The sequence below is a fragment of the Phasianus colchicus genome, chromosome 4 (assembly GCF_987193195.1).
Source record: "Phasianus colchicus chromosome 4, bPhaCol1.hap1.1, whole genome shotgun sequence".
In the NCBI taxonomy this organism is placed as follows: Eukaryota; Metazoa; Chordata; class Aves; order Galliformes; family Phasianidae; genus Phasianus; species Phasianus colchicus.
In genome coordinates this window covers 58,845,746-58,989,924 of record NC_143439.1, presented here as the reverse complement: position 1 = coordinate 58,989,924, position 144,179 = coordinate 58,845,746, and the positions used below count along the sequence as shown (strand labels likewise).

General features: G+C 37.8%; 1 protein-coding gene across 2 annotated transcripts; it reads right to left on the bottom strand.

Annotated features, from left to right (window-relative positions):
- Window positions 1-76,608: 76,608 nt before the first annotated feature.
- On the bottom strand, window positions 76,609-136,836 carry RAB28 (RAB28, member RAS oncogene family). 2 transcript variants are annotated; one of them, XM_031588386.2, is made up of 8 exons: window positions 136,437-136,836; window positions 129,738-129,834; window positions 124,785-124,873; window positions 117,257-117,386; window positions 87,613-87,716; window positions 84,840-84,917; window positions 78,189-78,289; window positions 76,609-77,272 (listed from the first exon to the last, which is right to left on the bottom strand). In XM_031588386.2, the coding sequence occupies exons 1-7, from the start codon at window positions 136,512-136,514 to the stop codon at window positions 78,194-78,196; spliced, it is 672 nt and encodes a 223-aa protein (XP_031444246.2). In that variant the 5' UTR covers window positions 136,515-136,836; the 3' UTR covers window positions 76,609-77,272; window positions 78,189-78,193. The 2 variants fall into 2 exon arrangements, with proteins under 2 accessions (XP_031444246.2, XP_031444247.2); XM_031588387.2 differs by lacking the exon at window positions 78,189-78,289 and having other exon boundaries at window positions 136,437-136,834.
- Window positions 136,837-144,179: the final 7,343 nt, after the last annotated feature.

Below are 144,179 nucleotides of genomic sequence, written 5' to 3'. Positions count from 1 at the left end.
TATAGGGATATTCACTGAGGACCCCTGTGCTCTCTTGATGCTCCAGAAGGGTTCAAATAATGAAGACACTGCAAACAGATCTGAATAGGAAAGGTTTTCAGAAACTGGGGAGGAACTGTCTTATCTCACAGGAGAAATCTAGGTAGATTTAAAAGCAATATGAAACAGAGACCAGGAATTGCACCACATGTGTGTAAGGAGAAATATGATATAATTGGTTAACTGAGACCTACCTAAATCAGGAAACAGGCTTGAACATTAAAATTCTAAGGTGTAGTTAATAGAAAAGACTGAATTGGACACAGGGGAAACAGCTATATGGGTGCGGAAGTGTGCTAACTCCAGGAAAATAAATGCTGCAGCTGATTGGACTGCTACAGAAAAAGCAGCTGACACTGTGAAACAATCATAAGAAACTTACAGCCCCTCAGGAACTGGTGACAGGTCACAAAATGATTCTGCAGAGGACAGGTTACAGCAAGTTGCAATAAGGGATTGAAAGGCCACTTAATTATCGGTTATCTTTTAAGTGAGGTAATACTGGTGGATATTGGCATGCTTGAGATCCTAGAGATAGCCTTCACTTTGCTTAAAAAGTGAAAATGTCATGAGCCAAAAATTAAATAAAGATCATTACTAGCACCTTGTATAAAAGCAAGTGGAAGAAAGTCATCCATTCCTGGAACAAACATAAGTTCTATTAAATAGATTTTTCTACTAAGTATGTAATACTCCCAGTAGGTCCTTACCTATGTTTAGACACTTATACTACAGCCTGAAGACTCCTGCTGTGTGAGAGAATGCATATAGAGTCACGGAATGGCTTGGGTTGGAAGGGACCTCAAAGATCACTAGTTCCAAACCCCTCTCATGGGCTGGCTGCCCCCCATCAGATCAGGCTGCCCAGGGCTCCATCCAACCTGGATGACATCTCCAGGGATGGGGCATCACATCTTTCACAGTTCAAATCCTACAGCAAATACTATGAGAAATATGAAGAAGGATATGCTACATTTATTCATACAATGTCCTTCAGATCAAAATACTTGAAAGTGCTTAACAATCAGCACAGGTGCCTTCAAGTGCATTCGCTAAGCAAAAAGATATTGTCACATGTGGAGTAACTGCAGCTAATTCCTTATTCACATCATACACTCACCCCACATACCTTGCAGTAGCACTTGCAATAGGAAGGTCAAGTCCTTTACTTTGTTATTGCAGAAGGCATTTCAATTTTAAAAAATAATCAAAGCTACCTTTACTCTTTGCTGTTTCAGTTCCTGTCTTCAACAGGAATCAAGTTCTTCCTATCAAGTTCTTCCCATATTCTGCTGCGCAGTGCTCCATGTATGTTTTTCTGTTTGAGTCAATCTTATAAAAGTTTTGCCTTGCCCTCAAAAAGAAAGCAAAGAAACCATCACAAAACAGATATACTCAAACAAGAGTGTTAGTGTCATCTCAGTGCTTACTTTTCCAACTCCTGCTAAAGCTTCTTGTGAGAAGCTACTACAGCTTCTTTTAACCTTTCGCATTTTTTATTGGATCAATTTTGCTGTTGATTGTCATTTTCTGTCATGTATATGTTTTATCCCCTTTATTTATCACTACTCTCTATTAACAGTGGGCAGAGTGACTCAGCTGTCTACAGGTATGAATGCATTAATAATTAGCGGAGACCCTTTCCCTCTCTGCAGACTGCAGGTAGCATCCTGTTTCAACCTTCAGCAATGCAAATAAGCCAATGTTGGCAGTATATCATGAACTGCTCACCAGTCATTTCCTTAATGACTTGCTAATTTTCCTCCCCATATCCTCCACATGACATGCTGGAACCCCACATGCCAGCACAACGGAGACTGCAGCCCATGCCGATGGCCCTAGGATTCTGATTTCATGCCAGCTCTGGTTTCTCTCTTTTTCCCTTAAGGAATCTGTTCTGAGTTTTTAATTTTATCTTTGATGGTGGCAGAAATAAAATTCTTTAGATATTTAATGTCCCTACCTATTGCTAATCTAGTGCTTACTGCTAATTTGCAGCTGCCTGAACTTTGTGTTTTATGGCAAAAAACACAGATGAGCGTTTTTATTTTCTGTTCACATTTCATCCTTCTTCACTTGATTTACTCAAGTAAATATTATACAGTTCCTAAACTAATATTTTTTTACTTTTGTTGTTTTTAATTAAGAATGAAAGAACATGTATCCCTGAATTTACCCCCAGAACATAGTTTAATACACACAGAATACAATGTAATCTTTCTTGGATTTGAATACTACTTTCAATGAGTTTTAGAAGCATTAATAGCTGAAAAGTACCATTGTATCCCAGGGTAGGGTAATCTCCTTAAACCTCCAGAAATAACAAGAACATTGTTTTTCTTTTGTATCATAACACTGGGATTTACCAGACTAATACAGTAGGACTCTCATTCTGAAAATCATATTTTCCTATTTATTGACTGAAATAACTATGCTATGCAACCACAAAACTAGAAACACGGGGATGTTTTGCCTCAGTAATATGATATGCTCTAGATAGAAGGCACTTAAGGCTGTCCTCATGCGGTGTATATGCACAAAGCAATTGCCTGGGAGCCACTTCTGTGATGACAGTGTACTTGCTGATGGCATGGCCTCAGGTTTCAGAAAATGGAGGACGTCTGCAGTCTGACCAGCTCCAGCCTACACAGATGTTGCTGTCAGCTGCATGGGGGCTCTTGTGTGTAATTCTCATGGTTGAGGACTAAGTCCCTACAGGGGGCTTTTTCTTGGCCTGGGTGACCAAATTGAAAAATACCAGAAAAAAAAAAAAAAAATTATTAAAAGTCTGCCCAAAAGATGCTTTTTGCAATATTCTGTAAAGCAAAGTAGTTTGTCTGCATTTGTTTCATTTTAAAAAACAAAACAAAACAAAAAAAATTTAAAATAAAACACGTGCTTTGATCTCCCTTCTTGTAACCTGTGGTTAATATGGTCATCTGGAAAAGAAGCAATGCAGATTCAAGCCTCGTCTTTTAAGGTCTCAGGAGAGCTGAACATTGTGTTATCCCACATTTGCATCTGCCTAATGGAGACAAGTAATGCTTTTTTATTTTGATGGGTACTTACAAGCTGTGTGTCAGCAATGTGTTAGAAACATCCTATGGTGTACCTGTCCTGGCATTCTCTTTGCTAGCTCAATTCCAGGGCTAGCAAGACTCAGGTTAGATGGACACTGGCAATTTCTTCACATTACCTGATGCACAGTAGTACAATGAGAGGAGATACATTTACAGCAAAATCTGTACAATTACTAAGATTGGAAATACCACCAAGATGATCTGGTCCAACCAGAAACCCATCACCACTGTACCACTAAACCATGTCACTCATTGTGACATGCACCTTTTTCATGAACACCCCCACCACCTCCCTTGGCAGCCTGTTCCAACACCTCACCACTCTTTCTGAGAATAAATTTTTCCTAATATCCATCTGAACCTCTCCCGGCACAACTAAACCATTACCTCTTATCATACTCTGTGTATGGTAACACTGCTTCCACAAACTTGCCAGCAGGATATGGGACCATGGAAATGCAGCAAGCACAGAGAAGTATCCAAATGGATCTCCGTCAGTAACAGGAATTCAGGACTGAGGCAGCGAGCTTCTTTGCTGCAATGGGAATTAGAAGTTAAAAGCACAACCTGTGTCAAAACAGAAGAGACAAGTAATTAAAGCAGTATTGCTAACAGTGGATAAGGGCTAAGAGCAAGAAAATGTGTCCAACATACAAATTTCAAATAGTGAATGGAATTTCTCCCTTTACATTGACTCTTAAATCAGATTTTTTTTTAATGTAACCATTTATTATATGAAATATATTACTGAATTCACTTGTGCTCCTCATATCACCCAAGTCTCTTACAAGCCTATATTTACTACTTAGTGTGCTTTTAAAGAAAACCTATCTGTGAAGTACCTATCCCAAACTAAGGCACATGCTTGAGTGCTTTTGTAGCTCAGGACATGAGGTCCACTTTTCTTTTTTTTCTTTTTTTTCTTTTTTTTTTTTTAAGGAGATGGAGCAAAGCCAGGGAAACAGCTAAGAGAATGGACAAGAAACACAAGAGAAACCGAGAAACCGAAAGAGCTGGCAAAGAAAAAACACAAAGGAGAGGAGTTGGCGAACAATAAATGAGAGCCACATATATATAACAAAGATTTGGAAAAAATGTTTATTTTATTTCAAATTAATAGCATGAAAGAATCTATAAATGTGGTACAAATTGTTCAATGCCTCATGCAGTGCCAGTATTATGCCATTCATTATACTTGCAGGTGTATTATTTCTAGTTCCCTTGATAAAAAAAAATGCTTTTCATGTATTCTGTTGTATTTTAAAGTGTATTTTTTCACTACTATAGTGCCAAAGATTCTTATTCTTCCATACTCAATAATAATGAATCATTCTCCTGGCTGCAGACTGGGAGTGTGGTTACTATTCTGTACAGGTAATTCTTCCATCTTTATTAAAGGGACCACTCCAAAATTGATCCATCTGCAATCCAAGATTTTCCTAAATGTTTATTTATCCCTGTAAGAATTGTTTTCCTAATAAAAATTATTCTTGTTTCTAATTCCAAATCTGGTCTCCTGCTATTGCAATGTTTCTTACGATCCATATTACATGCTTTTGTCTCAAAGAAAATTAAAAAAATATAACAGCACATCAAAATGTAATCTAACTTGTCAACATCTTGCTCCCAAATACACTCTCCTAACCATTGCAAGCATGCTATTGCCTGATTTCTCCAATGGCTGCTCAACAACAGATATGGAGAAGGTTTTGACAGAGATCTCAAAGCCAATAGTAGAGAAAATGATGCTGGAGGGAATTGCTCTAAGTGCTTTGGTACTTTTCATTGACACCTCTTTCCTCCTCACATCCACTCACAGAGAATCCAAATGGGCATGGGTAGATTCTGGTTCAAGATTCATGCAGAGCACATACCCCTTAAAAAAGTATTTATTTCTGTGTTAATTACTGTACAATCCTTCAATAACTGTTTCCATCAGACACAGCCCAAGGGGACTTTTCTGGACTAGCAGTCCAGAGTCCCTTTGATAAGCTTGTCAACCCCTGGCTTTGGGTTGTGCTTAACTTCTATCAGTCCAGACATTTCAGGCAATGGTGATTAATGAGGGATTACTTCTCATATCATGCTTTAATCCTACAAACTGAGGAGAAAACTATTTTACTGCCTTGCACTTTCTGTAACATTTTAAAAACACACATAAGAGTGTGGAGAAGGCCAGGCTCATTAAGCCTCTTGTGAGAGTAAATGGTTTAGACAATGCCCCCAAGAAAAAAGGCTTGTAATAAACCTCTGCTTGCTTTATCTTTTCAAGGCATGGATAATTTATCCTATGTCAGACTATACAGGCTAGTCAAGCACAAGAGAAAAAGATTTTCTCCAGATTCTACCCTGCAGAAGCACAACAGTATGCAAAGCATTTTATGAAGCCAACAAGCTACATATTAAAAGCTGAATTTATGCTATGATATAATGTAGCATGAACATCACTAGAGAAATGACAGTTATTTCAATGATAAGTTTTATCATTCAGATACACAGTACATTCAGATGTACTGTGGCTCAATGATAAGTTATTTTTTCAATTTGTTAATGCTGTGCATTCCCAGTTTCTAAGTCTTTTTACAAAGAGTTATTACATTGAGAGATAAATTAGAATTTAAATGCAGTTTCCCTTCAGTATACATGAATGAACATAATCATGAAGGAAGATCAGTCTTACATTTATCGCCATTCATCCAGACATCTGAGGAGACAGATGACTTTGCTACAGCATTTCCTACTGCAGGGACACTTGGGGTAGGCAGGACGTCTCTTGCCCTCCATATCAGCAGTTATTCTGCAGATGATATAGCAGTCACTGAAGTGGTAAAATTATCAGTAATACAAATTTTTAAAACCCTTGTTTTCTGTTACAAAATTCCAGTATTTTTGAAAAATTTCAACTGTAACAAGAAGTCAGACTTTAAAAACTCCTGTCCATCAAATACTGTCAGTTTACCCAGCCAAAAAACTTTGTTTCAAGCTTAACTACTGCATTAAGTACAAAGCCAGAAGCACCATTTTAAATAGAAATGAAATACCTTCTTGATCCAGCACTTCATTTGCACTTTTTCAAAATACACTGTCATTGACAGCTTCATTTCCCCACCAAAATATATTATTCACCAAAATCAATGTTTTCTGATAAAGAACTGAAAATAACATAGAGATTTCAAACGCAATAAGGGTAGGACTTTTTTAACTTTGGAAAAAAAAAAAAAAAAGAGTCATACAATCATTTTCTTATCTCTTATTTTCTCCATCTCTCATGTTTTCTTGCACACCCATGCAGGTACACGTGTTCACTCACCCTCAGAGATCACAGCCATCTTCACCCCTTTCTTTACCCATTCAGCCTCCACACTGTTTTAGCTGAATCTCCTGCAATTACAGTTTCATTCCTTTGCTTTATTCACTTCTCCGAACAAAATTGCTTTTCCACAGCACTTTTAGTTCCTACTGTAGGTCTGGTTATTGTCTTCATAGTCCTTATCTTACATGCCATTGGCCCCTTATTTCCAGATAACTTTATAACTCTGCCAAACTTTTTCATTTCACGGCAAATAGACTGAAAACATACAACAGCAGCTAGAAACCAGAAATAAATCCCACACAGATTGACCAGTCTGCTTTCTGCAGACCACCAACAAATTCTATCTCAATTTGTGAGTGTTCTGGATTTAGACCTTGTGAATTGCTGCCCAGACAACACTGGGTTTGACTCTTCTTTTATTTACATCCAGTAGGAAGCTTGGCAGTGACTCCAAATGAAACTGGACCAGGAATCAATAAAGTAATGTAATATAGCCAAGTTTTCATAAAAACAGAGCTTTTGAATCATGGCTGTGAGTCGTTGCTATCAGAATCAGAAAAGAGGCTACATGGTCGCTGAGCCTGATCCAGTTTTGCCTTTCCTCCCTTCTACATTGTTAAAATAGTCCGTATCTCTGAAAAGAAATTACCCTCTTACACTCCTGCTTCATCTTCCAGAGTCACCTGTTCTGTCCAACGAAACAATGCAGTGCAGAAGAACTATCAATTCCCCTATACAAGGTTGTTGCTTAGAAGGCAATTTTGGCATGTAATTTCAAGTTCCTTCAGAACAGAAATTCATTTTTCCATTTAAATCATGGAAAGAGAGAGGAAAATGTTTAAGCTTTGCAAAGCAATGCGACAATTCAAAATCTGGCAGTGCTAGTCTCCCTGTTTCCCAGGGGAGGATTAATTTGCTTCATTTCATCCTTTGCTTTTTATTATTTCAATTGGAGGATATAAAAATGCTATTGAAAGTTTTGAAGGATAAACTCTATATATGGCAACTGCTTAAAATAAGAATAAAATTTATGGAGACTGTAGACATTTTTATCACATTTATGTGATCTATTAATGATAAAAGAAATTTCCTTCATCTAACGAGCTCTATCTTTATTAATGTAACAAGGGAGGATATTTTAATTCTTACAATAAATCTAAGAAAGCTAAAATCTTAACTCTGAGGTACTTACTATGCTTGATTCTGAATTTAAAGAGAAGGTTGTTAACCTTTACATTGTTTTTATTACCTACAACATGGAGATCAGATATTTCAATATTCATTTTATCAGATCTTAACAGAGATTTCAAAGAAGCCATTAGATAATCAAACTGAGAAAAAAATCATAAATGCTATTTTAAAAAATGGTTGCAAAATTCTCTATTAACACAACATAAGTAATATAGGGAATTACTAAAGACCAGAAAATAGCACCTAAAATATTTTGCTATTTTATTGTCTTGTTTTCTATCAAAGCCAAAATAATACTCATCAGCACTGACAGAATGCCCATGTGGAAAAGCAGAGTGTAATTGTTGGCAGGGCTGAAAAGTGCAAGATGAGTTGATGAAGAAATTTCCTAGGTAAAGCAATGGGAACATCACTAAAACAAGAAACATTGTGGCAGGAAAGAGTGCTGAGATAGGACCAGGTACACGTATCCACATTTCTAAGATTACTTTCTATCACATTAAGCTTTTAAATCATATCTTCTTACATCTGCATATGTCTGAAAAGTGTATCTTAGGCAGGTCTTGAGACAGATGCTTCAAGACTGACTTCAAGAGTTACCTCAACCAGACAGTTAAAATCAATTCCTGCGTTGTCACATGAGTTAAAGTCATATCAAAGCCTATAAATGCTATCTTGCCTTCCAGGAAACACTCAAGAACTGGAGCAGAAATTTCTTCTGCCAAAAAGGAGCCACTTCATAGCCAGGAATCATGCCAGGTCACTGATGTTTGCTGCCAATTATAAAGTGTACTAGGGAATAAAAAATAGAAAGAGGATAGAATTTTTTAAAAACATAATTTCATATCCCCTTATCCAAAATCTCTTTCTGACTAGAAAATAGAGGACACATTTTTAATATATTTCAGGATTCTCTCTCCACTTAAAAGTGATAAGATTCCATACTTTTCTCAGTGTTACTTCCCATACAGTGACACATTTTTCCCCAGAAGCTTGTCCAAGTAAATAAATGATACATTTAACCATCCACAGCAATTAAAGCGCATGGCCTGAAACCAAAATTTTCTGGTTTAGATGCAAATATTTGTATAATTAAAAAAAAATACTTAGGAGTTAAAGTTTTATAAACAACTTGAAAAAATGATCAAAGCGAGTGTTTTATTTTTAATTTAAAGTCCAAATAAAGAATAAGTATACTTTACCTTTCTCTATATGCATATCACAGCCATCTGTTTAAAAAAAAAAAAAAGTTCAATGGTAATTGGCAGTATAAGAATCACATTCCTTCTGCCCTTTGCTCAGGCACGATGCCACGTAAGTTTGATGCCATAAAATTTAATTTTTTCATTTTGAATGATTTACAGTGGAGCAGAACTTATAAATCAGAGCAGTAACAGGGGTTATGAATAGGGATGTATGTTTTTCCAAAATGTCTAAATGAAATATTTTGAAACATGGTAAAAGAACTGCACAGTTCTCCACCTGGCAGCCATAATTGAAGTTAATAACACTTGTTTAGACATAAGGAAACTCTTTGACACCTAGACCTTTTTTTTTTTTTTAATAAAATGATCAAACAATCATCATCTAGTCTTAAGAAATCAAAGCAGTTAGGTCTGGCAGCATGTTATTTGAAGGCAGTCTTGCTTTCAGCTTTGTTTCCAACTGTGCCTAATAATTTTGAAAATACGTACTCATTTCTTAGCACAATCCCCTATTTTAATAATATACAATATTGTAAATCCTATTGCAGCACTTAGGAGCCATTACCATCATTCCAGTGACATGAAACACATCGTATGAAGAGGCTTTGATAATTTCAATGCGCACTATTGATTGTACAGTTTTTCAGACGCATAGTTAGACTTTCCAGTCTCTTTCTTTGACTATGTCATAGCTGTCATCTGATGGGATGCAATGGTTTATTTCCCCAAAGCTTAGTACAAGCATGTTTTTGGAATATTTCTGTTATTGTCTGTGAGGGCATTCAGAAAATGCAACCCTGTAACTAGATATTGTTCCTCTAACTTTACATCAGCCTTTCTTGAAGAGAATAAAACCAAACTAGTCAAAGTTTTGAGGCCCTCTGAAAATGGCTGAACAGCTGAGTCCTGCAAAAGCACTGAATCACACCATCCAACCACTAGTTCATTCCCAGCCTGAGTTTCCAGAGTTCTTGGTAAACTTAAGTACAGTAATGCAGAAAGACATTTCACTTCACATCACTCATCTCTTCCAATCTTGAATTTTCAATCTACTAGACTTGCAAACTCCTGAAAGCTGTAAAATTCTTTTTCTTTACTACCAGCAACCTTCTACATCCTCTCATTGGGCTCTGGGTCATCTAGATCATCTAGCTCTTTTGTTAGCTGCCCTTTTATCTCTTGTTTCCATAATACCATAGCACTACTGAACAAAACCCCGAGGAACATACATCTGAGAAATCAGATTGGTGCAGCAAAAGAAGGAATTGTCCTCATGATTGGACTTTAGTACCTTGTTTGACATAATATGGTGCAATTCTACAGCCATCACAGTTATGCTGGGACCACATCAATCTCTTTTTGAATGTTCTGTCTTTATTTCATGCAGCCTTAAAATTCTCACTGGGAAGAATATTTTCCAGATCTGTGAAATATTCATCACTTCAACGTTTTACAGACTGCATGACTTCAAATGAAGGCAACATTTTAAGTAGGATAATTTAAAATAAATGGTCTCACGTCTAGGCAACCTTGAGCAAGCTGGGAACACAGTGTTTAGCTTTGGCTAACCACTAGTGAGTCACTCAATCAGAAATGTGAATGCCAACTTAAGAATCTGCATTAAATGGAGGTAGTTAAATTGTTGTAAGTCCTTGTACCTGCAAAATCAGAAAAGGCACATTCATACAGTAGGTGTCCACATCAGTATAACTCATGACTGCCAGCATGGATGACTTAGGAGCATCAGAAGATTTTTAAAAGTGTAATAATGGGTCTGACCCTACATAGATTGTACAGATAAAATTTCTGTGGCTTTCAAAATGAGAGCAGGATCTACAGCATCCTGGCAGCCCAAGTAGGCACTCAGTAACACAAAAAGCCAGGGGTTGATGATGTCATCCATAAGGGCCTAACCTTATAAACCCAGGAAATACCAATCAATTTATATCTCATCATCTTAACCCTGTACTTCTAGGTAATGGTTTTAACCCGTATTCCCTCCTTTTCCAAAATGTTGTTCTGTTCCTCTTAACTTGATTTACTCTACTTATTTCAGCTGCTGACTTTGGCACTTTATTCCCAGCTCTAACCAACCACAGTTTGAAGACATATCCCTGAGCTGCTCCAGTGTGGAGTGGTGGGGAAACTCATTCACATCTGCTCCAGCTCAGGTTGACAGCCCTATCCTGGTGAAAAGGGTTAGGCCCATTTAACAGTCTCAGACCCCATGGGCACAGGTGCCCACACCTGCTAAGCCCCAAGAAGAAAACAAGGCTAAAGTACTATTGGTATTTTATTCAGTATTTGGCTTAGCTCTGTTACGTGGAAGCAAAACCAGTCAAAGGGAAAAGCAGATTTTGCAACCTCACAAGCCAAACTGTGCACTGGCATGTGGCTGAAGGAAGCCCTGCATTTTGTTTCTCAAGGCTCTATACTCTTTGTACCCCAAAATAAAATACCTAGTGCATGTCATAAAGGTCAACACCTGATTCCTCAGCTGAGTAGGTGAAGCCTTGTTTTGTTTGCTTTTCCAATTTCAACTACAGAAAACTCTTCCTGGTATAATTCACTTCAAGGTCTAAAATTTGTGCCAGTGATAATTGCTGAATTTATGTGTATTTAGAACCCAGTACTTAAATAAAACAGCTACATAGGGTGATTATATATAAATGCTGTGCCAATTTAGCTGAATAGGAATGTAGTAAATTACTACTGATTACACAAATACTGATTAAAATTTGAAGGCAAATAAATAACATCGATAGATGTTATTTATTTGTCCAAATGCTCTTAAGAGTCATGCCAAGCATAACTTCCAGTGAAAGCAGAGGATGGAAACACAAAATTATGCTGTTGGATGGCCTGGACTGAATCATGAAGACAGCAGTGACCATTGGTTTAAGGTTTGCGCTCTCTCTGTGTCTCTGTTTTTCCTTGTTACCTCCACCAGGAGCTGAGCTCATACCAGGAAAATTAAATCACACTTGGAGTTCTTGTTGAATTTGCTCAGGTATTCCTTTTGCGTAAGTTGATAAAAAAGCAAAGAAGTAAAGTACTGAAGTCAGGAGCAATGTTCTCAAATGTTATGCATTGCTCATCCATGCAGCACTTGCAAGTACCTTCTAAATCCTTTGAACCCACAGGTGCAGATCTGCCTTTGGAAATGATTACTGTGTTTTCAAAACATTCTCTTCAAGCTGATTCACTAGAGAGGATGCTGAAATTTGCACAAGTTCTGCCTTGGATAAGGCAAAAAAAATATGATTTTTATGCACAAGAATTAATACTTTATTTAAAATTATCTAATGCACAAGAGTGCGCTAGTAATAGTTAACATACACAGAGGATGAAATTACCCCAGTGTAATCATTAATTGCAAATTTCTATACTATTCATCTTCTAGGTTCTTAAGTGACAAAGGTCAGTACAACTGCATTAGAAATGGTGACACTGTGCTGATTTGCTGATGTTATCTCAGGTGGAGCTGCTGAGTAGTCATGCAAACAAAAGGATCCTGGACTGAGTACAGATGTTTTCTGCAGTACCACTTCATCAGCTATTAACTTTACACTTGTGAATGTCATAGTCAGTAATGTCCCACACAGGTTTGTAGGGTTCCAGGCAGCACTTCTATATAACTCTATATACCAGCATAGTCTCAGAGAACCTCACAGGAAGGTTTCATGGTGCTCCATTCCATTGCTGCCTCTCTTCTTAAGTGTATTTAGTACCATTATATCCATCCCTCGTCCTTTTAAAAACAACTATAAAAGGCAGTCCATGCTCCCTGCCAGAAGAAATAGCTCCCAGCACTTTTGTATTAATGTGTCTAACAGTTTTCATTTTCTAATTAAATTTTGCAGTTGAATAATCCAGTGCGTCCTTTCGGCAATTGGGAAAGTGAAGGTAAAACAGATGAGAAGCTGTGGTTTACAGACTGATACCAAATTTCATTCACAGATTTTCACACAGATTTTTATTAGAAACAGCACCCATTTTAAATGAGAGGAGCTGTTCCTTCCTGTCAGCCACAGAACAGTCAGAATCTGCTCATTCTAGAGAAACCTTTCCATTTCACAATGCTTAATATGGATATTCCTAATAAATCTGCAGACATTGTAGAAATAAATCCTCAGTGATGATAATTTATACACAGATATACAGACACTAATATCAGATATGAGCTTTAAAACCTAGAACTACATATTTGCCACTAAAGTTACTAGTTTCTTTATTCTTGTATACTATTATTTTATAGTTGTATATTATTCTTATCCTATGTAGCATGCAAGATTAACAAAAACAACCTTAGCATTCCAACAAGAGAAATGAAGGTAAAACTAAAGATTTAACTGAACTAACAAAACTAAACTAAGAGATTAATCTCTATTTGTTACCTTCCCTGAAATGCTCTAGTGAGCTAGCATATAGATGTCTTTTTTATAATCCTCAGGGAAAATAAGGATTAAGTCCAATTTCTGCACTGCTTTACATGTTTTTCAGACATGGGAGTACTTACCACCCCTGCTTTTTAACTACATCATTACTTAATCAAAATATTTAAATTGTAGTAGTAGGAATAAACAGAACCAAACTGAAATGTTATGGTCTCTAAATTTTCTGTAGCTTTCTTTGTCTCTTATTTGAAAAAAAAAAAAAAAAAAGACTATGGTACAATGCAGATGACAAAAATATGATGTCATTGGGGGAACATATGCTTATTTTTACAGATTCTGCTGGGAATCCTCTGTATATGTAGAGCTGCTCAAACTGAAACTCAGGTTTCGTCCAGTTGATTTCTTGCGAACCATAAAACAGATTTCAGTTGTCTCTGGTGTTATTTGTAGAAATACGTATCAGTGAGATCAGAAAGCTATTATACATTCTCTTTTTTAAACATGTCCCAATAAGCAGTCTGTTATATTTCTGGTAGTGCAGCATATTAAGTTACCTTTTAAGTTCCTGCCAGTTGAGAGCTCCTTCATTCAAAGGAGAACCCCAGTTTAGCTTCAGGCTAGAACTTAGAAATAATCGTGTTGTTTTAAGGATCTAATTTAGACTATCTGTAAATTCAAAGTGTTGAGTTAACCATGCTCTGTTTATTTGTAGAATATTTTCTGACACCTTGTTACACAATTAATCTACAACCTCACTTATAACCCTAGTCCTAAGAATAGAGGCCTGAGGTACACAGCCCTTGTCACCTGTAACATAATGTATTTTTTCACCCTTGTCCCACTCGTAGATACGAGTTTCCTGGACAAAAAGAGTCAGGCTGAAAATTGGCTATTCAACACTGCCGGTAGTAGAAACAAAAATGTACAGAAGTGAAAACAAGAGAAAAGAATGGATGAAAGAAGTCATTAACAGCAGCCCACTTCTAAATCTCTGACTCCATTTAAGTGGGGAAATATTTTGTCACGGGCTTCAAGCTGGCCCTTACTCACCAACATCCAGTGGCAGATCAGGCTCTGCACTTTACCCTGCCTGAATGCTTTTACCAGTAGCTCCTGAAAGCAGGGTTGGAGGCTTCTGCCTTGAGTATGACCTTCAGCCCTTCTGAAACAAGAGAAAAAGCAAACAAATGAAAAGCCATTCAATTCATTCATAAACATAATAGTTTTTTACTTCAACACATACAATGGACAAATTTTATATATATATATATATATACACTATGTATACACACACAAAAAAAAAGTGACAAATTGCAGAAATGTTTGCATAATGATTAAAAAAAAACAACATGAAAAGGGATTTCTATCATCATCCAAAATACTTGTAACTCCCTCCTCCCCCTCCAAAAAATAGTATATATCCCAGTCCAAACAGCAGAGGTTAATGGTCCAGTCTTTCCTGTGAGACCCAATCTCAGCTGGTGTTGTTGCAGTAAACAATCTGATACAAAAAGAAGACCCACAATCTGCAATCCTTTGACAGTTTCTTCTTTTCATCGGCTCAGATATGGGCAAAACCAATTACTACCTGACATACTGGTTGCTCCTTGTAATGTTATCAAACAGCTGAAATTAAACTTCAATAACAAAATACTAATTTTGTTTTTGTAAATTGCAACTATCAACAGCAATAGAAGTTAATGCTTAGAATATACTATTAATAATCAAATCATGTATTAATAAACAAATGAGCTACTGTTTTTTGGATGCTTAAAGATCACCAGAAAACTAAAAATAACTCTCTAGATAATAGTGAATCTTAATGTTTTCATTCCCTTTAGCTATTTCAGTAAATTCCCTTTTACTTACTATTAAGCTATCAAAAACCAGCTAGGGCCACTGAATGATCTGTATGAATAAGCAAACTGTTCAAGCTGAGTAGCAGCTCAGAACTTACCTATCAGGAAAATGAAATAATCAAAGCTATCCCCATCTAGGCTATGTTAGTGCAATACAGAATAGGCATAATAATGTATAGCAGCGTTTATATGTATATGACAAATGAAGCAAAAGCTGATGAATTGTCCAGCAGGTTTAAAATGGTTTGCAATTTCCCTCACATGTCACTCCATTAGTTGTTAGCTCCTGAATTTGCCACGTAGAAAAATTACTTGTGATTTGCTGAGCAATAAATATACATTTATATTCAATGGAAAAGTTTCCATCTCCCAAATCTTGAAACACGTGCAAAACCTCAGATCCCATTATTTCTTCTAGATCGGATTCTGTGTATGTTACTTCACAGCCACAAATTTTTGCAGTAATTCAGACATGCAGAGAGGAAGCTCAGACAAATTTCCCTAGAAGACCAGTGAATAAAATTGGATCTCAAAAGGGTTCCCTAGATCAAGTTCTGGGAAGTCCCAGCTTGCAGACACCATCCTGCAGCCTGAGCTGAATATTGAGCAGAAGTTCTCAGACTTTAGAGTGCTTTTGTAACACTACGTTTGAAATATAAACTGCCTGATTTACTCTGACCATGAAAAATCTGCTGAATGGATGGGGCTTTGGCTCTAATGTGCCCCATATTCACAGTGTCTTCATTTGAAACTGAAGCTCTCCTAAGAATAATGAGTAAAATCTACCAAATACAAATGAACAAATAAATACACCACAGATGATTTAACACAAACAGTGGCAAGGACTCCGTGAAGATTGTTATGGCCTTGATAGTTGCTCTGTTTTATAGGAAAGATGCTCAATTGTGAACAGTAACCTATAACTGACGCACCACAACAAACCACCCAAGCAAGACAGATATACTCAAGCTCTACTCCTGAATGTTGTAGCTTAAGCAAAGTTATTTATTCATGAAACAATTGACATGACCTGAGGTATCTGACATGTTAATGATCTAGCAGGTAGATTTGTGCTTGAGTTGTGAAAATGGGATTGTTGGAGCACGGTCGTGGCAGCTGCTCCTCAGAACTAAAGGAAAGCTTTTATTTTGCAGACTGCCCTTCTTTCCGTGAGACCCTCTTTAACCTTGCAGGGATCATGCAGGAAACACAAAAGTTACTGAGGCCTTGCTGACCTTGTCAAGGCCACGTGTGGGAATTTTTAAAGTTTGAGTTGCTTCAAAATTATAGCAATTACTAGAAATATTCCAGGGAAAAAAAAAAAAAAAGAAAGAAAGAAAGAAAGAAAAAGAAAAAAAAAAAGACTTTCTTTTTTCCTTCTGTCAGTTCAGATTTCCCAATTGAAATTGTCATTTTCATCTGCTAGTCTCTTAAAAAAATAGAATTATAGACACTTTTTTGGTCACTGGATAACAGATGGTATAAAACAGTGTGGCACTCAGTCATAATTAAGTCAGGCCTAATATGCATCTGTCAGAAACTGTTGACCTTTGCTGATGATGGTAGGGAAAAAGCTTTGATACTCTAGTACACATTTAAGGATTTTTGAAGGAAAAATGTCAAAGGTTTGGGTGTTCTGGCAGGAAATTACCTCTTGCGTTCCTAATGACAAATGTTTTTAGCTTAATCTAAGTAAACAATGAAATGGTGATCCTTCAGTTGGGATTTCTAATGCAAATTATCACATTTCCTATGCTTCCCTTACAAATAGTCAAGGAATTGTAGAACATACATAATTTTTAAGATGACAACGTGTCAAAGAGAAAGAACAAAATCTCCTAATATAACTGGCAGCTTTCACTTACAGTGTGTGAAGATGAAGGAAAACTTGAAAAGGTAATTAAAAAAAAAAATTGTTTTCCGACATTTAACTATACTACATGACTTATATATCATGGACAGCAAGAAGACTGAGTACACACAGAGCTACTTGGCAAGTATCTGTAGCTTAGCAACAGCCAGCATTGGAACTTGTAACACAGCTTATGCTGTGTATTACACTTAGTCTCTTACCTTAGCTTTTGGCACAAATTGCATGTCAGGTGCCTGCTAACAGTGCTTGTTTACAAAGTCTAGACACTGCACTAGAGCTAAACTGGAGCCAAATGACTTTACGCTGTTCATACAACATGATTGTGTAGGCATTATATGAGCAAACATCCACAAGGACTGGTAGGTGGGTAGCAAAAGAAGAGAGGGGCAGAAGGAAATGTTACTCAATGGCTACAGTGCTAACCCAGCTTCTCTGCGCAATCCCAGATTCAATTTCCTGCCTGACCAAGGCTCCCAGTGATTTCTTGGCTAAAAAGTTTCAGTTCATATCACAAAGGTCCCCAGGCATGCAGGCATCTTAGCCCCACTGATATCAGCATAATTAGAGGATTTACACCATGACATTCCCTTATGAGCCCAGCCCATAATATTTCTCAGTCTTCCCTCCCTAGATATAAAATAGTAGTGATATTCTCCTTCCTCAGGCAAACATAGCAAGGATTAATGAGTTAAAGATGAAATGGTAAGAGAAAACAAAAATCTTTCAGCAGAGAAGGGAAACATTATTTTTCAAGACCTACAACTTTGAGAGAGCCAGACGTATTTCCCCTGTATTGAGAAGTTTCAAAGAACACCTTTAAAGTCGTTTCAGTATTTCACATTAATTTATATTAATTTAACCTTTTATTATATTATTTTTACAATCTCCTAAAAGTATATCCACTCAGTTCCCACACTCCCAAATATCTCTGGATTAACTGGTGCACAAGAAAAGGTGGTGTTGTCATAGCTTGATTCCTTTAAGCAAGTTACTGTATTGTTTATCTTCCACGGAAACAGAAATTTACCTAATCCCACACAGAAATTCAGGCTTGAAAGCTGTACCAAAGCCATGACAAACAAACAAAAAGCTGATTTGGGAGATGAAGGAACATAATCTTTTCCCAGTGCATCTGCAGAGGAGACTGCAAGACAAGTGTCAGTGAGAAAAAGATCAAGTAACATCCCTCACTGCCTAAAACAAATAAATAATCTAATGCCAATGATTAATGATCAGGTTGTTTAATTTATATGCCTTCTTGGCCACTGGAAGAAATGCACGTGGTAGCATATTACATTTAGTTTCATTAAAATTTTTTTTCCAAATGCAAGGTACTCTGCAAAATCAGCCTTCAGCTTTGGAATAGCTCTTGCTTTCCAACTCCAGAAAGGAAGCTAGTGCTTCCCAGCTTTACCCTGGAAATGCCATTACTGCACCTACCTAAACAACAACAAAATCAGAATGGAAAATAAACTCACACGGAGAAGACAGCAACAGAGAACAGCACCACCAAAAGAGGAAAATAAAACTACCACACACATTTAGATGTAGAAGGTCTTGTTTTAAAGATACAGTGCCAGGTGATTCAGCCATCATTTACTTTCTGTGGTTTGACAGCACATAATATTACTTGTTCTTTTGAATTAACAGGGCTTTAATGATATTTAAACTTCTTGCTGCTACACTAGTAACTTAAACTTTTGAAGTACATTCCTAGATTTTTGGAAAGACAGTGAAAATCACTCCAAGACAGGAAATGCTGTTCAGAAGGTAATCCGTGACTGATCTCCTGATTCTGCTTTTATGCAATGAAATATTGATGTTTCCGATTAATCATTTTGGTACTTTTTTTTGGCTGTGAAGAACTACTGTAAAATTTGCAACACTTTTCTTATAAACCTTCAAATCTTTCTTCTTATTTTCCAATTAAAGTAATGGGCCTGGTAATTCTACCTGATGGCAATTTTCTGCAACTCTATTCAAAGGCCTAACAGAGATCATACGTCATCCAATTAAACATTACTCTATTGCATTTCTTGCTAATACTCCAATTTCGAATTTTAAATAATCGTGAAAATGTTTGTTATCAGTGTCTCATGTTTACCTAAATCAGCCCCATCACCTAAGTATAATGTTCTTCACATCAGCCATATTCTTATTTTCCCCAATCAGACAAACTTAGAACATTAGAGTGCTCCTACAGAAGAGACTTTGGCTGCTCCCTTTGTGTCAGTGCAGGACCACCTCTCAGCACTGCCACATTCACCCTCCCTATTTCGGTCTCTAGCAACTACATTCAGAAATTTGCCAAAGAAGAAGTCAGTGTTAATTTTTAACTTCAGAAGAATAATCAGTCAAGGCTTGGTCACCTCCCCTGTACCACTGAAATCTGACTTTAGCTTTGTTTTCACTCTTCCACTGTCCCCTATCTTTTTCTCTGTGTCTTACTAAAGAACCTGAGCTCCCAAGCACATGGGCAGACACCCTTTGCATTCATTCCCAATGCTTCCTGCTCACATTTCATTTCTTTATTAAACTCTCCTTTCTTTCCCTTCTACTTTTATGAGTACCAAACCTCCACAATGATCTCCAAACACAGCAAATGGTGTGGAAATCTGGACCCCAGCCTTGTGAACAGCTTCTATTTCTCTTATGGTCCAAACTAAATGCCCTGATCTGGCAGGAGTTCAGAAATCCAAACAAGAGCACAGATCCCACAAAGCTCCAGCATGTATCACGCTCCACGGAGGTGAACGGGCTGCTTTGCTGCCATAGACCTGCTCACACATTCAAAGCTGAACGTGCATCCAAGCTGCCAAAGGGAAATTACAGTCAGAGCTCTCTTTCACTCATGCTAATCCCTTATTTCTGGAATAACACCTTGCTTTCTGCCTGGTGAGAGGGCCTACATGCAGATGTCACCATCCCTTTCCCATGCTCTGCTCAGGTTGCTGGAGCCATTTGGATCAGGGGCTCCTCACTGTCAGGTCAGATCTGTCTCTGCTGACAAGGAAGCTCTGGATGCAGTCGGGCTTACCTCCAACAGTTGTTCTGCTTTGTTTTGATTCTTGTCTCCATATGGAGGGTAACATTAGGGTTGATATTCATCTGAACATTTGGGTGAACACTCAGCGCTTTGTCAGGACTCTGTATGAATACTGAATTCTGAAGAACTTCAAGTGTACCATGAAACTGGAAAAATTCAGCTGCATGCTGAGAGAGGTGGCTGGAATAGAGGGTAAGGTCATAACCAGGAGTGATCAAAACTATAAATCTTGGAAAATTGTTGTTTGACCAACAAATATTCTTCCCTTGATGTCCATTAAATTTTATAGTGCAGGCAGTGCTTGAAAACTCAGAAGTAAAAGTGTTTCGTACAGCTTAGCATTGATGGTAAGAGCTTGAGGTGGAAAAAAGCCATCAGGAAGGATGATGAAAGGATACATCTGAACATGTTTCTTCTTATTTAAAATCTTGCAGATTTAGAAATAACTGACCAATGTTAAGGGAAGAAAATTTCTTCAGGGGACAAATGCCAAAGCTGCTTTGTCTGAGGCTGGTAAGCCCTGGGAACCCAAAACTGCCTGGAAAGATTCTCTGGCCAAGTTGTGGTTTGTAGCCCACTCTGATGGGTGACATCAGAAGAATAAGGCTGGCCAATCCTTTAAATATCTCATGGCGGGAAGGAAGGCTTTGAGTTTCCCATAAAGGCACTGTGATAAAGAAACCATCATTTTACCCTGACAATCCAAATTTCCACTGTCCACAAAAGAAGCTGTGAAGAGCCATCTCTCACAGAACCTAATTCGCCATGTGTTATTGACCCTCTATAACTGAACAGGGCAGGAGCTGCAACCAGGTCTGCTGGCACATCTCCTCATGGCAGTGGTGAAGAACTGTACTGCTGTTAGCTGGGTTACCAACCACAGCAAAATCACAAAGGTCTTTTCCAAAACCAGACACAGGAAGATGTTGTGCTTAATGCTGAAGTTCCACTTGAGATGTGCTTTGTCCCCTGGAAGTACATCCCCTGATAAAGTCAGAGAGAGCTCTATTTTCCTCTCAGGTTTTCAGAAGCTCAGTTCATCCACACCCTCTGATCTGAGAAAGCTGTTGGTCTGCATTAGACACAGACAGGAACTAAGAAGAAAGGGTCAGTGCTGATAAATCAGATGCAGCTTTGGCTGAAGAGAAAAAGTATCTGGCAAACAACTTGAATCGGTGGTCTGTGACTAACTACATCTCCTATGACAAGTTTGCACCCTGTGGCGGCTTATATCTCCACCTGCTGCTCAAAGTCTATGTAGCACCAGATACATTTTTTCCTTTTGCTGCGGCTGAGCTGTAGACAAATGTAGACACCCAAACAGCTGATAGACTACATCCATTAATTAAGAGAAACTACATGTGAGTATCACACTGCAGAGGTAAAGATGAACCCTAGTGGTACAAAGAAAAATCATTAATTGGCTAAAGAGCAGAAGTTAACACACAGCTTGCCAAAGGCATTCAGGGCCATTTGGCCCCAAATAGTGAAAGGCTTTACACAGTTCCCAGTGCCAATACAACCATGTAATTGGGTTGCTGCAATGTCAGCAGGCATACAGCTCAGCAGATACAGGAAGCCCACTGTATTGGGAGCTCTATACATACATAGAAATAGAGCAGCTGCTTAGAGCTATCCAGAAACTGAGCTTGGCTACTTTTAAGTAGTATATTAGCTGTGAGAAATGATATTTCAGCAGTGCTCTAAAAACCGCTGAGCGCTTATCAGTTGACAGAGACAAGGTGTTGACACTGAAAGGTAAAGGCCTCATGAAAGTCTCATCTCTCTCCTGTTTTCATGTTAGCAGAGCTATTGGTGCTCCATCCAGTAGAGAAGACTTATCTAGAAAGAGCAAGGTCCTTCTTTTGTTTCTCGCCCTTGGGCCAGTGAGCAGATCCATCCCTGCACTGATAAGACAGAATTACGCTGACTTTGCAACTGCAAAGGACAAAGAAACATGCTGAACAACTGGGATTTTATTTCCCAGTGATATTTTGCTAGTTTTCCAAGCAGGGCTCAGATTTCTAGGTTTCTCCTGGTTTACATGGTCCTGAAAATCTCAAAAGCAAGAACAAGTAGAAAACTGACTGAAGGCTGAGAAGTGAAAAAAAAGTAACTTTATAGCCCTCTTCAGTTAAGGTGCAGACAGCAGTTAACCCTAAGTTTCCCTCCCGTTGCACACAAGGGGTCATGGATAATCACTTATGACTAATTGCACACTTGTGTCAGGGAGATGGCTTTTCACATCTGGTTCAGATAATCCTGCAGTCCTGAAATGTTCCACCAAATGTTGCAAAAAAATACAACCTGTGCAGTATAACAGCTGGTGGATGACCTGAGCCTGCAGACTGACACCTAATAACACATTTGCACCCTGCAAGAAGATCTTATTACACCATGGTCATTTTACATGGTGAAGGATTATCATCTTCAGGATGAGAATTCCACCTTTAAAGCAGACCTATAAAGGTTCAAGGAAATACTGACCAAAGAACTGACCAACATGCTGTAGAGCCACGTGTCAGACTTGGGAATAGGGGTCAGGACAAGGAAAAAGATCTTCTTCATAAAGTTTGAGCAGCAGCTCTTCAGTCAGGGGTCATAACTTTCTGACAGATCCACAGCTTCAACCTGCCACATGACTTTTTCTTTATAAAGCGCTTCATATCAACCTCATGTATCTTCTTACTAATCTCTCAATCCAACAATTTTCTCAGAAAGATTAAGGCAGATAGATGTGACAATTCAAATATATGAGAATCATCTTTTTCTCCCAAGAAAGGATTGTTGAAGATTGCCAGATGGCTCTGCCAAGATATCCTAAACTTTGTTTACAGGTGTTGACAAAAGAGCTTCAGACTTCTCTCTAAGTTATTGTAATGGTTTATTAGCTCTGAATTAGTTGGTTCTCACTAAACCTTATAAACTGCATTTAAAAGTTTGCTCCAGATATAACTGGAATATAAGTGGTACTCATTACAGACTTGAAGAGTTTGAGTTCGCAGCACAAATCTCTCCACACGTTACCTTTAGGAAAGTGGTTCTATAGACCAAAAATACTCCTCAAGGACGCTAAATTACTACTGTAAATACACCCTTCAGAAGCAAGAACTATTTCCCTGATCACTAACCATGTGAGCAACTTGTTTTAGAACATCTGTCTCCCAAGGCAAAACTGTATTTTTGTATACAGTATATTCAAATATGTCTAAAGTCTTTCGTATGTTATCACAATGACAAGTGTGGAAACCGACATGAAGTGCGACATCGGTGGGGTTGCTTTCTTCTCCTTCAAAATGTCCAGCTTAATGACATAGATTCTGTACAGTCGGTTAATTATAAAACACAATAGATGTCCACAAAAGAAGAATCTCCAGAAATGTTGATATATGCAGTTATATATTGCACACGATCTAGCGAACCACAGCCCCAAATTCCTGCCACCTTTGTGAGGATATTATAAGAATAGATTCAAATACAAAAGCAGTTCTTGACATTACAACAGGTCTCACTGCTTTAAATACATTAAGATGAGAATATAAGAACAGTTACAGAAAATTCTAAAGTGAACCATAATGGATTTTGTGGAATTGAGATGAAATAATAATGTGCAAATATGTTTTCATAGTAAGAACGAGGTGGTAATATGAATTTGAAATAAGGTACACTATTTCATTATTACAATATAAGGAATGATGAAAACTGACTATTTATATTATCTAATTCGGTTGGGAAAAAAAAAAAAAAAAAGGAATAGCAAAGAGGAAGTATAAATTAAATAACTCAGAACAAGTGATACCAACGTAGAATTATAGCCTTCAGGTCCCTCTAGAGTGCATTTCATGGAACAGTCCTGCTGTTTAAATAGGTTTTGCTTGTGTTGCAGTTTAGAAAGGCATGTCTGTAGTAGTTTTCTGAAGTCTAATTTCAATCTTATCTGGTTTTAAAATTCTGAATTGCCAAGCTGTTGCCAACTCAGCACATAGAATCATAGCATTGTTTGAGTTGGAAGGGACCTTTAAAGGTGATCTAGTCCAACTCCGCTTCTCAGTACTACAAGGTCAGACATTGCTAAAACATCCCATCTACCACCCTGTTATTCTTCTAGGAGGATCCTGCATTCACTTTATCTGCCTGGCACAAACTCTATGACAGTAACGCAGGGGAACTGTGATTGCAATGCACCTAGCAAATTCTGTCGTCAGAGAGGGACAAACTAATATTTATACTAATACGTACTGTAGTCCCAAAATGCCTCATCTGGCATGCACTGTTGCTTAGTTAAGACCACAACAATTTATGGGCTTAGATTCACATGGATTGGACAAAAGGCCAATGTAGAAGTAGTTAGGAGGAGCTAGCATTGTAGAAAGGAAGGATCTACTCAAGGCTGGATAGAGTAAGAATGACTTAAGAAAAAAGAAAACAAAAAAGGAAAAACGTGGCAGCAAGGTTCAGTCTTTTCTGTTAAACAGATATGGAATTCAGACACAACTTTGTTGTACTACTCTCTGTTTTCATTACAGAGCAATTACATTTCAGTGAAAAAGGTTCCTAGCTGTTATGCCCAAAACAGTTTAATGGAACTAAAAGACTAGTCTTTCTAACCAGAGGGGAGAGATCAATATGGGGTGAATGATGCTTCCTTTATAAGAACAATAATATGAATCTTGGGAAAAAAATATGCACTTTTTTTTTTTTTTTTCTGCTAATATAATAAAAGATGAATCACACCATTTCAGGGCTTGCTGCTGGAAGAGAAAAATTTGTTGCAAAAAACATTGTTCAGCACGGGCAAAGGTAGGTCTCAAATGCACAACTGGAAGCCTGCATTAATGAAACCAGCTGGGAGTTCCATACATCCCCCAGTTCATGGCCTGTGTGTTCCACAAATCGCAAACTGCAGATGTAGGATAAGCCTTAAAAACTTTATGTTAGGTGAGAGTCCACTTTATGAGTAGTACTGGCAAGATTCCACAACTCAAATCAGTTTTGCATAGTGAAATGTACTCCTACAAATTAAACCCAGTCAGTTTCTCTGACCTACCCAAGATAAACTTCTAAATGAAACAGCAATCTCTTGTACATTATATTAAGATAAAGATATAATGAAACATAAATTTTAGAAATACTGTAAGGAAAGAAAAGGTAAAAATCATAGTATTTAATGTAGAAAATATTCCAGCAGCTGGGAATATCATAATCTCATCCCTTCTGAAAGGTCCACCAAGGCGGAACATGCCATCAGCCACAAAAATCAAGCATGTTAATTATTCATACCATATTTTTCACTCTACCTTTTACTCACACTGAAGTATTATACATCTACGGAGCAAATATAACTTCAAAGGCCATGAGTGGGGTGACTTTCCAACTTTCTTACAGTGAAAGCTGCATACAAACACAACAGACCCTCTATCAGCTCTCGACTGTTTAGAAGCACCCCTTTTGTTACTTTTCACCTTGAGATATATCAGAGGTTCTTCTTAGGATTAAAAAAATCTAAAAGCTTAACATATCAAAAGAGGTACTGAAATTCAAAGTAACATTTCTGCCTGATTACTGTAAAATTCCTCTGATCCTAAACAGACAATGTAAGAAAAAAATACATTCCTAGAAACAATTTAGTGAAGAATCTAATAATGATTTAATACAAAATTATTACAAATGAGTGTGAATATTGTGATTCTTGTCACTTTCAGAAATTATACACGCAAATACTCCTATCACTCACTATGGCCTCTCTGTGCGGCTCCAGTATAGCAGAGGCAACATAAATTGGTTTCCAGAAATTCCTAGAATTCAGAGTGGCTGGGAGCCAGCATAGGCAGAGTCATGGAGCTCTGCCACACCAACAGGCTGGGGAGATGCTGCAGGGAGTGGCTGCTTTTTCTAGCCTGCTCTTCTAGTCTAGCTGCTTGTTCTAGTGCAGGCTCTTCTAGCCTGCATATTTTTCTGGCATGCTCTGCCTCTCTGGAAGAGTTCTTGAACCCCAAAATGCCATTACATGCATTTTACTTGACATTAGAAAAACCTTATTGCTCTCACCCATGTTTTCCTGACTTGGTTCCACAATCAACTCTTAAGAACATTCTTGAAATCCAGAGACAGGCTGAAGAATTTCTAAAAAATATGCCTAAATCACAGTGCATGTTCTCCTGTGTTGTGTACATACAATTGCAACAGTGGTAAAGTACAGCTTGGAGAACTTCTTAGCTCTTCTCAGAACTTCTTCCCTTTTGAGCTAAACAGATAAGATATAAAACCAGGCTCATGTTCATCTTTTGAGTTTTGTTTAGTGGTATTACTGAATAAGTAATCTTTCCCCCCATCAATTCTGGATACTCTTGGTTGGTAGATTGGGTTGCTGGGGGAATATTTGCAGTGGAAGACAGAATTTTTTCCTATATGTTCCTGTTGAGACCTTCAATAAATTAAATTGGTGGTTTTGAAGTTTTTCTGCCTACTTGCTACCATAAGTCTCTAAATAGAGCCTCTATAGTTTTTTCTATATAACCCATCTTAGTGTTTATAAGGTGGTAGGAGTTGTGGAACTTACCTGCAGGCTTGCCAAGGTCAGTGTATGAGCATAGCTCTGCTTTATTAGACTTTGGATACGTTCCCATTTGGAGGTTCATTTTCAAATGTATAAATCTCAGTTGGTAAAATACCATGACCTTCTAGCAACTTCTAAGCAAAAAGTCTACGCTCACCTCATACATCAGCATAAATCTAAATCATATCACCTTTTATTCCCCCTCCTTCCACAGCTGGTCCAGCACTCAGTGGGAATCTGCTGAGTTTCACATCTCAGGGGAACACTTTGCTTTGCAGTGGTTGCCACTGCACCAGTGCAGTAAGAGCCATTTTTATCTTTGCATGTTTTGCCAGAAAAAAAATATATAATAATTTGAACTCTCAGAAACAATTGCTATAGCAAATAATCCTTACAAAACCTCAAAAAACATTCCTCTTCTTCTTCCCTTTGCAAAAGAAGGCAACAAGAGTTTTGTTTTTCTACATGATTTCTGCAGAGGTGCCACAGGGACTTTAAAAATGCCTTTACAAAAATGCATCTCCAGTCAGTTTGCACTCCTGCAGGTGCAGGAGACATGGTTTGCATGACCAAAAGCTCCTGTTCTCTGTGAGGGATCCTCTGCCCAAGAAATAGCACACAGAACTTCTACCTCTCCTCAAAACTCCCCTAAACTCAGAGTCATCCCCAAAGAAACTCCAGAATCACTCACAGAGCTTCACTGAATGAGCCTCATCAGCTGGTACCATCTTGTTTCGGTCACTTGTAGTGTCAAGTTGATTCAACCACATCTTTGGGTGGTGGCAGCCTCCAGAGGTTGCAGTCACCTAGGTACTTACTCAAAAATGCACTGAATGAAGTTGTCCATGTTGGTGGATGTTCTTATTGAAGTTATGCTCCATTACTTTATATCAAATGCAACCGATTGTATGGAGACTACCAAATAACTCCTTGGCCTTTAGCTTTTTTCCTCCTAATTCCTAGTTTCTTCTTGAATTGTTTCTTGAAAAGTTTTTGCTTGATGATGCTAAAGCATATCTTTAAATGACTGATTCTTTTACACAGTCAGCTAAAAATGTTGTCCAAAACCTTACAAGAGAGCTTGCATCTGTTCCACTTTCAGAAATAAGGGAAGAAGGAAAAGAGGAAGACAGGGAGGGAGGGGAGGAAAAAAGAAAGGAAGAGAGAAAGAGCAAAAGGAAAGAGAATGGAGGACAGGAAAGAAGGTGGTGGAAGGACAGACTGAAGGAAGGAAAAACAGATAGAAGGATGGAAGTGAAAAAGGACAGCTAAGCAATATATTTCAAATTTCACATTTACAACCTTTTTATTGTCAGCTGTACCAAGAAGAGTTTCAGTCTGCTCACAACATCCTAAGGGCCACATTCATTCACAGAATTGCTCTGTGCAAAATACATGCTTTTATGATAAAAACAACTGTGAAAGAGAGAAGTAACATGAGCTGGAGAGAAAGGTCAAATAAGTCTAATAATTCTCCAATGCATAACCACTTTTATTGTATTTTCCCACAGCATTCAACATCCATGCCTGCAACAGTACTGGAAAGAAAAGAGGCTGGGGAATAAAATAAGGCAGGAGAAAGAGAAACTTCAAAGAAAAACTGCAGAAAATAAAGAAAAATTGGAATCTGAGAAAAGGGAGTTAAGTGGGAAAGGGAGAGTACTTCTACCTGCATGGGAACAGTTCCAACTAGAGCTAAAGACTAGTCTGTAAATCTCCGCAGGTGCAGAGAGTGACAACACTAAAAGTAGTGGAGATATGGAAGGAGAAGACATCATCAACAAGTTTTGATGCTGCAAACAGCTGTGAAACTGGGTGAGAGGGCTGCTGCACCCCAAATGAAAAACAGCCAGAGTGGCTCCCTCAGCTTCGCAGCAGTCCCACTCACCGCCTGCCCCATCCCTGTGTTAAGCAGCCCGTGCTGGAGGCAAGAGGAGTGCTGCACTCATGGCACTGTGTGCACATGGAGAGCAAAGCCCGCAGCTCCGGCTGTTCAAAGCATTCTTTTCTAAACAGTCTTTTCATTTTAAAAAATCTCTGAAACTCAAGCCTCCCACACCATTATATTTCTTCTGCCTCCCATGAATGCCAGCATATACTCAGGCAGTGTTGGGCTGAGAAATGCATTCCTACCACCTTGAAGGAAAAGATTAATTTAGAGCCTCCCAGAATTCCCTACAATCAAAATACTCTCTGGCTATTACCATGTCTGAAACATTACAGTCAACTTCTCATGAGCAGTATTACAGAAATAAAATAAGCAATAGCATACGCTATTAATTTGTTTAGAAAATGCCATGCACATTCTAGGTGTTCAAAAAAAGAAGTTCCTACCCAAAGAATGCAGTCCATAGTGTAATGACAGCACACTAGATAGTAATGAAAGCAAATGGAGAAAGCAAACAGTGAGAGAGCCACCATTAAAACACAAATTAAAAGTGAGACGTTTTGAATTGGCCAGTTGTAAAGTGGAAGGCAGAATAATAGCAATAATAGCCCTTCTAGCACTGATTCATAGTACAGCTACGAAAAGAAATACTTTAAGATCAGTTCAATCCACCATAGTAAGATCTATCCGAATTACAGAGCCCTACAAGTCAGATATTTGTGAGCGTGCAGCTCCTTGTGTAATTTACGCTCCAGCCCTAAGTGATTACTGGATCAGCCAGCTGACATATGGGAAATATTTGCACAGAGCTGTGACATGGGGAAGTTTGTGGTTTAAAAAAAAGAGAGAGAGAGAGAGAGAGAACGGGAAAAAAAAAAGGTGCTGTTAGTATGGAGACTGTGCCACTCAAGCTGAGTGAAGCCAAAGTTTCACTTGGAAGATTTCCCACCAGAACTTCCATCCTCTCAACGGTGTTAGCAAGAAAAGTCTTTTGCATTCACAATGTGTTGCTTTCACAGGTAGAAGGGCCTACTGCTGCGAGCAGCTAACGCATCTCTCTAAGAATCTCCCTATTCAAAGACCTCTGACAAATGGAGACATTTACAGAATGAGTATAGAGCTGATATCAGAACTCAGGTGTTGAGCTCTACGTGTGCCTGCACTTGCTGCCTGCTACGCCACCGTTCGCTGCTACGTGTGTTGAATTGATGCCATGATTCGGTTGTTAAGTGGCCAGCTCTCAGTGGTAGCAGAAGAACAAATTAACACACTGTATAAATGAGCTTGGCCATAAAACCCTTTTAAATCCACCTGTATGATAATTGCTTCTATAGCCAAAGAGGGTGAGCCTGTGCTTCATCTGCCCTCCTGGGATTATTGCCCTAAACTGGTATTTTTTTTTACAGAAGATGAAAGATCTCATCCAATGAACTGCCAACTCATTTTTCTGCTCTGGATCTGCTCCTGCCCAGCTCAGTCAGCTCACCTTACCAGCATGGCCATAGAAAAGGAGCTGCCCACCTCCCAGGCCCTATAGGTTTGCACTGTTATTGAGACAGTTATAAGGAACTGCTTCTCCTTGTGTGATTTGCTTTAATATTGAGGAAACCACTCAAAAGTCTTTCAGAGCCCTTCATGATTAAAAAAAAAAAAATTTAAAAAAAATCATGATCTAAAAAAAAAAGATTTGACACTTCATACATGAGATGAACCAAACTAATTCATGGAAATGTACATCCTCTAACTAGGGAAAGTATTTTGTTACCATTGGTGTTACCAGCTTATGAGAACTGACAAGATCACAGCCCATGGTGGTGTGGCTGAATGCCTGCAGAAAGAAAAAGGCTTTTGTAAGTCAGCTGGAAAGAACCTCCTCACAGCACTGACTTCTGCCTGCAATGGAAGAAACAGTCTACTTTCAAATGGGAATCAAAAAATATTGCAAAAAATATTTCTCTCCATCAGCCAAAAGATTTGTCTTATAAATATGCTTTTCTGCTAATTCCTCAGAGGATGACAGCTGGGTGGTAGATTTATACAGCTAAGAAAAAAAAAAAAAACTGAGAGGAATCCAAGCATTTTGAGGCATCTGAACTTTTCCAAACTTCCATACTTTTAGAGCTTCATTCCTCACTACTGAACACACAGTTCCTCTAACAGTGCTCACTATTAAAAAAATTAAAAATAAAAATGCTTTAACCTTTAAACTGCTGTGAATGGAAATAAATAAATGTCTTGCAATGATTATCTGAGATAAGAGTTAAAAAAATTATTGTTAAGCTTCAGTTATAGAAAATTTGTAGTCAAGGATATGTCAGGGCTCAGGGAAAATATGAGCAGGGTGGGGAGAAAAGGGACTGCTCAGATTTTGACACCATTTTCTCCTTATTTCTTAAAAAATAAAAGCATGATAAAGTTCATTAAATGTTTTCCATTCATTTCTCACAAGTAAAGGAGAAGACAAAGAGAATACAGTCATGTGAGGCAGCTCAGTATTAAAAGCTCTGAAGTACTGAAATGCAAATCTCTAATGCAGAATTTGAGAGAACCTGGAACGAATGGATCTTTAATATTAGCAAGAAAGTTTAGGAAAACAACCTGGGACATTTTACTATAAGCTGGATAATTGGAATAGATACGCCTGATCTCAGTGAAAAGAAATACTAAGATAAATGTGGAAGAACCGAAAGATACCAGGATTTCAAAGTAAAACCAAAAACATCTACATTTGATTTTAGCAAATGCAAACAAATACATTATAAGCAAAGACAACATACTAAATAAGTCCTTTTAAATGGTAGCTCCAAGATAACTAGAGAAGGACTGACAGCTTAATATCTGTAAGGGAGTTCAGTACCATGTGACACTTTGAAAATTCCCACAAGAGAGGAGAGCACTGTCACAGTACAGAGGTATATTGGCCAGTCTGACTTAGGTACCTCTGTTCTTCTGCTCTTGGTACCCAACTGGATTGATAAAACTGACCAACATGGCCAACAACACAATGATCACATCCCCTGCTTTGATCAGGTTCAGCTATTGGTATCACTGTGCAGATAAGCACATTGTAAGCAGTTTGGTAGTAGAAAAAAAGGAAGATACTCACAGAATAGAAAGAGAAATCACATGGCAAAGTGACTCAGCATCAATAATATAGCCATTTTCTAAATATCTCTTTTCTGGCTCTGAAGTCAATTAGCAAGAATAGGCATAGATCAGAAAAGACAGACATATTCCTTATTTGATAACTCTTATATTTTGAAAACTTAAAAATACCCCACGGTTTTTACTGTGAGTTTTAATTCTGTCCTAAATGCTTTGTAATTTTGCTATGTGCTGTTAAATGGCAGTCATGTTCTGACACAGGATTGCTGTATTTCAAGGGTGAGAAAAATCAATGCACTACTGTGTGAGTGGTCTGTGGAGCGCTTTGAGAACCAACCAGCCAAAGTGCTCAGCATTTATTTCATTATACACTGTTATTGTGCAGAGGTAGCTATAAAGTCTGCAGGAATTAATGCCCCATGTGGGTTTCATTGCAGGACCCATGCATGGACAGAGGGCGGCTCTGTCCCATCGGAGCCTTCCAGAGCATATGGCAAAGGCATCCACCTTAAGGATTTTACTTTATTTACTTTGCTTCTTAAACGGAAATATCAACCAGTTTTCCAATACTAGGCTGGCCTTCATCACGTGGGAAGGAAAAGAAGTAATTTCTCTTTAGTATAAAATACGCACACACCAAAAAAAAAAAAAAAAAAGAAAGATCCTCTCCATCAATAATAATAATACATGCATTAAGTAACTACTTAAGCAATATGCTTTTCACAATAATAGCTAATTAATTAGTTTCCCCAACAAATACATATTTTTCAGTTACATCTGGGCAGGGATGCATAATACCAAGAATATTTCTAATCTGCATTTCCTCAGTTACTAAACTAGTCCTATATCACAGAATCAAAGAACCATAGAATCATAAGGTTGGAAAGGACCTACAAGATCATCTAGTCCAACCATCCTCCCATTACCTTGCTACCACAAGCACTAAACCATATCTTGTAGCTCCTCATCCAGACACCTCTTGAACACTGCCAGGGATGGGAACTCCATCACCTCCCTGGGTAGCCATTCCAGTGCCTGACCACTCTGAGAGAAAAAGTTTTTCCGTATCTCTAAAATATGATAAAATATGATAGGTTCCAAGTCCTGACTGAAACAGAAATTCTGTGACAGACAGAGTCCTGTGACAGCACATTTCCTGTTACTTGCCCAAGCTCTTTGCAAGGTTTTAAGGAGTTTTACCTCTAGTATAAAAATGAATTGCTGTTAAACTATGATCACTCCGTTTGTACAAATTTTTAAGCTAGAACATGCCTAGACAATGATTCTTAAAAAAAACTGTAAAATAAACATACAATTAATCCTTCCCCAACTATTAGTAAACACTTAATGTAAATGCTTAATGTAAATTTGAATGTATCATGAACCAAACAAGGATAATATTCTGATCCTTCTCAGAAATGAATTTGCACTGATGGGAATGTAAATCAATGCACAGAAAAAAAGCAGTGGCATCCTGACCACACAAAGGATATGTTGCCTTCTACTATGGGAATCAGGTACATGAATGTAAAGAAACTTCAATTCCTGTATTAGAGATGAGTAATGATCATCAAACAGTTACTAGCCCAGATTTCTATCATCTATTCTCCTTTTCTCTCTTTTCTCTCCTACTTCCATATGGCTCCTCCACATCTTTCTGCTATTTCCCTTCATCAGCATGTCCTTGTATGCTAGTTTGCTCCAATGATATTATATGAATACATTAACAGGTTATCAGATTCCATAGGGAATAATTTTCCTTTTACAATTATCATTTCTGTAACCTTAAGTAATCCCTGGAGATGAATTCATTTATTTTCTGGGCTGTACAAGTTAAAAACACTGCCTTAAAATATACATTCAATTCTGTGAATGATTTTTTTATTACTGTATGATTGCATTTTGAGTCATGTGCCCCATGTGCCATCTTATACCCGTTCTAGAGCCAGATAGCAAACCTAGATCTCCCAAAAACTTGGAAATTTATCTAGTGTGCTCAGCTTTCTCTTCCAGTAATAAGCAGAAGGAAAGCCCACCTGAAACCTTCTAAAAGTTCAACTCCTTACATCTTCATTTTTGCCTTTGCAGAATACAGCAGAGAGACATCAGTTCATACACCCACATCTGAACTCCAAAGACAAGTCTAGCAACAAGCTGTTGTCACATGCTGTCATTGCTCTCCTCCAGCATCTAACCACTATCAAACGTCCCGGAAGCTTGCCAAGAGATGGATCACATGCTAGAGGAAAACACACCGGAGTGAAAGATTCACTGATTGTCTACATGTTCTTAGAGCCATCTTTAAAATGCAGGATTTCTGGGAAGAACTTGGACTCTTATTTTTAAGCTGGGAAAAAAAAAAGAAAAAATGCAATGCATAAGGCCTCTGAGGGAAGAAGTAGCAAGAGATAAACAGGGGTAGGGAATTTCAGGGTATTTTAAATCTTTTCCTGCCTTTTTTTTTCCCCCCTCAAGAATTAGCCTTATGTCTGACTACATTCATGGATACAGATTTAAAAATAGCTGGGTGACTTCCTGGCTGAGGGAAACAGAAAGATATAATTCAAGTTTATTGGCTGCCTAGCAGACATTACATTCTGTTTTCCTCTGCGCATTTACACAAAAAATTGCCTGTACATACACAGCCCTAAATGTGAAAGTTACATTCAAATTCACAACATACTTGTTCAGTTATTTGGGTGCCCAGTGGTTTCAGGAAGCCACCGCATATTCCATCAAAATCATACCCAGCTCTTCAGATAAAATACTACTGTAAGTAGTCAGATACTTTACCACTCAAGTAGAGACTGAATTCGCTGGTTTCCATTGCATCAGCATCCATTCATTGCTGCATCACATACAGTATTTGTAAAGAAAACAAGAATGCCTCTTGGCTTTTTTATTTCATAATTCTATCACTAGAGGACTTGGGAAACTTCTGAGTTAGGAATCATGTATTGGAAGTCTATATGAAACAGACTAGAAGGGACAAATTTGTGCACCATCCACTGCAAGATCCTACATGGGCTCATGTCCCCAAAACGTGTCCAAGTGAGCAAACAAACTCAGGGCTAGAAGCAGTAACTTAATCCCCTCTTCCAGGCACGTTTTAGCAACATGTGGAAGCCACTAAGTGGGTCACAAGAGATAAGTGACCACACAAGACAAAATGAGACTCATCAGAACAGTTGTAGCTGAGACCCAAACCAAAGCAAAACACACCAAACCAAACCAAACAAACAAACAAAAAGTTGGAATGAAAAAAAAATGAGCACACTGAGCAACAGGCACCCTAGTACGGGCCTGGTGGATCTATATGTAGCTGAATTTATCTTGTATAAACTGCAATTAGAAAAAGGGTGTGTGAAGGACAGCTTCAGCTTTTACTGAGCATGAAAAGAGTTAATAGGACACACATGGAAGCATTGCACAGAACTGGTGTCAGCACAGCACCAGAGCTTTCAGATGGCAGGGACAGAGGGGGATAAGTCCTTGAATGAGAAACCTACACACTTTATACAAATACCAGTTAGTAATAGAAAGTACAAAATAAGGCCCACATCTTTCTGAAACCAAATGGCTTTCAATAGAAACACAGCACACAAAAATTTATAGAAGCAAAAGGGTGACTCACTGCTTGCCTATTGAGTTTATTTAAGAAATGCTTGTCTTACTTGCAGGGTTACGTTTTAAGTAGGTGGTCTCCCCTTTTTGAATGAATATTTGCTTCCTTTTCTCAGGCAGCTACACAGCTTATAAAATGTTAGGGTTTGTTTCCAAGCGTTGCCATTCCGCACTGTTTAAATAGCACAGCTCTAGAAGCCAATGCATTTTGAACACATTACCCACCCAGGCTACCAGTCATTAACCAGCAGCTGCGTCCCGGCCTCCTGCAGAGCAGAGGGGCTGGGAGGATCCCAATTGCAGTGTGGGATCTACTGACCCACGTTGCTCCTCATCTGGTGCTCTCACACAGGAGATGAGGCCACTGTTTCAAACACACCTCATCACCTTGCTTTGCTTCATTCCTTGTGCTTTTCACCGGGTGACCTTTTCAGTCACCTGCACATTTTAGTTTAGAGGTCTTTGTTTGTTTTCTGAGTAGCTCATATTTGCAGCTCTCAAGCATGTGCCCTTTGACTCCACCTTCCCAAAGGACAGTCATTTTGGTCATACCTACTTGCTTTTGCTAAACCACAAAACAACACTTTGAGTCTCTCAATAAGGTGGTTAGTTCTGCTGCTAAGCTCCAGACACAGACTGCTTTACACCTGTTGCTATTGTGTTAATTCTCTTTGGAGATGTTGTACATCTCAATGCTCATTTTACTTTGGGCATAACTGGGATAGATATCTTCCATATTTGGTCAAATCAAAAGGAAGTTTTTCTCTTTCCTCTCTTCAGGAATGATTTCTGTGAGGCAACTTTTCACTGCAGAATGCCATATAAACAATAAATGCCTATTTGTATGATTTGAGGTAAATGAATAAGGATCCCACACACCACTAGTGATGCCATTGGGTATCCAAGGTGTCCACCTACAGGAAGGGCACCTCTTTTCAAGGGCACACAAGCCTTTCCAAGCTCCTGAATGATACCCATCAGTCTCACACAGCTGTTTCATACACCTTAGATTATTCAAATAGCATGAGTGTTGATCTCTATTATTCACATAAGACTGTGTAAACAGAATAGCCTGAGGATCCTTCATCCCAAAAACTGAATTAGGACAAGACTCAATAGATGCAAGACAAAGGAGTAACATATCTGGGCAAACCTACACCTTCAAGACCACTGAGGATGGAGCATTTTAAGACAACATACATCGGACCAAAGAGCAAGGCTGTTTCTTGACAGTGAGGGTGAATCTAAAGGGAAAGAAAGTCTATACAGTGGCTAGATTGAGAGATTTTTAAAACTTCAGAGAAAAGACAGCAGAAACTGTAACTAAAAGGAGTCAGCAACAACAGCTTCCTGTAAATGGTGGATATTTAAGATTTGAAGAAGTTGCTTAGCAAAAATGCGGAATCTCCATGGTCTTACATTCTGTGTGTTACCTAAACACACAGACACATACAAAGAGTGCTTTTTCTTACTTGTCCTTCAAGTGAAAGCTAAAATCCAAAGAGAAAAGAAAAGCACATGCACAATATAACAGTTATAAGATAGGGTACCAAATTTTGCATTGAACAATGCCATGACAAAACAGGAAATTTACTGGGTCTGTTTAGCCTTGAGAAAAGAAGACTGAGAGGGGACCTGATCCAGGTCTATAAATATCTAAGGTGTGTGGGGCAGAATGGTGAGGCCAGACTGTTTTCAGTAGTGTGTGGAGACAGAACAAGGGGAAATGGCCAGAAACTGCAGCATAGGAAGTTCCTCACAAATGTGCGCAAGAACTTCTTTACAGTGAGGGTGATGGAGCACTGGAATAGGCTGCCCAGGGGGGTTGTGGAGTCTCCTTCTCTGGAGATATTCAAGACACATCTGGACACCTACTTGTGCAACCTGGTGTAGGGAAGCTGCTTTGGCAGGGGGGTTGGACTTCATGATCTCTGGAGGTCCCTTCCAACACCTACAATTCTGTGATTCTGTAAGGGGGGAGAGCTGAAATATCTACATACTCCAGTAACAAAAATTGATCACTCTTTATATTCAAATTGACACTGAGAGGGAAGTCTTGTCATGTGTTTGCAAACAGTTCTATTGGTAGCTGTGGAAAAGTCATCAGAGGTACCTGGCCTTCTGCTGCTAGGTCACTCTCTTGTGGAAGATTTTTAGCCAGTTCAGCCTCCCACTAATAACAAACAGATGTACTTAATGCTACTGAATGTAAATATTATTCTAACACACTTCTGCCTAGTTTTCCGTGAGGCCCTATTTTGAACCATACATGCTTGTGAATCCCCCTGCCCGAGGGTTCTGCAGGTGGCCTATCTCATAGTGCCATTAGAAAGTTAATTACCTGCAAGGGAAGTTTAAACAAGTTGTACCAAAAGCAGTGGAACTAATAAAGCCTGGTTTCCTACAGATTTGTGGCTTGCATCATTCTCCCCTCCATCCCGCAACAACACAAGCCCCTTTTCCATATTCCTTTGATAAATTCCCCTCCCTGCAACCCAGTGCCCCCATCTCTCCTCCATCTATCAGCTGCAGGTCAAGCAGGAGGCAACACACACCCTGCTTGTTTCTGAGTGCTCTATGTGTTGCCCAGGATATGCAAGCTTACTGGTTTCTTGTCTATATTTTATATTGATTTTTTTCCTTCTATCAGTACACTCAAGTCCTTCCTACCCTTAATTTATTTCACAGTACGCAGGAATAGAATTATTCAAAGAAAAGGGAAGGGAAGGGAAGGGAAGGGAAGGGAAGGGAAGGGAAGGGAAGGGAAGGGAAGGGAAGGGAAGGGAAGGGAAGGGAAGGGAAGGGAAGGGAAGGGAAGGGAAGGGAAGGGAAGGGAAGGGAAGGGAAGGGAAGGGAAGGGAAGGGAAGGGAAGGGAAGGGAAGGGAAGGGAAGGGAAGGGAAGGGAAGGGAAGGGAAGGGAAGGGAAGGGAAGGGAAGGGAAGGGAAGGGAAGGGAAGGAGAAAAGAAAAGAAAAGAAAAGAAAAGAAAAGAAAAGAAAAGAAAAGAAAAGAAAAGAAAAGAAAAGAAAAGAAAAGAAAAGAAAAGAAAAGAAAAGAAAAGAAAAGAAAAGAAAAGAAAAGAAAAGAAAAGAAAAGAAAAGAAAAGAAAAGAAAAGAAAAGAAAAGAAAAGAAAAGAAAAGAAAAGAAAAGAAAAGAAAAGAAAAGAAAAGAAGGCATTTTGTCAAAATCGTCCAGAAAATAAAACATTTTGTTTTGTTTTTAATTTTGGAACTTTTTTTTTCCCTAATAAAACTCAAAGTATGATTTTACTAGATTTATTCCCTTACAAATTCAGCCTAAAATATTTCCTGCTCTCAGATCATCTGTGTATATCTTTCCATTAGTTACAAGGATTTTTTTCTCTCTTTCTAGCAGATAATCTTTGAGACCATTCCAGTCATTGTCTCCCCCAGTCCTTCATCTCAGGCATATTTAGGGCTACAGGAAGACAAACCTATCCCTACCAAAATGCACATATTATCATATAGCACTAAAATTAAACTGAGAATTTTAATCTCTCCCTGCCATGGAGAATGAGATCACAATCTGAACTGCTCTCAGATCACTGAACTCTTCAAGGACCAAAGTGTTTTATTTCCTGTTGATAAGCTTGTCCCACAGCTCTCGTGGCATCTTTTCTTCAATAAGCAATGGTCTGAAAGTGTAATTTTCTAGGACTTTCCACCCAGTCCTGCCTGAGGACTGATTATAAGCACTGTAGGTCTGCGAGTTACACAGGGCAGGTTTCCTAGACCCTTACTCACAGAGAGATTAGAGTTTTACAAGTGAGGCCTTTCCTAACAGCAAAAAAAACAACAATAATGTACCTCTTAAAATAGCATCTGTGGACCTGGCCCAGCCCATCCAGGGATATTTTTTTATCACCCAGTAACTATAACACACATGTATATTACTGTCCCTGAACTTTCTGAGCCAGTTCTGATTAATGTTTCCCCAGGACACAACGCCTTGCAAGCCATGAATCATTTTGCTTGATTTTGTCTGCGCTTTTCCATGTCAGCAGTTTTCCTGCCCCGCCGCATGATGACAAGAGCAGCACGCAGAGTTTGTTGACTGCCAGGCGTTGTGCTGGCTGTCACACCAGTAGGAGAGGCAGTGGGAACAGATCTGCTTTGTTCAAGGATGTGCAGTGATTTCATAGGCATCTCCCTGCTCTCTAGCTCCATCTGCAGAAACAGCAAACCTCCCTTCCCAAAATAATCCCCATGTCAGATTGCCCACAGGGTAAGGGAATATTTGAAGCAAAATTGTTTTACCACAGGGCAGTAATGATGCAGCTTACAAAAGCCTGAGTGGTGACTACAGATACAACAGTCCACTGTAATACCCATCTCTGCAGCCTGCTCCCATCTGAAGATCTTGACCCTATAACATCGGAATTTCCCATGACACACTTGGCCTCTCCAGCACACTTACACTGCCTTCATTAATGAGCACACAGCTGCTAATGCTCTTTCCAATGCCCATCAGCTCTGTATCAGCCTTGCCCTTTGAATCTCTCCCCCTTAGTTTCTCCCGTTTTGGTGTGTTGCTGACTCCACAGCGAAGCTACACTCTTTATTTTTTTCTGGTGGAGAACACGTTAACTACTTTTTCATGACAATAGTCATTAAAGATCTATCATGAGTCAAGGCTTCGGTCAGGACTTTGTTTACTCTGTATGAGAGTTTCAATGGAACTTGTTCCAACTGTAAGCATCCATCTTACAGCTGATGAGAGACATAGAGAGAATTTTGTTTTGACCACCCAAAATAAACACTTTTGAGAAAAGAGATACAAAGTAAATAGTAAAATGACTTTAAAATATTAAGAGGAAACTTGAAATGCCTGAGGACTTTACATACTGTCTTCCCACTTAATGAGATTAATTTATTATCAAACTCCTCATTAAATTGTAAATTATCACTTAAACATCTATTTCAGTAATTACTCACAACTTTAAAAACAGAGGGATGAAAATGCTAGAGAGAACTGTTAGAGGAAAAGGAAGTTAAGGTTCAAATTCATCTTGGTGTCTGTCCTAACTGAAATGTCCTGTAGGGTGTTGTGTGAAAATGAACATGAGACACCAGCACATAAAACCCATATAGCAGTTAGGGGGCTTTCATTGTGCTGGGTGTGGAAGGACAGGCCTGGGGCAGGATGTAAGCCCCAGCGAGGGAAACACTGGCTCTAAATTCTACCAATTCCTTAATCTTGCCCATGCTCAAACACACACATATTGTGATCCAGCAAGCAAAAGAAGCAAAAGTGTGCTTCCTTACAGTATTTTCTCTTCCCCTGCCCCTTTCCACTTCTTCAAGGAACGAATTGGGTCCAAGGAGAGAAGGGGGTTGGAAAACAGATGAACGCCTTGTTGTTCTCTGTGAGGGCAGGGATGAAGAAACAAACAACTTGCATTACTCACAGGAGGGGTTGAAGGGAAAGAGAGCCATCTGGACGAGCTCGATTTTCCTGGCTCCAGCAACTCCCTCCTGGAGTAATATATTGAGCCACTTCATGCCCTCCACATCTTTATCTGAAACACGCTGCCCACTCTCCAGCAGTTCTTTGCCTTCCTTCACAGTCCTGCCCTTCATTAGCTGTTTCTTAGAGGAACCAAGAAGTCCCAAGGCTCAGCAAAGGAGGGAAAATGCTCAGGAGTCACAGGGAGCCAGGGACTCCAGTGCCATCTAGGAAAGAGATGAGAATAGCCTAAGTACTTGGAAGAGAGGAGTTCTGGTGTGAAACTGCCAACTTTCCTTTTGACCAGCCACAGACTTTGTTGTGTGGCTAACACACAGCAGGCTATTAAGCTACACAGAGAATAAGGAAAGTAAAAATAACATTTCTAATTACTGTGTCAGACTCAAAACTTGAATGGCAGAGTGGCAAACTGACAACCTATAGAGGGGACTGGAATAGTTTCAGCAGGAACCTAAAATGTTTTCAATGTTTTTAACCCCAAATACATTACCAATATTGAGAGAAAGCCAGTAGGGATCAACTGTGTATTTCATCTCCTTTGGTACTCACTGCAACTTAAATTACTCTCCCATATTATCAGAAAGACTGATATCACATCCATTTACTTATATTCTCTAGTAACTACGCAAGCTAACAAAATGAGAGCACAATCACAATTCTAAGTCTGCAAAATCACAGAACATACAGTGACCACTGGAAAATGGGAAAGATTAATGTCCAACCATCAGACAACTTTACAACAGACTATTAGGAGGGTAACTTGAAATTGGAATATAACCATTGAGATGACCAATGGTTTTTGAGTTATGTTGGAAGACACCTTACTTTGTCACCAAAGATACTCAGGGGAAGGCTTTATGGAACTCAGTTTTAATTCACCTCTGATTTTTCATAGAATCCTAAAACCATGGAATCATTAATGTTGGAAAAGACCTCTAAGATCATCAAGTCCAACTGTCAATCCATCCCCATCATGTCTGCTAATCATGTCCCTCAGTGCCACATCTCCAAGTTTCTTGGCCACTGCCTCCCTGAGCAGCCTGCTCCAATGAATCACCACTCTTTCCGAGAAGAACCTCCCCTGGTGCAGCTCGAAGATACCCTGAGGAAAAGTGACCTGACTATTCAAGACAGAAGTGAAGAAGGCATTGAGTACCTCAGCCATTTCCTCATCCTTGGCAGTGATGTTCCGTACTGCAATTAATAAAGGACAGAGACTCTCCCTGGTTCTCCTTTTCTTGTTAATGTATTTGTTAAAATATTTTTGTTATTTTTATAATGGCAGACAGATTAAGATCGAGCTGGACTTTTGCCTTTCTAATTTTCTCTCTGCAACAGAGACAGAATCCAGAAAGCAATCCACAAAGTCCTGGTCAGTTCTAAAACACAGCAGCCCAAAAGTGAACAGAGGGAAACCAAAGTGAACAGAGACACCACTTTGTCATGAGTACTGCATGGGTAGGACACAGCCTGACCCACCTGCTCAGGTCACCACCTTGGCTTCACAGAGTTTCTGCAGCACCATTTTCCTGTGTACAACAAAACAGATATCCAACATCCATGTCTAAGCAGCCTGCTAGGGAAATAGACTCTTTTATCTTCTGCAAATCTAAGCATTGGTACATGATACTCCTTATTCAATGTCTGGGGTGACACCTGCTTTGAGTATGAAAATTTCTGTCCCAAATGCAGAGGCCTTGAGTCAGTCATAGGCAAAGCACAGAAGCACTGAAGCACCTGTCTCTGCTTATTAGCCAATAAATGACTTTGGAGACCATTTCCATTTTTTCAGACATAAATTATTCATCAAGGATTTCAAGATCCACTGGTTTGCAGTAAAGTTAGTCCTAAACACGTGAACCTTCAAAAAACATGCCTGAAGTTCCTAAGTCTCTGAGCTGGCTTCTGCAAATTGTTTCCTTTAAATTAGTTTAGAGACAGGCACAGATCAGAAGGCAAAGGAAATGAGTTTGCATTAGTTCTGTGTGCGTCTCTTTCTCTGCAGAGGTAGAAAAAGAAAAGCATCCCTCTTCTACCCACAGATTTCAGATCTGCTGTCCTGCACACTCTGTTATCACTGCTAGTTGCGTTACATCATGGACAGAGATCTCACCGTGGACAAATGCTTTCTGTTTAACAATAGGATCCCATGCAGAAGTTTCCCACCATTCCTCCAGTATTTACAAGGCAGCACATGGACCTAGCACTAGCAAACATTTAGACTTTATTATTGGTCTCCTATTCTTTCATGGATTGGGGCATCGTAGCTAATAGTCCATGCTAACAACATTAGCAATGCACTTTCCAGAAAGAAATATTCTTAGTCATCTTTCAGACTGGAGCCAGAATGAAACAACTTGCAGTAGTAAAATTAAAAAAAACTTAAATGTAGCTCTGCTGGAGCTGGCCAGTGACTGAAAACAAGAGCATCCATGGACAAACTCCTGGCCATGCAGGAGTGAGCAAAGTCTTGGTGATTTCAGTGCAGGCCAGATTTCACCCTAGAGGCAAAGCCAAGTATTCACGTTCCTCCTTCTGTAAAGAACTCAAATTCTCTTGACTGAGCGTATCCTCAGTGCACAAAAAACAGCCCTGCATCTAACATAATTGCTTTTATCTTCAAAAGCATAGCAACTGGTCCAGAAAATGGATCGAGAGGCTTGTTAAATGTTAAACAAGTTACACTCTTCTGCCTCTCCCCTATGTTTCCTCCTGTTTATTTTAAAAGGGAGCTTTTTAATCCAAGAACCTAATTTCCCATCCTGCAATGTTTCAAGTGAGTGAGTTATGGGCCTCACTAGGCCGATAAAATACTTACAGGATTTCTGAATTAGCTTTACCTTTTCTAAAATCATCAATTCTTAAAATAAAGTAAGAGGAATATCCGGTGGAAATGTGTTTTATCAAAAGGAAAAAGAGTGCTCCTATATTTAGTCCCATTCAATACAGACAGTTTCAAAGCAAGACTGTAAAGTAAAACTCTTAGACAACACTGTATAAACACATTATTTAAGCTACATTCTGGATCTGATTAATTATAACAGGAGATCAAATGTTAACAACTTAAGAATCTTCACTCCCACCTACACATATGGGGTACTTTAAAAAGTACTATAATTTCAGAGTAATAAATAAGAGCTCTCACTTAAATTATACAAGCATTATCTTTTGGTTGCTTTAAAGGTGAACATACAATAGAGAGTTTTTATTGCAGAGTTTTTAGATAGAAGTTACCCATATATGGCCTATGAGAGAACCAAGGAGGAAAATTATGCCCTTTGTAAGAACATTTAATTCACATTCCTGTTCTGTTTTCTGTACAGCAGTTATGCTTATGACAGGTATGCATTCCTGCACTGCTTACAATGTGCTTTTATATGAAAAAAACATTCATATTCATTCTTAGCTGAGAACACATCTTGCTTTGCCACGAGTATTATGGTAATCTTGTTTCATAACAGAATAAAACAGGCCAATTTTCTCAGTATTTAAAGTCCAAATTCAATTTGTACCCTTACCATTTTTCTTCCAGTTATAATTCTCAAATATTGGAAAACTTCCACTAAGCTCTAAATCTTAGAAAAATATATTGAATGTTTATTGCTGATAACAATTACAGCAATTTTCAGTATAATCAGCATCACCACATCCTGTAGTCATCAGTTAACAGAAGGGGAAAAACCATCTCCAGTCCAAACTATGACACAGATTGTCCAAGCTCATTCCAGATGAGAGAGAGCAGAAAGGCAAGCATGTGATCCTAAGCTACCAGTACAGAGCTTTTATATGCCATATATCACCTTATAAAATTCAATAATGGAAGTGAATCTTCTATTTGAGGTTTTATTTATTTTCATTTTTCCTTCCCTTTCCTAAAAGTAGTCATAGTGGGCCAGAGCTTCATTTTGAATTAATAGTTAAAGTGATAAACATTAAAATGGGAGACTTACAAGGAAAGAAATCCAAGTACTGTGGAGAAATTATAGCTACAGCAGAACTGAATTCTACCCACACAGGTTTTCATGGGGTAGGATCAGATTCCTGTTCGAAACAAGTTTCACAAAAACACACACAAGTCTGGCATCAGCCAGCAACCTACATCTTTGCCAAGGGCCCAGCAGCACTCAGACCCTGAATGTGAGTGAATTCAGACTGCGAAAACCGTGGCAGAATGAAAGCTATTACTCTTGTGTCAGTGCCATGTTTGAATCAGAAGTAGACAGGATTTTTATCAGGTGTGTCACTACATCGTTATATTGAATCAAATATATGTTATCTTTATTATGTTTCTGTATCCACTATCAATTTACAAATGGACTGTGATCTTGGTTATTCTGATGCCTGGTACAAAAAATTAAGGTTATTTTAGAATTCAAAATGACCATTTGCCAGTAATATCTGTTGTACATCTGTCCCATTTCACAGTAGGTAGAACAAAGGAAAAAGTTTTAACTTTCTGAAGCAAATATGTACAAAGCTAGTTCTAAGTACAAACGAAACAAAACACCTCTAAATAAGCCATCGATCTTCTAAAAGCACTCCACTTTGACAACAATATAGCTAGCCAGCCCAAAATAGGATGAAAAGTCAAGGCATCAAAAATGTTAATAAATACTAGTGTTCTGGCAAACTGAATGGTTCATGCTGAAACACTTGCTTTTTGATCTGCTATATATGTCAACTTTTTCTCTCATAGCTCAACTAAAGTTACAAAACAATTGTGGTTTGCATTGGAAACTAGGACCTTACCGTCCCATGTAATTGATCTTGCATCCATCCAAGCAATATCTGTCCCAGAAATACACCTCTTGATAAAATCTTCTCCATATGTTCAGTCCACTAAAAATAATAAAGAAAGGCAAAGGACATAAAATCTTTCACTTGGAAAATGGTTAAACAGAGAGGAAAAGCATTTACAAAAATACAATACTCAAGATAGCCTCATTCTTTAGATAAACTCATCTTCTTTCCATTCTATTCCATTGTTTTTTAAACAATAAATGCATAATCAGAATATATCTAGCCAGCTGCAAATGTCAGTTCCAGAACCTAGGTAGCTGATTTATGTCAGAGCTCAACAGAGCAGTGACTTGGCTTAACAAACTGCTATCTGTCCTTGAACAAGCCTGACATCACCCCTGCCCTATGGTCTCTTCCTCTTGCCTACCCTCCCCAAGCCATCCCATTGCACTTTGATAATGCAAGGTGATTATCTCATCCGAAATGTGATTTTTATTTCAGGACCTTCATTATGTTCTCACTTCGTCACCAGTTTCCCTTGAGTCCATGGGTAGGTTCCATGTTTTCTTTAGAAATTAACCTGATGGTTGTACTTGACCATACAGTTCATAGAATCCTTCAGAATGAAAGGAAGAAGACATACTTAAACCCAGGACTTTAGGGGCTCTAGTGCGTTCCATCTTGCTGCTAGGGAAAACAGTTTGCTGTAGGTCTGATGTGACAATATTATTCTTTAGCTTTGGCCAACTAAGAGCATATAAATAATTCCACATAGTATCATTTCCTCCAAGATTATGCCTGATATTTAAGATACAGATCACATGGTTATGATGATCTGTGTAGGAAACAAGTATGAAAGATTACAATGATGACAGTAGTATTAACTACTTGAAAAAGTATAAATAACTTTTTCTACATTTTTCAACAGCATATCATAATGGCATGGCTCTGAATTACCACTTCAAAAAAGTAAATGGATATTCCTGTGCAGAACTGCTTTTCTCTAAAATTCCAACTGCATGATTTCCTTAACAAAAAGAGCAAGCAACAACCCACCAAAATCTTAGGTAATGTTTCTAAAAAACGTCTTTATTTCTAAGGAGTTTAAACTTGTAACTTCTGAATTTGCAATTAAGCAATAGTGAAAAGTGTTATATATACGAAGAAGTAAAGAGATGGGGTCTAACAAGTGAAAAAAAGAAAAAAATTGAAGGGGAATCACATTCATTATTTGAAGAGACAAAGGTACCAACTACTAGAAGACTTGAACTAACTGGTATTAACCTTGTGCAATATGTTCACTCTTCTAATCTTAGCTCAGGATTAACCAGTATCATCAGTCATAGAAAGGAGACTGAAATTTGGAGACTGCCTTGTTGAGAGATAAATGTATAGTATGAGCTTATGGAAACAGGTCTGGATTTTTTGCTTATGTAAGAGGTCAACCAGAGGAAAGCTGTAACTCTAGGTTAAAGGTACAAACACATGAAACAGGTGCTGCCTTCCTCCTTGTCAGCTAGCACAAAAGCATTTCTCACGCAGTAGTTTTTTGTCTGCTGATGGTTTTCAAGCAACTTGAAGAAGGATCAAGCCCTAATTTCTTACCCTGGTGCAGAAATTCATGGAAGAGACCCTTCAGGTGAGGCCTGGAAGAGGTCTCCAGGTGACTGCATATATGACTCGTGGATAACAAGTCCCCTTCTCTTATTGTCTCTTCCCAGCATTGCCAACAAGAACATATCCCTTCTGCAGCTAAACCCAGAACAAACAGTAATCTCTTTGGCCTCCATGCTTTGAGGACAAGACAAGGTAGAGGGAGTCCTTTGACTCTGAATGTTCAGTGGTCCTGTCAAAAAGATGATGGGTCAGCTTAGAAGGCATAATTAGTGTCACTCCACCACCATCCAGTGTGCCCAGGCTTTATGTGCACTGCACAAATAGCTCAAATAGGATCAGAAATGATGACCCATGCGAGATATCACCCAGTGACAATGAGCACACAGAAGAGTATAATCAAGCAAGATGTGAGGTCTCTTTATATTTGGGGATCTCTTGCAGGCCTTGTGAACAGAAAAGGTGACTGGATTGGGCAGCTGAGTGTAAGCAGGCTCAGCAGGGAGAGTGAATTCAGTCAAAATGAACAAATCCATTACGCCCATCACTACAAGCACCTAGAAACATACACGTGCTTTAGGGCACAAAATACAACTCCTATTTCGCGTTCAGAGGCACTCTCTTTCACTTTGTTAGGCCTTTGGGTTTAAAAAGTCATAATGGCCTAATGACTGTTGCTTGGTCTGAGCTAGGCCAGATCAAAATTCATCCTTTCTTTAAGTGGCTTAACTCAAGGAGCAGGGACTGAGTTGCTTCCCAGTTATAGAAGAGATCTTGTTCACTGCCTTTATCCAGTACAAGATCCTTTCAGGAGAGACATGACTGACACAAACTTTGCAAGACTTATAATTGTTAGAGGCTGCTTGTTAGGAGAACAAACTGCTGAGGAATAGTAAAATCTGCTGGAACATTTGTATCTCAATATAAATATTTTGCTATTATACATGGACTGTCATTAACTTCTATACGAATGGAAGTTTCACAAACTAATGGAGGTTCCCCCTCCTTCAGAAAATAAAAATAAACAACCATGGGTGAGCCAGTGTAAAAATTCACATCATAAGCAACAGAACTCAATGTGTTAAAAACCATTAATCATGCTGAGGTCAACCAGTGCTTTACATATTTCCTCCCCAAACTCTGTCTTGCGGGTGATCTGTGTCCTAACAGGTTTTGTATTGCTGAGTTGTAAAGCGGTCCTGATGAATTGTTTTTGGCACTCAGTCTAAAGCTTTGAAAGCCTGAGTCCTTGAAAATAAAAAGCAGAGCCTTCCTTTAACATTAGTCTTGGACACCACACTGGAACACAGTCTGCATTGTACGCATAACAGGAGAACAGCCTATGGCCTGCACATATTTTTGGCTGTGACATTGTGGGGAGTCAGAAGGCTATCAGCAGTGTCATAAAGTAAAGCCATTAGGGAAACAAGCACGCCTGAAGGGAAGGCTATTAATATTAACTTTATTCCTCCTTCATTCTGTCACAGCAACTGTGTGACTTGTCAGGATCCCTCCAATTCCCACCATCAGACAGTGACCCAGTCCATCCTCCCTGCTGTTCTGTTTTTCCCACTGCCCTTCCTTCAATTCTTACTCTCATTATTTTCCTCACACTTTTGACAGAAACATGTCTTACTCTCCTGCACTGTGGGAAAAAGAAAGACAAAAAACCTCTGGCTTCCATCTTTTTCTCCTGCCTTTTGTACAGTTACCATGAAAACCTATATTGAATTCTTCCCCACTGACCTCATTCTTCATTCAGTTCAGTATGGCTTCTCCCTTGAAGTTATATCCTTTCAGGTACAGTAAAGGACATCTCCTACCCAGTGTTCCTGTCCAAATGGTCCTGCTCCACTTTCATGGTCTTTCTATTTTCACCTGCTTTTACAAACTCTTTGTTTTGCTTCTTCTCTTCATATCTAATCTTCCTTTTCTTTTTGTATTTTAGCTATACATTCAATGTGTTAGACAACAATCTCTGTCCTTTTCTTTCCCAGTTCCAACAAAGGATCCAAATATTTCATGCTCTACCTCTGCTTTTTCTCCATATGCTTCCACATCTATGTAAACTGGCTGTCATTTCTATCTCCACTACCTCTCCAGTCTACAACTCAATTACAGAGCTGCTCACAGGAAAAAAAAAAAAAGTATTGGATGCTCTTCCACTGTGTAAAGAACTGTAAGGATCCCATAATCTATCATCCCCCATCAAGATTTCACATTCTCCAATTATTTTTAGGAGTAGCATTCACTGTAGCCAAGTTATACATCCAGTTTACATCTAAAGTCTTCCTCTTGCTTTCTTCTTACATCATCAAAATACATCAAAATATTATCAAAATGTCTGTGTGGTTTTATTATTATTATTAATCAAGATCTTTCATCAAGTGTTCATCATTCATGTTGTTGCAGTTTCCCCTAATTTTCTGCCATTTCTTAAAGAGCTTTTGTTCAACTTTTACCCCAAACCACTCCTCTCCTGGAGTCATTGCAGGCTTCAGCATGAAAATTTGAATAAGTCATTTATATGGAAACTCTGCTTTTTGGCAAACTGACCTTCAAGTATTATGTAGACCCAATAGGTGGAAGCAGGAAAATATGCTGCCTCTCTCTGAAATGAAGTTTCAGAGGGGTTTGACAGAAAAAGAACAATTCATCGTTACATTACAGCTCCTTCAGGAAACAAACACAACTGCAGTTCAACTGGCAACCCAGAAGAAGTTCTTGAGCAGAATGATGTTAACATTTATGCATGAAAGAGGCAAATTCATCATGTGCCCCACGTCAGAGGAATTTTGATTCCACAGTTGCTACTACAGTCCCACATTCTTGTAGCACTCTTGGATGTACTGAAAGACACAGAACCATTGTTTGGTGGGGGTTTTTTTTGCTCCTGTTCAGTTATCATATAAAGTTGTTGAATGAGAAATGTTACATTATTTTTAAGTGATTTTAAAAAGCAATATGTATTTCATTGTCATATACCACCTGTTATATGGTACGCTACCTCAACTTCGCATGCATGTATACTACCTCTACCATAATTTATTCTGACCTTCATAAGATCCCCCAGATCTTCCAAAGTTACCCATAATCAACAGCACAAAAGGACAACCCACTTACTGTCAGAAAAATAAACTGGATTTCTATTAATAACCCCTTTCATGCCTAAAAATTGTTGTATTATTACTGCCCCAGGGGCAAGGGTCTACATGGTTTAACTCTCCAAATTAACTTTTCATAAAGTCTGCAACTAGTATTGACAGATCTGTTTTCCATTTATTTTCACCAAAGTCAATAGGAATCTGTTCATTAATTTCAGCAGAAGGTGAATTATTTTCTGAGATACTTGACTTCATTCATCATTGTTATCTATTATTTATTCTTCACCACTTCAGTAGGGTTGTGATTACAACACAACTAAACTAAACATGTCAGAGAAAGTTAAAATACTTATTAAAAAACATAGCTGTTTTAATGAAATTATGGATGGCAATAACAATTTATAAGGCAAATATTATCTGCATAAGAATTTTTAAAAAATTTAATGACACAACTCTAATAAAATCCCTCTGCCTTCATTCCAGTAGCAATTTTTTAAATAGTGTTCTAAAAAAAAAAAAATTATGGATTTTTCATAGTAAGTATAATTTCACTTATGATCAAGAAAAGTAGCATTAACATAGGGCTGTGACGATCACATAATTCATTTATATGTTCACTTTTACTTAGTTATTTCACTTTTTGTTTGTTTATTTACTTGTCCATGTCATGCCATGCACATTTTTGCCAGTAACTTCTCAGAAAGAATTTTCTATTCCATGCTTATAAATAGCCAAGCACAACAGGACCCCAATCCTGGCTACGGTATTCAGGTGCTTCCAGAAATAATTTAACTTCTAATTTTAGGGCCATCAGCATTATTTATGGCCAGCCACAAGAACAGCCCCATTTAATTCTGCATTAACTAAAACTGTAAACAACATTGCTGTCAGTCCCTTGTTTTTATGATAGGAACTCTGGATTGAATGAATGATTTAAGCATTATAATTCCCTCTCTCATGTACGAGAGAAAATGTTTTTATATAGCCTCTCATGTCAATAAACTCAATGTACCATTTAATTCCTCATGGAAACCAGTGATCGATGTTCCACCTCAAAATTGCTAAGAAGCACTGTGTTAGCCTCTAACCTCAGCTGCCCCAGTATCTGCTGGGGGTAAGTGGCTGCAGCAAAAAATTTCTTGGTCCTTTGAGCTTGCCAGTGGTCTGATTTAGAGCAGCCCACGTCACATCTGGCTAGCACTGACCCCAGAGGGCTGCCTGCCAGCTGGGATTTGCCAGAACATAGTGTGCTTTGGACATTCCCCTGTTCCCACAGTAACGTTCTTGTCAGGGGCTGTGGGGAATGTGCTAAGCAATGAGAATACCCAGCTGAGGAGACGCGGCACTCTTCCAGGCAGAATAGAGGGGCTCAGACAGACACTCTCTGAAGCTCTTTGCAAGAGCAAACCCTCTCACTGCAGCACGGAAAGATCACACCACATTACACCAGTCATGGCCCAGAAGGAGAGGAGAAAATGCTGCCTAGGAAGGCATATCTATTTTAATTAATAGAATAAGCAGCATTAAGCTGTAACAATAGTTGGTAGGAGCACTGAGGTAAGTCAAGGTAATAAAAATTTTAAAAGTTTGTGCTTACAGGGCATCATTCTACCTTGAAGCAGTGCTATGCATGGTCTGCAGGGTTTTACATGTGTATTTATCACCATCCGTCAGTTGAACATCGTATTTGTAAGATCACTGTATATAAGTGCAGGAAATATTTTGAAGAGATGAAATATTTTTGCACTTCATCTCTCTAAAATATCTCCTCAGGACAGGTCCAGACCAACACCCAGCCGTGTGTTAAATTATGGCTTTCTCAAACACAAACACCATTTGAACGAGATTTAAAAGCGAGTCTCTAATGACTGAGCACTCAAAAATCCCACCCAATATTAAACAACAGCCCTATCTACCCCCTCCATGCATTATCTCCTGCTCCTTCACTTCCTGTCCCAAACCACTCTCCGAGGCCACTCAGCAGCATCGGGTAGTTACCAAATTCCTCCCCCATCGATCATGCTCCTCCAGCTCTGTGCTTCCGAAGCTGAGAATAGCTTTGCAAATCCCTGATGAAATGCGTAAAGCACTTCAGGGGGAAGGTTGATAAATGAAAGCTCAGTAGAACTTTTTTGTTTAGCACAAGAGCTTAATGGAGCATGAGCAAGGTGGGTGGTGCACACCTTCGATGGGTGGCTGGGGGAATGCAGCACAACTTTGCTGAGAAAAAGGAGGAGACAGAGACAGTAAACAAGAAGCCGTGCGCTTCTGGAGAGATATTTCTTAAATAAGTGTGTTCCAATATGCAGCCCGCATATTTTCTACTGCTTTGAAATTGCATCTGCTTCTTATAAGAGTAGGGTGATTATTATATAAGAAAAGCCTATTTGCCTGAGTATGTGGTTACACATTTTCTACTGACTTCACAAATTGTTCAAATTTCAGTATTTGTTGGCTTCATTATAAACCAGTGTTATTACTGGCAGCTACTTTAAGGTATTAATTTTTATTTTTTTTTTTTTATTGTTGCTGTAGTGTGGCATTAAGGATCAGAAACTCATCTGAGAAAAAGTAAAAGCTGAAAGGGCAGGACTCTACACCATAGCAAAGCATTGTATTTCAATTTTAAATCTCATCGAAGTAATTACATTTTGCTCTCCAAGCCAAGGTACCAACAGACCTCCCAGACATGTGACCAAGATCTCATCAGTTGGAGTTCTCTGGTTCAGACCAAATCCTGACTGATCACTGTGTTCATTGAAGGGACTCACTTTGGCCTTTGCACTTTTGTACACCTCCTATCAAAGTCACTTCTTCAGCTCTTTTAGGGTTATTTTTTTCCTTTGTACTTTAATGTTTTCTACTGACTTTTCCTGTGACAAAAAAGGAAGCACAAAGACTTGCGTGTTATTTTCAATAGAAGCAGGCCGGGAAGGACTCCTCAGGTCATCAGCTCTGGCTTTCACAAGTTCAGGTAATTGCTTTTATGTAATTATTCACAAATAATATCTGGTTTGTTTGTTTGTTTTTCATGGGTTTTGTTTCTTTCATTCATTATGTTAGAAGTCTGTTTCAGAAATTTACAGCTCAAGAGGATGGGAATATTCTCATTTCCGCCCAGTTGCATTTATGACCAATTTATATTCATCTGTTTTTTATGTCACTGTGTTCTCTGTTTTGTTTTCTCTTTCAGTGAAAACTCCAAATAAAAGTGAAAGCAGTGGTGAAACCTCTGCTAAATCATTACTTCTCTTCTCCCACTGTAGCTAATTCTGTCAATCACCGTTACAAGCAGAGAAGAGAGGCTGATTTCCAGGAGAGCAATTTTCCAGCCAGACCTCTGCCTGGAATGCCCATTGAAGCCAAAAGTCTTCAATGCCTTTTTTGTCACATGTAGGTGACAAAACTTGAAATAAAGTGGAATTAATAGTAACAGCATCCTTGCAAAGGTCAGGTCATCCTTATACAGACTCACAACTTATTGAGAAATTTAGGAAATCCAATAGAAATCCATCCCAAAAAGAAACAGATTAAGCCTGTGTTCACTGCTTGTGTATTTCACTCTGTTCAGTAAACAGAAACACAAAAACTGGTTTAGGAGATCTACAGTTATAGATGCAGCTAAGCATTTCCCTTCCCAATACTAAGGCAGAATTGCACAAGCTTGTGAAGTTTAAGGACAGCAGGCTTGTGCCTACCTTCATACTGTTAAACTGAGACTGCAAAATATATCCCTATGCATTACTAATCAGGAACACTTCACACTGAAATGAATAAACAAATACCTGAATGTTAGGTCAGCTGCTGATTTTGAAGACAGTATGAAAACCATCAATTATTTTCCTTTTGTCTAAACCAAAGGGCACAGTTCCTAATCCAAATGCACCAAGAATGTAAATGAGCTCTGTAAATCTTTTCAATGAGGGACAAAGTCCATCTAAAATCTTTCATTTCTCAGGGTCACCAGGAGACACCTTGCCCCCTGAAGGGAAAGTCCATCTCCTGTTGTGTCCTCTCAGGCACAAGAAGCTCAGGAAAATCAGGTTAAGGTCAACATGACTGAACAAAAAGGCTGGAAGCAAAATCAACAACACCAGTAAAGAGGAGTGCTCATCTAAATTTACGGGAGCACAACACATAGATTAGAAAGTTTGCATCAACCTTGCTAAGTGGATGAGAAAGTAAAGCAGAGAAGCATATGGCTTTCCACAGCATTCCTATCCCGGGCAAATGTTCAATACCTACAGAGCCAAATTTCAAAGAGTCTGCAAAACTACTCATTACAACAGCACCAAACTCTCCATAAGTTGCTTCAACATCACCACTGTTCTTGGGTAAGGATGCAAGGATACTCACTGACCTCAGCTCCTCATAAAACATTGCAAAGACAAAAGACTATCAGCTTCCCATGGTAACACTGCCCTTGTTAAAGTGACAGGTTATTTTGATACCTACTGGCCTACTCAGAGCACAGCAGTGTTAGATTTCCAGGTTGAGATGATGGCAACAGGAAGATGTTTAAACCGAGTCAGAACAAAAAACAAAAAAAAATCAAGATCCTTTCCTCTTTCGTTTTTTGTTTGTTTTTAATCCTCCTACTGGAAGGCAATGTAAGGATCATAGAAAGGCAGGGTAGGCTGCCAAAAGTCCCAAGCAAGCCTGACTCTTGGCATTTCTCTAAAATTATTTAGGGAATAAGGAGAGGGAGGGGAAGGAAGAAGAATATGGAGAAGCAGGATGGTGCTTCAAGAGTGCAGCATTTACATTTGTAATCATTGGTGTGGCTAATGGCTTTAAAATAGCTCTTAGGCACTGATGCACGAAATCCACTGCCATGTCCAGGTGTTGAAAAAGGACTTGGCTGATAAGAAAAGGCTGGTCAGGCCTAAGAGTGCTACCAATGATATAAACAACTGCCATCTGGGGAAAAAAGAAAAGGATTAATCACCATCGGAAGCTAATCACAACACCACTGCCCCTAAATACAGTTAGTGGATTATAGTATCAGGGTCCATACAGAGAGGGGTGCTGGTATATTACAAGTCAATCAAAATACAGCATGAAGTCTAGGGTTATGAGATGAAAAGATTAATTAACCTTGTTAAATTTTGATACTGGATATTGTCAGCTCTCCTGACAGGTTGATACAAGCACAGGATCAGTGACACGGACACAAAATTAAAATCTTGACCAATTAACTTTGTTTACAAAACAGAGAAATTACAAACCTCCAGAAATGGGAACTATTTTGAGAGAACTGAGTCCATGGTCCATGTATTCCTAAATTTAAATATTGTTCCCTTGATCTTGTAATCATCTTTACAAGAGTTTCTTTGCTCTACATTTTTCTGACTGTGCAACCAAAGAAAGCGGGTATCTCAAAAGGTAAGGTAACACAATGTTCAGATTTAAAAAAAAAAAAAGTTGAAAAAGTTGAAAGCAAAACAAATTCTCCCACGTTCAGTTATTCCCAGCCAGCCCTTTGGCTAAGCTGTAGACAACGCGAGCAGCAAGTCCTGACATACTTTTAGCAAGTAATGAATATAAGAACTTCTTACAAGTAAGCAAACATACTTACAAAATGTTTTTTACCAAGGAAATTAAACAACTAGCACCAGAGTTGCCATTATGCAGTAAGAAAGGGATAGGGAAAAAGAAATACAGGGAAAAATAGATACTATATGCACAGGTTGGAGTAGAGTTAAAAGAGCTCATGTAGCCAACTGAATTAAAATGGCATTGGACCCTCAGTGAGTATAGACATTTTTTAATATATAAGCTTACCAGCTAATATAACCTCTTCAGTGTGGTTACAAAATGACAAAATGAGACTGCAGACAAAATACCATAATCATCATTTCTGCAGTTTGACCTGATCAGGCAGAATGTTGCTCTTTAGGCCATGCCTTCCCTCCGAGATAGGGAATATCTTCCTCTGCTCCTCTTGAAAAAAGAAAAAAAAAAGTAATAATAATAAAAACTAAACTAAACTAATGCAGTCTCATTGCACTGATAAAGCTAGTGTGTCAATCTCTCTTATCCAATGAAACGAAGAGAGAAATTCTTGAGTTCATGCCCTCCAGCAAAGGCGGCTGAAGAGCTCAAGGCAGCATCCACTGCACCTAAGACATTAGCAGGGCAGAATCAGCACTCTTGGAAACTTTATACCATCGAATGATGGAGGTAAAAGTCCCTGGTAGCTATTGAGCCTTAGGTCAGATATTCTACAGCTGCACTCCTAACACAAAAACAACTTTTATCTTAAGCCTCCCACAATGCTTGGGCTGCCTTAAGTAACATTCCTCTTGTGCACATGCAACTGGGCTTCACCTACTTGCTCTCCTCCTGGCAGAGCCAGTAGGGTTCATATTCGTGCAGAGCGGGCAGAACAACAGAACGAGGATATTCTCTGCCATTCCAGAGGGGAAGTGGCTGGATTTTAATAGGGCTGCCCAAGAAGACCAGCATGGAAGCTGTCACTGCATCAAAAATGCAAGTACTCCTGTCCCAGACATATATGTGAGAGAACAGGAAAAGCTTGTGAACAGATTTCATATAAATGGTTTGATTGTGTTCTCTCACCAGTATTTTATCAGCTCACACTGTCATCATAAAAATATACGTACATTTTACTGGGTAAAGAAAGATACTGTTCTGTGTCTTCCAAGAGAATATTTGAGGTATGTGTTAAGAACAGCATCTAAAAGCACTTAAAATGACTAAGGCATGCTACCAACACTGCAGCTGCAGTGGGTACGAGCCGGAATGATCTTTAAGGTCTCTTCCAACCTAAGCCATCCCATAATTCTATGATAGGAAGAGGCCACATGTGGAGGGGAGAAGAGGGAGGCAGTGGCTGGCCAAACTGAGGTAATTTTGCAGCTGTATGGGTTACAGAAATATATGGGTGAAACAAAGGAAACCCCAGAGCCCATTCTTCCTCCCACTAATTTTCTGGCCTCTCATCTCCAAACATCTGCTCTCCCTACAGTTATGCTTCTCCTGGCCTATTTGAGGATTTAATTTCAAATTATACATGTGAAAATACAGACTGAAAGCCCATTTTACCACCAGTTTGATCACTAGTGTCTGAACTATAATTTTAAAATGCAGTGGTTGTAATGTAGTTATGTTTCTCGTCTGCTATGTGAAGTATAATAGGACACAGAAGCCAGGCACCCACTGCATCAGGCACTAACACATCCCTGTACAATTCTTCCTCCATGAGTTTACAATTTAAGTACACAAGGGTTGAACTATGTTAACACTACTGCTACTTCCTTTTTTTTCCTAGGCTCTGTGAGACCTAAACATCAAGTGTACTGTATATATTATAAATATTTTCTAAATATTATTTACCCGAGGGGCAGGATAACAGCTTTGAAAGTATAAGTACAATGTAGAAACACTTAAAACACACCCAACTTTCCCATGCCTCTCCCTTCCAACCCTTATTACACAAACACCCACTACTGTTTTCTCCTAACACCCTTATGGGAAGCATTTCCAAGCAAAGCAAAGCTTGTCTTTACCTTCGAGGCACCACTTAGCAGTTGTCTTGTGCCTTCCCCCAGACAGCAGTATCTCCAGGCTGTGCCCTCGCACGTTTATTTCTGTGTCTTTTTCCACATTGCCATAAAGTTAATGGAACATCCATTCAGAAAGGGCAGGATTCCCATAAAAAAGACTTTAATTTCTCCCTGCTACATCTAACTGCTAGCAGGCTTCCATACTACATAAAATTACTTTTTTTGTCCTTTAGTTTACATAAAGACAGCACACCCTGTAGGACCTTTTACTCTGAAATGTTTGGTCCAGTGGACAGCTTGGCACATTTTGTAGCAGAGAAACACAATTGGAGTTTATGACAAATATGATGCCATCCTCACTTCTGAATTAATTCCATCTTCTTCTGTCTAAAAATACAAGTTGAAAACTAATCCTTCCAGTGGGTTTCCCAAAGCAGATTCTCTTTCCGTCTTTGAGCACTAAGCTCAATGAGCAGGGGACTGTTTCCATTTTGTGTCTCACACAGAATCGAGCAGCTCTGTGATTTGTGATAAATGCGAGAAAGCAAACAAGAGAACATACCACCTGAATTTTCCATTACAAGCTACTGAATACATTCTTACCAAGACATTAAATGTGAACTTCTGCAGAAGAGACTGTTATCTTTCTCCTAAGTTCACCAGCAGAACTTCTGTGATTTGATCTTTATTCTCCTGGGAATCATATTTAGACTGAATTAAATCTCTATGAAGATTCTTATTTGTTTTCACAATTTTCATGATTTTTCTTTTGGTAGCCCCACTAGAGAAGTTATTGTAGTCAAAAATTGACTAGAAACTATTATAATAAAAGAATACCCCCAAGTCATCTTTCTTTTATATATGCACTGCTCAGGAAAAACATCCATGTTTTAACCAGTAGTAAAGCTGACAAGTTCTCTTGTAGTGGATATATCTTAATATACTGAATTCTAAAAAATCCATGCTTGTGATCAAAAAGATCCAAAAACATATTTAATGGACATATAATTGCTGAAAAGGCTACAGTCTTAAAGCTATTCATCATGTTTTAAGTAGTTTATTACAAGTAACTATAGCCCATTTAGGACTCAAGGATCTTTGATTTCACTAATATTAATATTTGTCCTAAGTTACTAGTAATGATGAATACCAGCGCGAAATGATCCCTTTTCTTTTCTATAGCTGACCTGCAGCCACCCAAGCTGCAACCCCAGTGCAGATGCACCAGAGAATCCATCTTACAGTTGCAGTCTTGTCTAAGTTTTTTTTTCCCTTTGTTTTACAACTTATCAAAACAGCTGTAGGAGCTTGGAGGGAAATGAGCAATTTAAAATTGTTGTGTATACTAAATAGTTGACTACTCAGCCAAAATAAACTTTGGCCTTCTAGTAGCTTTAAGGCAATACTGGCACATGTAAAACAAAACATCCAACAATACATACCACGATGAGTGCCAGATGTTCGTGGGAGAAAACACACAGCTGTTGGGCTTAGATCACCTGAACTCTTTTTCAAAACCAAAGACACCAGTCACCTTTGTTGAGCTGTCAGATTAGCAGAGGGACTGCAAAGACTGGAAGAAGGGAAGGGCCGTCTCAGTTACACCAAAGAATGCCAATTTATGCCTCATCAGCCATCTGTCATGTAGAATTCCTTATGATAGACAGGACTAAAAATAACTAATTTGTCTTAAATGTACTGTTAGCCACATTGAAATAATCCAGTTGTAGTTGCTCTTCTACTAGAAGCTGAGCTTTTCTCAGGTTTACTGTAAAAATCCAATTGACTGCAATTCCTCTGTTCTTCTATCCAGAAACAGCACTGTGCAATTCATCATGGAGAGGTTATTTAGCAAGACTAAATTTCAGCATGCCATGAATTACAATCAAGTGGAGTGCAGAGTCCTAAATTCTACATAATAATAAAATAATAGTTAGGAATTATGATTATCCCACACACACAAACATAGGATAAATATTGGATGAGATATATCCCTGACATGAAGTTTCAATAAACATGAACTGCACACAAAAGATGGAGATAGATTACAACTAATCATTAGACTATTACAGGTGGAGTTACTATTCACATTAAAATATGAAGAATTTATGAGCACATGATGGTGGCAGATCACCGTTGTATTTTTTATTCTCCCACCTTTTTGTTATTCATGAGTGACCTTTTTTTCTTTTTGATTACATTTATATTTAAACTAAAGATCCTTTTGTAGATATGTTCTTGCCATTAATAAGTAAAAGGGAAAGGTCTGCTCCCAAGTATCACAAAAAAAATTCAATGAGCAATCCCAACCCCTACCCTACATTGCTCAATTAATGATCACTGAGTGCAACAAGATGTGATAATGGGCTTAGGCTATTTTCTCTCACTGAAGCCAAAAGCAAAACTCACACAGCAGTAATGGCTTTCTCACAATGGATTTATCTTCAAGAGCCTATACATCAAGTTCCTTGTTCTCAGTCTCCACATGCCTACTACATTCCTATTTAGTGCATCTGTGCTGTAATTGCACAGCACAACTCTGTAAGTGGCAAAATTATGCACAAAAGTTTTCAGTTTTTGTAATTCCCAGACTACTCCTACCCCACTTGGAACCAAAACTCTTTCGTATTTGTCTGATAAGAAAATTACTTCATTACTTCAGAGTTCATTCTGCAATAAATGTTTGTTGAGATTGGTCTTTACAGATTGGGCTTTGTGCAAAGTATCTTTCAGGCCCACCTGCTTTCCATAGCCTGTGAGATTCTCATTGTTTCCTATTCTGCTATTAGTTAAGGACTAGAGGGAAGATGTAGGTTAGATGATGGGAGCGAACTGTGGAAAGAAGGGATGCCATTCAAAGGGACCTCAACAGACTTTGAAAGGTGGTCCCAGGTAAACTTAATGAGGTTCAGCACAGCAAAATGCAAGGTTTTGAACTTGGGCCAGAGGAATCCCAGGCATTTATACAGACTAGAAGGAACAGACCTTGAGAACAGCCCTGCAGAGAAGGACCTGGGAGTCCTGATGGATGAAAAACTGAACATGAGCCAGCAGTGTGCTCTTGCAGCTCAAAAAGCAAATGGTATCCAGGGCTCAATCAAATGAGGGGTGGCCAGCAGGGACAGGGAGGTGATTGTCTGTCTCTACTCTGCACTTGTGAGGCCCCATCTAGAATACTGTGTCCAGGTCTGGAGCCCCCCAGTACAAGAAAGACAGAGAGCTGTTGGAGAGGGTCCAGAGGAGGGCCACAAAGATGATCAGGAGACTGGAGCACCTCCCCTATGAAGACAGGCTGAGGGAGCTGGGCTTGTTCAGCCTGGAGAAAAGAAGGGTGTGGGGTGACCTCATTGCAGCCTTTCAATACCCAAAGGGAGCTTATAAACAAGAGGGGAATCAACTCTTTGAAAGGGCACATAATAACAGGACAAGGGGAAATGGTTTTGGTTTTAAGTTGAGGGAGGGAAGATTTAGGTTGGTTGTAAGGGGGAAGTTCTTTACTATGAGAGTAGTGGGGTGCTGGAACAGGCTGCCCAGAGAGGTTGTGGATGCCCCATCCCTGGAGGTGTTCAAGGCCAGGTTGGATGGAGCCCTGGGCAGCCTGGTCTAGTATTAAATGGGGAGGTTGGTGGCCCTGCATGTGGCAGGGGGGTTGGAGATTCATGATCCTTGAGGTCCCTTCCAACCCTGGCCATTCTGTGATTCCATGTGATTCTGTGAAGTCTTTACCCAAAGGGGGGGGTGAGGCACTGACACAGCTGCCCAGAGAAGCTGCGGGTGCCCTATGCCTGGAGATGTTCATGCCCAGGATAGATAGGTTTTGGGCAGCCTGAGCCAGTGGTGGCAGCCCTGCCCATGGCAGAGGGTGGAACTAGATCATCTTCAAGGTCCCCTTCAACCCAAGTCATTCTATGATTCTATGACTCCATTGCTACCTCAGTAAACAGAATTCAATCCATAATTGTATAACATATTGAGCGCAGTACTCCATGCAGACCTGTAGTAGGTATGACATTACCCAAATGAACACAATTACTAAAAACAGGTGAACAATTTTTCTTCAAAACACTGTACTTCTTTATGAATTCACAGAAACACAGAAAACACAAAACTATCATAAAGAAACATAACAAATACCTTAAATATTTTCAGTTCCATAAAATCTCGTGGGTGGTTTCATTGAAATGCCCCCTTTTTATAAAGTCTAATAAATTCAGTGCTTCCTGAAGTTGTTACGTTTTAATTGCTGTAACAGCACAAAACATTTATCCATACATCTGGTTAGAATTCCTTTTCTTTGACAAACTTAATCAGCGTAATTATCTATTTGACAGACACAAAGTTAGACAAGGAGAAACCTCAACAAGACGTAATTTACATGCTTCAATTAATCTTTCTAAAAATTTGTACAATCCAACAGATGGATCAAACTCTATGTGAGTATTTGACCAAAGAGTATAAATCAACACTGACATGTTTTCTTTTAGGCAGTAGCTTGAGAAATTAATATTGTTTCACAAAGTTAGACAAAGGAATTGTAAATCTTACACTTCTAATAGCTCCCTTCCTCATAAAACTATCTACTACACAGAATATTAATGATGCAGCATTCTTAACCATGGCAAAGAAAGGATAGGTTAAACATATATATATACATACACTATTCTTGTTCAAACATTTTCCTTTATTAATATAAAGAACTCCATAGCCTACACCACTGCAACTTAATTCACGTAGTGAAATTTCCAGAAAAGCAGATGGCCATTCTCATCATCTGATGTCACAGCATGCTTTTAAAGCAGAGACACTCCTGTGATTTCACACCTACCCTTAAAACTAAGAAGTGCAAATACTGTGATATGGAAGCAAAATCTTACCTGGGGAGGTGGCATTGTTCTGGAGAAATACTGCAGTAGATGATTTCTGACCACAATTAGCATGGTACCGGTACTCAGCACGTCTACAGTCAGCTCTCCAAGAAGTATTTTGGGGACACAGTCTGAACACCCGTCATTCTGGAGTAGCCTGGACCTCCCAGGAAAAACAGGTAAACTTTCTTCTTTCCTCTGATCATCAGAATGATGTCTACAGAATGCAGTCTATAGCAGGTCTGAATGTGACCACCTTCTCGTTCCCAGCAGCACTACATGCCGAGGAATGCCTGTCATCCTCTCCCAGACAGCAGGCACCTGGCAAACCATTGGTCTCATACAGAAGGAGCTCCTGCCCCAGCTGAGTTCTTGCACGATATGTAGGGGTAGCCAGAGCTTCTTCCTGGTACAGAGAGATGCTGCTGCTCACTAATGGCATCTTTCCATAAACAAATTGATGTCACTTCGGCAATAGGAAAGCATAAAACTTGCATCTCTCCATCAATATGAGAATTCTTTGCTTGCTAAATTCATCTCTCCATCCATCTCAGAGGCAGCAGTATCACCCTCAAGGCTGATAAAAAACTCAAGAGGGAACAAAACTGCCCCCAAGCATTTTCCAACTTAATTTATCAAGCCAATATTGAAACTATTCAAAAGTTCACGCTTTTCTAAAACCCTTCCTTACTGAACCATGAACATACTCCAGAGGTATGCTCTTTTGGCTCTTTTCACTTAAATGTGAAAAGCAGAGCTCCAAAGCTGCAAAGTCCTAATGCTCTTGATGTCTTAAAGATTATTTAAAATAAAATAAAATCAAAATTAGTACCAGATGGGAAGGGGCATGGAGGCCAGAGAGACTAAAAAAAAAAAAAAAAAAAGAAACATTCTGTTTTATCTGCAGTTATTTTTGGCATTTCGTATTGGTACTTGTGTTGTTTTTTTTTTTTTTTTTACCCTTCAGCCTGCTATGACTAACTAATTCCAAGCTTAACTGGTAGTGACTATTGGCAATTTTACTCACTCATCAGATAATCACAGAACATTTCCACATCTTTTATTTCATAGTCCTAGACTCACACACCAAACTTTACTTGCAAATACTGTTCCCACGTGGATTATGTCTTCTGGTGATTCACTGCACTGGTATTTGTGCCCTGCTTGCTCCTTAGGCCTTGGATCACACTTAAGCCAGCCAGCGGGACTACAGAAGATTGAGAGCCATCCCTTGCACAGCATGGATACAAGTTTTGTATTTACAGGAAAAATAAAGCCTTATTTCACAATATAGAAATAACTGTTACAATTCCTTAAGCAACTTGGAAGCAGAGAACAAGATAGCACATTTTTCAATCTTAAGCTTTCCATAAGGAAACAAAAAGAATAATGTGCAAAACCAAGGAATGATCATATAACATGGATAATTTGTAGCAACCAGTATAAGAAAAATCCCACAGACTAAAACGAATTTTCACAGATTACTGATTGAACATTAAGAACATGAACAAATCCTCAACAGAATCCATTTGTGGTAACATGGAATAATCTTGAGGGATGCGATTCTATGACATACTTAAGAAGCTGAAAATGTCCCTTTTTATAACGTTGCTAGTTCAATCTATCTGAAAACTTAATTAAGATGCAAGACAATTGGCTTTAAACTTTACTAAATGTTGCCTTGCAGCCTTGGCTCCACCCCAGTATAATTATTTATACATGTATATTATATTCCATATATATTATATTCAAAAAAGCCATATGGAAGTACATTAAGGCTCCAAAGGAAAACACCAAGGAGTCAGCAAAATGCCAGGGCCTCCTGTTCCCCATAGTGCTGTCTGCTTGCACACACATATGATACCCTCCCTCAGATATTGCTCTGAGAAAGGCGCGGCACATTCCTCTATTTACTACACCCAAATGAAAACCTTACTGTGAGGGCAGAACTCATTTCCTGGCGGGCTGTTTGGTGTTGTACATTGCTCTGGTAACCAAGCGCTCACCACACACACCCTCACTGCATCCCATCTCTATCCTCTTCTTGGTCCCCATCCCTTTGGCTGGCGGCTGCCTTCCCGTTTCTCACGCCCTCAGCCACCCAATTCCTCATCTACTCTTGGTTGGAGCCACACCTAGACAGCAAGGTTTCCATCCAAGACGTAACTCCAGCCAGACAAGAACTTCAAATTTTTCTCCCAACTGCCTTGAACCCCTGCTGACAAAATTCCTCTCATGTTCCTGCAAAGCTTTTTTGAACTGAAAGTAGGGAACTGGAAGGGGTAATATAACACGACAAATCACTGGAGAAATTGCAGCAGCTCTGCTGATAGTTTCTACAAGAAAAATACCAATTTGTAGGGAACTCATTAAATATATATACATATATTCTTATATTCTACATGTATGTGTGTGTGTGTGTATATACACACACACACACACTCTTACATGGGGTTAAAATTATCACCTGGAAGATCGAGAAAAACTCACTTGCAAAGTCCACCTACAGAGTAAGGTGCACTCTGGTGCACTCTGCACCACTAAAGGTCCATTTCCAAGCAATATTTGCTGAGGAAAGAAAGATGCAAGAAACAAAAGCAAAATACATTACCCACTCTAAGTTAACTCTTGCTGTCTTCATAAATGTGAGCTTTTGTAAAAATAACAGTAACAAGAAATTACTTACAGATTGAACTTAGATTTAAACAAGCTTAAAATTAAATTTCATAAAATCATGGAATCATTTGAGTTGGAAGACACCAGTAAGGGCCACTTTGTTCAACTCCCCTATATAAGGGCAGCAGCAAGCAGCAGCAGCAAGAGGAAGGGGCAATGCACTCAGGGCAGCAACTGAAAGTTATTGGAATTTTCCATACACTGACATTTGGTAGTCAAATCAGCACAAACCTGTACACTGAGGAACAACTGGTTTTGATGGAGTGGTTGGTGACAAGCAGAATGACAGATGCTCCTTTCAAGATTTGGGCATCTCTGCATCTCCCTCTGCAGATTCTCATCAACCAAACATATCTGCATAGGGCAGTCCAGATACCTTTTCAATCTGGATATGTTTTTCCTACTTGCAACTTTAAGACCAAGTGAAATATCTGAAGTTAAACAAAAATTAGAATCGGCAGCACAATGACAAAAATAATGTGCTGGGGTTTATTTCAGCTTTATCAAATCCCAGTGACTTTTTACAACATTTATTCAGCTGTTCTGGATAAAGAATAAGATCTAAAATATATTTTGAAGTATCATCAGATGTAAGACTCTCTCATAAATTACAAATTGAAAGGTCAATGACCCTATGAGTGTAAATGGTAACCAATTAGTCACCAATGGCGAGAGTCCAACTATATGAAACCCATCTCCTGACTCCATTTGGGTAGCATACTGAGTACTGCATAGCAGTGTGAATAAAACTTCAGTCCTTTATGAATCTACTTTTTATTAAAATTTAGCAAATGGTCTGAAGCCTTAATGTGGAAACACCCTTGAGTCAAGGAGCCTCTCCCTTCTGCCATAATTCATTGTACTGCTCATAGTCTTAACACTTTCTAAAATGGGCACTCTCCTGGTGAATAATGCAAACCCACTTCATTATATTTCCAGTTATCTCCTTGGATCGTGAAGTATTAATCTAGGTTTGAAGGAAAAGAAACCTTATAATCTCAACACACAACAGATACAGTCCCTGACTAGATGCCATTGTTAATCACAGGAAGGGACATTTTCTCATCAGGGGCATAGATAGACCTGTATAACTAAAAAGTTCTCTGCATTCAGCAGGGATGGTCCAGGCAACGCCAACAAAACAGTAAGCCATGCAACCCAGCTCTGGGCCCCTACATGGAAGATGTTTGTAATACCACCACTTAGCTTTTCAGTGTTGGGCTGTCATGATTACCTTCACAATGGACATCTCATGTTGATGGTGAATATCTGATGTTGAGGCCTCAGCTGGAGTACTGTGTCCAGTTCTGGGCCCCCTGGTACAAAAAAGACAGGGATTTCCTGGAAAGAGTCGAGCCACAAAGATGATAAAGAGCCTAAAGTACCTCTTCCGTGAGGAAAGGTGGAGCAACTTGGGTCAGTTCAGCCTTAAGAAGACTCAGAGGGGATCTGATCAATGTCTATAAATATCTAAGGTGCGGGAGGCAAAATGATGAGGCCAGACTCTTCTCAGAGCACATGGCAATAGGACAAGGGGAAACGGCCACAAAGTGAAGCATAGGAAGTCATGCACAAATGTGCGTAAGAACTTCTTCACAGTAAGGATGAAGGAGCACTGGAACAGGCTGCCCAGTGAGACTGTGGAATCTCCTTCTCTTGGAGACATTCAAGACCTGCCTGGATGCCTACCTGTGCAACCTGATCTATGGAGCTACATTGGCAGGGGGGTTGGACTACATGATCTCTAGAGGTCTCTTCTATCCCCTACAATTCTGTGATTCTGTGATATCACCACTTATATACTAACACAGCACCCAGAACAGCAGGAACTTGAGGATAGCCTCTCTATAGTTTCTTGTGGGAATGTAGGAAGCCTCATTTGGTTTCCATCTGGAGAAAGTAGAAGCCATGTTAAACAGAAACACTACCCAATATTTACCAGAGTCCAATGAAAATTTTAATTAGCAAAATCAACATCCCTTCTCATTTCCACCCTAAAGTTGCACCATACCCCACATTACCATCTTCCCATGTCCACATTAGGCCCTTAACTCCTGCCTACAATGGCAGCTCACTGAGGTGAGGTCATCAGAATATACATTTCTAAAACAAAAGTTTTTGATCCAGGAAAGGAACTGCGCAGGAAAGATTGTAACCACACAGAGCCATCACTGCCATTACGTTACACTCCCTTCCTCAAGTCATATTCACCATCAAATGGAAGAAAAGCCAGGTCTGTTAAGAACAGCAATTGCACCTTCATGAAAAGAAAAACATGCCAGCAAAACCAGAGAGTAGTGTGAAGTATTTCTTTGCAGAAGACAGAAGGATATCTCAGTGCATTTCTCTCTACTTTGTTGTTTTTCTAGAAACCATGAGATGAGAAGAAAGCAGTTATTTGAGATAACAACCATTTCTTTTTGAACAAAAAGAAAACGCACAACAAAGAAGTGAGAGATCAGTTTCTAAAACTTAGTGTAACCCAACCCTACTCAGTGCCTTACTTCAGATATTTCCATCTGTGCAGCCACACTCACATAGAAATATCCCTTATGCAGAACACAGCAAGGTTGTCTTTTTGAACACCGTGTGTTGAATATCTGGGAGCCTCTGGGAGTCCAGGAAATGATGTTTGCAAACTGACTTTCTGCAGGTGAATAGATGTGAAGAGAGTGCTCAAAAGGATGAGAAAAAAGGTCACTTCTCCCTCACAACGTTTGTGCAGACTAAGAGCTATACAATTTCCAAGAAGCACAAATCCAGGAGAACATTTCCTCACAGAAATATTGAGGATGTATCTGTGACACAGGTCCCTGCTCCCTCAGCTGTGCTTAAGGGATGTGTGCAATGTCCTCTTATGCTCCTCTTCCACTTTTTTTTTTGGCAGGGTCATTTTTCTAGTCTAGGTTACAGCATGGTCAAATAACTGTGCCAACATAGCATAGAGTCAGCTATATTTAATGAAACACTTTTTTAAATATTATAATAATTATAGGTATTTCCAAGTTTTAGCCTCATTATCTAATACATGCTTTTAGCAGTATATATATATTATATATTATATTATTATTATTATATTATAATATATATATTATTATTATTAGCAGTATATATATATTATATATTGGGGTTAAAACACATCCATCTAAAACTGCTAACATCAAGGCACAGGTATGAGTACAAGTGGATGCACGTTTATATGTATACTTATACACACAGCCACGTGGATGTGTGTAAGCAATGTAATGTCCCACTAGAAGCCACAGCAAGAAAAGTCAATCATGCTAAGAAGGAACTTTGGGATGCATTCATGAACCTGCAAGTGTAAGTCAAAATAGGGATGTGTCAGACCTGAGACCTATCTTTCCACTAAGAGGTGCGTATTGAAGCTTTCACGGCTAAGTGGAAGATAAGGATGCAAAAATACTCAGTTATACATTACCTGCTTAATAGAACTGAGTAGAAAAATCAGACTTAAAGGAAAATGAATCTCACTTGTGTTCATAAAAAAAAAATAACAACAAATAATAGCTGAGATGACCATTGTTCAAAATAAAGCTAAAGACTAAACACTTGCTTTAAGAAAACAAAAACAAACAAGCAAAAATGACTCCATGAACATAAGTTATTGCTAACAACTCTTCTGCAATTACATACCTTCAATAGATCGATGCAGCAGCATGGTTGCTGTTTAGGATGACTGAAGTTGCCAAATACACAGGATACAGTTTTCCTACATCTGATTTGTAAGACCCAAACTTTCATTCAGAAAAGCCATAAAATCTGCCCTAAAAAATATCTACTGAAAAATGAAGGCTCATGTGCATAATAATTTATCACTTTTATGCATCAGAAGATATGTACAAAACCAGTCATAGGACTTTATCCCATAAAAAAATGCAGAGCCAACAGCCCAGTTCTTGTGCAGATACTGTCACATCTTTCTGCCTTTCCTCATGGCCTCTCCCCATATCTATGTAGGATGTGCATGATGCAAAAGGCTCTTCACAGACCCTGAACTTAACCTTCTTTCATATGAATGATTTGTGCTAGTACAGAAATGAGCAAAAGTGCACAAGAACACCTTCATTTTGAACTGTCGCATGTTCCTCGAGTCCATCACTTTGACATTTTTCCCTTCTTCTATTTTAACCAAACTCTCCTAATGGGGCCAAATTGTATGAACTCAAATGCATTCTTTTGCAGTACATGCACAGATAGCAGCAAAAAGCAGACAATGTTATGAATTATATAACATCACAGGTGTCATATAAGTATATATAATTGCTTCATGGAACTGGATTTGCACTGCAAATGAGAACACTCACCTGGAGTTTTCACATCTCCAGAACCAGCCAAAGTCAGTAGTTATCAAATCAGAAACGTTATGGCTTTCTTATCCATTTTTGTACGATAAAACCAGGAAAGAGGTTAAACTTCCATTTCCTTTCTTACATCAGTGCGTGATTACTGGTGGGATATGATTCATTTTCTTGCAGTTTATGCTAGGTTGTGAGCTCACTTGCTGTTATAAATGAGTTGTCTGTATAATTGTTACCAATTACATGCAAATTGCTGCTAAATGGCACAGGCAGCCCATTTGTGCCAAATGTTGGTTTACACTTTGCTGTCTTTCCAAGACAGTGGGGAGATAAAAAAGCAATTGGATTGATGAGTGGGATGTCAAAATTTCTCTCTAGTTTCCATTATGAAGTTAAACATTGCCTCACCATTCTCCGACAAATTCTGGAATATATCCAGAAATCACACTTCATTTTTTTCCAAGATGATCAAATACCTCCCCAAATCTGAGCAAGTAATACCAGTTCTTGTTTATTTCCACATCAGATGCTACAAAGGGGAGCTTGATAAGTTTTGCTGCACTATAGGTCCAGTACTCCAATTTCAGTGGGACATGCCTAAACCAGAGATTCTTTTCTCTTTCTGATTCATTATGGATCTGAAGAATGGTTGTTCCAAAAATGGCAACTCATCCGATAACAAGTAAACACTGATTATACAGCTGAACTACATCTCAACTCATATTTTTTCCTCTTTCCCCCTCTCAACATTCTGTACCACTCATGATAGGAGGAAGCATCAGAAAGGCAAATGAATACCTAAAAATACCTTTTTTTATTTTTGCTTCCTTTTGAACTTGGGAGTGGCTTTAGTTTACACTCCTCATAATGGATAGCAAATTTCAGAAACAGCACTGAAATTCCTGAATGAACTTTAGTTTCAAAGGCAGTCACTTCAATGGAGCCAGAATTTCTGTGTCAGCAAAGTATGCCAGAATGTATTTAACTTCAAGTGTGTACTTAAATCTTGTAGACTTCAAGGGAACTTAAATATGTGCTTAATTTTAAGCATATGCTTAAGTGCTTTTGGTGAATAGTACTGAACCACAACCTTCAGCTCTCTGCGAAGGAGAGAATGCTTTCCAAAGCAACATTTACTTCTCAGGCACAGTGTGTGTCTTTCAAATCCTCCTTTGATGTTTCTTGGTCTACTTTGTTTTTAAAAGCTCACCAGAAATCAAAAAGGATTAGTAGGTCATGATCTTGCAAGCTACCTGGCATGGATCAGCCCAGGAACAGACAGAAATGGAGTTTAGCTGGCAAAGAAAAAATGTTTGCCTAAAGCAGTTTGCATGATCCATTTTTCTGAGGGAGAAACTAGTTAAAATCCATCTGAGATCTTATCTGCTATTTATAATCATTCTTTTTTAAAAAGAAAGCAGAAAGCTGAGTATAGGATATTCAGCAGATTGTAACTAACAAAGTTGACCATTAGTAAGCACCAGACACCTTCACCTATGCTAGTGATACCTCACACAACATAAGCTGTCAAATCATCTTCAAAAGAAGAAAAAAATCCTGAAAAATGTACAATTAACACAATTTGTATTTTAAGCAGGGACTTAAATCCTATCTTTATAGAAATGTTGGCTGTCAACATGATAGTAGAGCACAGATATAGAGAAAAGTCTTGAAAGTGAAATTAAAAAAAGATCTGGCTTCCTAAGCTATTTCCCCTAGAATTCAGTGCTCTAAATGTGGTCTCTGAGCAAACACCAGCTCTTGACCTCAAATCTATATTCTTCTCAGAGGCCTGTCCACCAGAATAAGGAACTCAGTGTAGCGGTTAGATACAAAACAAACCTGAAATTGGTACCTTCTTAGGTTTGGTTCTGACCAACCTTTGAAACAAGATTGCTTTCAGTCAATTGGTTATTTCAGCACTTGACATCACCCCCACATAAAACAAGGCAAAAGGCCAATTAGCTAACTGGAAATTTTCCAGTTCAAAAGCTCCATCAGTGCCAAAATGAACGAAGATGAAGTGGAGTAGAAAAAAGTTTAAATTGGCTGAACAGTCAGCTCTCTATGGGGAGCTGAAAATAGAAATCAGTTCGTGGAACTCAGGAGCTTCACTATCTTCTATTTGGGGAAGATCAAACTTCTGCATTTGCAAGTTAAACAGGGATCCCCAAGGCTTCTGGAGAGTACATTATAAAAAGAGGTTTTATACAGGGCCTGTGTATTTTGCAAATAAAACTGCAGCACATTAAATTCTAATCATATTCTATTCATAGTAACTGAAATCAGAGAATAAATTTGTTTCCTACAGATAATTATCTGGACTGGTGTTTTAATCTCAGATGTATGCCATTACCCCTACACAAACACAGATAAGTTTTGGCTGCTTCTTTTCAACAGCATTCAGCTACTTGGACATTTTAAGTGGTTATGAGTTGTTTTTAACTAAAGACGGCCTGAAGAAATCAAATGGATATGTTAAGCAGCAGTACTTGAACTAAGAGAAAGAATGCAAATATAGCACTGTAGAATAACATCTTTAGGAAATAATGCTAAAATTCCAGATGTCAGCACTGTAAACATCATTTCTATGGAAGTCATTGCTGCTTTAAGTATTTCTCCATCCTGACCATCATACAAATTCTTCATCTACAATCAGGAATAAATACAAGTACTCTAAGAAATTAAATTCCCCTCACAGAAAATTTCCCATTACTATACAACTGTAAATTATGTTAAGGAACAGCAATTTAATCCTCTGTCAATGACAAAAGATAAATAGAACAGCACAGTTCCAGTCAGATGTACCAAGATGCACTCCTAAAGAGTTAAACATACCAAATTATGGGAGATTTTGTTCTTTTTCCAGTCAGCTACAGCTGCTGTGCCAGCTCAGAGCAGTGATCTGCCCAAGACAAAGTACACAGTGACTCAGCCAATGCCACTTGTTATCTTGTTCAGCAACCCTGTCTTGGGTCTCAGGTCAACACATGCAATAGGGGCACCTTCTGACCAGTACTCTGTACTACAACTTCTATGAAAAGGTCACAATCATCTTAAAACAAAGGTTACAAAGCTCATCTGTGAAAAAGCGACCATTTTTCTAATGTAAGGTAGACATTAAAAGGAAAAAGCATGATTTTATATATTTCATAGCACCAACAATTTTCAAATTGCTCAGAAGAACATATTTCGTGTAATTTTGACCTTGTATTTGTTCTTGAAGGCTTTAAAAAAGGAAGTTTAATTACAAAGAAACTCACGTGTTTTTATATCTCATTTGAACTGTCAAAAGGAGGGAGGAGCTCATGGACTCTGGCAATCACAATTCGGTGGTAAGGGAAAACAGCACCGTGCTGCTCTTTATGAAAAAGACTAGAGTTGGCCCCAACAAATTTTAGAACAGCAAAAGAAAGAATTTGCATACGAACATTTCAAATGCGCATTTTGAAAGCGCTGATAATTGAGCGCACAGTCAGACAAAAGATGATGCTGACCACAGCACTGAGTTCAACTCAAACACAGCTTTTAGCTATACAGCTGTTACTGCGCTGATTCCTTACAACAGCTCTGAGCAGGCAGATCACTTCATCAGTGTGCATCTGTGTAAGATCAGGGCCTGAACAAGTTTCTTCCCTTTGTCTGGCCTCAGCTCCAGGAGAGAACATGCTTGCCCCCCACCCCCCTATGTCAGTGGACATTAAGCACATGTCACCTCGCTTGGGGAGAGTGCTACATTATTTAACCTCACTGCTGTTTGTTGAATTACTCTCAACCAATTCTCACCTTCCAAGAAATTTTTAAGCTAATTAATATGGTACACACTTAAGCCAGGTGCGTGGGCACTTTGGGGGCCAGCAGTGCAGTGTTTGTTGCAAGAGACTGGATATAGGGTGCTGGCTGCCTGCTTCCCTGCTGCACACCTTTCCCATTCAGTCTGTTCCTCCCTGTCAGCCTACAGATAGCCCTTGCCTTCTCTGCCGAACAGGCGACTCCCTCTCTCCACATTGCTTAATCCTCCGGGATTATCTCTGACCTTTCTGCTCAGCCCAGTGGAACACAGACCATACAGATGGCAAAGGCACCCCAAATCTCCACCAACAGCTGCTGCAACACTTCAAAGGCAGCTACCACAGCCCCGGGATTTACACTGCAGCTGGAATCCAACGGCTTGGGTGGGGTCCCAAGGGCTGAACAAAAAGAGCAAAGCTCATTTGTAAGGATTAAAATGTGGACAGGTAATGGATCTAAATGGGATGGCTAAGGTAGGGAAAAGGCAGGGAGAGTGGAAGTCAGTATACAAAACAGAAATTTAGAAGAGGTTAAGAGGGGCAGCAAAGGGAGGGGCTGGGGGCAGAGAAGACACAAGAGTCGTGGTTAGCCTAAATAACGTACATGGATGTTAGGGAGGAAGAATGAGAAAGTCTCGTAAATGTAAACAAGCACATTCAGAGGAGGTAGGGCTGAAATATAAAAAATGGTGAAGAGATCAATGGGAAGAAAACACAGACGGATGTGCAAGTCAAAGACACCTAGAAAAATACACTGAGAATAAAAGCTCACAAATGGACAGAAAAATCCACTGGTAAAATAGCTTGAACTAGGACACATCATAGCTTTCACAAAGCAGGTTGCTCCAAATGTACATAAGAGCAGTTATTTTTGATTGTTCAGGTAATAATGAGCTTTCCATAACAAGTCATAAAGCATTCTCTTCTGAAAAGTTGAATTATGAAAAGTTTTTAAGAGAAGCACGTTATTTTTAAAATCAAAATTGCTACGGGTTTGTCATGTTCATTTTCTGCATCTCAAAGTTTGAATGTCTCAGTTTACATTGCAAAAATCTTCAGTAGACCTATATTCTTTCATTATTTCTTGCTACAGGCCAGCCACATTACTTTTAATGTAATTTGATATCTCAGGTAAATGCTACCACTTACACAACAGGCAGCTTTCATCAGAAGGCATGAGTTTAGAGATGCTCCCACCATCTAAACTTGCATGCCAAAAGCATCCTGGGAGCAAACAACTTCCTTCACATTTGCTTCTTTTGCTCTTGCAGACAGAAATTCCTCAACATCAACACCAACAAAGTGAAAAGAATGAAGGATCATTGCCAGCTAAGTACCAAACATCTTTGGATAGGCCTTCAATACAAACTGGTGGGCACCTTAGTTCTGTCATTTTTCACAAAACTTGATTTAAACTTATTATAAAATGTGGGGACATTTTTTTGAAATGCCAACATGTTTGTTGAAAAGCAGGACTATGAAGTCCTGGAGAAATGTTGAGATCTTGATGTTCCAGCAAGATCTCAGAGAGAGGGAGAGTTTACATGTTTGATAATTGAGTATATGGGCAGAAGTACACAGGCACACCAAGAAGAAAAATATCCGAGGATTCAAAAAAGAAACAAAAAAAAAACCAAAAAAACAAAAAAAACACCTTACCAGATGCTTTGGAGCGTATGAGCTTGTAAATTCATCAGCTACTTCAGAAAGACTCCTTGAGGCAGATGTTCTCATCCCGTGATAAGTAAAAGACAGTTCACCTTTCAGTTTGCCTTTTACCTTACAGTTAAACACCGTTCAGTGGGATATGAGCTCCATAGGATAAAAGGAAGAACACAGACAGTAATCCTGGAATAAATAATTCACTGGAAACTCACACCCACACCTACTGTTGAATCTTTCTCAGCAACTCAGCTTGTTTCAGAAAAATTTCCACATTTCAATGCTAAAATATCACAACGCTACGTCATTAAGTTATAAAACTACACATCAAATTGCATATAGAACAGTTTAAAAATGAACTTAACTTTCCAATTAACTTTGAATATGCCAAAATAATCATCAAATAGCACACAGGTGGGGGTGATCCTTTTAGTGGCCTTTCATTACCTGAAGGGGCCCACAGGAAAGCTGGGAAGGGATTTTTTATAAAGGTATATAGCAACAGGATGAAGGGAAATGGCTCTACAATAGAAAAGGGTAGATTTAGACTAGATATTAGAAAGAAATTACTGACAGTGAGGGTGGTAAAACAATGGAACAGGTTGCCACAGAATCATAGAATGGTCTAGGTTGAAAAGGACCACAATGATCACTTGGTTTCAACCCCCTGCTATGTGCAGGGTCACCAATCATTAGACCAGGCTGCCCAGAGCCACATCCAGCCTGGCCTTGAATGCCTCCAGGGATGGGGCATCCACAACCTCCTTTGGCAACCTGTTCCAGTACATCACCACCCTCTGTGTGAAAAACTTCCTCCTAATATTTAACCTGAAGAGGTTGTGCATGCTACCTCCCTGAAGGTATTCAAAGCCAGGCTGGATGGGGCTTTGAGCAACCTGGTCTAGAGGGAGGTGTCCCTGCCTATAGCATGGACCTAGATGATCTTAAAGGTCCCTTCCAACCCAAACCATTCTATGATTCTTGCCACTTGGAATTTCTTGAACATATTTGTTTTAAATTCTAAACTCTTTCTTCAGCAGCTCTATAGGAATACCTAATTGAAAGACCTTGTCACTTCTTCCACTTGAAATATACAAGCTTCCTTTCCTCATCCTCATTAATTTTCTAAATGTTTTGTCATACTTTATAAGAAAATGCATTCTAGAGTTAAGAAAGGAAAAGCTTTCTAACTTGGAATTAGGTTGGCTTAATTTTTTCCTCACCTTACCTTAGATGTGGCAGGAATGAACTGCATGTCTGAAAGAGACTGCTAGAAAAGGAACAGAGGAGAAATATGATGATCACACAGGACACTGCTTTTTATTTGTTTTTGTTTTTGTCTTTGTTTTTTTCAACTCTTAAATAGAAATAAGATAGTATCAGTCCAAAAATAAGTCACTCAGTTAATAAAAATGACTGATCCTAATTGATCTATCAACAGTTTCTAATGCACGTTGAATATATCACTCAACATTTACAGCCCAAACAGCAAGGGAGGTTCATCCATATTCATGTAGAGCTATGAGCATATCTACTACTGCAAGAAGTGTGGGGGAATACTGGTGTGGGAATAAAAATACACAAAACATTAGTTTTTTTTCAGAGTCTGCATGAAGACAACTTGAGACTTCAGAAAAGTAATTACTTTTATATTACAGCTTTATTTCAAGCACTGATTCTTCCTGGATACAATTTATACATTTTGTATTATGTATATACATTTATGGAATACTTTTCAAGTTATCCCTAAGTAAAATATATTAGTTGTCTAAAAGTATTCCAGCAATAGTTTCCCCAAGTTACATTTTACTGAATGCTAGTTTAGATCACAGGAGGAAAAAAAAAAAAAAAAAAAAAAAAAAGGGAAAAGAAATGCTTTGGCAAAACTTCCATAATCATACTTCTTCATTCATTTTCATTCAGTATCAGTCAAATAGATAAGAAAAAACAAACACAGTTCTACTGCTTTACTGAAATATAATTTAGAAGAACGTACATTTTTATTTTTCAAAGTGTGTGGTCTTAACATTTCATTTTCAGCTAGTCAAAAAAAACTGCTTGCTGCTTCTCAATGTAAAACGGTGCAACACGTCTTTTGAAACTTGTAATTGCATTGTAGCAATGGTGACTGTTAAAAGCTCCTGGCAATCCTAGAGCCTGTGTCAAAGTAGGAGGACAGCCAAAAGTATCAAAACAGAGAAGAATAATACAGTCACTGAACTGCACACATTGAGCTTCTAGGAGGATTAGCGCTTCTTGTCACAGGCTCCTGACTGTAGTTGACAATATCTGCTTTCACCACTCTCTGTCATAAAAGAAAAAAACACAGCAATAATCAGAATCAAAATACAATATTGATGCTGGCAAACAACTCAACAGATATTTTACTATGAAACATGGAGGGAAAAATAAAGAAATTGTGCAAAACAGACACAGTTCAGTTTTCTTCAGCATCTTACAGTAAGTCTGATCAGGTGTTATTTTCTCAGTCTAAATAAGTTGATTCATACTAAGCAGAAGGAAGTACTTTGGTAAGTTTTCTTGACAATTTTTCAGAGCTAATAGAAAGCAGCAATGCAAAAAGTCTGTGAATGTATTTTTTTTTCTCCTCAATAATTGTTTTGCATGTAAATTATAAAACAGAATTTTACAAAGCATAACTGCCTATCTTAACCAGAAATTGCAGGTAGCTCATCTGTGCCTCTTCAAGCAATTCAGAGGAAAATACAGACAGAATTCAAAGCAAATTTCAAATACAAACATCCTTCAAAAGAAGCTTCACTAGGCATCCAGACAAAGATTGAATTAACATAAAAAGAACTTCTGTGTACAATAAATATTCATTTTCTGTGTAAACATCTAACAGATATCACCCGTTCTATTTACAAAGCATTTAATGGAACTGTTGGTCTCTCCCACATGGGGAGAGAAACAAGAGATACCAGTTTTCTGTCCATTTTCATTTGAGGCAGCAATGTAACATTTTGAATTTTACAGCACTGAAAGCGCCTCTTAATACTATAATATGAAGTATTACCAAGTTTCTATGAACTAAGGAGTTATTAGAAATGCCTCATAACTGCACACAAAACTTCAAATTAATATACTATATATTATTTCTGCTTACCGATATAAAATACATCATTTCTAAGAGAATCTACTATAGATGTTACTTCATGTAAAAGCAATGAGGCTTGAGAAAAAAACTTCTACATCAATACCTGAACTACTGCATTGAGCAGACTTTGCTCTGGCAGCTGGAAGTGTTGTGATGTTGGTTATCTTCTTCAGGGTAGTTCACTATTTCTGCCCTGACAACATGCTGTTCAATCATGTACCAACACAATGAATAGAGATGAAGGAGAAGAATGAAAAAAAGAAAAGGAAAGGGAAGAAAAAACGGAAAGATTGATCAGTAGTTGAAAAGGAAGAATGAATGATATAAAATGACAGCGCAGAAGCTAAAACAAAGTGCATTTCTTTTCAAGCCCTATGCAGAACAGGAATTTATCTAGCAGAAAGCATCACAATCAGCATCTGTTTTCACTCTCAGGCTTCCTGAAGGACATGCACTTTCAAAGCATCAAAGTGAAATATTCATGCATGCAATCAACAAAAACTTATTAGAGGAGGAGAAGGGACAGAAATAGAAGGGAAAGAAAAGGGAAGATAATTCAGTGGAAGGTGACAACGGCCTCTTCCTTTAAGCCTGAGGTAAATAAATTTTACAGTAGTCAGCTTTCCTATCAGTTACTGTAACAAGTGCATTAGCGATGTGTGTGTATCTTTTCCATTACATAGCTCTTACATTACAGCTAGATACTAACCAAAAACTTGTGACAAATTAAAACCTCACATCAAAGCACTGCCAGCTCTGACTTCACTTCATAGAAAAGAAAGAAAAAACCACTCCTTTTTTCCCTAAAGTCAAAACAAATCTGTTAAAAGCTTTCTATTAACAAAATGCTTATGTAAAGGGGAAAAAAAATCATATAACTTAAGCACAAAAATTGCAGAAAAGGTCTGCTATGAAAGATAAAATAATCTTTTTCTTTATAACTCCAGTATTTACGCAATGCATTTTTGAAGTTAAAACGAATTGCTAAATGAATGTATGCCACTATTTTGAAGGAAACAATATGTAAACTGGATTATGTGAATGTATAAGCAGTACATGTTAAAGATTACCTCTGCAAATAAAACCTTTATGTCAAACAAATACTAGTAATTGAATTGCCTGGTAAAGGATCTGAATTTATTAGCTGCTGATGTACTCCTCTTGAGTTTAATTGATCACATTTGTATTATCTTATCTAGTAGACAACATCTGTGATTTACTAGACTCCTGGCCTGATGTTATCAAGGGAAAGGTTGCTAAATCCATGTGAAGGGGTAGTAGGGGTTTAGCATTAAACAGTGTTATCTGACCTCACAGGACCTAGTTTCATCATACCAATCTTCTGACAAAAGCCAAGGAAAAAAAATCTTGCAATCAGTAGGTCGTCAAAACATTGGTCCAAATCCCATCATGTAAACAAGGCTAGGTTAGTGATCTGTGTTTAGGCACACTGTGCAAAAAGTTGATTAACATAAATGACAAGGATTTTCTAAAGGAATTTCACATGTTTTTAAAAAATACATTGCAGTATTTGTCTTATTAACTTTAAGGCGATTAAAAACTTTGAGCTTCTTTGTATCTATACAAGACGTATCTATAATTGCCAAGGTTCAAACCACTGTTAGTAATGACAAAAAAAACTTACTTGGTGCAGGTGCTCTGAATTCCCAATCTGACTTATCTGCCAAACATTTTATTATACAAAACTGGCACATGCACGCCCTCATTTCTTGAGCTGGCATATAGCTAAAGAAAAAACTACAAATCACTTACAAAAACGCTACCTCTTGCCAATGCCAAGGAACAAAGCTGCACCCCATGCGGTTTTTATACTATGGTTGAAAGTAAAAAATACAGAAAGAAAAACATTTGATTAGTAGAGGAGCTATTTCCTCAAATTTCATCAGACCCTTGTGATTTAAAGGAGAGGAACTTGAGGACTGAAAATAAGTCAGAATCTGCAATTTTCTGACTTTGGAGCAGTTCCATTTCAAAAACACGTTCCAGTCACACACAAACACTAATCTATTCCTTTGTTTCACCACAGTTTTGACTAAATAAAGGTTTGATTAACAGTCATCTCAGCATGTTAACAGACAAGATTTAGTAGCTCTTGCTGAGATAGTTTAAAACTTACCACCCCCAAATGCCTGTTCTATTCCTCTGCTGGAGATCACTGCTGCCAAAGGAGAGCTGGTGGAATGCAACATGTACTTGCACCTCATCCGCTTCAGCACAAAGTCTGGCAGCTTCACTTAAAAACAACTTTCATCAGCAGTTTAAGCTAAGCTGTTGAACTTCACCCTGATGCAGCCAAGGCACACGATCACCTTCTATTTTCTGATCACGCTGGGGGAGCAATAAATTCCAGCAAAAGGGCAGTAACAAATATCTTGGGTTGCATTAATATCTTAAACTGCTGCAGCTGTTTTCTAACACAATGCATGGCAAATAGTTTAATTTCTAAGGCTTGCACTTAATTAGTTCTTGCACTTAATTAACAGTTTAACAGTTAATTTGAAGGGGGACCAAGACTCCATCTACTTTTCACAAGGATTTCTGTAGCTCTGCCAGTCATCAAAGCACAGAAGACACAAGTCAAGCCCCACAGATTCATACAATTTGAAGTAGTGTGCTTAGGATTCTTATTACTAACCACAGGTGAGTGACAGTGACTCCTAATGGCTTTTCTTTAAAAAACAATTAGAATTGTTTTTTAAAGAAAAGAGATATGATCTTCAGCCATAAAATCATAAGTGCTAGAAATAATTTATGAAGAGCATTCTCAGCATTAGACAATCAGTAACCATGAAGAAATATACAATAAATCATAACTGATAAGTCATTTCACTGTTGGTGCCTTACACAAATTCAGTATTTCATGTTATTCTTTGTTACCACCTAAACTAAATGAAGATACTTGATGTTCTCCGACAAACATAAGATCATAGAATATCTCAAGCTGGAAAGGATCATAAGAATCATCTCCTGACTCCACAAAGAACCTCCCAAAAATCAGACCATATGTCTGAGAGCATTGTCCATGTGCTCCTTGAACTCTGGCAGCCCAGAGAGGTGACCACTGCCCTGGGGAGCCTGTTCCATGCCCACCACCCTCTGGTGAAAAACCTTTTCCTAACACCCAGCTTGACCCACCCCTGATGCAGCTTCGTGCCATTACACTAAAATATACTCAAGTATAAACCATCTCATTTTTCAAAACAAAGAAACCTCGTACTACACAGAACACTGAAAATTCAAAGACAAGATCCTGGAAGAAAACAATGCACATTTGTAAAACTAAAATGTGTTTTGCTCTTTGCTCGAAGAAGAAATCAAACACAATGCTTGCAAATTAGCTGAGTTAAGTTGCACTTATCCTTGTGTTTTGTTTTATTCCTTTTATAGCACCTATTTATCTGTTTTTACAGTCGAGTTGGTAGAGTATTAAACACCTAGAAATGTTAAGGAGCATGTTCACATAGCCACTCTATAATTTAAGGAAATTTAACGCTGATTGGAGAGAAATTTGAAAAACAAACATCTTCCCTTTCCCCATATACACACATGGGAATCTATCACACAAACCATTTGTAGTATACCAGGAGTCATCTAAAACCACCTCCATTCAGCCAAAAGACCCACTTCCATGCTTTTAAGCAACAGCATCTACACACTACTTCAGTAGAGCTTTTCCACTGCAGACTAATAAATTTCTCTCAAGAAATGTCCTTCTGTTTGCTTCTCTGAGGCTATGAAGGTTAAAATTTTCTTTCTCCAATTTTATGCATACTTTCCGTTTCCAATCTTAAGAACTAACCAAGGTATGGAACCAAAAACAATGAACCTTAAGCTACAGCTAACAAGACAAACAGTTAAATACAATTCTCTTTGGTTTCCCACTGACTTAATTTTGAACAATTCCTACTGCCTGCTCAAAGTAGCACTCTCAAAGTGCTCAAAGTTTGCTCAAACCTTATACTGTTAGCAAAGCATTATTGCTTATTCAGAACAAATTAAAATTGTGCTTCATTAGAAGAATCTTGAAAGTCAGACTGTTTCTCTGTTTAGCTACACACACCATAGAGAGACTTCTGCTGGACCTGAATAAGGAGACAACGAAATTTCTTTTCTAACCACCTCTACTACAGGTTTTGCTTTTTCTTTTGTTGTTGCTTGTGTTGTTTGTGTCTGGATTTATTTCCTTTTTTTTCTTTTTTTAAAAAATTTGGATTATTTTCTTTAAATCACTACAGCTTAGATTCACATTAACAGTAACACGTGGGCCATAGTGAGTATTTAGACTGTGCATATTAACTTAGTTATTGCTACTGTAATTTGCATAATATCAACTCTGTCCTATCCACATACTGTACATTCCATTGATATGTTCAACAGCATTAAAAACAGTGATTATTTATAATAAGGTAGGAAAAAGCCCACTTGAAGCCAGCACCAGTTCAAACTAGAAAGTAGTGCATTCTTCAGACAAGCCTACACAGAGGTTCTTACTTGAAAAATAGACACTTCCTTTACAGTGCTACAATACTCTACGTGATCTCCTTTCTCATATTCCTATTTTAATTGAAGGTATTTGCATACCTGCCTATAAGTTTATATCTGAGTTTGCAGGATGCAACAACACAGATCTGAGACCACTGCTTCAATGCAAGCTTAACAGTTCAAGAAAAATTAAGGAGCTCCTTATGGGATTAATTATTCACATACAAATCATTATACAGTTCAGAACAATAGGTGAATGGTTCCTCAGTAGTAAACAAATTTTGAAAAAACACTCAATATTTATTTACCTATAAATCATAGCTTTTTGAAACTTTTCTCTTTTGCTTGTTAGGTATTCACTCTTAAGTATATTTTGCCATTTTACTATTTGCAGTACAGTTTTGTAGTTGACCACTTCAGCAGAGATTGTAAACACTGAAGTGGTGAAACACTTTCAGAAATTACATATTTATTAATTATATTTCAAAAAGCAGGAGACCAACCTGTACGCAAGATGCATTTTGTATCATTAGTTAGGTTTCTTTCATTAAACTTTGACTTATTTTGGGGGTACTCATTTAATGTTAACAGCATCTAGCAATTCTAGGATACCGTGTCACCATCTCAGCCACTTTCTGGTTTAATAATTGTAATCCTAAATATCATTACATAGTAAAGGTTGCCTCAGTAGTATAATCTTTGCTTTTGAGGTTTCTGAAACGGTTTTGTGTAAAATCCTTTGGTTTAAACCTATGTGCTCACAGTCTTCCTGGCAGGAAAATTATATTTAGAAGCAGGAACCTGGCAGGAGAAGGCGGAAAAGGAAAAGCTCTTGCTTGCTTGCTTATTTGAACAATTAACACATTTTAGATCACCTAACATCCACTGATTTAAATAAATAACATCCAACTCTAGTAACTACAGTTTAACAAATTACAGTTTAAATTAAAGAAAAAATGAAAACATTTTTTCCCATTAATTAAAAATGTCATAAAACTGTTCTCACTAGAACTATTTTGCATGCAATGATTACAGGAAATATTCTTTTCAGAAACAGTAAAAAGCTGTTACAGTTCAAAGGAAGATATGCAGCAAGGTTTTGACGTGCATCTGCTGTGTTCACACCTCTAACTCACTATTAGCCAATAAGAGGATGGGTGATATGCTTCTTGATGATACCTATTGCTGGGAAACACTGTTCTCTCAGTCCTTTCTTGCCTCAGAGGAGATGACAGAAAATCCTCCAACTCAACACAAAGAAGAAAAACATGAAGTCTGAAAGCAAAAGACTAAGCAGTTCCTTTAAGAGGAGATTATTTGGGACGGGAACAGTAAGAAAAATAATTTCAGATGGCAGGAAGCCATATTAGCTACCCAAACACCTGATACCACAGGTCTGCCAAGAATGGGTATACTCAATCAGAAAAAGATTTGTTTCTCATTTGTACACAATAATGTACAAATGGGAAATAGTGCTCTTACACTGAGGCAAACAGACCTCAGGAAAGCATCATCATCCTGCATTATAAAGGCACATAATGAAAACTAAACTCTGAGATTAACCAACCAAAGGACATCACATAGATAATTCTTGACTCTGTAACTGACAAACAGGGCAGCCTGGTCTAGTGGCTGGCAACCCTGCACACAGCGGGGGGGTTGAAACTAGATGATCATTGTGGTCCTTTTCAATGCAGGCCATTCTATGATTCTATGAAACAGTACTTTTTTCCTATTCAGTTCAGTATATGTCTATACTGAACACTAACTTAGAACAGTTACACTTGCAGAAACTTATGCCTTCTATCTCTTAAGCTTTAGTGTCATAAAATAATTTTGGTTTAGTATGTAAAGAATTTTAAAGTAATTATCATAAACACTGAATGTGATATCAGTGTACAGTAATTTATGTACAGATAAGAGCATCTTTCATGCTACCTGTGAATGCAAAAATATAAAGAGATATTAATTTCTAAGAAAATTTTTATATACTACAAACAGCTCTCAAGCTATTATTTTCTTCATTTTTTTTTTTTTTTTGAACATGCATTTTTATTGCTTCAGCAAGTTTATCAGGATGGATAAAGATTATTATATTTTTAAGATGCTGTTGTGATAGTAACTAACTGTCTCTAATAGAATGGGTGCAGTTCACTTAAAAGGATAGATATTAATTTGCAACATTATCTGTGGGGTTTTTTCTAAATACTAAATAAAATTTTAAGCAAAACATGTATTTGTGGACAATCACCTGTGATTGTTCCATTTCTGCTTTGTTTAATTTGATGCCAAGGATGTCAGCAGCAATTCTCTGAAAACACAGGAAGACCTATGGAAAAAAAAAATTACATCATATTTAAATGATTAAAAACAGACGTTCTAAAAGTTCTTTCAAATATATCAAACCATTCTTGAACTGTAAACAACAAGATATAGAGAACTGTGACCTGTGCAAAACAGATCTGAGAACAATCTCATCTGGTATATTCAATTTTGTTTAAAAATTGGGGAAAATAACTCAACAATGCTATGAGGAATGAACAGTACGGTAGATTGTTAGGCAACACTTCTACTCTGCCTCCAGAGGCTTAAGTTTAAACAAGCTTTTACACAACCCACCTCTCAAATACTGCTCTCAGTGCTATAAAATATGAATAAGGGCATTCACTAATGTTTAGCAGAAAAATATTTTACCAGTGTATTGTGCAATAAAGACATAGATTTCTGAAATTCAGAACAACTGAATTGTGCATCAGCAGCACCAAAATCTCTGCTGTGTATGCTTCAAAAACATTATGAACATCAAATCCAAGCAATTACATATTTGTTCAGGAGTCTTACAAATGATTGTATGTGTTCTGTTATTGAATTGAAATATCTAAGTAAGCAAAAATGTGGCATGGCATGGAGCAGCCTAGCCATTAAACTTCAGATGTGGTTTGACAGATAACACTGAATGGGAAGGCTATCTAAAATAACTCATTTACTTCATCTCAATACAGTCCACAAATCTTACTTTTAGGGAGCTACATTTTAAATCTGATTAAAGGACACAAATGATATTAAACAGGAACAGTTTAAGACTCAACTGCTGCTGAATGCAGCATACTGTCAAGCTGCATCTTATGCTCTGTTTGCATGGCTGTGCAACTGAGTACAAAGCCTAACCTGCCAGCCTACTGTGTTTTTCACCGTACAGCTGCCACTCCAGAAGGTAAGGCCTGTGGAAGTAGTCATTTTCAAGGAAAAATTGAAAATAAATAAATAAAAACATTCACGCATTTTTTTCTTACAGCTCAGATGGAAACTGAAAAAGAGTGAGTGGCAAAACCAACAAGCCACTGTCACTTCCAAAATCACTTTACTTTCTCTGATCTACTTGGTCTACTATCAGCCTACTGTACTAACACCCATACAGCAAGGAAATGGGCAGACATTTTTAAGAGACCTGCCCAACAAAGCTCTGTGTTGTAATGAACCGATCACCTGCTGTGCTGAAGTTCTGTGCACAAAGCAGCAGGTGGGAGCTCAGTGCTCTAGCTATGCAGTTCAGTAGAGAGTACGACAGTTACACTACAGTAAATCTTTCATGAAGTTTAATTCTCCTCTAAGGAGACATTCAGATTTTTCTATGTATATAAAATTATCTTTTGCAAATGAGTCTGTTGGAAAGATCTGAGGTAAACAAAACAAATCACTTCATCTACCTTAATTGAGCATGTAAGACTCCTCTAAACTATACCCACAGCAGCCATGGAAGGCCTCTCCCTAAATCACTGTCTTCCCTGCACAACTACCCAAATACATGAACTGCAGTAACAGTGGAAAGAGTTAATTCAAACCTATACCGAAACTAAAAATGAACTACTGTAAACTATTCTCCATACCTTCTTTTGTCAGTAGATATTTAAACAGAAAGTTCTGGTTAATGCTTTTAGGTACGTTCAGATTTACTTTTGTTTTTAAACAGTAAGTTAAAAAAAGTACAATTAGCATATACAGTGGGATGCTGCTGTAATTCATGAATTACATCATCAATTAAAAAGACATAATAAAGATTCCTTCTTAATTTGTAATGTTAACTATATCCATCTCATAAAAACTACTACCTTACTACAAAATGTTTGTCTCCTTGAGAAAGGAACACATTTCATCACATGCAAACTTCACTGCATGAAGTACTATAAAATTTGTCTTCTCTTTCTAACATAAGAAAAACATTTTCAGACTTTAAACAAAAATTCCTGCCAAAGATTTAACACAAACTCTAAGGAGAATCAGGATTCACTGCATTTGTATCAGCAGTATAACACAATAATTACACAAATTATAAAATCTGGCAGTCCACTGTAGAAGTAATTGAGCTTTCATCAAATATATTTAAACAACCAGTGATGCCATTTGTGTTACAGAATTATGCTTCCATATAATTGGACATGGCCTTACTGTTCAGTAATACTCAAATAAAGTAAGCTATGTTGCCCGTGTAAGACAAAGACAGACTTATGTTTTTAACTGGAATCACACAGTCATTAGGCATGTGATAGAAATCAAGAAAAACAATACAATGTGATTTCATCTGATACAGTCAACTAAAAGAGAACCTTTCCTTCCATACACTTCCAACTAAAACAAATATCTAAATTAGGTCTGAAATAAATGATCATTCTAAAATATGCTCGGCAAAGCATTACAAATACCAGAAAGTTCAAGTTTAAATGGACCTGCAGAGAGAACGTCTTCTGGCTCAGAACCCATATTAAAAATTTTGATTGCAACAGGATCTTGTGAATTTATCAACTGTTAAAAGTTTCTGTGTTGATGCCCTATAGATGAGACTTCACCTGGAACAAAGGGTGACAGCAGAGATCCAACAGGCCTCATTTCTCATCACGTATAAACCAGAGTACTTCCACACTAAGATCTATACCTCAACCCACAAAGCAAATGAGAAGACACTGTAATTAATAAAGAACATATACATTCACAGAAAGATCAATACAGAGTTTATTTTTCTTACTTACAGAATCTCCTGTCTTGGCTGACACAAAATGGCTACTGAAATTGTTTTCCTGACAAAACCGCTGATGCTTGTCAACTTTCACTGTGCGCATATGCTCCAAGTCAACTAGAAACAAGTGGGAAAAAAAGATTACTACAGAGTAACATAGAGAATACAGAGTATCCTTATGTAGTTATCTGTCTTAGAAAACTCATTCCTTGGAAATACATCAGATGTCATTCTTTGCAGAGGTATGAAAATGCCAGTTTCTTTTATAATCATATGTGAAAAATAAAGGAATCACAATGAACATTGTGCATATTTCTACACTCACACAAGCAATTGGTAACAACTTTCCCACTAACTACATGCAGAAAAAAAAGTCTGAGACAATTACATTTTGTGGGAGTTTTTTTGTTCTGTTTTGTTTTTTGTTTTTGTTTTTACAAATATGATGTATAATGATAGTCCAGCATAACCTAGAGACACAGAGTTCACAAAGTATATCTGAAATGAGTTGGAAATAACTTTATTGCAGAACACAGTAGAGCAAAAACATCCACCATAATAAAAAAAATGAACTGAATAAAAACATTGATGGTTAGTTATTTTATACGAAGGCTTCAATTCCACGTGCCAGCGCATTTTCATTTTTAGCACTTTATAACCACTGGAAGCAAAGTAAAGCTTTCAAATGGTATTTTATGTTAAAAAGCACTCGTTGCCTACAACAGAACATGGAGCCCAAGTCTTGCACAGGTTTTATTGTGCACATTCCAGTTTTTCCAAATCTGATCCTAAGGTAACTGGAAACTATATTGAAAAGTTTCTCTTTTTATTGCATTACAGTTCCTATAAGGGTGTTGACTCTCTGCCGTCAAATTATAAGGCAAATATATTCAGAAGGATTTAAGGACAACCAGGCTCTTTGAGTCAATACAGGAAAAAAAAACTTAAACTGATTTCCTGAGGAAGGGACCCAACTGACTTGTAAAAACTTGTAAATTTGCAAATCTAGTAAGCCTGCATAATAGTGTCATTTGATTATCAGCTGAAAAAAAAGCTCTCATACTACATAAAAGGCTTTATTTTAAAATGATATTGGAGGTCTTTAATTTGTAGGCTCTGGAGATTTTCTCTTGGAGATTTTTAGTCTAACAGGGGATTCCTACACCCCATTTATACTGCTTACTTTGGTTAATGTGGAGTTTTTGCCACATATTACTGTTCCTCACACATCAGTAAGGCCTTGTTTATAAGAACAGGCCTAAAATCATCCAGTTACCACAGGCATTAATTTGTGAAGGACTAAAATACTAACCTATTAACACTAACGTTTGCAGTACAGTACTTCATCATATTAAATGTGGAATATATAGTTCTACAAAAAATAGGAAGAACAAATGCATTTATTAGGATAAATCCCAAAGTTGATAAAAAGCCTCGTACAGTCTACATAACAGTTGTTTAACTTCTTTCTCTTAAAAATAACTACCAGGAAAGAGCCTCTGTTGAAATGCTTTTAAGAAGAAAAAAATGCAGCATGCTCTCTAAATGATATCACTATTAGCTATTAATTTTACTCTTCATATATTAGCTTTAAGTGCAGCCTGGAAAACACAACACTGTGATTACTCTTTGGGGGGGTAAAAAAAAACAAAAACAAAAAAACAATATATTACTTTCATTTCTATTTAACAATGTTTTAAAGGAACCTTAACCTCATCTCTGTATTGAAACTTCAAAAGTCAACCACACAATTACAATTAAAAAGTCAACCACTGATCTATTTACACCATATCTCTGTTAAGACCACGGCATACTTGTGTAAGCCTCTAAACACAAGCTCACAAGTAACAATTTCTCTCAATCTCTCCTTCCCAAGAAAAGAACAGAGGTCACAGGAAAACACAAGCATACAAAACTTAAATGAATTTTCAAGAAGAAAACGTTCTGCCTTGTAAGAAATCATATCCCAAAATGGTTCTTATTTTCCATTTGAGGAAATATTAAGAATAAAATATGGTCAGTGGAGCATATATTTTTGCTACAGTAGAGAAATGAAAAGCATGCAAGATCCCAGAATCTAACAGACCGGAAGTAAAAATCAGGGTAAAACTGTGTTTCTGAAATTTGTGCAACTCTTAGTTCCTCTTCCCATTTAGGAGTATTTCATCCCATGGCTTCTGAATTCTGGGCAGTCTGCTGCGAACTGTGCCGTTACTGTTAGAGAAGATAACTGGCAGGTAAACGTCCACATGCGTGCACTCAGCTCACAGTAAACACAAGGCAATTCATGTTAGAAGCATTAGCCCTCAATGAAAGAGGGCACAGTTTTAGTACAAGAAAAAGATTTCAAGTGCTAATAAATATTTAATCACAAAAAGTCGTGGGGCGCAATCATAGGCAGTTACTGAAGATCAGCTAAAATGCAGCAAATAATTACCCTCTAGTTTTTTTTCAATTATTTTATTTCTTTGACCATCTGATGTTGGTCAGTAAAATATGAGAACTCATAGCTAACAGGACATAACTCTTGTCCAGCTTTTATTTAGACATGTTAGAGAAAAGACTTTAGCAGGGATCTCGAGGAGAAAACTTATTTTCTAAATAGGTGCTTATAAAACTGTAAGGAGGAAAAAAAAACAAAAAAACCTCATAGCTGGCCGACGTGGGCTGGTACAATGAATCACTCAGCAGCAGGAATAGGTGTCTTTGGGATGAAGGATGATACAAGGATGTACTTAAGCCATGAAAAGCTTAAAGGCAAAGACAAATAACTTTTGGCTAGAAAGAAGAGAATGATACATAAATACAGTATGATTTTACAAACCAGGAAAATGATTTTGCTGAATAGTCTAAATGACTAGATAACATTGCGCCTGCCAATAAAAAGGAATTTCAGCAATTATGATGCAAAAGATGAACATTTTAACCATGGTAATGATTATGATAGGCCATACCTAATAAAGGTCATGCAAAAAGATTTGGACCTATATCAAACACAAACATTTAGAGAAGGACCAAAAGAGACGGACATTTCCAAGCCAGACTGTTCAGTCACCCTACTCATCTGAAGCAAATTAGGAAGATGACAATAGCAGGAGGAAATTAATAGCTCTGTTTTTACCAAGGATAATTTAAGTTGATGGCTAGAAACCACAAGGAGACGTCAAAAGGAGACACAAGGATTTTGTTTGCAAAGGAAAAACAAGTTGAACTATTCATAAATAGTGAGATCCTAAAATACACAAACATTACAAATTGTTACTTTGGTTCAAGTGCTTGCCTACAAATTGTGCTATCCTTATCGATAAATAATGTTTTTCTGCTCAATAAAAGCTAAAGCATGACCCAAATGGATAAGTTTTACAGTATATAGCAAGAATATTTATTTGGTCTTCAAGCTTGTCTGGTGGGAAGAGTCACTTCAACTGAGGCTAGCAAAATAATTGTGGCTTCTCAAGTAACAGATCTATGTGTGTAGTACATACAGATACCATATAAATATACCAGCACAACAAAAATAGACTGGAAATTTAGGAATTACTTCCACCTAGCCTGGGAGATGCAAATGAAACTCTCCCCTCAAGAAGAAACTAGAACAGATCAGCGTCTGCTGCAACAAGAGATGAGGCTCGCTATAAGACTTGCTTTTCACAAACTCTGGAGAGTTCCATCTTGATCTGTAGGAGACTAAGCATAGGTCGAGATAGGCAAAAAAAAGAAGAGTCTGGATCTCCCTCTCATAGAAGTCCCAAATGCTCCATCCAAAGCATTGCTGAAGGCATGAAAAGAAGGAGGTAAGAAGAAAACTGCAGAATCTAGATAAGGAAGAAAGTCAGAGAATATCAGTCACCACTGTGGAGCAAGTGACAATTCAAAGATGACAAGGACAAAATTGTGGGCTTAAAGCGGGACTAGAGAGGACTGGCTCACATCTTCAGGTGACTGAGGAACTATTTTTCCATCATTCTTCGAACTGCTGATATACATCGCTTAATTGCAGTGAAAAGCTGATAGACAATGCTACATTAAAGAGGAAAGAAAACAGTAGATGAATATTTTAAACAATTGTCTGCAAGGCTAGGAATGATCTGACTGGTAAAAATTCTGAGCAAGTTCTTGAGACAGTATAAGTAATCAACTGTAAGTCACATTCCTGTATAACTTTACATGAGAAATTAGGAGTAAGCCACAGACATTTTAGCTTTTGGGTAGCAGTGAGGGAATGCAAGGACACTGGGAAGTGAGTGATTTACAGTCTCCACTACACATAGCCATTCAACAGCAGTTCAGTCTCAGTTGAAATGTTCTGCTATTTTTGTCTTGAGATTCTCAAACTACTAATGCTAAATATATTAACACCAAATTTATTTATCTTATGCTGTTTAACTGTATATATCATTCCTCTAAGATAACAGAAGCTTGCAAAAAGTCTCTGCCTGTGGATCCATAATAGTTTGCCATACTGTGCTTCCATGATTTCCTTTCAGTACAACACACAGGTGAAAAACCAGTAGCCAGCCAATGTAAGTACTGGTTTATTTCATCCTTTCCACTAAGTGAACTACCACAAATACAATTAACTCACTAGAATCACTTCACGTAATAAAGTGTGATATCAAATCCCAGAGCTGTTTTGCCTTTAAATTATGGTAAGAATAAATATGTATAACAATAGTTATAACTCAACTGGGACAGACAAGAAGCCAGTAAGTACTTTAAAGTATCATTAATCAGTGAAATGATGAATGTTCTGGTTTCATCACCTTTCAAAATGGCAGAAATCTAACAGTAATTCGCTTTGATTTAAATGTTGTTACCTAAACAAGTAACAGCACATGCTCTAAAAGACACCAGAACATCATTTATGCAGAATGTAAAGGCTGCTACTTGTGCAATGTGTGTGCCTTTCCCACAGGACTGCCACTGTCTTCCTTCATAACATCATTAGAGAATAGTTCCATGTAAATACAGTGCTTTTAAAGTCAGAAAGCATTGATTTTTGCAATAATCTTTCTTTCAGGTAAATTCTGGAAGAAACACAAATACATGACTAGAACAGATACTAACAAGCAGCTGAAAAAATAGTGACAGTACTTGTTCAGAATGTTATAAACAGCTGAGTGGCACGCATAATGCATGTTAAGCAAGTCTGAATGTAGTAGTTTGCTGTATTTTCTACTGGATTGTGAGATTACATTTACAAACTGTAATGCACTATAAGATTATTTTATTATTCCAGTGATAACTAATCTAGCCATTTGCTAAAGCATCTGTATGAAAAGAAACTTTAAAGATATAACTCAGAGTGTTTCAATAAAAGGATGCCTCTCCACCCAAAACTGAGTCTTTCAAAGCTTCCAAGTGTAACAACTACAAGGCAATCTGTTCTAAAGGGCCAGTTCCTCTTTTAGGCTGAAGTTATTGATTGATATTTACTGCATTTATACTAAACTCTGTATCAACATAAATGAATTCACAACTGCCTTGCTTCATAATTATCACACATATTATAGCTTTCATATTTTAAGATAATTAAGAGTAGTATGAAAGTTATGAGTAAACATCTATACTAATCTATGGTAGTGCACAAAAATATATTCTTTTACAGTATGCTGTGAAAAACGAAATACAAATTTTTCTGCAAAGTATTTGCAGCTGTTCACACAAGGTATACAATTACATAATGTTTAAATAATGAGCTATCACGATTAGCCCACACAGACATGACAAGTAAAATGCTTTAATAATTTATTAATTTGATTTACATGTGCTTAAAATTATGTACATACTTTCCCTTCTGAAAATACTCCAGGGTCATAAAAAAGGGGACTGTATATGGTGAATTTTTCATCCTATTTTTGTTATAATTTCAGCCTCACTTCTTAAGAACAAACCTAGTTTGAGCACCTGAAAACCTAACACAGCCATGAAGACAACATTTATTGTCTTCATGCAGCATCGCTGCTCAACAAGCAGTCAGTTTAACTGCAATGTGAGGACTGCTTCACCTGAGCAAAAGCAGAAGCGTCTGAATAGGGGAACAGAAATGAGATTTCTGTAAGATTTTATTCCGAAGAATAAAACAGAAATCCTGATTCATACTGCGAGCAGCTCTAGCCATGAAGAGCCCCTCTCAGGCCTCCTCTGCCATAAGCAATACTACCCAGCTTCTCTTCTAGTTCTGCCATCATTCCAAAGAAAATAGGGAAAAAAGCAACAAAAACCCTCCCCAGCTTTTTATTGCACAGCTTACCAGTAACCTACTGCTTTCCCACTGAAGGATGGAGCTAGTTAATTGAGCCTTCATTTTCCATGAATATTTGAATGGATTACTTAGAACTTCAAGCAAGGGCACTTTCATTTTCTAATTAGACACAAAAGCTCTTTCTGTATAAATAATAAAATAATCTGATATAATATTTCTGATCTTATTACTAATAATGACTAATTCATAACTGATACAATACTATAAGAACTAGAATTATGCAGAAATTATAATAAATTCAGTTCATCTGACAAATTGCAATGAGTCTGCAGTACTATCAAATGTAAATAGTTTAAGATCTAGTTTTATTAAAAATCAGTTTTGACTTGCTACTTTCCAATTAATTTTGAACACAGTTTTCAAGAAATTCAAGCATAAATGCCAGAGTCCAAACTGCAACTTTTTGTAGCTAAATTTTTTTTTTAGTACTTTCAATCTTTTTCTCACACTAAAATTGTATAGCTGCCAAAAAAAGAAAACTCTTTCATGGAAGTCCTGAAAACTATACCACGACTCTGATTTAAGGAAGCTCAACGAAATATAAATATAGTTCCAAGTACAGATTTTCTCAGTAATTTTTTTAGGTTATCAAGAAAACATCTAGAGTGTTGATCTGGTTATACTCATGTCAGACAAACTACATGTCACATTAACTACCTCCAGGAAGTTATTCCAAACACAAAATAAACTGTTTATGCCCCTTCTCAGATAGATAGCATGACAGATTGTTATTAGTTGAAGACAGATGAAATACATTAATTTGATTGCAAGCATGTGTTTACTTTCTCACTGTCATGTACACTCTGCTGCTGATGCTTCCCTATGAGGATGTAGTAACAAATCACATGTTATATTAGAAGACTTGCTAAGGGAGAATAATAATAGCTGGTGCTGCACTTTAATACTTAAAACACTATACTTAACATTTCCAGCTATAACAGGAAATCGCCGGTTCCAGAAAGCAGAAAAAAAAAGCTTTAAAACTCTTGTGATTTACACAAAGCATCTCAACACTTCCTCCTCTAAAAAACTAAAACTATCAACAAATATGTTTGTCAATTACTGAAGAAAAATATAACCTTATAAGTGCCAAATGCACATCCAGAGCTCTTGCAAAACCAAAACACAAATTTCCACAGAGACAAGAATGTATGCTCAATATGGAGAAAATAAGGTGGACAATTTCCAAGTCTCCTCAGTTAAAAGCACAACAGCATCTTGCCCTTGAAGTGAGGTTTGCCTGTTTTCACATATACCTCCTATGGGCCTCCATTTATTCCTACAGAATCCATTTGGAATTCTCTTTCCTCTCAAAGAACAACAAAGACTAAAAATCTGAAATGAGCTTCTTAGCATAAAGGCAAATCACACAGTAAAATCAGGTCAACAATTCTGACATCTTTTCTAATTAGTAAGTAATAGGAAAGAATGCATTTAGCATTATAAGTTCTCTTTGATTTATATTTAAAGTGGAAGCTTTTTCTTTATATTAAGATTCCTACATAAAAATATGCTATATTAGTTGAGACTTTAAAACACTGGTAAACAATAAAGGACAACAACGTTTTTTTTAAGGCTCAAAAAGGTTAATTGGATTAACATCTCCAAGATTTAAAACAGATTTCAGCACACTGAAAGAAAGGGACAGGATCCTCACCTAACAACAAGCATGTATAACGTTTGGTAGATGACAGGTCATTTTTAAAGAAGATATGTTAACCTTAGCAAATGCAAACAGCAGGCATCTTTTCATACCAAACTAAAATTTTTTTTGAAGGAGAGGGGGAAGAAAAAAAAAATTACACACCCAAGTTTCTTTTCAAAGCTAAGATGATAGATGAATGATTTACACAGCTTGAAGGGACAGTTAAATAGAATAAAATAATATTTTTTTCTCAGCTAGACATTTCCCATTTTCATTTTTCAATAAATTCTTGGCAGAAATTTTTGCCACCATTTATCATTTGACTGAACACAGCAAGATTGCACTGATAGCCACTCTGTGATCCCCTCTGTTAAGCACTTATCATCCTCATCCTTACCCCTAATGTATATGCTTTTGGAAACAAGGAAAATAGTAAAAAAAAAAAAAAAAAAAAAAAAAAAAGTATACTATGAAACAAACAAACAATATTATAAGGTAACTTAATTTATCTTGCAATTAAAACATACTTATAACAACTCTTTTTTTGCTTTATTTTCCTTTCTTTAAGAAAGGGTATCGCTACAGCATAGGAAGCAAGAGAGGAGGAGGAGAGGTGTGTTATGAAGCTATCTGCTTACCCTGCAACTCAAGTGACTTTGTACCCTGAAGATACATCTGTACTGCAGACAGAGCCATCACAAAGAGAGGAGCCAATTACCTTTAAATGCATTAATCCGGGCACAAGGAGTTAGATGTTGCACCACAGACCTGTGTGCAGATTAACTTACCATGTATCTGTTTACTGTCTGCAGCATACATATCTATACAAACACGCCTTCAGGGTTAGTTTCACGCTTCAAGCAGGAATGTGAATGAAAGGAGATGAAATGCTTTTTCTGCACAGTGTTACGGAGTTTGATCAGCCTGGCGTGTGCAGATGAATGCCTTTCTTTCTCAAAAGCATCGTCTCACAGGGCTTTAACACTGTTCAATTTCACACCTTGGGTTAATCAGATTTTACCTTCTGCAAAGAAACGTGTGCTGAGATTATGAAGTACTCCTGAAGTAAGACTGTTTGCTCACTATTGCTTTTTATCTAGCCAGTCAGATTCTGGCACAGCCCTTATCATTTATAAGTACTTTGCAATTACAGATAGTTTGCTGCCTAATTCTTTTCCAAGCAAATTAGGCAAACACTATTCTTATTTTTTCAAATGAAAAATGAAACATGAATGAAAAAATAAACATAAAGCCTTGCCTAAGATCACATGAAGTTTCACTGAAGCATTTTACTTCACAGAAGCAATTTTACTGCTTTATACACTAAAATGACTTTCATCTTCTTTAACACTTGCGTTCAGGCTTCCTAACCCTGGTGCCAATGAGGACTGTAACAGCAATTAGGTTTTCTTCCTTTTTAAGTTAAAGCTGTTAGTTTTGACTCAAATGTCTTTACAAATTGCTATTTCCTAAAGATAAGAGAGGAGCCATACCAGGAGAACACCTCCAACTGATTTTCCTTACCATATCAACCTGGTTATACAATCACTGGGCAGTCACAACAATCAGCATTGTACTCATATGCAGCTGGGAATAACCTATTTACCAAATAAAGCTGGGAAAGCAAAACAAATCAACTTATAGCCAAACATACCACAACTGAGGATGCCCAGCAACAACACTGGATGTGCAAGTTCCCTCCGGCCCACCCTGACACACCAGCAATAGACAATGAAATAGCAAATAGAATTAGCAGTGATACAGTAATAGCATTATGGAGACCATCTCAGAGACGTGGCTGTTGATTAAGCACTGAAACTCAACTAAAACACGGAAAACTATGTAATAATTATCTTGTATTTGTGAAACTCCAACTGCAGCATTTCTTCTCATCTCTCATTTCCTTCTTAGGAAGTTTCTACAAGTAATAAATACATTTCATTTGTTTTGTACCAGCATCCTTCATAACAACAGTAACTAAGGGTAAACACTCAAAAATCAAGCTGCAAATGATAGTTCATTTTTCTAATTGCTACTGTTTCAGCAATATTACGAAGAAAAGGTTATGCCATTTAGAATCTATATTTTCACTCACAAACATAACACTGCCCTTTACAGAACAACATACAGTAAGTACATTATTTGATCATAATCTTGTAAGAAAATGTTAACATTATGACAACCGCAGTACGCATTTTTAAAATGTTCATATGAACTCTGAGCAAATTAAGTTCATTCTGTCGTGTCAAGAAAGCACATTGCTCTTCAGATAACATTTTGGTAGTAGTTTCCAAACCTTCCTATACTGAACTTTAATAACTGACCCAAGCATTATGAAACAAACGTTACTGGCAGAAAAATGATAACAGACCCTTCTTCCAATTCCAAGAGAAAATTTTTGATTCACAATTATTGAAACAACATAAATAAATGCTTATTTTGACAGAGCTGGATTTACTTGTGAAAAATTAATGGATTTCAATTTTTTTTCCATAAATTATTCTCCTTTCTTGTAATATAAATATAAAAGCATTTTAAAAATCTGATTTTTTCATTAGTTCAGCTAGAGACGTTCTATGTCCTGGTTCAACTTAACAGTTTCATTAACTCAACAGAATGTAGAAAATATATCACTGCACTGTGATTACTGACATTCAAATCTGAGCGATCTCTTTTTACATGTTCTTCAATACCTGAACTAAGACATGAAGTTGTAATGTAGCAAACATTCAGAAGATGGTGCTAGTCCAATATATCTGCAAGCCACAGATGGATCAACCTCTCTTCATCTCTCAAATATTTTAACGAATCCTGATGCACCTACCACCTCATCACAGAATTTATCCACGCCAGGAAAAGGTCACCTTTACTTAAATGCTAAGACCACTACCAAATCACTTCAGCAGTCTAAAATTCAAAAGATTTAGTGGATTGACAAACAAAAAATAAACTTCTTTGTAATTTCATAAATACGGGATTTTAAGAAGGCTCATACGTTGCTTAAATCCCAGCTGCACTCATTTTCATCTATCTTTTACAGGCAGCAAAAAGAGCTTCTTGCCATAGCTTCAAGGCATACCTATGCCAGCACCAAAGCTCAAAACTATTGCTACCCTATCTCATTCCTGGTTATTCATTCCCACCTTCATGCCACAAGGCACTATTTGCTCCTCACCTGCTTAGGAGGCCGTGCAGCTCATATGAGATTACAAAGCTCAGTAAGCTGATCCACGACAAAAATAGCTGCTTCCTTTTTGCTACATTCTTTTTAACCCAGCTCAAGCCACCAATCTGATTTCCCACAGGGCAAGAGTGGTAACTTCAAGCTGTAAACCAGCTTCATCACAAAACCGACCATCATGAAACTACAGCCTCTGGGAGCACCGGGCAGCTGAGCCCCTTTCAACATTTAGAAGGGCAGGCAAATTAGAGTCAGTCTCACTACTGAATATGGAAAAGTAAATCATGTCATTGAAGATGCACGTTCTTCTTATTAAGGAGATTAGATGCAGTTTATAATTATACAGATGGGTTTTCTTGTATTACACTGAAGTGTCTGATACATTTGTAGTTGTGTCTGTGCTTAATCATGCTACAGCATCTTGTAAACTAGGCATAGTTGGACAAGTCATTTCTTCCAAAAATAGGAAATCCTGACATACTACAACACCAAGCAAAGAGCTTTATCCTTTATAAAGGAGTTCCTGAAAGTTATCTTTAAAGAATGCACAGGAACATATCTCAAAGTAATATAATTTACAAAGCCAAGGAAATGAGCCCTAAAAATCTTCTTGTTCCTATAAAAAGCATTTACCTAATAAATCATACCTCCTCACAGGATCCACTCCAACATTCTCAATCAGTCTATACACACCATTTCTACTGGAATACTTCTGTTGATTTCATATCAAACACCCATGTTATAAAGCTGGCTCCCCTCTTAGGTGTGACACTTTCATCTGATGCTCTCGATTACCTTCTCCTAATACAGCCAGCCCAGGTCACTTCCAGGGCCCTTCCACGCCTGACTTCATTGCTGATTCTAGAAGATGTAATAATGGATTGGAGACACTTTGGGTTTCTCCTACAGACAGACCCTTTGGGAGCTCTCCCACAACAAAAATTATAAGTGAACATGAAGTCATTCACCGGGATATAAAAACAAGCCTTAAATGTTCAAAGATCAGGCCAAGTCAGTATTATTGTTATTATAATAAAACTCCAGCATTAAGCAATTTCAGACATCACTTCAGTTCTTCTTCCAAACTTTTTCCAGTGTAGATGCAAGATTGGCACATATTTGAGTGAAATTACTCAGTTACTAGGCAATTTATTACTGCTTAACTGTTCCATGTGTATCAAATCCTCTTTGACAGCAGCCCAGATTTTCTTCCATTTGGAAGCTTTTGTAAGTAATTATTACCAAGCCAAACAGTTTTCAACTGGCAGTTAAAAAATTAATAGTATAACTCAACTTTGTTGTAAATTAGATTTTATAAGAAAAAAAAAAAGACTGCTTAGAAAAGAAATATAGCATACTTTGATTACAACAAAAGGAGAAAATAAGTTTACTATCAGTAATGATTTTATTAGCTATTTCTTAAACTGACCAAGAACTGAATTCAGACTATATCTCAACAATATGCTAATTTCAAACCAAACAGTAGAAGTAAGACTGTACAAATCTTTCCCATTTGCCACCTCACATATTTTAATATCACTAATCAGTCAATCATGTTAAAATAAAGAATTTCTTTCCATATATTACTCAATAAGAGATTCATCAGGGAACATGAAATCTGTTCTCATCTCAAGTGGAACGAGCACATAACTTGTTTCTTCTTGACAAATTTATATCATGGCGTGCACTCTGTGATCCAAAAGTTCATTAACATAACCAAAAACTAGAACTGACTGAAATATTAATGAAAGATATAGAAGCTGTTCTATGATATTTGTATCTGCTTTTTCTCCATAAAACTAAAGACATCAATTAGTTGATAAACTGAAATGGAATACACTAATATTTTACACTATTAACCAGTTTCAGCTGAGCAAGTGGAACCAACTCATTAAAGGTATCTACAAAGGACTGAAAGAACCTCTGTTCAACTCTTAAAAAACTATGTGATACATAAACAATCCAAAGATATAAGAAGAATACTCCTATTGTTACAGATCTAACAAATTAGCTGCTCTGGCCAATTGGCTGTGCAAAGCAATCCAATTCCTTCAGACTCTTCTCCTCAGCAAAAAACTCACTTAAAGAAAGGTTCAGTGGAAGAGGATGGCCTGAAATTAGGATTAGAAGAAGTAATCATTTCTTCAGCGGTTTAATTGCAAGTCAAATGAATGGTCCTGGTTTTCTCTCAGCTGTTGGCTGAGCACTTGCAAACCTTTTCTTGTGACAGCATCACCACAGTATAAGATAAATCCATGAGTTCATTCAAATAAGGACTGTTCCCTTTGCTTCATTCAGTTGAGGTTGGATCAGTGAACTAAACCCTCTGTGAAGTACTACTTTTGGCAAAAGCAAAACTGGGTTAGATAATTGTGAAACCACTTTCTCAGAGTGTGAGTGTTGGGAGACACCGAGAGCACTTGAATTTGGACACATGTATACACTCAACTTTTTTCTTTTTAAACCAATAATTACTTGAATTTGAAAATATTAAGCAAGGAAGTTAAGGTTCAACTGAGACTTCTTTTGCAAGTTTTTTTTTCTTTTTTCTTTTTTTTCCTTCTAAAACCAAAGAGGATTTTAAGAGTTTCTACTTCATTCAATTTTTACTGAAGTTAGGGAAAAGCGATCAGCTACATCTGACTTACAGGGGAATTTAGATGCTGAAAGTGTGTTTTTCCATATCATTTGGTTAATCACAACATCAAATCATTCTTTACTTACACCCAGTCTACTTATTATACTTAGGAGCTCTCAAGGACAAACCACTTCCCTTGCTAGGTGTGAAAAGGAAAAGGAGAATGAGTCAAGAAGTTAACATCTTGGAGTTAAGTAATCCCAAGATATTATCTATTAAAATTTTAGCATAGCCCTGATGATTTCTTAGTTTCTTTGTGACTTAACACACTTCTTCACTTTTAAAAGTATGTTAAGAGAGCATGGGGGTTTGGCACACACAATTCCTACAGCTTTGGCTTTAGCTAGTGGTTAGGCAGCCATGTCAAATCACAGCCACACTGAACTTTCGACCTGAATACTGAAGGCACAGTATAAGTCTGGAAACCCCAATATAAGAGCTAACAACATAACAAAGCAACATACCTAGCCAGTTTAGTGACAGCACCGCTTAGCACAGGTCATAATCTGCTGAGGTTAAAAGGAAACAGACACCTTGATTTAAAAAAAAAAAAACAAAAAAAACACAGCTTTGCAGAGACTTCTGCTGCCCCGAGTAAAAGTCAAGAGATTTGATTAGAAAGTGTGGTTTAGACATCTCACCTCAGTGGATCAGCACAAAGTCTACTCGGCTGGACTCGCATTTTCTACACTCACAGCCCAGGCCAGTTCAGCAGTCAAAAAATCTGCTGGATTTTTCAATCTGGATGAAAACACTCTCACACTCAGGCACATGCTCTGTATGATTACAAAGTACACAAGGACACAAGAAGCTTGAGCTACAGGAACTTATTTTCCCTCTGCACTGTATTCTGGCAGCACTGGGCATGCCTGCTCAGACCGACTGCTGTCCTAAGTCTTGGAAGGTGCTGTATTGATGGCCCTGATGGTTGGACTGAGTGATCTTGGAGGTCTTTTCCGACCTTGGTGATTCTATGATCTCACTCAGGAACAGACCAACTAAGGCCTTACGCAGGCCCTAAGAAAACTGCCCAATCTAATTCCAGAGAGACACATACACCATTATCAGACCACAGAGCATTTCACACTATAGCCTCCCAACGGTAAAGACAAAATGTTTCTGAAGGAACTCTTTTTTCCCTTCTAAAAGCTCTTTGCAGTACACCATAAGGACTGGGCAAGGAACATTCTAAGTCTTCCCCCTTTCTTTAAAATATTCAACACCTGATAAGTTCCCTGCATCCAACAGGAGAATCAAATTTGATAACTCATAAAAGATAATCTATTACTTTAGAATGCTGCAATCGGGCACAGGACTCTAATACCTGTGAAACATAGTGCCAGTGAATGACTATCCTCCCATGCCTAGACTTGGAACTCTGGGAATTTCAGTGAGCAAGACCCCTTGTTAGAATCAGCTGGAGACAGATGTGCTCGCATGGTGGGTGGGCCCTGGTGGACATCAGCCCTTCCAATCTCCCTAATGAGCAATTTCCCCAGATTCAAAGAAAAATTTCATAAAAAGTTAAAGAGAAATGGCAAGTTGCCTCCTTCTACCACCAACCTAACTGCTTGGGCTGCTGCTTCTATAAAACACAGGGTTGTTGTTGGTTTTTTTTTTCCACAAAGAAAATTATTGTTAAAACCATTTGGCCGAAAGTGAAGAACTATTGAAAGCTACAGTCCGACGGGCAGCTTGCTCTTAAAATTCCCCCCACCACTTTTATAAGTATCGTTTTGCTTGTGGCTTTTAACAGCTGTTCACACACTCCTAAGCTAGATGAACTTTTATTTTCACAAAACTAAACGGGAAGCTTTAAACAGCATCTGATTTAATTTTTTTTTAATTAAAGCGGAGGTTAAAAGGACCATGGAAATGGATGATGCAGCTGTGCTGATGCTAGGGAAAAGAATTCCAGAACAAGAAGTGAGGTAGAGTAAACATACAAAGCAAATTTCACAAAACTAAGTGCACACTGCACTTAAGAGACTTTATTAGCTAATGGTAAGTTAACCCTATGTTTCTTCAGAAACATTGTCAAAAATTAAGTTACATTTCTCAAATACAATAGAATTTGGCCACAAGCTCTATTCTTGCCTCAGAACAATTCTAAAATTAATTCCAGAACAAATGAGTTCATAGGTTGCAATTTTATTCCCAAATACATCTTATGTAACACACTAGCAGAACTAGGCTCACTAGCATTGCCATATATATTGGTTTGGTTTGCCAATGATTTTGCCTTCTCCTGCATTTAGGTCTCTTCACAGAATAATTAAACCTTTTAAATCAGATTTGCAAATGTACTTGGATACGGAAAGATGCAAGCATGCCTAAGGGGACAATTTTAAGCATTGGACAACTAGGCAGTGATTAAACCACATTTGAAAATCCCATCAGACAGCTTTCTACATTTTTGAGCATTGGCATAGTCATGAAAATTCTGCCCTTGTAGGCTAATTACTTAATAAATGGCACCACATACATTTTTAAAGGAGAATAAAAATGTCAGGTTTTATTTCTACATGTACATGTTAAATAAAAAAGCACACAATGACAATATAATAATTCTAGATATCATCACAGTATTTAAAGGGTCTTTCCTACTCAAACACTTATGAAAAGTATAAACATACGTTTAAGGCAGAAAATTCATAGGATTATGAAGGAAATGCCACATTAATTCTCGTGGATTTATATACCCTCCTGACTGTAGCAACTCCAGATGAAATCTTTTCCAGTGCAGTAGTACATATACTATATAAACCAGAAGACCTTAATAGTTCATCCATCAAGTTTACTCAGCCAGAGAAGCTGCTAGAATTTTTATAAGATGTCTACTATACTAAAGAAGTATGCATTGTAACTCATACTCCTCAAAACCAGGATAACATCACAAAGAACAAAAACCCAGTGTCCACATCTGGCTGTGTAAGAAGCATGTGCAGATGATCTGTGAATGAAAAACCAACACTATGAAGAGCACTTCCCTTGCACCAAGCACAAGGTGTAGAGAGAATAGAGAGAATGGAGAAGTGCAGAAGAGTGAGATATAATCCAGGCAGGACAGCAGCAGCAAGTGGAAGGAGGCAAGCAGAAAATGTTGGTGATGCAGTGATTTCTATTTCCCTCCCTTGTTCGCCCACATACAAGAAACTCAAGGACAAGAAATAAAACAAATCATTTACAACAAATACGAAAATCTGAGCTAATCAGAACCAGGAATCTAGAAGTTCTAATCAGGTCACAAAAAACCCACCACAAATTGGATCCCTGCTTAATGTTCCCCTGGGACATAACTTGATATTGTCTTTGATGATGCAAATCCCTAATTTCTATTGGGTTAGTTCCTTGCAGAAACCAAGACAATTTGAAAATGAAACCCAGGTCACTTGTGAGATATTTTATGCAGGTGCATATAAATTACATTTGTGCACTTAAACATAGCAAACCTAACAAACAAAAGTTCCACAGGGAAACATAAATATAATATAAAGCAAATAGATCATTTATGTTGCTGAACCTTCTGTGAATGAAGCTATGCTCCAAGAACTGTGATTAATATACTGTACACCACTGACAGATAAAATGATTCATAGTGAACCAATTAACAAAACATGTTTCATATTAGACAGAGCAAAAAGAAAACTGAAGTTCTGTAAGTATGAAGTGGTTACATAAGCAATTTTTTGTTTAGTTGACTAGTAGTGCTGCCCTCAGCCCTATAAATATACATAAATCAAATATTAAACCATCACTTAATAAAGAGGCAAAAGGGACTATCAATGACCAATAAAGATTTGGCAGAAATACAGCTCCTTAATATTTTACAACTTTAAAAAAAAAAAAGAAGCAATTTGGCCAAAATTTCTGAGAAATGGATATGTCCAACACACAGGATCGAGATGTACCTACTCTGTAAGTGTTCAAAAGCAGATGGCACATAAACAGAAAATGCCTCATTCCCATACGGTATTTCTTCGTCCAAAGAATATCAGGACTACTCTTTTTCCTTCTGTAAAGTGGAAGTGCTCTCCTCAGATTAAACAACTATAATAGCACACATGCAGCCTAATATCAAAGGCTAATATAGAGAAACTAATCAGGTTCAAATGGAAAGAAAGTGTAACCACTTTCATCAGTAAAGGAACATAATCTGCTTAGGACAAAAGAAGTGTTTCTTTTGCTCAGTGACTTCTTTGCACCTTGATTTCCTAATATCTGTCTCTCTGCTGATGGCAGCAGTGTTTGGCATGCTAGCGAATTATGCACTGGGTGAGAATAAAACTTTCAACATTTCACAATGATCTATTTGAGTTCAGTCTAACTACCAGACATGAGGCAAGAATTAGAGAGCAAAATATTATCATCACCTGTGCTGCGTAGGTCAAACCTGAATATACAAAAGGGCTTATAGCTAAAATCTCTAAAATTAATCTTACTCACACTCATATCAAAGGCAAAACAGCACAACTGACAGTGGAACCAGGCAGTCAGTTTTGGATGTACTGTTTTATATTTCCTGCTCAAAGCAGAATCCAAAATATCTTAAAGCTCATTGCCAGTAGAACAAAAATGTATATGGAAATATCACAATCAAAATATTATTAAAATATTCTTATATCATTTATTTCAAAATTAAGAGATAATGAACATTAAAGTTATTTCTGGTGACAGCTCGTGTGCAAAGATGTGTGAAATATATTACAGTAAAACAACTGATTTCTAAGTACATTTCCATTATAGAGAACTTTGTGACCACATAAAAGGTGTTTTGCTGTCCATCTTACTCTCTAGTGACTCGCATCCATTATTCACTGCCACACTTTAAGTCTAAATACACAAAGGAAACTTTGGTGTTCATTCCTTGCTTCTGAAGCCAATAAGACTGCTTGGAACAAGCCAGGAGAACTGTGTACCATGGGACTGTGACATCGGTATAGTACTTACTCTTTCATGAATAGTAATTACTCTAGCAAGTGTGTAAAGCAGACAGACCCAGTTACATAAGGCCCAATGCAAGTTTTATGAACTGCAGAAAAGCATGATTAGTATGGGGGGGCAACATGTTTCACACTTTTATTGTAAAGAACATTAGAATCTCACAGAAACTGCCAGAACAGATGTTCATAAATTGGGCCCTTAATCTACAGCACTTTCCAGGTTTTAAGCTATATCCACTGGTCTGTAGAACATATTCCTCTCTTTTTAATATAATTCTTCTGTTTAGTTTTTTTAATAAATAAGTTTATGACTTTAGTAGTGCTGCCAGCTGTTCAATTTTGATTTACTGTCAGAGTCTGCTTTAATATATAGTGGCTTTTGTGGCTTACCCATATAGATTACATTTTAAGCTTCAAGATATCACTATAAAGCAGCTGGAAAAAGTACTGGCTGTGCTCAGAAACCAGCATTATTGCTGTAGTGATCAGCCACTTAAAGATGCAACAACACCAGTAACTATGCTCTAAAAACCTTTTTGATACACCATTCCCAAAATAAAACTGCAGAAGTTACTGTGTAAGCCGAAGACCTCTTGATGCATATTCCTTATAAAGCCAGCCCAAGAAAATTAATAATTAACAATTTGGCAGCATATTAGCTGGCAACGCAAAGATTTCTACAATGATCACTCTATTATTTCATTACATTGTTTACTTTAATTGTTCTGTGTAGCTTAAGACAACTTCTTAAATGCTTTCACATAAACAAACAAACAAAAAAACCCCTAAGTTCAAACATCACAAAATCCAGACATTGTCAGTAATGGCTCCCAGTAGGTATCAGTAATTACTATAGCACTAAAAGAAGAGAGTGAAGGACACAATAAATATGATCTAGGAAACAGAGAACTTTCCTACATCCTATATCCCACTACATTCTTTACAACTCCTGATACCGTGTTTTCTAGAAAATATCTATCTTTACAGCATTGTGAGTGAATACTGCTCCTAAAGAACTGTCAATACTAAGAATCATTTTTAAGCTCACAGAATTGCAATATAACCAGACTAGGCTTTTTTTTTTTTTTTCTTCCATTACCTGCAAACACCAGAGTAGCATTATTCAAATAAAGTACCACAACAGTATTCTTACCATTGACTGATGGATCAAAAGTGAAAACTTCTGCAACACTCGATAACTGAACAAGTGCAGAATCAGACAGACCCACTAGATTTTTCTTTTTTTTTTTTTTTTTTGTGATACATCATTCATAGAAGACATAAAAGAAAAAATAAAACTAAACCAACAGAAAACAAAACCAGCCTTTGTATTGACAATTTTCTATGTGGACAGTAGAACATAAAATTTTAGAAACTATCTACTTAGCAGCCTGACCAACAACTCCCATGCCATGCTCTTTCTGGATGTTGGTGGTATGGCAGTAGAGGCTGAACCTCTCAATAATATTCCATTTCATGTTGTTGCCATGTGACAGATGGCAGCAGAGGGGCAGTCTGACAAAATGGCATCTGACATGGAAGTGCACATGAAGCAAAGGGGTAGAACACAATTCCTTCATTTGTAATAAAATGGCACCCATTGACATTCATCAACTCTTGCTGAATGTTCATGGAAACCAAGCAGTGGATATGAGCACAGCAAGGCAGTGGGTGGTGCTTTTCAGTACTGGCAACAGTGGTCACCTCTGCTGGTACAGATCATTATGAGGGCAGCATGCAGGCTCCTGTTCATCACCAAACAAAGTGCAGAGCTAATGGTAGTAACCACGTTCAGTATTTCGTAGCTGAGAATTTGCTCTACCAAATAGTTGTGCAGTGCTCTTTGTATCTGCTGTAGTTTCCATGGAAAGAAATAGGAGGCGTTACTTTCAGTGCAACCTACATCTATATATGTGAAAAATGTATTTCAAAATATGAATTCTATCAGCACATTTTTATCTAGTACAGTATTATTGCATAATTAAGCCTACTGGACAGTATTTAATGCAAAAGACAGACCATGTGGTATCTGCAAGAAAAAAAGAGTAATCCAAACCAGTATTACTGTCATGAAAACATCAAAGTAAATTTGGAGCAGCTCACAGGAAGTCATTAGAACTGCTCTAAAGTTTACATCTATATAACTGCAATTTTTTACCTTCAGATTTGAGATTCCCCACATTGAGAAATGCAAAAGAAAGCAAAAAATGGCATGTGGCTCATTTTATACTGTTAAAAACTTAAGCATTAGAAACACTAACTGAATACAATGGGATCTGACAGCAAATTATTTTACAAAAGAGCAACATAGCAAGAAGCTCCTGTGCTATTATCTTAACTTTAAAGTCTGCAAGAACATCAACTTACCTAAAATATTTTCAGGACATTGGTTCAGAACTGTGTTTTTTCATATGACAAACTGGTATTAATCTTAATCTGTTGTCTTTTACGAGCATCTTCCATATTAGCATAGCCTATCCTTCATCTTCTGACCTGATCTGACTCAGTTATTGGTTATTTCCAATGAATTTTTTTTAATTTTTGGTTTTTTTTTATAATTCACTGGACCAAATAGAAAAAGCTTATGTTTTCCCTGCTGGTTTGGAAGAAACTTCTCTTCCACATTTTCTGCTTTACAGAGTAGTAAACATATTCAGTTACTGCATACATTTCAGTTCAAGCTGCAGCATACGCATAAACACAGTACAACTGTTACTATGTTTTACTAGTCTGACTCTAAAACTGTGAAGCAGATGAAAAAAAGGTAAGTTTTATCTGTTTTAAACAGAAAATAATGCCACAATAGCACTTGTCTCTTTTCCCTGCTTTGTCCAAAATCCTAGCACTAATGCCCTATTCACACTTGAATATTGGTTATCCTCTATCATCAACTTCCTTTAATAATAATATATGAGAATATATTTCCACGGTAGCTAATGGAGACATTCCTACAAATCAATGTGCTGCAGTGATACAGAAATAAAAGCTTATTTCACTGTAATGATGCTTCCAGACTTCCCTTAAGTCAGGTGGTTACTTGCAGTTAATGATCTGTGACATACCACACAAGTAGTCCTAAAAAGACTTATTATCCACTGCATGTGCAACAATATTTGCTTTATGGATGGCTAAATGAATGAAGACATTCAATGTAACTGTAAAAGTAAAATCAAAAGAAAACTTACAAGTAACATGTTTTCTTTGAGTAAAAGAGCTGTGAACATTTTCCATTAATACTTAACCTTTTGCTGGAGCAGTGCAACCACACATAATGCTGGAATCCATAAAGCCCAAGAGCTGTTCAGGGTTAACACTGATTAACTGCCCCCAATCAGAAGTTACAACTTTTAAAAAATTTCAGAGAACTTCACTCCATAAGTGAAATCAAATTGCATTTATATTATATGGCAAAGGCGGAGATATAACATTTGCAAAGAGAAGAAATTTTGTTTTGGCTTAAAAACAGATTTGTTAGGGTTTTTTTGTGTGGTTTTTGCATTGTTTGTTTGTTTGTTTTCAATTCAGTAAAACAGATATTGAATTGTTCAAAACCACGTATTTTATGCTGCACTGATTTCCATTTACATAATAATAAAAAAGAATAGCAAATTAACTTAAAATGAGCTATAATCTAACAGCACAGTATCTCCCATGACTCTCAGACTGTGCAGACATTCACACATTTTCTGTTTATAACTTTTTTCATTTACTAGACTCAGCTTTTGTCCACCATATGTCCACTGTAGATTAACTATTCCCCTAGGTACAATTAAGGGCTTTCCATTTGTTGTAAGAAGACCTAAGTATGAAGGACGCAGCCAGAAAAAACATTTCTACCTAAACCAAAAACAGAAGCACATTCAGCCTGGACTATGGTTTATGCAGCATCTTTTTTATTAGATGTGTGTCTACATCACTAAATAAACTGCAGACAAGATCCATGGAAACAGCAAGAGATCTCTCAGCATTTCGTTTGTGTATTATTATAAAAATAGGATACATATACTGTTCTAACCTCTGTATTTAAACAGTTTATTTCTATTTCCATTTTCAATGACATCTTTAAAGATTTTTCTGAATTTAAGCATAACTGTTAGCAAATGAGAACGTACTATTTACTGGTACTTCTATCACACTAGCATTTGAGTTCCAACCACACTAACAACAATCTACCAGGTCTTTGAAACTGGCCTCAGTTCTTCATTGGTCTTAGCACACAAAAATTATGTAAGCATATATTTTATATATTTATATATTTATAAGCATATATATATATATATATATATATATATATATATATATAAAAAAACAACAAGGGAAGAGCAGATTCAAGACGAAGTATGGGATAGAGAAGAAACCAAGTCATCCACACTCACTGAAGTAAGAAAGCATAGCATAAGAACAGTGTACTAACTGGACTAATTCATAACTACTCCTGCTTTCTTGTTATGATACACACAATCAGAATGTTAAAATTGTTATTTCCAGCAAGCAGTTTACACAATATCTAATCTGCTCTGGTTTAAGTGAATACAAATTTGCTGACCTTTGTACACCTGTCTCCATCAGCACTCCACCTAACCATATAAAATCTCAGATTTGGACAATTAGTATAACAGCAGAATACGATTAAAACAAGTACATGTTATTTGGCCTCATCCCACACAGCAGCAGAAAACTGAGCAAGTTCCCTACTGGCCAACCCTATCTGCTGAATGTCAGAAAGTCATCTCAAGACAAGCAGGGTAGAAGATAATGGCAATGATCATTAACTACCTTTTGAGCAGCACAACCGAACAGATTTCTCCTTTTTACGCTCCTTTTTTTTTTTTTTTTTTTTTTTTGTCTATGTGTCTCCATCCCTAAAGAGCCACCATCAAAATCACGTACAGATGCTCCAGCAGCAAGTCTTTTGTTTTAAACACCTGGCTTAGCAGCTGCTGTGTTCACTGTGACTTCCCACCTAAGTGATGACTTTGTGAAGGATTCTGGAAGAAGGGTACAATTTAAAGATGGGCTGAATTGTGACCAGATGCAATAGACATACTTATCACAACAGATCTGAGCCAGAACGCAATACATAAATCCAGTTCCTCGTGGCATATCCCATCAGCTGCTTTCCCTTCTCAGGCAATGGAATACAGCTAAGTACTATGGAACACGAATAAACCTTCCATACACACACTCCTTTTCTTCTGTATGATTTTCTGTGAGCTTGGTAACAGAACCAATACCTATGGCACATGTATCATAATTTACTATACTTGCCCACATGGCAGTAGAACAGCAATAGACTACCTTGGACTGATGGTACCCAGTTCCACTACTATTGTGTCAAGCATGGTTTATGATTAGAATCTCCCAAGATAGATTCTTCCTCAGTGACAGAATTTTATCACTCTAAATCTTGTATGCTTCTGGATTGCTCCTATCTTAAAGTAATATTTAACACATTCAGACACTGGGTTGGAAATATATTATTATGGTGAAAAAAAGATCATTCTCATCTGTAATTTCTTCATTCATTAAAGTTTCTAGATAAAAATAATTTTATAAATGCTAACTGACAATTTCATAAAAATTAACTGACCACTGAAAAAAACCAAATATATGACTGTAATTTTCTATTTATCTTACAAGTTTGTCAAGACAAACATTCTATACATATTTTAAAACAGGGTAGCATTCTACATTTATTCAAATGAGTTGGTAAATTGACCGTAGCACAGGACAAGGTTTTCATTTTAAGGGAGTTTCTACATGTAAGTAGTTTACCCTCCAATCCCATGAGTATGTGTGGAACCTGCTGTCAGGCATAGAGGAACTTCAGTTTAATCAGGTACAAGATTCTGAAGAACAGGAGTCTTTGCATTTGCTGTTCAACACTTGTCTTAATTAAAGGTGAAGAACCTAACAAGTGCAAGCCCACAGAAAACAAGAACAGAAAACAGCTGAGGGAGCTTGGGAGGAATGAGAGTGAATGTATAATTCTAAACTTTAATATGCCAGTTTCATAAAGAGTATTAATGAAGAAGTGTCCTGAGTGTAAATGGGGAGACCAAGTGGCTGAGGCAGTAAGCAAGTCCAAACCCAGAATGGGTATGCCCTGTTACAACTCACATTCTCATTAGTACAGAGTACTAAACACTCACAGGTAACAGGGCTGAAGAATGTTTCTTTCTGAATTCAGATAAGATAGGTAAAAAGATTTTACACTGTATGTAAATGCAAGTTAAAGGGCACACTAAAACATAACCTTTAAATTTCACAATGTAATAGCACATCACTTCCTGTTCAGAGATATCACTCCAAGATCAATTAATCATGGCTAAGACGAACAAACGGTCAACATTCTTAATTAGTGTTGATGCATTCTCCTCTGTGCCCTCATCTGTCATGTAGACTGTTTAAAAATCTGAGTTATTAGTCTTTATTGAGGAGTGGATCTGGTTAATATCTCTAGGGATAGAAATCATTCATCCATCCACTATACACTGGTACCTGATAATTCCTAGCCTCTACATAAGCTACAGATAACCTAAGACCATCTAGGTAACTATAAATCAAAGTGAGTGTAGCTCCCATGCAACCTGGGTTAATTTCTGTTTACAATATATCCACTGAAAATGTTGGTAGGACACTTGAGGAGTCTGCTTATAGATTAGTGCAAAGGAAAATATATGAAGTAGTAGTCAAGGTAGACAGGGAAAAAAAACACATCAGTCATGTGTAACACCATGAAACCTCTCTACTTCCCACTAATGACCAGAAGATCCATTGTGAATTACTAAACTTCAAATTAATACTAATTGTAAACAAAGTTTTTAAGTGCAAAAAATACACTTTATTCACTTAATAACCATAGATTAATATGCAGTATACAATATAAAATCAAAGTATTTTACAGAAGCGTATCTTAAAAGTTACTGCATTGAAGCTCAAAAGCATTTGTTAATCAATACAGTGAGGCTCAGACGTTCATTTCTGTTGCAAATTAAGTGGGATAGAACGACACAGAAATAAGAACAGATTAAATATACTTCATATCAAATAAAAATAAGATACAGTAAAGTTACAAAGAAAATAACACTTAAGATTCTACAGCAACTGTAAATTTCAGGATTATGATCTCATGATTTATGATTAATATAAAAAAGAAATTTGACATTAAATTTTATAAATCTATTTGTCGTTTACCAAATACACAAAATAGAGGATTAGAGGACAGAGGATTAACTGCCAACCAGACATAGCTGCATGAAGCAGATCTGGCAAGATTCAATTTTCATAAGATCTGACTGAAATTAGCTTTCTACTCCCTGATAGAAACTGTTGATGAAAAAAATGGGAAGGAGGGAAATACATATTAAAAAAAAAACACCCAGGAAGAAGACAGTCACCTTAATAAAGCACTGCTTTCACAAAGGAGAACTGTATCTCTGAAGCTCATTTTCAGAATTGGGCAATGACAGTCCTTCATTTTAGCTAGCATGGAAGAAAAAAAAAAAAAAAAACAAGGACTAGTAAGGAGGTTTGGAGATCTGGAATTCAGATCTCAATTCACATTATTCTATGATTTTCAAATCAGGTTCTGATGGATGAGAGACTGCAGACCAAATAGAGCTTTGTATGTAGAAGTTATCTTCCTGGTGTTCCGTAAGTAATTCTTAATTGCTTACTCTCACAGCAGGATTTTCCAATCACTGAGATTAATTATCATGCTTTCAATGCACATTCAGTAGCTTACTGTATTCATTCTTTTAATCTAATGCAGTAGACAATAAAAATGGAAAAGTCAAAACTAGCACTGATTCATTTAAATCACAATTGAACATTTTCTGTGGTGTAATACTGAAAAAATTCCAAACAAACTTAACAGAGTGACTACAAATTACTGTAACAAAATAAACAAATCATTAAGATTTATAGCCAGTTTAACAGCTAGTACACAATTACACAGCATAAACTGCCGTACTTCAAGTAACCTCCTTTCAGTAACAAGATTATCCAAGAAAACTATTTCATCTGATAGAATTAGTGAACAGTTTGCTATATATCACTGGGAAGGAAAAAAAAAGTTTCATTTTCCTTTTCCTCCAAGCTGTTGTTTTGTTTTTTTTTTTAAACTCTAGTTATATTCCTTTTTTTTTTTCCCCCCCCTGAAGCACTACAACAGAATTCTCAGGTGTGTTCATCTCAAAATGGAAAAGCACTGTCTGAAATAAATAGGCAAGTTGCAAATGAGAGCTTAAGCTCAAGCTACGTATGCTCAGAAGAGCAGCACTAATTTAGGTCACTTTCCAAAAGGATGTTTTCAGACAGGCTTCCAGATTTTATTTATTTAGGTATCTAAATGCTGGCCCAACATTTCAAGTACCATGCAGTTATTTTCAGTCATTCAATTTAGTAAAACCTTTTATCAGAAAGAAACTTAAGCGTCAGAAATAACTCCCGTTCATAAAAAGAGGGAAAAAGGAAAAAAAAAAAAAGGAAGACCCAGGGAACTGCAGGGAAGTCAGATTCAACTCCATGCCCAGGAAGATCACAGAGCAGATCCTCCTGGAAACTGTGCTAAGGCACGTGGAAAACAAGGATGTAACTGGCGACTGCTCCTTGGGCACTTCACTGACAATGGCCTTGGCTCTGTACAACACTGCTCATAGCAGCAACTATAAGCATCAGTGTGTTATCAACATTGTTGTTGTTCTAGAACCAAAACATAGCATCATACCACTCTAAAGAAAACAATTCTGACCCAGCTGAAACTAATAAGAGGTCAAATAATGTCTGACAAATTTGGTGGCCTTCTACAATTGGGTTACAACAGGGCAGATAAGGGAAGAGAAAGTGACATCAGCTATCTGGACTTGTTCAAAGCATTTGACACTGTTCTGCAGGACAACCGAGTCCCGAAATAAGAGGAGGAATGGACCATTCAGTAGATACGGAATTGGATGGATGGGTATACTCAAAGAGTTGCAGTCAACAGTTTGATATCCAGATAGAGACTGGTGATAAGTAGTGCTTCTTAGGGGCACTATTTATTATCTTTATTGGCAAAATGGATTGTGGGATTGAGCTCACTCTCAGCAGGTGTGCAGATGACACCAAGTCGTGTGGTGTGGTCAGTACACTGGAGGGAAAGGATGCCATCCATAGGGACCGTAACGTCTCAAGAGGTGAGCCTGGATGAACCCTCATGAATTTCAACAAGGTCAAGTAACAGGTTCTGCACCAGGTTCAAGGCAACTCCAAGCACAAACACCGGTTAGACAGAGAATGGACTGAGAGTGTTGATGGATTACAAGTTCAACGTGAATCAGCAGTGAGATCTTGCATCCCAGAAGGCCAACTGTATACTGGATTGCATCCAAGACTAGAAGGGCATGGACCTGATAGAACAAGTCCAGAGGAAAGGTATAAAGATGATCAGAAGGCTGGGGCATCTCTCCCATCAAGCTGAAAGTGCTGCAGTTATTCAGCCTGGAGAAGAGAAGGCCCCAAGAGATCTTACTATAGTTTTCCAATACCTACAGGGGGCCCATAGGAAAGCTGAAGAGGAATTCTACGTCAGGGAGCATACTGATAGGACAATGGTTTTAATCTAAAAGAACGTGGATTTAGATATTTGGAATAAATCTCTTACTCAGAGAACAGGTTGCACTGGAACAGGTTGCAAAGATTTGTACGTACCTTCCCTGGAAGTGTTCAAGGCTAGACAGGATTCAGCTTTGGGCAACCTGATCTAGCAAATGGTGTCCCTGCCCATGGCAGAAGCTGGTGAAACCTCCCTAGTAACTTCATCCTTTTGTAATATACAAGAATCAATATTATGCTTCTGTGTAATATTTATTCTCTTTCTGGACCCATCCAATGTCTGACTATAATAACCTCTCACAGTCAACTAAAGTACTGAAGTGAAAACCTTCCTAGACATTCTTCTCCTATTATCAATGTCATAAAAGCAATGCACTTCTAAAAGTTTAATTTTTTATCATACTGAAATAAAATTAAAGCAAAGGAATGACTTTCTGTAAAAAGCATCTCCCACATGCCTTCTTTTGAGTGACACCAAGGAGCTCAATGTGTGAAACAATAAGAAGCATCCTTAGGATCACATGAAAGCAACAATTTACTTTCTTTCTTTATATACAACTTCTGATGGAAAGCGAAGTAGGTAGCAAGTACACTGTTCCTTCAGCTGCTGTTTTCTTAAATTGAAAACTCCTTCCCCAGTCTGCTTCTACCGCTTCACTTTGTTTCTGCAACTATTTTATGTTGCTCTTTTCTTTATTAGAAGAACAGTGAGAGTGAGGACCAAGACCTCATATATGCTAATAAGGATGTTTCTAGATTTCTTCTTGGAAATTAAGGAATTTGGAATCTAACTGGGGAACTAAGTAGGTGATGGTTACGTAAAATCGTATACTTTGGTGCGCAGAAGAAAACTATATCTTACTTACACGATCAAAAAGAAGAATAATAATAATCCTAAAGAACAAAAGGTAATAAGTAACCTTGTGCAAAATTAGAAATAGCATGTAAAAGTCTAATAAACGACTTACAAATATCATGCCCAGCATGCTTACTTTAATAAGATACCAGTGCTTAATTTACCAGTCTCTTGATATACAGAATTGTGAAATATACCTGTTATCAGATCCAGGAATGTTTCCCAGTTCTCCATTCTAGAAGTATGCCATGATTATATCCTGAAGCCCTATCAAATTCAAACACGGATGAGAGATCTCTCCACTACTGCATGCTGCTCTCCAAGTAAAGAAAACACAGGCAGAGAGATTGCAACACATCCCTCAACCTAACTGCCCAGAACCCTGAGGTACACCCAATTATGTCATATGTATGCAATATTGCACAAGACAGTACTTGTTTCAATTTACTAACGATATATGCCTTGTGACTTTTCTTCACTGGAGAGCAATATCCAGAGTGTTCCAATTAATATTTAAATATGAATAACTTACTTTTATTTCCAACCAAGGCCACAAGTGGCTGCATTTCTGATTCTTCAGTCACTTTTTTAACCACATTATACCAGTCCTCTAAATTTTCAAAGCTCTGGCAGTTGGTAATATCATACACCAAAAGAATACCCTGAAGAAAAAATACATTTAAAACATTATAAGTTGTAAAAATATTTTTAATATGGTAAAGTCTAATTTATTATTATAGTAAAATAGAAAATTAATCACATTTTATCTTCTAAGGAACTAAACAAGAGTCAGTACAAGCTGATATAATAAACATGTGTTATCACAGTATTTCTCCTGCATTACAAGTGTTCCAAATTCAGACACTAGCTGACTTACAAAAGCAGAATAAAATGGCAATTCAGGAAGGTGCACAATTAATTATACTAGAAATATGTAAAAATGCATGTACATTATGAAAAAAAGATATTTCTTACAGATCATAGAATCATATAGCAAGGTAAAAATCACACTGGACAGAGATTTCTGTAAATCTTAATTGTAGCTTAACTCTTTCCTCCTTGGAAAAAAAAAAAAACAAACATGCTCAATTACATATTCTTACATACTGCCCAACTTACTGCATCTCTGCCCTCCTTTGGGAGGGAAGGCCAGCTGCCTCCCTTAACTGCTGTAGTAGACAATCAAGATGCACTATTGGCAATCTTTTTGCCTTTCAAAGATATACTAAAAATGTAGTCAGAAGTCAAGAAGAGGAGAGTGTCTCAAGTATTTCAGAGGCTATGGACCAGGCTGCAAGTAATAAATACTCAAAATAAGCATTGTTGAGTATCTTGTTCATAAGGAATAATGTTAGAATTGGATTCTATTGTGCTTGTAGAGTTCACATCTGGAAAAAATCCCTGCAACTGCACACTGTCCCTCACATTCAATATTCATTAATATTCTTAAAAAGAAAAAAAAATCCACACAAAACTAGTTGGTTCAATGGTTCACCGTCAACAGAAAAGATTTTCCAAGCACAGCTTTTCTGAGGTTTGTCTGGGCTCAGGCTTTGCTTAACTGTTTCATTAGTACTACACAAGATGACAAAATACAGTGCAAGCATTAATTTCAAAGACTATAACAAACTAGCAAAGACTGCAGTAGTATTTGAGTAAAGTTTAGATTATAAAATGAGAAACAATCCAAAAATAATAGGATGCAGTTCAATAAGTACCACGACAAGTTCAAAGGAAGCAATAATCAACAGCACAAGGATAGGAAACACCTGGCTTTCTAACAGGTTCTATAGAAAAGGATCAAGGAGTTACAGTAGATCGTGGTTGAATCTTATTTTGTAGCCACAAAAACAATTATCATATTGGCATGAAACATTCCAGGTGAAGTACTGCATCCAGCTTTGGGCACAACGTCAAGAAAAGGGTAGGCTAGAAGATAAATTTAACAGCACCCAAAGTTTAGAAATCCTTACATCAGAAAATTTAAAAAAACAAAAAAACAAAAAACTAGAATGCTTTAACAAACATTAGATTGATAGATAACAAGCATGACAATGAGGGTAAAAGTTTCAAGAGGAGATAGCACGAGTCCTTTTTATGTGCTTTCATACACAGTTTGCAGATGACACTTGAACTGGGAGGATTAAGCCGATATGCTTAAGGGCCTGGCTAGCATTCCATATGTAGGCAAGTTCAAGGAATGGGCAAACAAGAACCTTTCTATATTCAGCAAGGAGCAAAGTCCCGCAGCTGGGGCGCAATAGATAACACAGGCTGGAAACTGACTGGAGAGCTGAACTGAAAATGACCTTCAGGTCTTGGTAAACAGCAAGCCAAATCACAGTCAGCAATGATCCCTGGCAAAAAGGATGGCAAGCAGGATTCTGAGCTGCATTAGCAGGAGCATAGCCACATGAGCAAGAGATCTGATCATAACCAGTATTTGTCAGATCATATCCAGTTTTAGGGCCCACAAGACATTAATTAATATACCACAGTAATTTCAGCAGTTGTCCACCAGGACAATCAGAGGCTGGAGCACTTGTCCTGTAAATGAAAAGCTGAAGGAACCAGACTTGTTCAGCACGAAGAAGAAAAGTCTGTGCAGCCTTCCCATATCCACGAGGAAGCTACTGAGGTAATAGGTTCTTCACAGTAGCACATGGCAGGAATATGAAACAATGACTGTAAGTTTGAATCTTACAGTTTGAAGCTTCTGACTAGTTAATGGAAAAGCTTCATTCATGCAGGTATGGCTTCAGAGGAGGGCAACAGGTCTTACTGAGATTCCCTCAGTCCCCATTTCCTTTCTCTGCAAATGAGCAAGTGAACACAGCACACTTCTTGCAACAGCAGTCAAGTCTGCAGCATCTTCAGCACTGAAGAATTAAGCATTTAATGTTGACTCTGTTTCTACTAATTCTTCACAAAATGCTACACTGCTGCAGGTGCTCTTGCCCTATACATTCAGAAGAAAGAGTATTCATGGTGGACTTTCCATGAAAGACATTGCTGAATGAAGTTTGGAACTAGAGCTCACCTGACTTCCCTTTATTTTGCCCCCTTTTCTGTGAAATAAAGCACTGCCATGAAAGCGTTTTCGTTTCTCAACCATTCTCTTTTTGAACCTTGTCAATACTTGTTATGCTTGGCAAATACAACATCTCAGACTCAGGGAAAAACGCAGCACACCATCCAAGTCATAAAGAATACTTCCTGCCTAAATTTCTGCCACAAAAGCACTCTCTAAGCAGCTTAATATGTTGTGAATAAGGACCAGGCATAACGCCACAGCTAAAATTTCTCATTTTTCCTTTTAGCTGAAGAGAGAAACTCCATCATCGCTTTCACAAAAGAAATATATTTTCCACAAGCTTACACTATCTACTCATTCTGTGCTTTACATACTGTAAAACCTGCTATTTCCCTATTATGCATGAGGAATTGAGGTGGAAAATTAGCACTGGCATTCTTTCTTATAATTCAAATAAGTAGCATGTTCCCTGCCATGAGAAAGGTTCAAAACATGGCATATTGTTCTCCATATGAACAGTATGTTAAATTCTCTCATCTGCAGCGATGGCGCAAGTAGACCCTGCTTGCACAATTGCAGTTTAATAACAGAGGCATTTTGCTTAAATGAGTGCAATACATACAAGTACTTTCTGTTTCAGAATTATAGGATATACTTTAAAAAATAAGCCACTGGAAACTGTGAATATTGCAGAAATGATTTCCCGGTCTCTAGATAAGGTAGAGTCTTTCTTCTGTTAACAAACCAATTTATGAGGTAGCGCGTGCCAGCTCTTAAGGATACTTTAAACCAGATATGTGGAGAGGGACAGCAATTACAGCTTAGAGATGGGATCATTTCTGAAATATTTACCATGCATACAGCAACAGTACTGTTACACAATAGAACTGCAATTATGAAAGTATTGTAACAATATTCAACCAGTCAATAAACTCATACCAGACAATCAACACTTAAAAGATGTTAAGTTCATGTCAGAATTTGTCACAATAAAAGAAAGCAACAGAAAACAATAACTACAAAAATTGCTTTGTTCTTCAGGCTTCTCCTCAGCCACCCTCCTTCTACAATAGATTTCAGTGTGATTTTTTTCTTTTTTTCTTTTTTTTTAAATACTTATGAAATATTAGAGCAAATTTTTAGTATGCTCCCTTAGAGTAAAACTTAATTTTAGCAGAGTAGCAATACCTTGCAAATCTGCAGAAATACTATTTTTACAGGACAAAAAAGGTTTATAATGTACTCATTATTAACCACGTTGACTTCAATGATACTGAGGATATGATTACTTACATATATATGACTGAGTTGCCACAATATAATGAAATACAACTGTTTATCAGCTCAGCTGTGGTAATTGACTATCTGACCTCTCTTGGCTTCTCTCAATTCTGAGATAAACATGCTTTAATTGTTGCTGACAAAGAATTGTTTCTTAGCAACTTTCATTTATAAAGATCAAAATCTTCTCTCCAGCTTGTAGAACTCTTCTGATTCAACAGCAAAATTCAACTACCACAACAGGATGCAGAAACTGTATTGTTTTAGATCCATGGGGAGAAAAAAAAAAAAAAATGGAAAAAGCAAGTGCTGTAAGACAGCAAGTAAATTGCAATTTCTCCAGCTCCATCCATGCAAGAAGATTAAGTAGACGCTCATCATCAAATCTGGCATTCTTATTAAAAGATGACAAGGACATGAGGGACATCCATAAAAAACAGAACCATGACTTAACTATACAAGCTATCCTGTAAAATTGATTTGGTTCTAATCAGAAAACTTCCAGTAACTTCTGAAAAAAGTATACATGGATCCCCTCCATACTCCCCCTGGTGTCCTGATGATGTTTCAACTGAGGTGAAGTAAATGACTTCAGCTGGTGTAGATTCTCTAAAATTCCACCTACAGCTAGTCTATTATTTTTTAGGTAAGTTTACCACATAGTTGAATTTCTGAGCAAAAAGCCAAAAAATTCAGCCATTTGTGATTTCTGAGTCTCATCATCCAGATGAGCAACAACATTAATCATGCTACAGCCATCTGCAAATACTGCAAAGTATGATGCACACTGGAGGCATGTCACATGCTGTTCTACACACATACTTCAAGTTGGAATGATTTGGACTTGCAAAATACATGCAGATGAACACAATTTCTAGAGTACATCCAATCTGTCTGCTTTATGTTTATTTATACTGTTTGTATTTCAAAAACAAGATGTTGAAAATCCCAGTCGCACCACAAAAGCCAACCAGGTATAACACATGCTTCTTTTATAGAAGTCTTTGCCAGAACTTCTCCAATATTTAAAAAGTTTTCTTGTACTGGGGAATCCAGAACTGAACACAGTGCTCCAATGCAGCCACAAAAATGTCAAAGAACAGGATAATCACTTTGTTTGACTTGCTTCTCCCTGACCTCTCTCCCCCACACCCATCCCCCTCCAAGAACTCCACTTCCAAAGACTTTTCACAGAATGATGAGGATGGAGGGGACATCTGGAGCTCATCTAGTCCAATCCAACATTACCTGTGCAGAACTGTGTCCAGATGACTTTTGAGCATCTCCACAGAGGGAGACTCCACAATCTCTTTTGAGCAGCCTGCGCCAGATCTTGGTTAATCTCATAGTAAGAATAGTGTTCCTCTACGTTCAGACATTACACTTCTTCAGTTTGTGACCACTGCCTATCGCTAGGCACCAATAAAAGGAGTCTGGCTATGCCTTCTTAGCCCACTCACTTCAGATATTTATATACCTTGGCAAGCCTTTTCTTCTCCAGACTGAATAGTCCCAGCTCCCTCAACCTTTCCTCATATGCAAGATGCCCAATCCATGAAACAGCCCGATGGCTCTTCACTGGTCACTGTCCAGTTGATTCCCAACCTATACAGCTGAACAACGCTATTCTGTCCTGGGTGGAGGACTTTTGCTTCTCTGAACCACATTTCTGCAGACCCATTCCTACTATTTATCCTGGTCTCTCACAGGATCAGCTCTCACCTTCAGCATATTCACCCTTTCTCCTCAGTTCGGGGAGAAACTTACAGTGTTTTGCTCCATTGTTCACAGGAGTAATAAAATACATGAAATAGTATCAACGTCTAAGGAAATCAATTTATAAGCAGATACCAGAAAGGTATCAAGCTATAGAACACTTCTAGCTGTCTGTATGTTTCACAAGTCACCTTTTGGTCTGTCCATTCAACCTACATCTCTGTTGTTGGTGGGGTTTTTTGTGTGTATTAATACCAGGAGAAATTACTTTAAAGATCTTGCTGAAGTCAAGCTAAACAACATCCTCTGCTCCCCTATTTGCAGAGTGCCACAGAAGGCAATTGAGCTGGTTGGGCCTAATTTAACCTCGCTAATTCCATGCTGTCTCCTCCCAGTTAGTTTCTTGCTGCTTTGCTGTCTATTTACAGAATATTTTTCCTTCGAAGTACTCCTACTTACTATACTTCATCTTTCCCCTTTCTCCTTTTACAAAGATACAGATGTTCAACATTAAATAGGCTTTTGCCTGAAAGCAAAGTGGTAAGTGAAAAGTGGTACTTTTCAGAATTACTCTTGGTGTACTGCACATATATGAAAATAAAAATAGCTTTATCTATCTTCAAAAGATGATGTTACAAACCTAATAGAAAAGTGTGTTGAAAATCAGCTCCAATGATAAGAAATCTAATAAAGAAGTTGATATTGGGAAAAAAATAGGCTTACAATGAAGAGCTGGGGAGGAACAAAAGGAAAAAAGATTGAATGTAGGTTTCTTTGTTGCTGTTAATGAATCATTATAAAAACAAACTACTGTGCCTTTAAACTTACTGATAACTTTTTCACCTACTTTGGGGCACTGACATTATTAACTTTATGATGTACCATCATTCATAAGGAACTCCTAAGGTTTATCACCAAATTCAATATAGGAAAAAGGTTAATTGCCTTTTATTTCTTTCACTGAGTTCACTTGGGGCATATGGCATCAATTTGTTATTAATCAAATTCTGCCTGTCATGGAAGTCTGTTGCTTGGTGTATCTTTCACAAGCAGCAAATTTTTTTTATTAAAGAAATAAGAAAAAACATCTATAAAACAGATGCAACAGCTGAAAACATTTAGGTCTTTTTTTGGAAGTGACAAAATGATTAGATAAAGGCAAACTTATGAATTTAACAATAATATCTACTCTCCTTAATCATTCCTGTGTTGTCTTTATCAGTACAAAACTTCTATCCAATACAAGTTTTAGAATTCCATATTCTTTCTGCTTAAGTTATTGTTGATTTAAAAAAAAAAAGAAAAGATAAATTTGTTTTCTGATAAATGTAATATTAAAACATGTGATGCTTATTGTTTTCATCAACAACTCCAAGTTTAAGAGAGTACGTTTTAGGATCAATCACATTAGAAATTCTGGCATATAGTACTTCCTCTTAAATCAGCTCATAACTCAAGATATTGTTATAATATATAGCTCTTACCTAAACCTACCACTCACTTTATATTGCTTACTTGATTTAAAAATAAAATAAAAATAAAACAAATATTCATGGATTGGAGTTCTGTGAAAACACTTAGCTACCTGGTTGTCTCCTTTTGTTTGCTCTCTTATAACCTCAGTTGTAGGTATGAGTTTAATGGTGTAGGATTGCTCTTAATTTCCTCCTTCTACTTCTTCTCCCCAGGAGGCATCTGCTCTAAAAGCAGTCCCTGTATCAACCATGTGGATATCCAAATCGCCTTCACTATTTACTATGATTGCTTTCCTTAACTCAAGACAAAAAGCATAGAAACATACATCTGTTCTTGAGCTATTCAGATCTACAAATGCACACTCTTCCTTTGTTTTTTAAATCAGCTTAAAAAAAAAAACCTACAATAGCATGTTAATATCAGTTATTTTTAGATTCAGCAGAGATACAAGATCTACAAAGCAATACACTGCAAGATGTTTATAATTGAGAACACAGTTTCAATTAATTCTATATAATTACTACAGAATCAATTATCACAATCCATACCGTACCTGAGCTCCATAAATATATTTATCCAGCATCTTGCCTCCTATCGTTTGTCCCCCTACATCCCACACTTGAAGAGTAACATTCAAATTTCCTGGAAAAGAAAATTATACAGATTACTATGTAACCTGGAAAGCTTAGATATAATTAATTTATATTATTATGGCAGGTAATATCTCTTAGCATATCAACAGCAATAGCTTTTTACAAGTATAACACAAACAGTAACCAAATTTAAAGACAAAGACAACTATCATTTGGAAAAAAAAAAAAAGTTACTTGTGTCCAGGTAACTCATTACAATGTCATAAAGCCATAACTAAATATTCACATTCCAACATAGTTATTTCACAAAATTGTACACAAAGTATATCATTCCTGACTAGAAGTTATACAACATACTTTACTTAAGGAATGCATAAAACTTCACAGGGAAAGTTCTACAGTGCAGCACTTGGAAGTGGAAGGTAACCATATTGTTTCATGTTCTGTGCCCCCTTTGCCTTCCACCTCCACATTTGTAAGGAAAATTCACAATGGAAAACGTGCAGAGTAAATATATTTTGGTAGTGTTGCTCTTCGTATTACTATAAAGAATTATGTGGTTGACATTAACTCAGAGATGCAGATACAAGTCTACACTGCCAATGCCAACTAAATTTCCTCTATCCACCACCCCAAAGCAGACAACCAAGTTAAATATGATTTACATAATTTCATCTTCCAAGAATCTGCACCAAGAACAGATCTGCCTTTCTACTCTAAACAGTTTTAATATCAGTTCTGAAGACTGTTGAAACTGTTAACAGGCTTTCAAAACACAGTTACAAAAAAAAAAAAAGCAGAATATTTAATTCCCTGCAAGTCATACATATTCTGGAGGCCAAAAACTCAAATCCGCAGTCTATGCATGTGCACACAGCAGCCTATGTTACAACGTGCTTACAGATACTATAATACAATTTGGCTTGTTTTGCAGTAAGAACTGTAGTAAGCAGTTTTAAGAAGAACTAAAGTAATAAGTAAGCCATTATAACTAAAAAGTTTCTCATCTCCACATAATTACACGTTAATAACAACTCTACATGCTCACAAACAATCGTAACTACCTATGAGCTTTATTCCAAGAAGTATACATACTGTGACAAATTCCCCATCACAACATTTGAGTTGAGTGAAAAATACAGCATTTTGGGCTGCTAACACATACTTTCAGTTCAGCTACTTCACATTATTAACAACCTTATTTCACACAACGTGATCTGTTCAGCCTTCAACTTAAACCAATCTGCCTTACATGTTAGTTGTGCAAGTCTGCTCTGCCGATATATATCCCAGTATTCCATGACTAGAAACAAATTAGAACTACATAGCTGAATATATGCTACGTGTGCTACTAAATAGTCCACATTACACTTTTAGGATGCGTTTTGCTTTAATCTGGTTAAAAGCACAAATATTCTAAACTGCTACTATGGTCAAATATGCAGAGATGAAACTATCTATTCAGACTACTTCTAAGGTACATACAGTTCTATCAACAGTAAGATAAAGAAACTCCAAATGGAGCTTGGTAAATACATTACAAAACTCCAGTAGAGTAAAGGCAACCTTTCATAAAATAAGAAGCCTATTTGTTTTGACCGTGCATTTACTATTTATTAATTGATTCTTTTTAAATAATATAACAGAAGTTACTGCAAGCAATACAGGTAAGTCTTCCATCACCTGGATGGGATGAATTGGTGAACAGGCAGTCTGAAATGACTGTGCATTCTCAGTAGGTAAATCAACAAACATTCTCCAAAGTCCACCATGTTGAAGTATTGTATTGGTTGTATGCATTCTACTCCTCACCTTAAAAAACTCATTGTGAATTGTTAAATTCTCTTTACTAACAACAGAAGAAAGAAACTGAAGAGTTTAAAAAAAAAAAAAGAAGTTGGGATATTTATTTAAGTTGGAATGGTTCTCAATTAAGGCCTCACTGAAATTCTCGTTGATCAATACCTATGCAATGCTTAATTTTCCCCTTAAAATATATATATATATATATAATATATGTATGTATATATGTATATATATATGTATGTACATATATATATATATGTAGGTCCTGTAATATTTGCTTTATGTTCAGACTGATTCTAGGGGAGGAAAAAAAAAAAAAGTGTTAAGATTATTCTGACTATTCTGACAGAAGGAAGAATGCAAACCATTTGCCTAGCAAATAACCCATAAGTGACTATGAGCAACAGAAAAGTTTTCTGCAAAGAAGTTTGAAATCTGTTTGTTGTTTTGTTTTTTAATATATTAAATAGGAACACATTGGAGAACGGGAATAAAACAAGAAGAACAATAAGACAGTTCTTAGAAACAAAGTTAACATATAATAAAAGTAACTGAAGAATCCCAGAACAGGAAAATGCTAGCACTTCTTAAGTTTGTAGAAAAAGCATGCAAGTACAAAAGTAAAATAGCTAAGGCAGCACAGTGCAGGTATCCAGGCCGTTTCTGGTATGAACTGAAACCACTGGGCTGATTGAACACTGACCCTGCAGAGGTACACTTGGTGCACTGGTTAACCTTACTTAAAGTGCTGCGCAGTCAGGATGGAACTAAAAACGCGAGTCTGCCCACTTCTTGCACTGAGACTTAAAAAATCCTTTTCACAGAAGAATCTTGTTTACTGGACTGCACCCACAACCCTCCTAAAAGGTATTTGACTGTGGCACTTCAGAATTTCTATCAGCAGAACCCCTGACTAACATATAAGCTATTTAAGCAGTAAAACCTACACTGCGGCTGAATCCAGACTATACAAAGTACTGCATCACAAAATACACTGAAATTGATTTGCATTTGAAAAAAATGCAAAAAAATCAAACAAACCACATGATTTTCTCAGCAGATGAATAACAGAAGACACTGTTCAGAGTTAATCAAAATTTAAGTCATCAATGAAACAAATGGCAAACAAATAAATGTTCAAGAGATTAGTATTTGCATCAAGCCACATCATGTTGTTTTAGCAAGTAAAATATTTGCCTTTAAGACTGCATTAGTTACTAAAAGAAATGGTGAAAAATAGACTGCTTATTAAAAATAATAATACCAATATTTTATTAAAGAAGTTAAAATGGATTTTGAATACACCACGATATAAACTTCTGTGAAATTGTAGTAATCATCAATTTCAATTTCTGAAACATTGCTTAAAGGAGAAGAGCAAATTTCAAACGCTGTAAAATAGTCAACTGCCAGCTCTCCCACAGAGAAATCACGGCTCTTTTTCCTACCGAAATACACATTATAATTCTTGTGTAGCAACATGAATTAGTGTTTCATGTAAATAGAACGGCTCTGCAAACCCAGAACTAATCAAGAAATCAGAAAAACTCATTTACTTAAGTAATGCTTTCCACACCCGTACTTAGAAATTTTACCCCCCACTCTCTCACTCCTCTCACCAGCCCACCTTACCTATTACAAAACATTCAGACTTACATCTCCCTAAATACATATATAGGCATGGGCAAAAACTGAAAGACGACCTACTGAAAAAAATGCCTTTCCCAAATATGAATACATTCCATGTCTGTTAGTATTTTGTTAACAATAAACAAGTAAAATAGATGCAAAGACTTTGCTGTTGTTTTGGTGCTATTTTTATCTACTTTCTGATTTTATTAAAAAATAAACCAGAAGTAAAATATGAATGGGTCAATAGATGATAATTTTCTACGTTTTCTACTTAAAAAGAACATTTAGAATCCCAGTAATGTACTAATAGCTTCTGCATGCTTAACAACTGGAAAAAAATAACTTGCAAAATACAAGTTCTCAGCATGCAAACAGCATGATTTGTGGACATATTCCACTTGCAAGTATCCCTATAACCAGCAAAATCACCAAAGCAAATCAGTGATCACAAGAATATCTGAAAAGATCATTCTGTTTCAGTTTAGAAAAATACATAAACATAATCAAGATATATTATTGGCAATGTAATTTTTAAGAAACTAAGTTCAGGAATCTTATATTTTCTTACAAGTTTAAGTTGCATGTAAAATATTAACTATCTGAGTTGGCTTCTCCCTCCACCTCCCAAGGAAAAAACACAGAATTTGCATCAAATTTATCAACTCTCACTACACCTTTCATCATCTAACATTTTTCTAACTTTGATTTCTGAAAACAGAAGAAACTGCTTTTAATGAAAAACTTTCAGGCTTGGAAACTGAGCAACCACCAGTCAATGAAAAGACTTATTTTAAACCCCAATTGTTCAGAAACAAGCTTCTAGCAGTAACTATTCTTTCTGAATTATTTCTTTGCATTTTCCATGCTGCGTGCTGCAATTGGCATCTAAATAGTTTCTTTGCCGTCGTGAAGTGAAACATCTTGAATGCTCAAACTGTATTTTTATGAGTGCCGAGGGACCCTAAATTTTAGTGGTCTATTAAATGCCAGCAATTTCATGCTGCCTTGCATAAAACAGCATTCACATATTAGAGCACCGCGATTCCATAGCTGCATTATGCTTCTCACACACAACCCAAATACGCTGTGCATTTCGTTTAAAAAAAATAAAACTATTTCTTTCAAAACACAGATGCTTTTTCCAATGACTATACTTAAATTTCCACTTCATTGTTTTATGCTTGAGAGCACGCTGTAGTAGAAATAGCAAAAATCATGAGTACAGGTAACATAGCATTCCTCCTACTTGCAAGCACTGTTTAACTTGAAATCTTTAAGATATGTTGCAAATGCATAACCCTTTGCCACCTGGCAAGAATGTATTTTGAGAAAATTTACTTAGCAACCTTTCTTTATTATTATTTTACAGCAAAAAGCACTGCACTGAGCTTATTTAGTATACATTACTTTGACGGCTGTTTCTGCAGGTTTTATTGTGTCCCAATCTTTCAGTGACAGAATCTTCATTCTCTTACCTGGCAGTATGATCCTTTTTAAGTAGAAATCCAGTCCTATGGTTTGTTTGTATTGTTTTCCAAATGTTTCTTGGGCAAAACGCATGGCTAAGGATGTCTAAAACAGAACAATATCAAATTAAGATGTCATTTCAAACAGTATAAAGCTTGAAGTTAAACCAAGAAGTATGAAATATAGTTAAGCACTCGCTAAATCAATGCATGCTGACAGTGTTCAAGGATTTGTATTGTTACGTGTTCCAGATGGATTCAACACAACATGAGGAGGTAGCAGTAGCAACCAAATTACACAGAAATCAGCAGACACATATTTCCTTGGCATTTAAAAACACTGCAATTTTCATATCATAAAATATTACACAGATTTGAATAAGGTGCCATTAGTACACTCAACTTGACACAAATCTAAGTGACACTACCCATACTTGAACAGCTGGCTTTTGATAAATGGCCATTTCTCAAACAAGGGTCCATTCTGATGCAGAACACCCCAAACCCTGACCAGATATTTTCTGGAAGGGAGGCTGTGGGGAAAGTAGATATCTGCACAGTGGAGAGCCCCACAGGGGCTCCAAAGTAGGGCAGGGTTCCTGCCACTGCAAACTGAAGCCTCAGGATCAGATACTACGTGATGGCTAAGACAGGAGGGGAGACTGCAAACACTTCAACAAAGAGAAGACTAAACCCATATTAAAAATGCACATTTGCAGAATCATTCCTCTAGACAGAACTTTGGAAACTTATGCCTTCAATTTATATTATGTGGATTTACAAAAGTAGACCAATGCCCTGAAGGCGTAGTAAAGAACCAGTTTTTACTACATACTGCTAAAAGGATACACAACTTTCATGAATTAACAAAGCATAGCATTTCCATTCTTTCAATGGCAATTTAAGATCTCTGTATAAAAATATAAAAGTAACACAATCTAGCATTAAGAAAATAGAGAAATGCAATTACAGAGAAAATGAAAAAGTTTGCACATGGTAAATACATTACATTAAATATCAGGTAGGTAACATAACCAACATCCAGTTAATGACACATACTCTGAAATTTCTTACTGACTTGACATTCAAAATATAAAAAACAAAGCAACTGCAAAAAATAGAAGATATTCTATGTATTTGCACAGAGAAGCTTGAAAGCTTCACAAAATCCTTGTGCTACCTAAAAAAACAAACAAAAAAAACCTCTAGGTGGACAAAAAGGAACTTCTGCCAGATTTCAGTCCATCAAGACCTGAAGATGGGAGTCACGTGAGCTGTTGTTAGACTGCTGTTAGAGTACATTTAGCTAAGAATGCAATAGTAAAATAGCACCAACAGTTCTACAAAAGCGAGAATAAGCAAGTTCTGTTAATGGACCTCTTGTAACAGAGATCTGAATGATGCTAGTAATGTGTCAAACACACACAGGGAGAAAAGATAACTGACTCTTTTTGGCATGAAAACATGACCAGAAGAGCCAGGGCATTAAAGCTCAAGTATTAACAGGCAAACACGTACTCAACTATACCATTACCTAAATAACAGAAGATACACTGTTTTCAATCACACTGACATTCCTATCACTGTCCACATACAATAAATGGTATTTTGAGATGAGAAGATAGTTTAGGAAGTAATTAAAGAAAAAGATTATGTCAGCATTTTATTTACTTCATTGAATTCAAGCCCAAAGACAATTAAAAATAAGTAAATGGGAGTGGGAGAAGTAAACATCAACTTGCATGGCCATGGTTGTATATTTATATCACTCTGGAAAGGAAGACAACCACAGAGGATGAATCACGCGAAGATTGTTCTGCCTACAGCTATGTGACAGTAATACTGACATTATAGACAAAAAAAAGTTCAAGACAAATTTATTCTGTAATATTCAGTAAAATCAGTACTGTTTATTTTTAGATTTTTTTTTTTTAATGTCAACGGTTAGCACTGCAGTATTATAAAGACATTATTTTTATCTGTCAGGACCTTAAATATAAGAACATCACAGAAAAGTAAATACACCATATCCACTGCACATTCTTCCTTCCCATAAAAGAATATCAGTATGCAGAGTGCAGATTAAAATATCATCTGGCTGTATCAGTGTTCCACTTTCTCCAAGATGCTAATTTGGATCCCCATTTAATAAGCAGCCACTCCCTTCTTGTTTTAAGGGCTCAGTAAATATTAGCTTTATCACTCTGTGACACTCAATATCCCCTGTGAGCTTCTAAGGGTGTTAGCAAAAATAAACAACATACATTCAATTAACAGTCAACCAATAAGAGCAGAAGTTATCAACAGCATAGCAAAGCTCTCTTAAATGGTTTTCTTCCACTGTGCTCTTGAATGCAAAGGAATTTATAGCAGAAATTCATTGAATAACTCCTTTTTAATTTTTTTCTAATAAATGTTAGTGCTGGGTTACCAGACTGGAGCTCTCTATTCACAGAACAACCATTTATCCACAAAACACTGCAAGCAACAGCTCCAACTCCTTCACAACAGCAAACAGCAAATCATCTCACTGCACATTCAGATACAATTAATATGTAATGCAATGCAAATAGTTCCTTCAGTCCTAAAATTGTTCTTTATCACACTTCTCATGAAAGACTGCATAACAGTTTTGCCTGTAAAGATACGATTGGTATCATCTGTGTAAAACAAAGGTAAATAATGGCTCAGCAGAACTAAAAACAAATGAGATGGTTAGAAAACTTTTCTTTAGGTTCAACACAAGAACTCTCAGCCATTAATCCAGAAATCAGAAGATAACATGATAGCAAGAAGGCCTTGGTCCACCAAATCACTACTAAGCCAAGCAAGCCATCACCCCACCCAGCCAACCTGACTTTAGCCCAGTTTGGTACGTTCACACATTTGTCTGAAGTATTAAAAAAAAAAAAAGAATCTTCAATGCTGCATCGCTATTCAGCATATGAATCCTGGTCTTAAAACCACCCCCTCATCAACAACTGAAGTTCTGTGAGTTCTGACATACAGTAACCAAGACAACAGTAAATATACACACACAAAAAAAATTACACCATTCTGAGGGTGAAATACAACAGGATATTTGAGGAGTTTTGGAAATAAAGATAGAAGGTGCAGGTGAGATGAGAATTTCTTGTTTATATTTTTCTTTGTCATCAACAGACTCCAGGAACTGTGCCGACATGCCATTCCTAAATACCCACCCACTCAGAAATAGAAACAGAAAAGAGAAGTATTAACTAAGAAGCAGCAGAGCAGTGGAAGAGAACAAGCAGTGATAGGCAGCTCTGACACTTACTATCAGCCTGACGAAGGCAATCCTTCGAAATCCCATTGAGGAACGCTTTCAGAAAGTGAAGCCTGTAGGACTGTATCACTGTCGTAAGTAATTAAAACCGAAGCCAAAATTGAATGGGATGCAAGTACGTAGTGCTGGAGCCACAAATCTCTATTCACATAACAACTTCACCAACCAGTTGAGAACCAAAAAGCAACATACATCCATCCCTTCCCACCCTCCCTTTTCAAAGATTACACTGTAGTTCTCCAAGCACAGCAACATTCATGTACCATCCCTGCTGGCAAGAATATAAAGATAGACCAAATGAAAATCTTAGGCTAAATAGAAAAATGTTTCAACTAATACAAAAACAAGTAATTGTCCCACATAGAATTTCTGACTGAGAATAGTCTAGCTCTGTGGGTTGGGGCACAAAAAGCCTTTTACAAGCAGAGGAAGCACTTCTGTCACCTGAAGTCTTTCCACTCCTAACTATTGATGAACCTTTGTTCACTGACATAGAGAAGACTACCAGGACTTCTAAAGTCAGGCATTTATCTACGAAGACAGCTCCATCCACAGAGGACACTTGATAACGTCTTCCATTTTCAAAATGGAATAGTGAAAATTTTTAGTCAACATTCATGAATGTGTTGAGCCCAAGCATGACAAGATCCAGAAGTAGCACAATACTTCAAGAAGGTATCCTAACAAATCCTAACATGATTAGGACATCACTCCATATTCCAGCCTACGTTTCACCACATGTGAATACCTACAGCAGGTTGAACGTTATCTCCTTCATTTTCACCATCCACTAATGGAAGACATATGGTATTTCAGCCTCCTTTTCCAAAAGATGGCAAAAAGATAGAACCTCAGCCGCTCCCCTCCTCCCACAGCCCTGGTTTCAGGATCTCATGAATAGCTCCCAGATTTCATTCCAGAGGCCCAAAACTTTTTTCAACAGTAGTAACCAGAACTGTTACCTATTCCAATAAAAGCCAACATGTGCATAGCGAGAGTAGGAACATGTGAGTGATAATTTTCCCCCTCCAATCCATACTTGAACTGGTTTATTTTAATGGAAAAATCATTTTGGCTTGGGGAGACTGAGTTTTGACTACGGACCTCTATACACTGCTTTAGGCATCTATGATCCTTCTCACCATCAAAAACAAGGAACCAATTGCTATTGATAATTCTTGGATTCTTTGGCATGTTACCTCTGCTTCTGATTACAGATTTCTTTTAAGTCTGTTTTCCTAGTTTGTCTGTTTCATACACATACAAAAAGTGTTCTCTTATTACTATCTCACTAACCAATCACCTTCCTCAGTTTTTCTTTTCAACAAATCAGCATTTTCTTACTATCTTCATTTTATTCTAATACTTTTTCAGGTTTTACTGACTCACACTTCTTTCATTTCTTCCTCTCTTTCTAACCTTGCCTCCTTTAAGCTTGCTCCAGCAGTGCTTACTCCTTATTTTAAAACTTTAAGCATTCTATATAATCCATTGAGCCACCACAAAATTAACAGATAGAAGCACAACATCCCTCCCTCCCCTTATGGAAGGAGGAATTCCTAGCTAGAGCAAACATAAATATTACCCTTAGCTCAGGACTGATTCTGATTTGTTTTAAAACTGCCACCAACACTTCTGCAGAACTTTAATCATACTGCTTCTAATCGATGTGAAGAAGAAAAGGTTTTCACCTTCAGCTTGCTGATGCACAAAGACGTCTTTCTATTTTTTGTCCCTGGAAAACTGAAGCCCAGACAGCCCCAGATGGCCAAGAGAGAGGAAATAAAATATTTTTTAAAAGAGGCAGAGGGGAAGCAAGCAACGGAAAGAACTCAAAGCTGAAAAATCTCATGCTAAACACACAATGTGCAATATCTCAAAGATGTATTCCATTGTTTCCTACACCTCTCTTCTCCAATGATCCCAGTGACAGAAGAGAAAAAGTGATGTCTTGCATAGCAAATGAGAGGCTAGGTATATATGTGTGCAAAGACCAGCTGTAAAACAGATGTGAAAAGCAGGCTAGTTGAAAACATATAGACGTATGCATGTTTCAACATTTCAGCCAAACAAATAGCCAACAAAGCAAAGGAACCTCAACAATTTAGTCTTCCAAGGTGCCTGAAATACCACTAGGCATGTTTTATCCTTCCACTTCAAAACCCAATCACTTCTTTATTTTACAAGATCTTACAATGAATCCATTATTGCACATGTTTGCTGCTAGGCCATAAAGATGACTGGAAGAAGCCTCTATTACAGCATCATCTAGGGGGGACAGGAGGAAAAGCAGCCCACCACAACACAGCTGCTGCTCACAGAAAATAAATTGCACTTGATGTGCAGGATTCCTGGAGCCAGCAGAGATTCAGTGAGTGGCAGCTCTGAAGTGAAGGGTAGGAACCAGCATGAATCTAGATCACAAAACTCAAGAATACTGGAAAATCCCTGTTTGGCAAGAGGTCACACCACAGTGCTGAGTGGGAGTAGTGAAAGGATTCTTCCATTTGAATGGAAAACTCCTGGGGAAAGCCACTCATGAAACAGCACTCCGGCCATCACTCCTGTGCATTTATTCTCTCATCACACAGTCCATCTACTGCATCATACAAACACAACACTACTTCAAACTGCATTTCAAATGACTAAAGAAAAAGAAAAAAGCTTTTACTGCTTCATAAAGCTCTACTGAAGTGAGTAAGACAATGATCACGCTCTCATGAAGAGCTTATTTCTGTTAAGGACGTGCAGCTCATTTAAACCACTTCGAGTAATCCTGCTTTCCATCTAAACTACACACGAGGCAAATTTCCCGCCTCCCTTCCTTATCAAAAATCAACGGCAGAGGTAAACCTGTGTTCTTCCCATACACAACCAAACAAGTTATTTGTGGGCGCATCTCACAAGAGGCCTAAGACTCCCTGTTACAACAGCTGTAATCACAACTGATCACGTCGTCGCGTGATCACTGGCACGCAGCTTTCATTCACAGACTGCTCCTAAATAACGCTTATGTTGGCTACAGAAGGGAAAAAAGAAAAAAAAAAAAAAAAAAACACAACCGAAATCTGCAGCCGGCTCTTTCCGAGCCCTGGAGCTGCGTCTCAGTGACGCAGACGCTGCGGGCGCCCCGCAGGCACGGAGCTCCGGGCCGAACCGAGCGCTCCCTGCGCGCAGATCCCCGCAAGCGGGAAAGCAGCTCTGAGCCGCTCTGTTTATTAAAGCTCAAGAGAAGAAGATTACAGCCGCGCACGCCCGCTCGTCGGCGAGCGTCGCCAGGAGAGCCGACGGTACCGAAAGCTCTCGGAGTGTTTCGCCGCCGAGTGCGGAGCGGCCCGAGCAGGGGGCGACCGGAGGGCGGGCGGGGGGGAGGAAGGCGGGGAGGCAGGCGCGGCACTGACCTTCCCTGCGGTGCCGTCCCCCAGCACCACGAGCTTGAGCTGGCGGTCCGGGCTCTCCTCCTCCTCCGAGTCAGACATGCTCGCCGCGGGGAGAAGAAGGAGCGCGGGACGATCACGGAGCCGGCCGCGGCGCCCGGGCCGGAGCCGCCATCTTCCCCCAGCGCGGCCGCCGTCGCTATGGGCCGCACCGGACGAAACCAACGAGAGACCGGAGGGAAGGGGGAGCAGACAGGAGCTGGCGCGGCGAGACCGGCAGCCGCTGCGTGCGCACGCAGGGGGCAGCCGCGATGCCTTCACTTCCACACCCCCCCCCAGCAGGAGGGCGAGTGGCGCAGCCCGGCGCCGCGCTCAGAACGGCAGTGGTTCGGCCCGGAGCGACGCCCCGCGCGGTAACTAAGGAGCGCGGGTCAGAGGGCGCGGGGCGGAGCCGGGCCGCCTCGGCGGGTGGGGAGGGGGCGGGGATTGGGGCCCTCGCGGCCCCGCCTGCGGGATTGGCGCGGGGTCGGGGGCAGCGGGACGGAACCGGCGTGAGGGAGCAACGTGGGGCTGGGGTTGGATCCGGCACTGAGCTGTCCCCGTGCTGAGGGACGCGGCGTGGTGCCGCGGGTCCGCTGGTGGTCAGAGCTGCCGGCGCCCGGTCCGAGGGATCTCAGTCCGGCGGTGCATCGGGTGTCACGGAACTCTGAGTTAATAGCACTGTTCTCCTTTTCACAGCCTTAATTCCTGCTCGGTTTCAGGCACAGCCTTGAAAAATTATTGCTAGCTTCTTATTTTATTTGTGAGGAGCAACAGATGTCCAAGAAAGTTATGTGAAAAGCACTGGACTAAGGCTAACTCAGAGCGTTGCTCTCCCTTTGCAGCTCAAAACACTGCAGACAGACAGAAGCTCCACCAGTATGCCATCACCGACCATGTTAGCCTGTGCTCCTTGTGCTGGGAGGATGCTCACCCTTCATCCTGTGGCCCTCCATTAACCATTAACCTCCAGAGAAGAGCAGCTGTGTACCAGCCACCTTCAGATCTAGGAAAGGACAATAACAAATAAGCAAGTCCCTGGGAGATTGCCTTTGGATACATTAAAGCTGTGGTCTGTGACCCATCTTAACAGGTCTAGGAAATGCAGCAGGTCTTAACAGAACTATCTGAATCTACTTGCGTGGCTAAGGTCCATTAAGTCGTTTTCACAGATTGATAAGATATGTCAATATTTATAAAGAAATATTGTCCTGGCATAAAAAACAAGTATGCGCATCACACCTTGTCTGGCCTATTTTCTCCAAGCTGCAGTTCAACCATCTTTGACAGCTGTTTGTCTAACTTCCAAGAGCCTCCAGATAGTCATCAAAAACTGTGATGTCTCTATCTACTCAAAACTTTGCTATCCATATAGATAAACAGTAACAAAACTTTACCCCCAAGCAAATTTTAAACCACTGTGTTGTTATGCATGATGACCAGCAGTTTATAACCTCCACCTGACAGCAGCAGTCTTTCACGTATTTGAAAATTGTCTTCAGCCTTGTTTTTTGTAGACTAAACAACTCCCCTTCTTCCCATCGTTCCCTGGGTTGTCTTTACCGGACTTCTGATTATTCAAGTTGCTTTCCTTTGGCCCCTCTCCACTTGAAGCGTTGTGCCAAAACTTGGATACAGTGCTTTAGTTGAGGCCCTGTGAGTGCTGAGTGGAAGTGTTACTTCATGTGTCTTGTATACCAGACTCCTGTTTACATATCCCAGTATGAGGTTTGCTTTCTTCACAGTATGACATTACTGACTCATACTGTTTCTGATTTACTAAAAAAAAAAAAAAAGAAAAAAAAAAAGTTCTGAATCCCCTCCTGTTATAAAAATGTCATTCACTTTAAGGTTTGAATTATTGAAGTATTTAAATGTAGTGCTTTCTACATGTCCCCATGGAATGTCATCCTATATTTCAGGCTGCTCAAGCAATTTGTCATTATAACTTTATTCATAAACTTGTCCTCCAAAATGCATGCTATCCCTCCCAGCTTGGTTATATCTGCTACCTCAAGAATCATGTTCTTTATTCCAGACTCTTTATGCATGCAGTAATGCCAGATCACTGTACACCCATATGTGACACATCCTTCCAATATGCCAATAACAATTATTTGTGTATGCTTTAAACAACTTGAACAAAAGTGACAGCATAAACCATGTAAATTATATTTACCTGATGCAATTCCAAGGAGTATTTAAAACAACTCTGTATAACACCTGGCTGAAAATCATTCCTGTTTCAGTCTCTCTCAGGTTTTCTGCTTGGACATTTGTCAGAAGTTTCCAATCTTACAAGTACACAGTCTTACTGACTCCTCAGTGGGATCACGATTCCTTATGCAAAGAAAATTACTCATGTGTTCATCTGTATGCAGAATTGAGGCCAAAAGCTTTCCCAGTGACATTGTTTAAAATAGTGGAGAAAAGGCCCAAATTTCTAATGGAAAACCAGACAGACACACATCTATGTCACTTTCTCATGCTTAAAAAAAAACAAATTAAGCATGTTACTCATCAAGTATTTTCCACTTTGAATCATTTTTAGCGTAATTTTACTGCAAGTTGTCCTAAGTAGGAATGTCACAGGATCAGCATCAGGGTACAGCCAAGCGGCATTTGTCAGGAGGAAGGGCACTGGGGATGAATGTGGAATTTTCCTTGAAGACTCCTCACATACAGGGCTGTTGCTCTTACCATGAGGCTTTTAAAAGCTCTACACTCTTATCAGGGCAGACCGCTTATAAGCCACTGGGAATATTGGTGGAACCATCCCCACTCCAGCTGATTCTGCTGCAGTCTCCTTGGAAGTGAACAGAAAAATATGAATTTAAGGATTCTCAATCAAGCTATCTACAACTCATGAAGAAAAGGGGCTTTTTTCTCTCCTTTCTCCAGAAGAGATGTTAATACCCATGCTCTCATAGCATAGGTTAGCTAGTAAAACACAAGCCAGGCTCCTCATTTTTATTACAGTTTTTCCACCAGGAGCTCAGCTTTATGTTTTCATATATTGAGGACCACAGTTCAGTCATGGAACACTTTTGCACGCAGGTGCCACAGCCTTGCTGCTGCCTCAGCCCTTATGGAACTTTTGTGGGTAAGCCAAGGCTCCAGCCCAGAGGGAAGAGCTGGGCTCTGTACCAAAATGGCCGCCCTGCCCTGACAGAGCACACGGCGCCTTTAAGGCACATGTCAGGAGGCGTGAGGGTATTACGGCCATTTGAGGCAGGTGCAGTTCACCTCAGGATGGAGGGCAGCAGCTGAGGGGAAGGCAGGAGGGAGCTGGTGTCACCCTTAAATACAAGAGAAATAAGATTTGCCCAGTGCTTTTGTGTGAGAGTTTTAGAGGGGTTTGGGGCTGAGTGTGCAAAAGTGGGACAGTCAGAGGAATGTGTTCCATGCTCAGTGTATTCTCCTTTGCAAGGTGACAAAGAAATGTCTGTGTTGTAATACATGTCCCCAGAGTTACTTTTCTTCCCAGTTCATTTTTCCTCTAGAAAAACTCCTGATTTTCTTTAGCTTCGTCATTTAAGTGAGTGAACAGTACAGGAGGAGTATTTCATCTCTGTTGTAGCATTCATGAGCTTATTTGTCCCGAGGCTGCATTGTTTATCTATTTAAATGAGTGCTTAGATATTAAAGAATAATTTTGTAAATAAAAACACACAATCAGACATCTCAGCCCCAAAGCCTCCTTGCATTTGTTAAGTGTATGGGTTACTTGTATTGCAAGTGTTAAGTGGTTGACTAAACTCCTTTTTTACTATGTTAAAAATCTGTGTATGAAATTAAATTATGTATTTCTGAAATAGCATTCTTAACTAATTATTTTCTAAGCCTCAACAGCTTTTTATAGCTGAAAGGAGGCTGGTTTGGGGCTACTTGATACTCTAAACCTAAGGAAACATATGAGCAATGGTTGAGAAGTCCTGGGATTAGCAAACTGAACGCAATGCAGACCCTTTTATTCATGATAGAAGTATGGTCATAATTTGAATTTTTTCTTCAGCATTTTTTTGGATGCTAAGAATCCTTGAGCATTGCTTTGCAATAAAACTTTCTTGCAAGAGTACCTTAATCACCCAACAACATGGAAATTAAATGTATGGTATTCAGTAGATAATCACTATTTAGATACTTTCTCTTTTGATATTAATTATAGTCTCTGCATATTATATCTTATTCCTTTATGAAGAAACATCACTAATAGTCCTGATCATACTTTCAGTGATAAAGTGAGATGGTAGTAATTTGAAAATCTCCAAATTAAATATAATTTCTAAATATGAAGCTAATTGTAATCCCATCCTCAGTCACATTTTGGCCTATTAGTCAGGCTGAGCATTTTCTATTGAATTAAATTAATTTCTGTATATGAAACCAAACTGTATGGAGAATCTCCTATGTCTATACTTCAGATGAAGGGAGAGAATTTCAATTCCCTTACCTGATAGTTCTCAATCAGTAGACTCTTGGGTATGTGAAACACCTTGCAGGAGACCCTGAGAGGTTACTGAGAAAAAGAAGCCAGATGTCAGAAGGCTTACATGTAGCAAAGGTAGGATTTCACTTTCAGCTGAGACTTTCAGGTGTCTGTAAGTCTGATTGCTCTGCTGCTGCTGAAGGCTGCTACTTTATCTCCCACTTTTATCAGCACACAGTGAATTTGAAAAAAAAAGAAAAGAAAGAAAGAAAAAAAAATCTTCATTTGATCTGATTATTTATTTTCCGCTGCAAAATAAACTAAAATCACTACATCCATGGGAAATAGTTATAGCAAAAATCAATTAATTGTGTAATCCTTCCCTGTGTCAGAGCTGGGTTTACTCCTCCCAAATACTCACATTAGGTGTGGATCAACCTGAATGAGGTGGAAATATGGACTAATGGAAAAATGAATAGCACGTGTGAGATCCTGCAACCTTTCTGCCATTCTTATCTGCACTGTGTCTTCAGCACTTGAGGGAACAACACATTTCTCTGTTTGATTGTCTGGGAGCCATGTCCTCTGTTACCAATACAAGCTACTCCTTTTTGTTCTGCTGTTTCTTCTTGTGCTTACACACACACACACACACACACATTTCTTACTGTATTTCATTCATGCAAGGTTTTCTGTTTCAAATCCTTGCAGTTGAGATCCATGGACTCTCTTAAACTTCAAGATGGAAATTGCTACTATATCTAATTGAATGAGGAGGGTGTCCTTGAAAAGAAAAAGTGTTGCAGCGAAAGGTGGAATGTGCATCAGTAAAAAATAACAATAGCAAATCTATTATGTTGATCTTGCTACCATGCTCTGGAGCAGAATAGAAAAATAGCTGTTACTTTTCATTGTAGTAGAGATTTGAAAATATTTTTTATAAAGTTTCTTCTTCATTGATGTCATCTCTAACGTCTTTGCCAGGTCATCTTTCTTCTGTGCTGTTTGATTATTATGCCTTGAGTCAGACTGAATGATTATTGCAGCTGACTAGACTGGCAACTGAATGGAAATGGTAAATAATCATTTGTTTTTAATACACTGTAAAAAACAGTTCCTACTCAAGTTAGAAATACTTGCTTTTGGAAGAGCATTCTTCCATTTTGCTTCTTGCTAACCCAAGGTCATTTAAGGAATAATTGTCTTAAGTGCTTGGTGATTACAGTGATGTAAACGTCTCTGGCCCAGACGCTGCAGTGAACAAGACTTTCCACAGAGGAATATGGTTAAACCAAAGGCTGCCACTTTTATGAGCTACATTGCATAATAAAACGGGGAAGAACCGCTAGCCAGCTGTTCTCCACAAACTACCCACTAAAATGGGACCAGTGAGGTTCACCAAGCATGGGACTATGGAGGCCAAGCTAAATGTTTAAGAGATGGCTAACCTCATCCACCCTCCCACAAAAGTGGCGAAGGCGTTTGGTGCTAAATAACACATCTTCTTCTGCCTTGTCTGTGCCAGGGAAAGAAGAGTGAAGTAAATAGTAGCTTTTTTTTTTTTCTTTTTTCTTTTATTTGTGTAAGGTGCTAAATTTTCCTTACATTGTAAAAAGGAAAATAGCTAAATATCACCTGGGCAGTATTTAAGACACTGACAGAAATTCTGGCCACAGCTAACATGAAAAGCCCACATTGGAAATTTGCTCTCTGTTTGTGTGAATTCACAAACAAGTTCTCTGGTCTTTCCATTAGCCGAATTTGCTAGTAAAGCCACACCACATTTGCAGTGTGGTAAACATTTTTTTCTCACTGTTGAAGGAAAGCATGTTAGCTAACTCAGTAGAAAATCCAGCTACAGCCAGCTAAATAACAACAGCTAGAGAAACAAAAAAGGTCAAAAAGATCTAGAGAACAAGATCTCCTCTATAGGAGAGACAACTTAAATTCACACAAAGTGAGTCTAAGTTCTACTGAAAAAGTCAGTGCAAGTTTGAAATTTCCCATCTCATTAGAATAATAGAGAACTGTGTCTTTCTCAGTGTTGACCTGTTACCAATCTGGTGAAAAGTAAGGTCATAACATTTTTCTTCTTTTTGTAATGAATGTGGAAAACAATTCTAGGAGCACTTTATAGAATCTAGGAAGGTAGTATCAGAAGGAAGTGTCTGAATCATCAGTGTCTTCTTGTAGAATCTAAAGAATTGGAAGAATTAAGCCAGGAAGAACTCATAGGTAGAAATAAAGACAGCAAAGCTGCACGCACAAGCAAAGCAAAATGAAGCAAGTATTCATTCACTACTTCCCATCAGCAGGCAGATGTCTAGTTGCATCCTGGAAGGCAAGGCCTCAGCAAATGCAAAGGTTACTTGGGAAGAGAAATGCCATAATCCTGCATTCTCACTTCTTCTTCCTTTCCCCCAGCATCTGTTTCTGAGTGCAATGCAATATGGTATGGGATATCCCCATGGTCAGTTGGAGTCAGCTCTCCCAGCTTGTTTCTTGCCTCCAACTTCCTCACTGGGAGAAAGCGAAGATACTTTGGTGTTGTACAAACATTGCTTAACAACAGTGAAATATCAATGTGTTATCAATGCTGTTTTAGTTACCAGTTCAAGAATAGCACCGTACTGGCTGCCATGAAGAAAATTAGCTCCATTGCAGGCAGACTCAGTACACACCTGAAGATATGGTTGCTAGTTTCCAAAAGCAATCAATTTATATATCTGAGTTTTATCCCACATCAAGTATTCCAGTCCACGGTTACTGAGTCCTTTTGGCCCAGTATAACTATAGCCACTGCTATAGCTTTCAAACATCCTTTTATCAGTTAACTAGACTAATCCTGCTTTTTGTGGTGAGCTTATCAAGAAATGCATTCCTCAAGGTTGCAGGTGAACCTTATCCTTGAGGTAGCCCATCCCTACTGACATGATACATCTTTCAGTAATACCACAATAATTTTCCCTTCAGCTAGTTCACCCATTTTAGTTTATCTACTAATTTTCACCTTTCTCACTTGATGAGTAAATACCCTATCTTTGTCGGTCTGCATAGACTATACCTATCTAGATGGTATCTCCCTTGTCTAAAAAATCTTTCAGCAAAGAAAACTGTCACATCAATCTGACACAATCTATCTGAAGTAAACCTGTGTTGCAACATAGTATTTTCCACTTACCCAAGGGTTTTGTCACTTATTCTGTTATCACCCTGAACCTTATGCCAAGAGAAATCAGTACATCAGTAAATGCTTTTATATAATCTATCAATCTATGAAGATACAATCTCCTTGTGAA

What these genes read in the sequence shown, in the direction of transcription:
- RAB28 (XM_031588386.2), bottom strand. Translation starts at nt 136,514, where the DNA reads ATGTCTGACTCGGAGGAGGAGGAGAGCCCGGACCGCCAGCTCAAGCTC. An exon ending in GGGACGGCACCGCAGGGAAG is followed by an intron (nt 129,835 to 136,436) that starts GTCAGTGCCGCG and finishes GTTCTGTTTTAG; the next exon opens with ACATCCTTAGCCATGCGTTT. An exon ending in GGCCTTGGTTGGAAATAAAA is followed by an intron (nt 87,717 to 117,256) that starts GTAAGTTATTCA and finishes ACTTGTTTCTAG; the next exon opens with TTGACTTGGAGCATATGCGC.